The sequence below is a fragment of the Stenella coeruleoalba genome (assembly GCF_951394435.1).
Source record: "Stenella coeruleoalba genome assembly, chromosome: 8".
NCBI classification, from domain to species: Eukaryota; Metazoa; Chordata; class Mammalia; order Artiodactyla; family Delphinidae; genus Stenella; species Stenella coeruleoalba.
This window is the reverse complement of record NC_137154.1, coordinates 104,154,969-104,287,758: the sequence shown is the minus strand read 5'-3', so window position 1 is coordinate 104,287,758 and position 132,790 is coordinate 104,154,969. Positions and strand designations below refer to the sequence as shown.

Here is a 132,790-nt window from a genome sequence, read left to right as displayed (position 1 = left end):
ACTGTAGACTGAGAGTTAGATGATTTGGCTTTGAGCTTTGTGTCTGTCATTTATCAGCTAAGTGAACTTGGGCAAGCCACACAGTCCCTCTGAACAACAGTGCCTTCGTGGAGAAAACGTCCTACCAACCTCAGATAATTTGTGTAAGATTTAGATGAAAGAACGCTACATGAGTGTGCTTTGCACATTACCACGTGCTATGGAAGTGTAGGGGATTCAATACCCTGAGTCTTAGGAGAGTGGAGGCATCACCTGCTGGATCAGGATCTTGGTTACAACCAAATCCCTGGGTTGGAGGAGGCTGTAGGCAGAGGAGGAGAAAGAAAAGCATAAACTTACCTAAGTTAGAGAACACCGGAATCGGTAGCATAAGTTCTCTGTGTGATGGCAAGTCGGCGAGAATTGGAGGGACAAAAGAGCCACGCTGGCCATGTCTGACTCAGGGCTCTGGGGCTTCAAAGCCAGCGCCAGGCTGGGCAGACGTGTAGAGGGTGGACCACCCTCCTCCCCCTCTGAGTGTGGAGACTTGGGAAATAAACACAAGATCTGAGGATCAGAATAGACACTTTATATTTTTACAATAGCAAGAGATTGGAAACTCCCAAATGCCCGTCCATATGGGACTAGTTAAATAAATTATGGAAATTCATTCAATGATACACTATGCAGCCATTTTAAAAGGTGAAAAAAAACAAAAGGATGTTGAACACTATGTATAGTATGCTACCAACTGTGGGGCAATGTAAGATTTATTTGCTAATGTATGTTTAAAACATGTCTGCAGGGACAGGAGACACTGTAAACCCTGGTGGGATCTACAAAGGGGACTAAGAAGCTGGGGAACAGGCGTGCGGGAAGATATACATGCCCCTTTTTGCCTTTTGCGTTTTGAACTGCGTGACTGTGAGACCACCCTGTGTGTGCGTGGAAGTGCGTGCGTGCACATACGTGTTTATGCGTGTGTGTACCAGTTTTACTGGACTGGATCAATGTCTTGAACCTGAAGCCAATGGACTCTCTCCTTCCTAATACTTAGGTCTCCACCCTAATTTCAGACCCCATGACCCACACATGCAGAAATCAAATCCAGACAGCAACACGCAGGACAAGAGCCACAGAACACATGCTGTCAGTCCCTGGGAAACGGCCAAGGGCTGTGGACAGCAGTGCCTTTCTCCCAGTCTCAACAGTGGGAAGAGAGGGCTTGGACGTTTCTCCAACTGGATGGCCTCTCCCTGCCGTGTCGATATAAAGGGTGGGATGACAAGCATCCTCCCTAACGGTACAAGAAAAGTCAGCGTCAAGTGGAGGAAGAAAAGATGAGCCACACATGTGAAACGGTTGGGGCTGGGGAGGTGGGTGCTAAGAAGGAAGCTGATGGGAGTGTGCAAAGCTAAGTTAAAGGATTCTGAGAAAAATTAAGTGGTGTCAGCGTGTCGTGGGTCACAACTCCTGTGAGGGCCAGGGACCCAAATATTTTCTATTGCATCCGTTAGTGAGACGGAAGGGTAAAGGGGATACAACTTTTGATCTGGCGTAATTAGCGAGGATGCTGACAAGATGGGAGCCTGATTCAGTCTGGTTCTAAGGAAGCCCCTCCCTCACTGCCCCTCACTGCATTCCTGCTCCCCACACATAGAAATATCTCTTCATTCGGTGTTCCAACGTTCTGTTTTACATTTGGTTTTGTTCAACTGCTGCGTCTGCTTAGCCAATTTCTGCTTAGACGCTGAAGCGCCAAGAAACTACACGAGAAGAGCAGGGCCTGGGCAGGATCAGAACTGCCGGAGATTTTGCCACCAAGCCTCATGCACCAAGACTGCCAGGAGAGCTTTGCAAATGGAATCAGTCTGAATGCAGCTGATGAGAAACATGTGAATGAACGAAGCCAGTACAAACAGAAACCGTTGAGTTTCCCACCGCAGTAGCCTGGAGTGGCTTCCCCAAAGTTTCTACTCAGATGTGTTTGCCTTTCTGTCACCAAGAGGACTCATGCTCATGCCTCCAGATCCTGCCGACTAACCCTGACCTCCCAAAGCCCACGTCCCCTCGAGTCCACTCGGCGCTCAGGGTGCAGTTTGCCCGGGAGCTATCTGGTTCCTCTGTTTGGTACACTTTTATAGGGGACAGGTGGGAGGTAGAATTTGGTCACAATATGGTGCCTCCTCTTCCCTGGAATTGGAAAACGTTACAAAACCTCACCCACTGACTAGGTGTGTCCCCATCACCCCCAAATAAAAGTCCAAGATGCCTCTCAAATGTTGTTGGGGAATTTGGGACATTCTCCTGTAATTTCCTCAAAGAAGCATACCTGATATCAAACCATCAATGGCAACATGCATTGTAACACGTCTCAGCTGAAGTTGTAATAAAGGAACATGATTATTTGCCTAGAGCTAAGAAGAACAGAGTTAGGTAGTAATAAAACCTGAACAGAGGTTGTCTAGGAACTTCCAAGGAAGAGGGCACCCTGATTCCTACTAATACTTGCACTGGAGCCCAGCCTGCTGTGTCTACAGAGTGGAAAATTACAACACTCCCAGGAGATATTAACTCCAGACAGATGTGGTTCTGGCAGTGTCCGGTTTCCTTTTCCTGATTCCATCTTCACCATGCGGCCTTTTCCATCTTAATTGAGAGCAGTTGGCCAGCTCCAACGGCCCTAACAGATAGCGGCCATTAGCTACCCGGACATTACGCTTTATCAGTCAGGCACTGTGTGTTTAGCTGGCGTGATTCTGGGCAAATGCCACATAGGGATTTGGCATCTGCAAAGCTTTGGTTCAGACCTGGGACCGACGGTGATTGATGGTGCTGTGATTCAATATTTAGGAATCGTTGAGCCGCCAGTCCAGAAACAATTAAACCACTGGTCAGAGAGTTGTTCTGCTTCTTAGGTTCTCTGAAGGATAACTTAGCTACGTGTTACTCCGAGCATAAACATTACGCTGACCTCGATCCAGGAATTTAAACAGTGTCATTTAATGTAAACGCTAGCAAATACCTTCTTGCTGAAGTGGTCTGTTTTCGGGATGGGTTAGGGTTTCTTCTCTCCAAAGGACTTTGGGGCATTGGATTTTAAACTCACAGTCAGATCTGCGTTTCTTCTCTCATTTGCATGGCGCGGCCTCCCAGGCATCCACAGCAGCTGCTAAGGTTGAGAGAGCCCCCTGCTGATGGCCTGCGTGTAACGTCACGGCACACGGCAAGGAAAACTGGGGGAAGTCTCAAGATCTCCCGAATCTGAAAACTGTGACCTGTCTCTAGACCCAGAGCAGACTTCTGCTGTGAAAATCCAGGCTCTAGAAATGTCCTTTATTTCCTCAAAGTATCTGCATTTTTTTCCAATTTTACGCTTCCGGGAAGTAGAACAAAGGAGGGCGGTCTGTCTGTCCGTCTGTCTCTCTGCAGCTGCAGTGCCCTGGTCCACTCCAGGACAGTTCTGCTCTGTGTGTGCATCCTGGAGGCAGGAGTGGGAGCCTGAGTATATCTAGAGCCCCAGAATCATGGCACTGAATTTAGGAGCATTCACCCTTTGTGGCGCGTCCAGACGGAGAACTCTGCTGAGGCCACAGCCTGAAAGAGGAATTCTTCCCGGCAGCTGTGGCCTTGATTCTGGAGGTTAACAGCTTAACACCAGGGTGTGGTGCCCAATTACAAAGTCTGAAAATTAACGGTGATAAGGGCGGGCCGCCTGCCAAGGTCTGCAGTGTGAATCCCAAGAGAAGCGCTTTCTATTTCGGGACCTCTCTCAACCCAGCGCGCGCTGTCCTGTGCTTTGATGCATGTCCCATCTCATCGTCTATACGTTTCTTCCTCCAACTCTTTTATTCCTAAACTTTCTTGAGTTTTCAACCCATGGACAGTGACGACAACTTACTCCCTATCCCATCTAACTCTCCGAAAAGAATAGTCATGAGGTCATATGAGTCAAGTACCTGACCCAGATGTCAGCAGGAAGAACCAACGATACAACTTCCCCTGCCACAAGTATCAAAGGGAAGGGAGAGGAAGTGGCAAACAGAGTATCAGACCTGGATGACAGGGAACAAAAGAACAATAAGGTCCTTTTCCTTGAGACGGCTCCCCTGGAAAGAAAAAAAGAAAAGTGAAATCTCGCGCCCGCATAATCTGGCCAACACTGCCAAGAACTGTATGCAAAAGGAGTCATCTCCGGAAAATCAAGAGATCAAAAGGTCTTCGGTGCTCAGAGTTCTTCAGGGACTCCCCATTGCCCGGTAAAGTCTGAAGTCTTTAAGAGGGTATTCAAGTTTCTTTACTTTTTCTGCCACAGTCCCTACCTGACCCAACACATGTATGCAGAGCTCACTCTGGCAGCTACACCGCTTTCACCTCATGTTTTCTTGCTCCTGTTCCTTCCTTCTCCTTCTGTCAGGGGCCTGCCCGTCCTTCAAGAGTTAGCTCAAATGGCCCATCCTCCGTGAAGGCTTCTCCAGCTCTCCCAGACCGAATAAACTCCTCTCTCCCTTAGGTTCCCAAAGGATTCTTGTTTATATCCTGCCTCCAACCCCACCGTCATAATACTTATGTACGGTCCTGATAGTTCAGTCTCCTCTGCGGTTTATAAAGTAAGATCCAGCCACGCATTCATTCCTGCATCTCCCCTCGAATTCCCACCTCCACCAGGTCTCTCCATGCCCCACCATTCCCCATCCTCATTCCTCCTGTAAAGGAACTATCATAGCTTCTTCTGCATAGGAGATTCTCAACACACTTCTTGTTCCATTAAATTACGTTAATAACTAAGAAGATTAGGAGATTACAGTTCACTCCAAATACAGAAGAAGGGCAGTACCATGACAACGGGCAAGTGAGATATTACTTCAGACCCTAAGTAATAAGAACCCTCATTTGTCAGTTCCAAGATGGCTCATCTAGAAGCTGCTCAAGATTTTTAATTTCTCCAGGTTACGGTCCCCGCCTTCTACATGTGACCAGAGAGCACTGAGAACCATTTTTGAGCAACTGTGAATCAGGAACCATTCCCCACCCACCTTGCTCAAGACAGTTTACCGCCATCTGCCAGAAAGTTGTCATTAAAAACGACCCAAATATGCTATGAGCAGGGGGCAAGTGCTGACCCCGGAGTTGTGCAATGACCAGCCCTAAGTGGCCTTAAACATGAGAAGTTGAACATGTCTGTGGACCTAAAAAATTATTCACAACCTAAAAGTTGAGAGTTATGTTTTATTCGGCGGGAATTTTTAGGACTTCAGGCCCGGGAGGCAACATCTCAAGTAACCCTGAGAAAACTGCTCCAAAGAGGCGAGGTGGGAGCCAGGTTATATATCAACAGAAGTTTTGCAACAAAGGACAGGGAGCCAGAACATCAAAAGATGATTATTATTTTTTTAATATTTATTTGGTTGTGCTGGGTCTTAGTTGCGGCAGGTGGGCTCCTTAGCTGTGGCATGCGAACTCCTAGTTATGGCATGCATGTGGGATCTAGTGTCTGTGAGTGAATCCCTGGCCAGGGACCGAGCCTGGGCCCCCTGCATTGGGAGTGCAGAGTCTTAACCACTGCGCCACCAGGGAAGTCCCCAAAAGATTATTTTTAATGAAAGAAAACCAGATATCCCAAGTTAAGGAATTTAGCGCTTTTCTATGGATGGGAAGATGCAAGAGTCTGTGCTCACTGAAATCATTCCTTTGATGTGCACCTCAGCTCTCTGGGGCCAGTATCCTGCACTTTCTCATCCCGAGTTTCCTCAGGGTGCACCGTGGGGAGTGGCTGCAGCCTGATGGCTGCCAGATGGCAGGTATTCTTTCCTTCCTGAGTTCCCTCAGGGCTCTCCAGCTCACATCCATTGCAGTGGTGGCTGCAATTGGTGATGACTGTGACATACTTTCTTTACTGATATGGCAGGAAATACTCCACCTTTCATATGCAATCAGTGTTTGTCCTTCAAGATGGTCGTCACAGTGGTACATTGACTTTGGCGTTCAAATCCAGGTTAACTATCTTAACCTTCAGTTTCCATGCCTCTGAAATGGAGCTAATAAAATCCCTCTTCATCAGGTTGCTTTTAGGATTAAATGAGATTTTGAATATCAAGTACTTAATGACTCACAACAAATGCTCAGTAAGTGAAAGCTATTCTTATTACAGTAATGCTTCCATAATTTAATACATTTCTGAAAGTTTTCTTTTGGAATCACCTTCAAAGCCCTTTTATAAGCCACATGTAAAAATCATGGGGGTTTTTTTTCTAATTTTTTTTATTCCTTATTTTTGCTAAAATATTACCATATTTGAGTCTCCATTTTATTAATCAGATTTATCTAAAAATTATATTTAGAGGTTCACAAAAGTCAAATCCACTATTTAAAGAACAAGTGCTGCAATCACTGACTAGACACTTCAGGTACTTATGGAATTCCAAAGGCATGGTTCAAAACTCAAATGTTGTATAAAAAGCACTTACATCTTACTCAAACATCCCAGACCCATTCTCCACAATATCTAGAAAAAGGTTAGAACTGCTCCCAGTTTAATTCAAATCAAGTATTTACTGAATAAATATATGAAGGTTATTGAGGGATGACAATTGTAAAAATCAGGTCTTCTGAATCCATAGACTAGAATGCCAAGAAACCCAAAACTGTGGAAGCAACCCAGCGTGGAAGCTGAGTTAAGCTGACATTCTAGATGGCTCCAGGGCACTTCAGTGGAGGGATAGTCTCTGAGCTCCCTTCTGGACCTGAGAATAACTTGAATTATTACCTCATATTCCAATTTTTCGCTGCTTAGCCAGAGAATGTCCTTGAAAGGTCACTGGATTCACTCACAGACACTGCCAAAGCTCTGATTTTTCGAGAGTGGATTATTATTCATTCAATCAACAAGCACTTCCTGGCTCCTCTTGTAGATACAGCACTTAACACCGTAGGAGTTACAGGGAAGACAATGCACGAACCCTGACCTCATGGGGATTCCACTCTAGAGGAGACTAGAATCTAGAATTCCAATGTGAAAAATGTCAGTTCTAATCAGTGTACAAGACTACAAAGTATCTATCATAAGTAATGTAATGACTCATTGAGTAAAGAGTAGAAACAATGCACGCTCTGGAGAGAAAGACACCAGTGGGAGTGGTCATGGAGGTCTCGGAATGAAACTCAGCCTTAGAGGACAGAAATGCTTTCAACAGGCAGCGAGAAGGGGGACTGTTCCAGGGGAGGGGACCATTACAATGGCATAGTGATATAAGTGGCCTTGGAAAACGGAAAGCGGACAAGACTCAGAGGCTAAAGTAAGGACATAGTGGTTATAAAATGGGAAAGGTAGTTTGGGACCATATTGTATAGAATCTGAATGGCAGGAATTCATACTTAATCCTGCAGAGTCTAGGACGGGACACTCCCCTGTTGTACGCTGGAGAAAGTTAGGCAGGAGATGTGGAAATGCTAAGCTTTCAATGGGCCCTTTTGACATGAGTTCCAGAGTCAAAGGGCTTCACAGGCAAATGGGTCTAAATTTTCTGCCTGGAAAAAAAAAATGGGGGGATTAGCTGTACATTTCAGTCTTCCGTGTTCACCCTGGCCTCTCTGACTGAGGGTCACCAGTAACGGGCAGCTGAAGCAGGAAAAGCCAAAGAAACTGAGAGCTGCTGGTGGCTGGAAAGAAATTGTTCCTGGCAGTGAAATCTGCCCCATCGATGCCTGGGATAAAGCAGTTGGGATTAGGTGGTTCGCTGGGCCCCACGGCATGGTCTGTGGTGCTGTCAGCAGTCTTTCATCAAAACATGAGCGTGTAGCGCGCAGTGGTGGCTGGTTTATATTCTGGATATGAAACGCAGGCTTACGTGTCCGTCTATTTATATGTGCACCCAGGCCTGCTGGATGACTACCATTCCATTCAAGGGAGGTGAAATAAAACCCTCTGGTATAGCACGCTGAGATACACACCACACATTCCTGGAAGCAGCAGGCAAGAAAGGGTTTGCCCTGCAACCACAAAAGAGAATACAGTAGGGGAAACCACACAGTGGCATAACAGACCACAAAGAGAAATCCACTCTCAGAGTGTGGAAAACTGGTCTTGGAGAAAGCAGTAGGTGGGATTTTGAACAAACCACACGGACTCTGAAAGCAACATGAAGGGCCCTGGGGGCACCACCTGTCCCATCTGCATCAGCTCCATTGTCCAACTCCAGTCTTGTTGAAATCCTTGCATTGGGAGCCCACGTAGTTTGCGCTGACTTCATGCCGCCATGCCTTAGGCATACCCTACAACCAAGACTAAGCCAATTTCCACCCAGAGGAAAGCAGATTGCAGAAGTCAGCAAGGTTGGTTGTGTGGGAAATGGCTAAATAGAGTTTGAAGGCTCCCAGAGTTACCACCGGTCGGCAGTGTACCCTGACGAAACCCGCTGCTTTTGTGGACTTGCAGTGCCAACCGCCAGCCTCCCACTCCTCTCGGGTTCCCCACCCTTGGGCATTTATAGACAGACCCATATTTCATTTTGTCGGCCTAATGCTTTCCCAGGTTACCAGGACTGAATGCTGCCTCTTTGGAACTGGTGCTCAGCTCATGGCACTTTTCACGCACCTCGTTTTGTCTGATTATTTACATACACAGCTTTCCCCCCCACTAGTTTGTAAACTCCTGTGGGTGAGACATAATCGCCCCCTCCCCACATCACCTTAAACATCAGAGATATTCAATAAACTCTTACTGACAGTATATACAAATATATTTTGTATAGTTGGGAAACTATAAATCATCTAAAAAAAAAAGGAAACTTGAAGCTTTGTGAGTGGGAAACCAATTAGGAGACAACTGCCATAGTTGAAGGGACAGTTAGTGAGCGTCTGGAGTCAAGGGGGCGGAGAAGGAGACGTGAGGCCTCAATACCTGTTGCCGACTCCTTCACTGACTTTTAGAGCAAAGTGACACCTAGGCAAAGCACAGATCACCTCCAAGATGAAGATCACAGCCAAACAGTATCGCTGTTTGTCCAAACTCTGACTTGCTCTGAATGGATAATTGGGTATTAAAACCAGTACTATTCTAATAAAAAAGTAAACAGTCAGGTTTGGGGAGGTGACCACCAACCTTGAGGAAAAGAAGCAGATGTGAGGATTCTTCCCTCCAGCCTCCCTCACTCCATCCCTTCCTTTCCATCCCCACAGTAATCCTTTCCCCAGCCAGTCCTCACATCCCCTTCTCTCCCCTGCCCCTTGAGCTAAATGCTCACTAACTGTCCCTTGACCTGCGGCAGCTGTCTTCTAATTGGTCTTACACTCAAATATCTTCGACAGTTTTTTTTCTAGGTAATTTATAGTTTCGCAAACATATCCCACACATTTCCACCCCCAGATCTTTGTTCAAGCCTTTGTGGGGCCTCTGGACTATTTTCCCCCATATCTGCCTATTCAAATTTTATTTATTCTTCAAGATTCAGTCTAACCACATCATCCTTCATTGAATCTTCCCTGAAATTTCCTCCTGGAAGCAATTTCTCTTTTTCTGAACTCTCATGGCACTTGGCACCTTTCTTACTGTATTTGGCATACTCTGTATTACAGTTTTCCATGTACATCTTTGCTCTCCAATTAAAATGGAAATTCCTGGGGACACAAACTTTTATCTTATCTCCCATAGTACCATGCATTGTTAATTTCATATAATACGTCCTCCATGAATACTTGTTGAGTGAAGGAATGTATGAATGAATGAGGATATAAAGCAATATAAATAATTGAATGAATGGGATGGATTGTCAGTATTTCCCAGACTTAAGGAAAAGGAAAGTCACTCCAGATGCTCATCAGGTTGAACCTCTTACCATTACTTAGGTTAATTATTATTAGCCTCATTTTACAGACAAAGTAACCGAGGCCAGTGTAGACCAAATGCTTATGGAAATCATATTGCCCAATGCAAGGCTCTTTATTCTAGGCCATTCTGCTCAATATTAGCCTCTATTTTTTAATCTCTGGCACGTATGTCATGGGATTCTCTTCAAGAAGACCAGAAAAGATACCCTAGTTCTTTTTATTCCCTTCTCATTAACCCCTTTTTTTAGTCCCATGCCTTCATAGAGGGTACAGATGAGCACTTATAATAAGAAGATGTCCTACTCTATATAAACAGGGCAGACAGGGTCTAAATACATCCAAAAGGCAAAAGTTTTTCAGGATCAAAAGTAATTCCCAGAGAATCCCCTGGTGGTCCAATGGTTAGGACTCAGCACTTTTACTGCCGTGACCTGAGTTCAAGCCCTGGTCGAGGAACGGAGATCCCGCAAGCCAAGCAGCTCAGCCAAAAAAAAAAGTAATTCCCAGATTAGAGTCTATGGATACGGTGAGGAGGGAACTTTATCAAAAGCAGCAGCCTAACTGTGCAGAATGTGAGAAATCAGCCAATCACAGACGCCTCCATCAGCAGGCAGGGCCGGGAGAACAACTGTCTGCAAGTGTTCCTGTCTCTCCTGGCCACAACGCTACCAGGACCTCCTTGGTAGATGGTTCCCTGGACTTGGTTCAGAGCCCATGAATGGAAACTCTCAGGACAAGCTTTTTCTTCTTGCTGCTGGCAAACTGCCCCAGAAGCATTCCAACCCCCTGGGCTCCACCGGGAAGCAGGCATCAGATCACAAGAGCAGAGCACCAGCTACCAGGGACAGGGTGGACCTGGCTTGGTAGAGGCCCCAGGCTCCAAGAAGTGAGAAGATCACTAAACAGGCTAGTTCTGCTACAGCAGGAAGAGTTAAGCCTGCTCCTGAGAAATCTCTGGCAAACGTTCTCACGGTATAATTTGTGAACAGCAGTTCCTGATAAAAACTCAGAAAGAAGATAGTAGTTATTAACACCCTTTGGGCTGAGGCCTGCACCTCCTTTGACAGTCTTTCTGCATGTTAGACAAAGGGGTGCAGAAAATCAGAAAGATTTACGGGCAGTTGGGGGTTAGCGCCGCAGCCTGGAATCAGAAGGTAGTTCTCACCTGGCCTTTCTAAGAGATAAAAAGCTAAACGGTTCTGTGCCTCTATGTCCCCAGCCGTAAGATGGGTTTTTCCTGGACTGGGACTGTTGTGCTTGTATGTGAGATGCCAGATCTACGCTCCACGCATCAGCCACGTGTCCTCAAGCCACATCAGCCTGGAGTGGGAACCGTGATGGTCACTTCAGGCTCAGTTCTCAGCGGTAACAAGAACCTTCCTCGTGGGCTGCTTCCTCCCGGCAGCTCAGTCCCCGGACGCCGTGCCCTTCCTCTGGCTGCGGCGACGCCACTGGAGCCCCAGTCTGGGCTGTGGGCCGTGCTGACCTTACAAACCCTGGTGTGGCATTCTAGCGCTCAGCTCCAGCACTCCCCTCCCCAGAGGGCCCAACTGCTCCTCTCCGGTTTCATTCCATTCTCTTCTTGGGCTCCCACATCACACAGACCTTGAAGTACCTGACTGGTTTCTGCACTTCACTAAGCTTCCTTGAAGGGTTGGGGTAAAAGACCATTCGAAAGGTGTCTCACCATGTTACGCTCTTTTTTTTTTTTTTTTTGGCCAAGTCCCTTGCATTGGAAGCGTGGACTTGACCACTGGATGACCGGGGGAGTCCCAGTACACTCTTCTAACGTGAGGGCATATTTTAAAACATAATCACTGAGCCTTCATCACACTTATCAAAAATAACAATAATTCCTTAAAGTCCTCTCCTACCAATCCCTATGCATATTTCCTTGATTTTCCCAGTCTTTTTACTATGGATTTGTTTCCATCAGGATCCAAACAAGGGCCTCACGATGCATTTGGTTATCTCTTCTGACTCTATTTTGTCTGATAATAACTCACCCTCCCTTTTTCTCTAATGCCATTTTTGTTGCAGCATAATGCATTATTAGTTGGAAAGACTGGGTCATTTCTCCCACAGAATGTCCCACCTTTTGGATTTAGCCAATTGTATCCTTGTCATTTAAGTATTTCTTCCATCCCCCATATCTCCTATAAATTAACAGCAGTTCTAATGACTTGATTAAAATCAGGATCAGTTTTTTAGGCAAGAAACGTTATAGAGATACTTCCCGTTGCATCACCACATATAATGTTTGTGTTGTCCCACTTTTAGGGAGGCTAAGGTTGATCACAGGGTGTAGGTGGTGTCAGCCTGACCCTTCCATCATAATGCTCCCCACTGACATTTCAGCTAATAGTTTTAGCCTCATTAATGGAAGTTGCCTAGATCAATTATCTCTTTAGAGGCGGAAAATAGTGCATTTTAAAAAATTCTATCATTCCTTCTGCATTTATTGGTTGGAATTCTCCTATTATAGGACCTACTTGTATGAAAGATTTAGTTACCCCATAATATATGGCATAGAAAAGATAAAATACTTTCTCATTATTTATTCATTTTCAGAATAAAAAAATATTACCCTAGCAACTTCCAATGGCAAGGCTATTAGGTTGTTTGTGATTTTTTTGGTTTCATTACGAACTCATGTTTTTTATGTATTCGATGGGTTTTAATCCATTGAAGTTATTATTCTTTTTGATGCAGAAATTGCCCTATCTTGGCCAATAAGGGCCCCTTTAAAGTGGTTCCTGTGTTGTTTTGACATGACCTCTAATAGTCTGGGAGAGTTTCCTTGCAAAACAAGTGGTCCATGGCTCATCATGTAGATTTCTTGTCCCAGACCTGGAATCAGCCATTTCACCATGGGAAATGGTATTTAGAGACCCATGTCAGGATTTTTATTTAATTAAGCTTTGCAAACATAATTGAGACTTTCTGTGTGGACATCTCTTGCATCTCACTGCCCTTTTCTTTTCCATTGGAGGTAAATACTACCATGAATGTGTTATTTATCCTTCTTATTTAAGTTTTTATTCTTTTACTACATATTTTGTATACATACATATTGAATGGCATTGTCTTGCAGATACTTAAATCTTATAAGATGGTATTACACTGTGTGTATCTTATTTCAATCAGTGTTTTCCACACTATACTATATTTTTTATATTTACCCATATTGGTAGATATATTGCCAGGTCATATTCACTGCTGCGTTTTCTTTCCTGGTATAACTATACCACAGTTCTGTTCCTGTTGATGAATTCTTTGGTTTTCAAATTTTGCTATTACAAACAATACTGCAATGGATATTCTCCATCACACCTCACTGTGCATAGCATGAGAATTTCTCTAGGGTATATTTCTAGATGTGAAACTGCTCAGTCTTCGGGTATGAGCACCTTCAGATTTCCTAGATACTGCTAATTGCTCTCCAGAATGGTTGTGCAAATTGATACTTCCACCAGCAGTGTACAAAAGTTCCCACTTTCTTCCTACAATCTCACTCAAACTTGGTATTATCAGACTTTTTAATTTGCGAAGTGATTTCTCCTTGGCATCTTAATTTTCACTTCTGTGACTGCTAGTGAGGTGTGTCAGCTCCTTGCGTGGTTGTTTCTATTGCGTTTGAGAGCACAGTAGTTAAGACCATAGGAACTGAAGCCAGACTCCTAGGCTCAAGCTCAGCTCTATCACTTAATTATCAGTGATGTTAGGCACACTATTTAGCCCTTTCTGTGCTCGTTTCTTCATCTGTAAAGTGGGGGTGATAAACACCTGTCTCGTAGGGGCATAGTAAAGATTAAATGAGTTAATACATCTCGAGTGCTTAGGACAGTGCCCAGCCATCATCATCATCATCATCATCGTTATTGGCTCGCCGGGGTTCTTTCTATATTCTGGATACTATTTTCTTTGTTAGATTTTGCATTTTAAATATCTTTTCCCAAATGTTTGCAATTCGTCTTTTTACTTTGTTTTTGGTATCTTTTGTTTTTGCAGAAAGTTTTTTGTAATACGATGTAATAAAATGTTGTCCTTAGTTTTTCCCATACAGTTCAAGGTTTTGGTGTAAAGCCTAAGAAATCTTTCTATACACAAGGTCATAAAGACCTGTATTTTCTTATAAAAGTTTAAAGTTTTTTTTTTTTTTTTTTTTACTTGTAGGGTTTTAACCCACCTGTGATGTAAGAGAGGGATCCAACTTTGTGTTTTTCCACACACATAATCAATTTTCCAAGCACCATTTATTGAACGGTCTTTGTCTTCCCATTTATTTATAATTCTACATTTATTACATATTGGGTCCACATATGTGTGAGTGTGTTTCTGGGCTTCCTATCCTGTTCCATTGATTCATTTTCCAATTCTTGTGCCATCCCACTATGTCCGAATTTCGAAGACTTTTATCTTAAAATAAGCCTTCATATCTCATAGAACAAGTCCCACCTCCTCTCTTTTTTTTTTTTAACATCTTTATGGAGTATAATTGCTTTACAATGGTGTGTTAGTTTCTGCTGTATAACAAACTGAATCAGCTATACGAATACATACATCCCCATATCTCCTCCCTCTTGTGTCTCCATCCCACCCTCCCTATCCCACCTCTCTAGGTGGTCACAAAGCACCGAGCTGATCTCCCTGTGCTATGCGGCTGCTTCCCACTAGCTATCTATTTTACATTTGGTAGTGTGTATATGTCCACGCCACTCTCTCACTTCCACCTCTTCTTTTTTGAAATGGAATCTCAGTTCTTGGCCCCTTGCTCCTCCACAGAGTCTCCCGGAGCCTGAAGGACAGTGTAGACTGTGTCTAACATCTGAGAAATCTGGCTGGTAGCTGCTCTGATGACGGAGCAAAGGGAGGTATTAGGGAGATCCCACATCCCCAGAATTTATCTGAGTGAAGTGTGGAGGTATTTCCCCTGAGCCAGTTGTGGGCCATAGGAAAGACTTGCCTTTGTGGGATCATCTTAGACCCATGTAAGAGGGCCAGCTTCTATAAAGAACTAGAGCTGATGGTAAGCTAAGTAACCCGGTGGAAAAGATGCACTCTCCCATATGAATGACATTGGAGACGAGAGATTCCCAGAAACAGCAGGTGCCCCAAAACGCCCACAGAAGACCTTCCGGATAGAAAAAGTCAGCTTTAAACCTCCGCCCAGTCCCAGGTGATCTGACCTGCTCATAACGGGGCTGGGCCAGTAGGACCTTTCCCTTTGCTCCCCTTTCTTTCCCTGCTTCAGTTCTAGAGGAGCCAGAGACCACCTAATGAGTGCAAGGGGAGGAGGAGAAAACCTAGTCGAGGAAACAGATGGCACACATACCGTGCTGTCTATTCCCGTTGCAAGCTTTCCACCTGTTGCAGACTCAGGCTGGGGATGAAGATAAGCTTCAACTTGGTGATGCTGGAAGTTTTGACTATTACCTGGGACTATATATCTTAATTCATAAACTGAGACCATTTCTCACGATCAAAGGACTTTTTAGTTGGAGTGGCCAAAAAAGTGAATGAGTTTTCATTTATTCAGTGGCAAGGAAGAATTGGTCCACAATTCAGCTTACAAGGACAAGAGCGGGAGGCAAATAAGGACACTGCACAACTGTATTCCACGGATCCTACTCATGTGAGGTACTTATTATCTTTATTATGTTGCTGAATTAAATTTGCTAATATTTTACCTAGGAATCTTGCATCTACATTCTTAAGTGTGGTTAATAGATAATTATCTTGTCCTTGTCAGCTTTGGTATCGAAGTTATACTAACTTCATAAAAAGATCTGGGGAGCTGTCCCCCTTTTCTATCATCTGAAACAGGTATAATATAAGGATTATAGGTTTGTTGATGACTTTGTAAAACTTGTCTCCAAAACCACCTGGGCCCGACTTTGGGGTGACTTTGGGGTACAGGAGACTGGGTAATATAACCTATAATTCCACTTAGGTACAATAAGGTCTCAGTCGCTGGGAGGCAAACAAATGTGGGGCACCATTCTCCCTGTGCATCGTGGAACCCTCACCCGCCTCTTAGGCCCCTCAGGTAGCATGGATAGCCCAGGGCTCATGATGGAAGGAGAATGTCAGTGCCAATTTGGATATCAAATTTTAGTAAAGCTGGATTTCTTTCTTTTTAGATAAAAGTTAAATAGAAATTGAAGAAAAAGGAAAAATATTGCCTCCCCTACACCAGTGGAACCTCTTATGCACCCCATCTTTGGAGATGTGGACTGAACATGACCAGCAGCTAAAGCGGTCCGCGCGGAGCCTCTGCGGGGAAAGGGAGAGACAGGAAGAGGGGCTGGCGGTGGCAGCAGCCACGTGCAGGTTTTACCTGTGAGTCTGATCATAAGAGTCCCTGAGCGCGCTTGTTAACAAAAGAGACTCCCAGACTTTAGCCCAGACTTACCAAATCAGAATCTCAGAGTGGGATGTGGGTGGGTGCCTGGAACCTGTATTTTCATTTTGATAACCACTCCAGAAGTCTTGTAAATGGGCAAGTTTGGGAAACACACAAAAGGAGAATAAGCATGGGCTTTGGAGTTAGGCCAGAGCTCCATAATCACTCACCCTTTAATAGTTGTGGGCTTAGGGTGTGCCACTTAATCTCTCTGTGCCTCCAGGCCCTTAAGAAAAGGGGGTTAGTCATACCTCCCTGGTAGGGTAGCCACAAGGATTCAATGAGAGGATTCATGTAAAACACCCTGTACAATGTCCAGCACTTGGTAAATGGTCATCTTTTTTATGGACAGGCTTCTGGTGGAAGATGTGAGGCTTACATTTCCAACCTGCAAAACATTCATCCGTGAGGTTGAGATGAAGGGATGGTGCCTCAGTTCTCGTTTGTTCAGCATTCAGTCCCATTTTTCTGGTAGCAGTGACGGTTTTTTCTTAGAGAATCATCACCACCTTTTAGTGCCAGTTCATGTAGTTCAGGTTGATGGATCTGACCCTGCCCTTCACCTCCAGGGCTGAGTGTGATCAAGGCCTGGCCAATCAGCATACTCCTTTCCCCCTGGCCGCCATGACTGGTTCTGAATAAGGAGTATGACCCAAGTTGGTCCAGTGAAATTCCACCTTGGGACTTTTCACTAGAGCTGTGAGCCTGGAGCTGAGCTGCCAGCTGCCCGCTTGCCAGAGGAAGGGAGGGCCCACCTGAGAACGCAGCAACAGAGGAGAGAAAGGCTGAGATATGGGGAACATGGGACCAAAGCTCAAAGGAACCTGGAGCCCTGGAATCGAGACATGCTGAAGCAATTCCATCCTGGGAATTTTCAGTTACGTGAGCCAACAACTTTTTTTCACTTAAGACAGTTTGAGTTAAATTTTCTGTTACTTGCATTCAAAAGGGTTCTGACAATGAGTTTTAAGGCACTTCTTCTATTTTAGTCTTCAACTTACTGTATAATCATGTAAGCCCCTTTCTTGTCTAATACATTTCCTAACTTTATTAGGAAGAAGCAATCCCACGGCCTTAGCATTTAGACTTGATGGATAATGGAAATTGCTAAGGCATGATCACTCCCTGGGGATTAGACAACTCAAATCCTTTCCATCTAAATAGATTCTTTTCTCTCAGGGTGAGAAGGAGCTGATATTTAGGTAGGTCTCTGTTTTTGTTCTCCAAACTCTGAGAAAGGTTGCCGTTAAAGGGCAACACAACAATTAAAAGCTGTTGGACGTAAGAATGACACGCTGGGTTGGTATGCAGTACTGTGCAGCTGAGATGATTATTCTCAATTAATGGGCAAACATTACACAATTGTCTCTTTCAAGTCCAGAGTGCTAATGTATAATACACAATCAGAGGGCATTGTCCATCAGCCTGTAACTCGTTAGCCACGGCCAATTCCTTACCCCTTAGAAATAAAATAGTCTGTTGTTCATGAAAGCCACAATTTGGAGTCTTTTAAATTTGCAGCTATAGACCAGGTGAAGGATTTCTATTTGGGAAGAATCCAGGTGGAATTGGGAACCGAAATTCCTGTTGCGAACTCACTATTAAGGCAAAATCAGTGTTGGTAGAATGGGGGTGGGAGGGAGGTGGGCTCTGATCTCCTGTGCCTCTCACCAGGAACCCCACTCAAGGACTCTTGGCCAGTCTGGCTGAGGCAGCATCTGCCCTGCTGAGGGACATCCCAGAATGGACATGTCCCTATGTGACTGCCCAGGGAATGCCAAATAGATTGGGTCATTTTATTCAAACCTGGGGGACTTGGCTGCCCAGGCACATGCTCTGTGGATGAACTCACTTTTGCTTTAGTCCACATGGCTGCCGAAGTCTGCAGCTCAGACAGCAAGGGAAAGAGGTGAGGAGAAGGCAGGGAGGGAGATCAGAGAAATCTGTGGAAGAGGATTGAATTACTGTCGGATCACAGGGTGTGGGAGACTCTGGGACAGATTGATGGGAGAGCCTACCCGGCTGGCAGGGACCTGAGAACTGTCACAGATGGCGGTGCTGAGCCAGCTGCCTTGCTTGTGCGTGCAGAGCACAAGCTAAATGGGAGCAAGACATCTTAACAGCTACCAAAACACCCAGCAGTATATCAGCCCACCTAACTGGAAAACAAAGCAGGCCTTTGGACTCCAAATCCCCCAGGCCAAAGCCATATCTACAATGTTATCCAGTGTCTTGCTTCACAGGGCATGTCTCTATCAGTCTTTCAACAAACACCTATTAAAAGCTTCTAAATGTCAGGGCTGGCTGTGCTAGGTGCTGGGGATGTGAAGGAAACATGCACAGTACTCCCCTCTAAGGGTCTCACCACCTAGTAAACAATTATAAAAAAGGGAAAAAATGCAGTAGGAGCTGGGGTAAAAGAGAGCACAAGTACTACAGGAAACAGGCACCAGCTTATGTTAAGTTGTTATGTAAAGCTAAAGAATTCGTATCTTCAAACATGCATGAACCACTCTTCAAATTCCACCCAACAGTTGTCTCTCATCCAATCCAGGCTCATACCTATGACCTCAGCATGGTAAAAATATCCCCCATGGCCCTTAAGGTCTAGTAATAATTTAATGTTTTGTTTTTCTCTGTATGTTCTCTGATGTGTTTTCATATCTTGGATGTCTTTCTTTTCGAGGGTGTTATTTACTCTGGTTGGTAGGATATGATATTAAAAGGTCAAGGCTTTAATTTTTTGGAACATTTAGCTTCATTTGGAAAGAGAATTAAGCCCCCACGATCAGAGGTTTACCCCTCAATCTAAGCCAGAGGCTTAGCAAATGTGGACTGTGTCCTTGCTTACTGGGGCCAGAGCAAGAGACAAAGAGGTTCGCTCCATTCAAACCCATCGTCATTACCAGATACTATGGCATTGACAGGACACAGCCATTACGTGGTTTGGCAGCGTTACTGTGCTCATAAATAATGGTAAATATGAGCATGTGTGTGTGTGTGTGTGTGTGTGTGTGTGTGGGCATGTGCACATGTAACGTTTTGCAGTCTCCTTGAGGGCAGCGATAATGGTAATTATTGTGAACGGACAAGCATAACCCCAGATACTGACAAGGCACACTCCCTCATATCTCTCATGTCTGTGCTCAGCATCACCTCCTCAGAAAGCCCTTCCCTGATCACGACTAGAATGTAAAGTCACTGGGATTTTTGTCTATTTTGTTCACTGTCCACAAAATTAAAGACCTGAACTTTTAAAATGTCATATTCCACTGAGTACGTTAAACAACACAGTCAAGAAGAAAGATGTCCTATATATAGGATGAATAAACAGCAAGGTCCTACTGTATAGCACAGGGAACTATATTCAATATCCTATAACAAACCATAATGGAAAAGAACATGCAAAAGAATATATGTATGTAACTGCATCAATTTGCTGTACAGCAGAAACTACCACAGCATTGTAAATCAACTCTACTTCAATAAAATAAGTTTAAAAAAAAAAGAAAGATGACCAAGACGTGAAAACAGAGAATCTACACGGAAAAGAACACAATCATTAAATTGTTGCTAGACCTGAATGGCCTGGGGATAGTTTGACCCTGTTGAGGTCATGGATATGAAACTAATGGGACAAGAGAAAACCGTTGGACGGACATAAGGGAAGATGTGGCATCTGAAGAGTGGTTTATGTGGCTGAGGACAATCACGAAGTCTTTGGCTTCACATCACAACTTACATGAAATGGTGCTACCTTCTGGGTGCAGCTCCTAGAACAGTGCCTGACACATAATAGCCACTCAGTAACTTCTTATTGAATGTCAAGCGCTCTTCAATGAAGTTATTTGTTTCCTGTCATTTAATTTTGTAAAAAGGTAGTATGTTGACATAGTTCAACATTCATTTTAGTGTAAAAAGGTAACACAAGGCCTTGTTCTTACCCTATTCTCTGCCTGACTGGTTCCCACCCAGCAACCATGTCCTGTAACCATTTTTATTACTTTCCTTCCAGACTTTGTTTATGCAAATCAAATATAACTATATTTTTATTTTATTATGCAAAAGATAACATACTATCTACTCTGATATTAACCTTGCTTTTTTCATTCAATAATATAAGTTGATGAATGGGTAATGTGGTATATTTATACAACAGAATATTATTCTACCATAAAAAAGAAGGAAATTCTGCCATTTGTGATAACATGGATGGACTTTGAGGGCATCATGCTAAGTGAAATGAGTCAGACAGGAAAGACAAATACTGCATGATCTCATTTACATGGGAAATGTAAAAAAAAAATCGTACTCATAGAAGCAGAGAAGAGGTTGGTGGTTGCTAGAGGCTGGGGGCAGGAGGGAGAAACTGGGGTGAAGGCAGTCAAAAGGTACAAACTTCTAGTTCTAAGATAAGTAAGTTCTAGAGATAGAACATATAGCATGGTGACTATAGTTAACAATACTGTATTGTACATCAGAAAGTTGCTAAGAGAGTAGATCTTAAAAGTTCCCATCACAAGAAAAAATAATTGTAACTATGTGAGGTGATGGATGTTAACTAAACCTATTGTAGTGATCATTTTGCAATACATATGTACATCAAATATTTATGTTGTACATCTTAAACTAATACAATGTTATGTCAGTTGTTTCTCAATAAAATGGAAGGGAAAGATATAAGTTGGAGATTCTTCAAGTTCAATTTGGTGTCTTCAATTTTTTTTTTTTTTTTTTTTACAGTTCCAGTCAATTCTACTGTTTAAATGTTCCACAGTTTATTAAACTAGCCCATGTGGATGGACACTTGTGTTGTTTCCAGTCTTTTGCTATTAAAAAACAAAAGCACTCTATACCATATAATAGTATAAATTCCCAGAGACAGGATTGCTAGGTCAAATAGTTTATGTCTTGGTAATTTTATATACATATTGCCAAATTGCCTTCCAAAGGGGTTATGTAAATTTAAGTCCTCACCAGCAATGTAAAAAAAAAAAAAGTCTGTCTCCCCACCACCTTGCCAATAGAGTTTTATCAAACTTAGAATTTTGCTAATCTAGTAAGTAAAAAATAATACCTCAGTATGTTTTTTATTTGCATTTCTCTTATGACACAGAGCACCTGTTTATTTCTATGAATGGATACGTCATACCTTTCTTATGTTTCTGTTAGGTTAATCGTCTTTGTATACTTGGCTTATAAGAAGCACATTACATATAGGGAGATTAGCCCTTTCTCTGTAATGTGAGTTTCAAAATTTTTTTCCAGTGGTGTGTTGGTTAGTGTTTAGTAATGGTCTCTGGGGAAAATAAATCCTGGTTTACAGCATTTGCCAAGTTCCATGATGTAAATATTCCCACCACAGCCAATTTCAAGCTACCAACATATCACTAAATGTGGACTTGGGGAGAAACGTGCAACACCAGGCCATTATGTAATATCTCCATGATACAGACACAACAGATGTAAATCACTCCAAGAGCATGGATGATAGCAAAATGTAGTTAAACAATTAGAGTGATGAGTCTTTGAGCATATATTACCTTTGTTTCATTCTTTATTTAATTATAAGTTTATATAACTTAATTTTAAATAATGGCTGTGGTTGACAACCAGCTTGCAAAATTTCTAAAATTTAATAATCAGCTCCTGTGAGCCAGTGCAGGCCAGCTCCAACACCCCACTGCCTTTTATTCTATTTGTTTTCTGCCTTTTTTTTTCAAATGATGTTTTTCATCATGCAAAGGTTTCATTCTGATGTAGTTTTATTTATCAGTCATATTATTTATGAGTTCAGAATATTAAGTAACGGTTAGGAAGACCTTCCCCATTCCAAGATTATAAAAGAGTTTTACCATGTTTTCTTCTGACACTTTTATGGTTTCACTTTTATGTTTAAATCTTTAATCCATTTAGAGTATATGCTAGTGTATGGTGGGAGGTGCGGCTCCTACATGCAGTTTTTCCATCCAGTTATCTCACAAGAGGTGTTGAATAGTCTGTCTTTTCCCACTGATTTGTAAAGCCATCGTTATATGATGCAGTTTTCTTGATTTTAATGAATGTGGTATTTATCATTATTTGAATGATGTTTTAATTATGATTATAGTTTATAAACAGCTTCCCTGTGTCTGCTCATTTGATTCTTTAACCTATAGTGGTAGGTTTGGTAGATTATAATAGCTACCATATTTTCATGCCCAGCATACTTTCCCATCCTCTGTCTCTTGAATCCTTTAGGGAACTCCCCCTTCATGCAATGTGATCCTGGAGAGACGGTCAATTATGGTACACTGGCCAAATACTGTGTTATATATGCGACCTAGGCTGGCCAATCCAAATATCCCAACCCACGGTAATAGGCTAGGGTTTGGACATCTGACCTGAGCAAGGCAATATAATCTTCCTTGGGAATGATATTTGAAAAAGATTTTCTGTTGGAATTGTTAAGCTGGGAGATACGTTCTTTAGATCTTCTTAACTGACACATAAATTAAAACTATCTGAGAAAAAGCCAAATAAAAACAAGCAGAGCTAAGAAATGGAGAGCCAAAAAGTTTTAAAGGCATCATTTGGGTCTTTGGGTCCAGCCTTGCTCCAAAGCCAATGCCCTTGGACAACCAGGAATAAAAGCCTACAAATTCCTTTTTTTATTTTTAACTTACATTCATGTGTTCAATATGGCTTCTTATAATTTGCAGTCAAAAGAGTTCTAACTCTCTTCAATAGATATTACTGTTCCCACATTACAGAGGAAGAAACAGAGGCTGGTAGAGGTTAAATTCAATCAGTGTTAACGTGCTTCCCACTCTTTGCTCTTACCTTCTGGGACCCGTCCTTCCAGCACTGGCAGCTCCTCTCTTCGTGTGTTGTATCCTGAAGGTTTTCTGGTGATGACTGGGAAGAAAGGCCATATTAATGTATGGAGGCTGCTTACTATCTTCTAAAACAGTTAAGATTCTAAATTAGATCTGTTCTATTCCTCCTCATCAGACTTTCTTTTCCTGTAGCAAGGTGAAAATCTCCCTGACCCGACTTCTCAATATGATCAAAGTTTTGGCTTTATCCTTGCTATCTTTGGCTGGAAAGGTATAAAAGCTCATTATCCAATGATGTCACATTCAAATCAGCCTCAGAGTGTCTTTTCATATTGCGAGGAGAAATTTGATTTTCTAAAGTCCCTTTATAATTGGGAATTTCTTTATACTATCTGGAATAGAGTATACCTTAAAAACATTCTGAGTTAGAACCAGGTCCTCTAAGAATTCTCCTTCCTATGGAACAGCTAATACTTAGAGCTTCACAATTAGAAATGTTATACAGACTTCTGTTAAAATGCAAACAGCCCCTGGACAGGTTTACACTCGAGTCTTTTGGCTATGTGCACTTTAATGTGAATTCATTTAGCAGATTGGAACATATTTTCACTGAGGTAGTAGGAGGCAAAGGAGGATAAGTAGGCAGAGAAGAAAAAGGAGAGGAGAGGCAGGGGATACTAATGATAGGAGAAAGAGTGAAGAAATGGAGAGGTGAAGACAATTACTAAAGGCTTTCCTCCCAAGTCACTTCTGAGATAGAGCTGTGAACCACAGTCAGGGTTAGGACAAGCTGATATGACAGCTACCATTAGGAATGAATTGAATTAGATTCTCGAGCTCTGAGGGGGGATCTAATTCAGCACTAGAACCAGCCATATCATTATCTTCACATTTTCTTCTACTTGGTCATTTTTGGCATCGCTCAAGACCCTTCATGAGCTGGAATTAATATGCATCCAGAAATCAGACCCAACCATTTGTAGCATGTAACTGCAGCTGTCCCACACTGTCAGCAAGCACCAACTCCCTGAGCAATTTACTACCTGGACAGAAGTTCATTTCATAAGCTTATCTGTTCTCAACTGTCATCCAATAACCTAGTGGATTCCTCATCTATAAAATTTCAACTCTCCAAGCAAGTTCCTGTTCCAAGCCTCCTTACAGTGGCTCAGAGCGTCTTTGCTCCACCATTTTTTAGTAACTACACACACCTTCACTTAGGTTACATGCCAAGTGCTCTGATGCTCTTTGGTGAAAGTCCAAGTGAAGGCAAAACTAGGTTAAAGAAAAGACTTCAGCAAAATGGCAGCCTAGGAAGCTCCAAGTTTTCATTCCCCAACAGAAATGTTTTTTAAAAAGGCAGAAACTGTCTGAACCAATCTTACTGGAGCTCTGGAAAACACTCAAAGTTTTGAGCCACCAAACAAATACCCAATCAAGAAAAAGCCATCTTGGGGCTTCCCTGGTGGCGCAGTGGTTAAGAATCCGCCTGCCAATGCAGGGGACACGGGTTCAAGCCCTGGTCTGGGAAGATCCCACATGCCGCGGAGCAACTAAGCCCATGCGCCACAACTACTGAGCCTGCGCTCTAGAGCCTGGGAGCTACAACTACTGAAGCCTGCGGGCCTAGAGCCCGTGCTCTGCAATAAGAGAAGCCCCCACAGTGAGAAGCCCGTGCACCGCAAGAAAAAGTAGCCCCTGCTCGCCGCAACTAGAGAAAGCGCGCACGCAGCAACGAAGACCCAATGCAGCCAAAGATAAAATAAATGTAAAAAAAGAAAAGAAAAGAAAAAGCCATCTTCAAAACAGTAGGAAAGTTCTGTGGCATTTTTAGTTACCCTTACTCCACCCTTCCCCAGCATGGCAGTGCTTTTGGTCTTGAAGTGGTGGCAACCTGGTTTCCAGTATCATTCCTCAAACTAGAAGAAGCAGAGCAGAAATTATTTGCAAATTATTGTGTACATTTAAACTGTCCGGTGGATACCTGAAGGACTGACACAAGAGCCTGTCTCTGTTATGTCTAACTCAGAAATCAGGTGGTAAAAGTGGTGGACACTACTCATAAAACTTGCAAATGACTATAGCCCCACAGACTCCTGGAGTAAGAAATTATAGGTGGAAACATACAATAGACCTTCTAAGGTGCAGAGGACAATCTGGGGTAAGACTGGGAATCTAGGACATTTGAAAGCAGCCAAAAATATGGGGGGATTTAGGAAGCCATATGCACACCCAGGCAAGATGCATGCTCAGAAAATTGCTGAGAAGACCTTAAGATTTTACCTGACTGATTGCTAGCCTCAGAACTAGCCTAGCTAAGTACTGAAGGAATGCCCTAGTACAGAGCCAATCTGCAAACACTGGAAGAGTTCCTGGCACTCAAGAAAATTTCTATCAAAACATCTGATTTTGAGCTGAATGTGAGCTAAAGGAACAGAGACTTCAGTGATCACATGTGACCAGCAATAGCCTCTGCAAAAATAGTTAGGAAATCACTCAAAACAAACAGACTATTACAGCCTTCAACAACAATAACAACAACAAAACCAGCAAACCCTGGGAAAGGGGAAGAATGTGATTTCCAGAGTCATCATATATATATATTTGGCCATGCCCCTGACATATGGGATATTAGTTCCCCATCCAGGGACGGAACCTGCACCCCTGCAGTGGAAGCATGGAGTCTTAACCACTGGACCACCAGGGAGGTCCCCAGAGTTACCATATTATAGTAGTTAAATATCCAATTTTAAGCAAAAGAAGATTGCAAGGCATAGACAGAAATGGGCAAACATTCAAAGGAACAAAATCAATTCACAGAAACCATTCCTGAGGAAGCCCAGACATCAGACTTACTAGATAAAACTTAAATATGCTCAAAGACCTAAAGGAAAACATGGATAAGGAACTAATGGAAACCAGGAAAAATCATTTATAGATAAAATGAGAATATCAACAGAAATTATAAAAAGGAACCAAACAGAAATTGTGGAGCTGAAAATTACAATAATTGAAATGAAAATTTCACTGGAGGGATTCAACAGCAGATGTGAGCAAAGAGAAGAAAGAATCAGCAAGCTTGAAAATAAGACAATCAAAATCATAGAGTCTGAGGTGCAGAAACAAAAACAATGAAGAAAAGTGAACTAAGGGATCATGAAGTATACCAACATACACATTATGAGAGTCCCAGAAAAGACAAGAGGGGGGTGGAGATTATTTGAAGAAATAATGGCAAAACATCTCAACTTTGATGAAATAAATAAACCTACAACTGTAAGAAGCCTGATGGACTCCAAATAGGATAAACTCAAAAAGACCCAACCAAGACATATAAGCAAACTGTCCAAAGATAAAGAGAGAGTCTTAAAAGCAGCAAGAGAAAAGTGAATCATCATCACGTACTAGGGATTCTCAATAACAATATCAGCCAATTTTTCACAACAAACCCTGGAGGCCAGAAAGACATGGGATAAAATCTTTAAAGTACTGAAAGATAAACCTGTCAACCAAGAATTCTATAGCTGGCAAAACTTGCCTTCAAAAATAAACGAAGGGCTTCCCTGGTGGTACAGTGGTTGAGAGTCCGCCTGCTGATGCAGGGGACGTGGGTTCGTGCCCCAGTCTGGGAGGATCCCACATGCTGTGGAGCGGCTGCCTGTGTTCCGCAACGGGAGAGGCCACAGCAGTGAGAGGCCCGTGTACTGCAAAAATAAATAAATTAAAATTAAAATTAAAAATATAAACGAAAAATTAAGACATTCCTAGATAAACAAAAGCTGAGGAAACTGATTACCACTAGGCTTGCCCTACCAGAAATGCTAAAGGGAGTCCTTCAGGTTAAAATGAAAGGATGTTATTCAGTAACTTGAAGTTGTATGAAGGAACAAAGGTCTCTGATAAAGGGTTTAAAAGAAAAAATGCATAAAGAATAATTATAGAGCTATGTTATTGGGCACTGTTATGGGTGGTATTATGTCCCCCACCACCACCACCAATTAATAGTTGAAGTCCTAACCCTCAGTACCTCAGGATGTGATCTTATTTGGACATAAGGTCATTGCAGATATAATTAGTTAAGATGAGGTCATACTGGAATGGGTGGACCCCTAATCCAATATGACTGCTGTCCTTATAAAAAGGGGAAGTTTGAGACAGGTATACGGGGAGAATGCTATATGAAGATGAAGGCAGAGATCAGGGTGATGTTTCTACAAGCCAAGGAACAACAAAGATTTTCAAGAGACCACCTGAAGCTAAGTAAGAGGCATGGAACAGATTCTCTCTCACAGCCTCAAAAGATAGCAACTTGCTGACATGTTGATCTCAGACTTCTAGCCTCCATACCTGTGAGACAATAAATTTCTCTTATTTAAGTGATCCAATTTGTGATAATTTTTTAGAGTAGCATTAGGAAACTATTATAGGCACATAATACATAAAGATGTAATTTGTGACATCAATAACATAAAGTGGCAGGGGAAGACAGCTATATAGGAGTGGAGTTTTTGTATGCAGTTGAAATTAAGCTGGTGTCAGTTAAAATTAGGTTGTTATAAATTTAGGATGTTAAATGTTATGATTATAGCCACAAAAATATAGCTAGAGAATATATACAAAAGGAAATGAGAAGGGAATCAAAATGTGTGACTACAAAAAAAATCAACAAAACACAGAAGAAAGCAATAATGGAGTAAATGAGGAACGAAAAAGCTAACAGACATACAAAAACCAAATAGCAAAATGATGGAAATAAGTCCTTCATTATCAGTAACTGCTTTAGATGTAAATGGATTAAACTCTTCAATCAAAAGGCAAAGGCTGGCAGAACTGATTTAAAAACACAATCCAACTATATAATGTCTAAAACAGATTCACTTTATATCCAAAAACACAAAAGGGCTGAAAGTGAAAGGGTGGAAGAAGATATCCCATGCAAACAATAATCCAAAGAGTGCCAGGGCGGCTATACTAGTTAGACAAAATAGACATTAAGTCAAAGACTGTTACAAGAGACAAATAAGGACTATCTAAGATATTATATATCTACAAAAGGGTCAATTCATCAGGAAGATATAATAATTATAAGCATAGATGCACCAAACAGCAGAGCCAAAGACTATATGCAGAAAACCTTGACAGAATTGAAAGGAGAAATAGTCCTTCAAAAATAGTTGGACACTACAAACCCTACCTTCAGTAATGAACAGAACAACCAGACATAATATTAATAAGGAATAGAGGGCTTAAACAACACCATAAACTAAATATATATGTATATATATACATATATATGCAGAAAACTCTAGGAACAACAGAATACACACTTTTCTCAAGTGCACATGGAACATTCTCCAAGATAGACCATATGTTAGATGACAAAACAATTCTTAATAAATTTAAAAAGACTTAAGTCATGCAGAGTATCTTCCTATCAAAATAGAAGGGAAATTAGAAAATTCAAAAATATGTGGAAATTAAACAACATACTCTTAAATATCCAAAGGGTTAAAGAAGAGAAATTAGAAATTAGAAAATACCTTGATAAAAATGAAAATGAAAACACAACATATCAAAATTTGTGGGATGCAGAAAAAGTAGTATTAAAAGGAAATTTTGGGCTTCCCTGGTGGCGCAGTGGTTGAGAGTCTGCCTGCCAATGCAGGGGACATGGGTTCGTGCCCCGGTCCGGGAGGATCCCACATGCCGCGGAGCAGCTGGGCCCATGAGCCATGGCTGCTGAGCCTGTGTGTCCAGAGCCTATGCTCCTCAATGGGAGAGGCCACAACAGTGAGAGGCCCACGAACCGCAAAAAAAAAAAAAAAAGGGAAATTTGCAGCCGTAAAAATTTACATTAAAAAAAGGAGAAAGATGTCAAATCAATAACCTAACTTACACCTTAAGAGAACTAGAAAAGACAAACAGGGAAGCTCAACACTAACAGACAGAAGGAAATAATAAAGATTAGAGTGGAGAAAAATAGAGAATAAAAAAAAATAGAGAAAATCAACAAAATTAAAAATTGATGTTTTGAAAAAAATCAGTAAAGTTGACAACTCTTTAGCTAGATTGGATAAGAAAAAAAAGAGAAAACTCAAATTACTAAATAAGGTTGGGGGGAAAGGACATTACTATTGACTTTACAGAGATAAAAAGGATTATAAGAGAATACTATGAATAATTGTATGCCAACACACTGGATAATCTAGATAAAGTGGATAAATTCCTAGAAACATACAACCTACCAAAACTGACTCATGAAGAGAAAATCTGAATAGATCTATAATTAGTAAGAAGATTGAATCAGTAATCAAAATCTCTCAACAAAGAGGCCTTCCCTGGTGCCACAGTGGTTAAGAATTCACCTGCCAGTTCAAGGGACGCGGGTTTGAGCCCTGATCCGGGAAGATCCCACATGCTGCAGAGCAACTAAGTCCATGCGCCACAACTACTGAGCCTGTGCTCTAAGGCCCATGAGCCACAACTACTGAGCCTGTGTGCCACAACTACTGAAGCCCATGTGCCTAGAGCCCGCGCTCCGCAACAAGAGAAGCCACTGCAATGAGAAGCCTGCGCACCACAACGAAGACCCAATTAAGACCCAATGAAGACCCAATGCAGCCAAAAATAAAAATAAGTGAAATAATACAGGTACAAAAGGACAGATACCATATAATTCCACTTACATGAGTTACCAAGAATAGGCAAATTCACAGAAACAGAAAGTAGATTAGAGGTGACCAAGTGCTGTGGGGAAGGTAGAATGGGCATTATTGTTTAATGTGTACAGTTTCTGTTTGGGATAATGAAGGAGTTCTGGAAAGGGTTAGTGGTAATGGTTGCACAACAATTTAAATGTACTTAGTGTCACTGAATTTTATACTTTAAAATGGTTAAAATGGTAAATTTCATGTTATATATATTTTACAATAAATTTTTTAAACTATATTGAAGATAAAATGTGTTTTCATAGCCCTCTCGAACCACCCATTGTCATTTGATCTTTTCCCCTTATTCAACCAAATGTATTGATTGCTAACCAGATGTCAGCTCTCCGATAGGTTCTCAGCTTTCAAAGATACACAGAATAGTCTCCGTCATAAAGGGCTTTATAATCTGCTTGGAAAGGCATGAAAGTAAATCTAACAGACAAAAGTGGGTGATAAGTACCATGATATTGGTAAGCGTAGGGAATTTAGGAAGCACATAGGTATGAGCATTTAGCTCAGGTAGGAAATATCTGGAAACACTTTCCGAAGATGTTAGTGACTGAGCTGAGTCTCAACATATAGGAGTGGCTAACTCCTGGCTAGGAGAAAGGGGATAAGTTTCTCAGGCAAGAGGAGCAATATGTAAAAAGACACAAACAGTAAAGAGAAAATGAGCATATTGGGGAAATGGGATAATATATGATATGAAATTGGCGGGGGTGGGGTGGAGAGAGGAGGGTGAATATTGAAGAGTTGGACAGGGTTCAGAAAGTGCATACCTTATATAATATGGGAGTTTGTACTTTATCCTAAGGGCAATGAGTAGCCATTGTATAAGGTTTCAGAAAGAGGAATCATGTGATAGCTATGTCTCTAAAAGAGACCTTCCTGGCTACACCAAGACAATGGACAGATGAGGGGTTCGACTCCAGGCATACAAGTGAGAACTGATAAAGGGCCTGAATAAGGCACTGGCAACGCCCATGGAGACTGGTAGCCAGAGTTGAGAAATGTTCATGATAACAACTCAGAAGACTAGTTATTGGTTGGATGTGAGTGATGAGAAGACTCTTGGGTTTCTAGCTTGGGAAATTTGGTGAGAGGTAGTATGGTTCACTGAAACGAGAAACTCAGAAGAAACAGGTCCAGGGCAAGAGGGATCATTTCTGTTCAGAAATGTTGCACCTGTGGGGTAGAAACAGATGGCTATTTAAGTGTGGAGTTCAGGAAAAATGCTTGATGTACAGATGTAAATTGGAGAGCCCACTGAATAGAAAGGAGAATTTGCCTTAAAGGAACCGATGTCTAAACATACAATCACATTATAGAAGGAACTATACTCCTTCCATCCACCACAGGGTAATTCAAGGAAAGGAGCAGTTCCCCTGTGTGACATCAAAATCAAACTATATGGGCAGTCACCCACTCAACCTTGTATGTAATAAGGCTTATGAGAATAAACTGATTATCAGTAAACCTGGGAGCTTTCCAAACTGGTTTCTATTTTGAAGCAAAGAGGACTTCTAACATATATCTTGTGCATGGCAAATCAAATCTTAAATCCATATTTGAGATCAATCCTTTGGGAATCTTGTCAACAACCAGAAAAGGGTAGCTATCAAACAAAAACAAAACAAAACAAAAATAAAACAAGTGTTACTATGCTCTATTCTTCTTTTTAATGGGCATTCAGCCGTTTTTTCCCATAACTGTTCTTCTTTCCTTCTAGTGCTGACAGAAATTTTTCTTCCTAGCAGGTAGATTCTATCTGCAGAATTCCTAAAAAAACTGGATCACATCATATATGGGAGAGGAAGACCAGGCTTTAGAGTAAGAAAATCCTGAGTGTGAATTCCATTCCACCATTTACAACATCACGGACAAATTTATTTATTCACTCATCCATTCATGCAACAGACAGGTATAGAGCACATTCTATATGATAGGTCCTGTCCTAAATACATATATTTAATACTGAGCTGAAAGTTCTTGTTCATAGACCAATGAGGGAGCAGACATACAATCACAGAATTACAGAATAAGGTAATTTCTAGAAAATTGGGGAACACAGTACACCTAACTCTGCTTTTTAGGAAAGCTTTACTGAGACTTGAAGGAGGAGAAGGTGTTTGGCAGATAGGAGAGGTGGTAAGAACTATGAAAGATTAAAGGACCCTGGAGAGATGGGAAATAGAGGGGGAGGAGATTCCTGGTGGAAGGAACTACAAGACCAAAGTCAAGGAGGCATTAGAAAGTAAAACGTTGGGTTCTAAGAGCTTCAGGTCATTTTTATAGGGTAGGCACATGAATGATACAGACAGGTGTAAGCTTCCATGTGTAAGCTGGGGCCACATCATGCACATTCTGCTGTCTTTGTCGCCTAGAGGCACCATTGAGGCATCCTCCTTCCTCTCCACTTAGACTGAAGAAATACTACTCTTTGGGGTACATACTGCTTTTTCATACTATTGCTGTCTCACACTCTGCTTCGGAAACTCCCACTCATTATTTGGGGACTTTGACATTGTGTTCATAAGCTCCTCTAAATTCTGTAGCGCCCTGTATTACTCGGGGGTTCTCCAGAGAAACAAAACAAATAGGATATATACGTACAGAGAGAGAGAGATTGATCTTAAGGACTTAGCTCACACAGTTGTGAGGGCTGGCAAGTCCAAAACCTGCAGGGCAGGCCAGCAGGCAGGAAATTCACGCAGGTTTCTATGCTGCAGTTTGGAGGAAGAGTTGCTTCTTCTGTAAGAAGCCTCAGTCTTTGGCCTTAAGGACTTCAATTTATTTGATGGGGCACACCCACATTATGAGGGGTAATTTGCTTTAAACAAAGTTGGTATACATACATACATACATATACATACATACATACATACATATATATATATATAGAGAGAGAGAGAGAGAGAGAGAGGGAGAGAGAGAGAGAGAGGGAGAGAGAGAGAGAATGTTAATCACACCTAAAACTATATCTTCATAGCAACATCTAGGCTGGTATTTGACCAAATAACTGGGCACCATAGCCTAGCCAAGTTGACACAGAAAATTAATTGTTGCACATCCCTTGAGATTTCTTTTTTTAATTGAAATATAGTTGATTTATTTGGGTTGGCCAAAAAGTTCGTAAACGAACTTTTTGGCCAACCCAATACAATGTTGTGTTAGTTTCAGGTGTATAGCAAAGTGATTTAGTTATACATATACACGTATATATTCTTTTTCAGATTCTTTTCCCTTATAGATTATTACAAAATATTGAGTATAGTTCCCTATGCTATACAGTAGGTCCTTGTTGTTTATCTATTATATATATGTATTACTGTGTATATGGTAATTGCAAACTCCTAACTTATACCCCCCTTCCCCTTCAGTAACCATAAGTTTATTTTTTATGCCTGTGGGTCTATTTGTTTTGTATATAAGTTTATTTGTATCATTTTTACGATTCCACATATAAGCAATATCATATGATATTTGTCTTTCTATGTCTGACTTACTTCACTTAGTATGATAATCACTAGGTCCATCCATGTTACTGCAAATGGCATTATTTCATTCTTTTTATGGCTGAGTAATATTCCAGTGTGTGTATATATATATATATACTGCATCTTCTTTATCTATTCATCTGTCAATGGACATTTAGGCTGCTTTCATGTCTTGGCTATTGTAAATAGTGCTGCAGTGAACATTGGGGTGCATGTCTTTTCAGTTATGGTTTTCTCTGGATATATGCCCAGGAGTGGGATTGCTCTATTTTTTAGTTTTTTAAGGCACCTCCATACTGTTCTCCATAGTGGCTGTACCAGTTTACATTCTCACAAACAGTGTAGGAGGGTTCCTTTTTCTCCACACCCTCTCCAGCATTTATTTGTAGACTTTTTGATGATGGCCATTCTGACCAGTGTGAGGTGATAACTCATTGTAGTTTTGATTTGCCTTTCTCTAATAACTAGCAAGGTTCAGCATATTTTCATGTGCCTTTGGCTATCTGTATGTCTTATGTGGAGATGTCTATTTAGATCTTCTGTCTATTTTTTGACTGGGTTGTTTGGTTTTTTGATATTGAGCTGTATGAACTATTTGTATATTTTGGAGATTAATCTCTTCTTGGTTGCATCATCTGCAAATATTTTTTCCCATTCTGTAGGTTGTCTTTTTTTTTTTTTTTTTTGCAAAGGATTTTCAGTTTATTATCGCTAGGTAAATATCACACTAAAAAACAAGCTCCTCTTCCTCCCCCCCACCACCCCCGTAGGTTGTCTTTTTGTTTTGTTTATGGTTTCCTTTGCTGTGCAAAAGCTTTTAAGTTTAATTAGGTCCCATTGATTTATTTTTGTTTTTATTTCCACTACTCTAGGAGATGGATCCAAAAAGATATTGCTGTGATTCATGTCAAAGAGTGTTCTGCCGATGTTTCCCTCTAGGAGTTTTATGGTATCCAGTCTTACATTTAGGTCTTTAATCCATTTTGAGTTTGTTTCTGTGTATGGGGTAAGAAAATGTTCTAATTTCATTCTTTTACATGTATTTGTCCACTTTTCCCAGTACCACTTATTGAAGAGCATGTCTTTTCTCCATTGTATATTCTTGCCTCCTTTGTCGTAAATTAACTGACCATAGAGATTTCAAACTATCTAGATATATCAGGCAGGAGTCCAGCAGGAAATAGAAATCAATGAGACGGATTTTGTGAAAGAACTACCTTTAGAAGTACTGTTGGGTTTAAGGGAACAAACAAGAGATGCCAAGGTACCTGTCAAGAACTGTTAGGGATCTGAGATTTTACCCTATTTGAAAGCTAATGAGATAGCCTGTTACAGCTTCATGGGCAGTGATTGAAGACATGACACTCCTGGATCAAAGATGAAGGATAGTTGACTACACATAGCAATAACAGTAGCCAGAGCATCAGCATTTTTTTTTTTGGTTATCTAAGCCTCAACTCCCCCAGAGTGACACGAAGGGGGCCAGATAACAACTGTACATGTGATGGGTTGAATTACAGGCCAGGAAACCCTGAGTTTAGGAAATGCAATCTTTTATAATGGGCAGTAGGCATGTCTGCCCTTTGCTTCAGAGGGAGACGTTATCTTCATTACACTGGACAGTGAGTATGACTGCCTTTTGCTCCAGAGAGAGACACTATCTTCACTTTCCAAGGCTATTCGGTATACAAACATCCTTAAAAAGATCATCAGCAACAAAGGGCATTTAGTACCTTACTCACAAGATGTACAAAAACATGAGAGACCCATGGAGAATTATCTCCTGATATTACCTAGAAATCAGTGGGGTAAAAATCTTTTATTCATAGGGTCAAAATTCAAGAAGAAGAGAGTTATCTGAGGCCAGTGAGAGCTGGATCCATGGAAAAGGGGCCATTAGTGGGAACTCTAGTCATGGAGAGACACATATGCTACTAGAGAAGCAATGCTGAAGCAGGGAGAGACTGGGAAGGAACTCTGTTCTCTCTTTCACTCACACTGATTTTTGGCCAGTGACTCCAATTTGTCAAACTCCACATGAAGCCAGCTAGCAAGGACACCTGCAGGACACAGTTCATAGAGGCCAGTCTTACATATCCAAAGCAGCACTGAGAGAAGACTGGAGAATCTATTGGGGATGCAGTGGAGGAAAATAATCAGTATAATATATGGTCCCTCCCATATCTTAGTTTCAAAACTTCTTGACTTTCTGGGATCAAATGATCTTCACGCTGCTCACTCTAGTCAACCACCCTTGAAGCTACATGAAACTTATCAGCACACAGGACTCCTCTACCTATGAAATATTGAGCCTAAATATACAGATCCATGACCACACTTGCTAAACCTCCAGCTTTTTCACTCTCTTTTTCCCCAGTAAACCTGCTTTGCTTACTTGAGCACCACTGATTCTTGCATTCCATGTATTTCTTCCGATTCCAATTTCCTTCTTATTGAGTTACTACATTTAATGATGCTTTCAGAAAGAGTCACTGAGAGATACATTCTCAGTCTTTTGACTGGCTGAACATGTTTTTATCCTATTCTCAATATTCTATGTTAGTTTAGCTGGGTATAGAATTCTGGTGTACCGGTTATTTCTCTCAGAACTTTAAAGATATTATTCCAGTGTTTTCTAGCTTCTAGTCTCAATGACGAGATACCAGGTTAATACTTTTTTTCTCCGTAGGTGACCCTTGTCTTTGTCTCTAGTGTCCTGTGTTTACATAAGGATTGCTATTGATTTATTTTGCTCATGAGTCAGCTTTCTTCAATTTGAACAATCAAGTCTTCTAATACTTAGAAAATTCTCAGCCCATATCTTTTTGATATTGCCTTTCCCCATTCTTTTTTTTAAATTTAATTTTTATTTTTTTATACAGCAGGTTCTTATTAGTCATCAATTTTATACACATCAGTGTATACATGTCAATCCCAATCGCCCAATTCATCACACACACACACCCCACCCCACCCCACCCCCGCCGCTTTCCCCCTTTGGTGTCCATACGTTTGTTCTGTACATCTGTGTCTCAATATCTGCCCTGCAAACTGGTTCATCTGTACCATTTTTCTAGGTTCCACATATATGCGTTAATATACGATATTTGTTTTTCTCTTTCTGACTTACTTCACTCTGTATGACAGTCTCTAGATCTATCCACGTCTCAACAAATGACCCAAATTCGTTCCTTTTTATAGCTGAGTAATATTCCATTGTACATATGTATCACATCTTCTTTACCCATTCGTCTGTTGATGGGCATTTAGGTTGCTTCCATGATCTGGACATTGTAAGTAGTGCTTCAAGGAACATTGGGGTGCATGTGTCTTTTTGAATTATGGTTTTCTCTGGGTATATGCCCAGTAGTGGGATTGCTGGGTCATATGGTAATTTTTTTAGTTTTTTAAGGAACCTCCATACTGTTCTCCATAGTGGCTGTATCAATTTACATTCCCACCAACAGTGCAAGAGGGTTCCCTTTTCTCCACACCCTCTCCAGCATTTGTTGTTTGTACATTTTCTGATGACGTCATTCTAACTGGTGTGAGGTGGTACCTCATTGTAGTTTTGATTTGCATTTCCCTAATAATTAGTGATGTTGAGCAGCTTTTCATGTGCTTCTTTGCCATCTGTATGTCTTCTTTGGAGAAATGTTTATTTAGGTCTTTGGCCCATTTTTGGATTGGGTTGTTTGTTTTTTTAATATTGAGCTGCATGAGCTGTTTATATATTTTGGAGATTAATCCTTTGTCTGTTGATTCATTTGCAAATATTTTCTCCCATTCTGAGGGTTGTCTTTTCATCTTGTTTATGGTTTCCTTTGCTGTGCAAAAGCTTTGAAGTTTCATTAGGTCCCATTTATTTATTTTTGTTTTTATTTCCATTACTCTAGGAGGGGGATCAAAAAAGACTCTACTGTGATTTATGTCAAAAAGTGTTCTTCCTATGTTTTCCTCCAAGAGTTTTATAGTGTCCAGTCTTACATTTAGGTCTCTAATCCATTTTGAGTTTATTTTTGTGTATGGTGTTAGGGAGTGTTCTAATTTCATTCTTTTACATGTAGCTATCCAGTCTTCCCAGCACCACTTATTGAAGAGACTGTCTTTTCTCCATTGTATGTCCTTGCCTCCTTTGTCACAGATTAGCTGACCACAGGTGCGTGGGTTTATCTCTGGGCTTTCTATCTTGTTCCATTGATCTATGTTTCTGTTTTTGTGCCAGTACCATACTGTCTTGTTTACTGTAGCTTTGTAGTATAGTCTGAAGTCAGGGAGTCTGATTCCTCCAGCTCCGTTTTTTTCCCACAAGACTGCTTTGGCCATTTGGGTCTTTTGTGTCTCCATACAAATTTTAAGAGTTTTTGTTCTAGTTCTGTAAAAACTGCCATTGGTAATTTGATAGGGATTGCATTGAATCTGTAGATTGCTTTGGGTAGTATAGTAATTTTCACAATATTGATTCTTCCAATCCAAGAACATGGTATATCTCTCCATCTGTTGGTATCATCTTTAATTTCTTTCATCAGTGTCTTACAGTTTTCTGCATACAGGTCTTTTTTCTCCCTAGGTAGGATTATTCCTAGGTATTTTATTCTTTTTGTTGCAATGGTAAATGGGAGTGTTTCCTTAATTTCTCTTTCAGATTTTTCATCATTAGTGTATAGGAATGCAAGAGATTTCTGTGCATTAATTTTGTATCCTGCAACTTTACCAAATTCATTGATTAGCTCTAGTAGTTTTCTGGTGGCATTTTTTAGGATACTCTATGTATAGTATCATGTCATCTGCAAACAGTGACAGTTTTACTTCTTCTTTTACAATTTGGATTCATTTTATTTCTTTTTCTTCTCTGACTGCCGTGGCTAGGACTTGCAAAACTATGTTGAATAATAGTGGTGAGAGTGGACATCCCTGTCTTGTTGCTGATCTTAGAGGAAATGCTTTCAGTTTTTCACCATTGAGAATGATATTGCTGTGGGTTTGTCATATATTGCCTTTATTATGTTGAGGTAGGTTCCCTCTATGCCCACTTTCTGGAGAGTTTTTATCATAAAAGCTTTTTCTGCATCTATTGAGATGATCATATGGTTTTTATTCTTCAATTTGTTAATATGGTGAATCACATTGATTGATTTGTGTATATTGAAGAATCCTTGCATCCCTGGGATAAACCCCACTTGATCATGGTGTATGATCCTTTTAATGTGTTGTTGGATTCTGTTTGCTAGTATTTTGTTGAGGATTTTTGCATCTATATTCATCAGTGACATTGGTCTGTAATTTTCTGTTTTTGTAGTATCTTTTTCTGGTTTTGGTATCAGTGTGATGGTGGCCTCATAGAATGAGTTTGGGAGTGTATCTTCCTCTGCAATTTTTTGGAAGAGTTTGAGAAGGATAGGTGTTAGCTCTTCTCTAAATGTTTGATAGAATTCACCTGTGAAGCCATCTGGTCCTGGACTTTTGTTTGTTGGAAGATTTTAAATCACAGTTTCAATTTCTTTACTTGTGATTGGTCTGTTCATATTTTCTATTTCTTCCTGGTTCAGTCTCGGCAGGTTATACCTCTCTAAGAATTTGTCCATTTCTTCCAGATTGTCCATTTCATTGGCATAGAGTTGCTCATAGTAGTCTCTTAGGATGCTTTGTATTTCTGCGGTGTCTGTTGTAACTTCTCCTTTTTCGTTTCTAATTTTATTGACTTGAGTACTCTCCCTCTTTTTCTTGATGAGTCTGGCTAATGGTATATCAATTTGTTTACCTTCTCAAAGCACCATCTTTTAGTTTTATTGATCTTTGCTATTGTTCTCTTTGTTTGTATTTCATTTATTTCTGCTCTGATCTTTATGATTTCTTTCCTTCTGCTAACTTTGGGTTTTGTTTGTTCTTTTTTCTCTAGTTCCTTTAGGTGCAAGGTTAGATTGTTTATTTGAGATTTTTCTTGTTTCTTGAGGTAGACTTGTATAGCTATAAACTTCCCTCTTAGAACTGCTTTTGCTGCATCCTATAGGTTTTGGATCATCGTGTTTTCATTGTCATTTGTCTCTAGTTATTTTTTGATTTCCTCTTTGATTTCTTCAGTGATCTCTTGGTTATTTAGTAACGTATTGTTTAGCCTCCATGTGTTTGTGTTTTTTACGTTTTTCTCCCTGTACTTCATTTCTAATCTCATAGCGTTGTGGTCAGAAAAGATGCTTGATTTGATTTCAATTTTCTTAAATTCACCGAGGCTTGATTTGTGACCCAAGATGTGATCTGTCCTGGAGAATGTTCCATGTGCACTTGAGAAGAAAGTGTAATCTGCTGTTTTTGGATGGAATGTCCTATAAATATCAATTAAATCTATCTGGTCTATTGTGTCATTTAAAGCTTCTGTTTCCTTATTTATTTTCATCTTGGATGATCTGTCCATTGGTGTATGTGAGGTGTTAAAGTCCCCCACTGTTATTGTGTTACTGTTGGTTTCCTCTTTTAGAGCTGTTAGCAGTTGCCTTATGTATTGAGGTGCTCCTATGTTGGGTGCATATATATTTATAATTGCTATATCTTCTTCTTGGATTGATCCCTTGATCATTATGTAGTGTCCTTCCTTGTCTCTTGTAACATTCTTTATTTTAAGGTCTATTTTATCTGATATGAGTATTGCTACTCCAGCTTTCTTTTGATTTCCATTTGCATGGAATATCTTTTTCCATCCCCTCACTTTCAGTCTGTATGTGTCCCTAGGTCTGAAGTGGGTCTGTGTAGACAGCATATATATGGGTCTTGTTTTTCTATCCATTCAGCAAGCCTGTGTCTTTTGGTTGGAGCATTTAATCCATTCACGTTTAAGGTGATTATCAATATGTATGTTCCTATGACCATTTTCTTAATTGTTTTGGGTTTGTTTTTGTAGGTTCTTTTCTTCTCTTGTGTTTCCCACTTAGAGAAGTTCCTTTAGCATTTGTTGTCGAGCTGGTTTGGTGGTGCTGAATTCTCTTACCTTTTGCTCGTCTGTAAAGCTTTTGATTTCTCCATCAAATCTGAATGAGATCCTTGCGGGGTAATCTTGGTTGTAGGTTCTTCCCTTTCATCACTTTAAGTATATCATGCCACTCCCTTCTGGCTTATAGAGTTTCTGCTGAGAAATCAGCTGTTAACCTTATGGGAGTTCCCTTGTATGTTATTTGTTGTTTTTCCCTTGCTGCTTTCAATTATTTTTATTTGTCTTTAATTTTTGCCAATTTGATTACTGTGTGTATCAGCGTGTTTCTCCTTGGGTTTATCCTGTATGGGACTCGCTGCACTTCCTGGACTTGGGTGGCTATTTCCTTTCCCATGTTAGGGAAGTTTTCGACTATAATCTCTTCAAATATTTTCTTTCATCCTTTCTCTCCCTCTTCTCCTTCTGGGACCCCTATAATGCAAATGTTGTTGCTTTTAATGTTGTCCCAGAGGTCTCTTAGGCTGTCGTCATTTCTTTTCATTCTTTTTTCTTTATTCTGTTCTGCAGCAGTGAATTCCACCATTCTGTCTTCCAGGTCACGTATCCGTTCTTCTTCCTCAGTTATTCTGCTACTGGTTCCTTCTAATGTAGTTTTCATTTCAGTTATTGTATTGTTCATCTCTGTTTGTTTGTTCTTTAATTCTTCTAGGTCTTTGTTAAACATTTCCTGCATCTTCTCGATCTTCGCCTCCATTCTTTTTCCGAGGTCCTGGATCATCTTCACTATAATTATTCTGAATTCTTTTTCTGGAAGGTTCCCTATCTCCACTTCATTTAGTTGTTTTTCTGGGGTTTTATCTTGTTCCTTCATCTGGTACATAGCCCTCTGCCTTTTCATCTTGTCTCTCTTTCTGTGAATGTGGTTTTTGTTCCACAGGCTGCAGGATTGTAGTTCTTCTTGCTTCTGCTGTCTGCCCTCTGGTGGATGCGGCTATCTAAGAGGCTTGTGCAAGTTTCCTGATGGGCGGCACTGGTGGTAGGTAGAGCTGGCTGTTGCTCTGGTGGGCAGAGTTCAGTAAAACTTTAATCTGGTTGGCTGCTGATGGGTGGGGCTGGGTTCCCTCCCTGTTGGTTGTTTGGCCCGAGGCAACCCAACACTGGAGGCAACCCTACCTGGGCTCTTTGGTGGGGCTAATGACAGACTCTGGGAGGGCTCATGCCAAGGAGTTCTTCCCGGAACTTCTGCTGCCAGTGTCCTTGTCACCAGGGTGAGCCTCAGCCACCACCCCCCACCCCCGCCTCTGCAGGAGACCCTCCAACACTAGCAGGTAGGTCTGGTTCAGTCTCCCCTGGGGTCACTGCTCCTCCCTCTGGGTCCCGATGCGCACACTACTTTGTGTGTGCCCTCCAAGAGTGGAGTCTCTGTTTCCCCCAGTCCTGTCGAAGTCCTGCAATCAAATCCCACTAGCCTTCAAAGTCTGATTCTCTAGGAATTCCTCCTCCCGTTGCCGGACCCCCAGGTTGGGAAGCCTGACGTGGGGCTCAGAACCTTCACTCCAGTGAGTGGACTTCTGTCGTATAAGTATTCTCCAGTCTGTGAGTCACCCACCCAGCAGTTATGGGATTTGATTTTACTGTGATTGCGCCCCTCTTACTGTCTCATTGTGGCTTCTCCTTTGTCTTTGGATGTGGGGTATCTTTTTTGGTGAGTTCCAGTGTCCTCCTGTCGATGATTGTCCAGCAGCTACTTGTGATTCTGGTGTTCTCGCAAGAGGGATTGAGAGTATGTCCTTCTACTCCACCATCTTGGTTCTGCTCTCTCCCCCATTCTTTCTACTTTCTTTTCCTGGAAGCTACTGTATCCTCTATATCTCCACTTTTCTTTCATAGTCTCCATCCTTTCTGTTTGTGCAATCATTTGCATAGTTACCTTTTGGCTATGTTTCACTCCACAAATCATTCATTAATGTGTTAGTCTACAGTTTAACCCACTTATTCAGTTTCCATTTCAATAAAAATGTTTTTCATTTTGAGAAACTCTATTTGGCTCTTCTTCAAATCTACCCAGTCTATTTTCAAAGTCTTGTTTTCTCATTATGATTTCTATATCTTCTTTCATCTCTTTAGTTAGTTTCAAACTACTTATTTTATAATCTTTTCAAGACTGTTTCATAAAAACAAGGTTTCAGAGTTCTAACTCCATTGATAGAATTAGATTTGGATAAATCTCTGCATAATGGATCATTTCCCATGTGGTTTGGAATTTTGAGTATAAGTTCATCTTCAATAGAGATTAGTTTTCCCATGTGAGTCTCCTGGTTGATGGAGGTATACTACATAGTGACTTTATATTTGCATCTTCCAGGCACACAAAGGATTTCACTGTCCAGGATAACAAACTGTCCAGGACCAGCCTTTATACTAATATCTCCTCTTCAGGAATCCCATTAATAAAAATAAGGAAAATTCAGATTCAAAATCTGAACATGGGGCAGAAATACATTTCCTTATTACTCCCCTGGGAAGTTTGTAGTTTTCACTGAGATACCGGGGGTAATTTTATCAGAGTCCTGGCTTGATTTAGGGATCTCAGTTCCAGCTTCTTGCCTTGTTCTCTCTTAAGGCTCTATCTCCTATCCTTATACAGGTGTTGTGAGCCCAGTCTAGTCTCTAAAGTATATACACTGCTTTGCTATCTCCCTGACCAATGAATCATGTTTACAGATCCAGATTTTAGCTCCTCTTTCACTTTTGGCACCAGGAACACCAGTTCTATGCCTGTGCAGTGGAAAGGGGTAACAGAGATCCTCACTGGCTCATTCTGCCATGATGCTAAGACTGGCAGTCCCCTTACATTGCTACTTCATTAATAACTCTAATCCCTTCATCTCTCCATTTGTCCAGGAACCTTACTCCATTCACGGCTATGGTGCCAACCCTAACCAGACTGGAATCCACAGTACACCATTCAACCATTCTACTTCCTACAACCCCCCTGTAGACTTCTTTTATTCTGCCTCACCCATGTGGCAAACACTCAAGATTGGATCTATCTGAAAATCCCTTTTCTTATAGCAAGCCTATGATGAACACAGTGCAAGCATGGACTTTGGAGTAAAACAGCTAAATTTGAATCCCAGCTCTGCCATTCACTAGCCAAGTAACCCTGGGCAAGTTATTTAACTTCTCTAAGGCTTCATTTTTCTCCAGTAAAATGTAAATAATATGTATCTCCGAGTTATTGTAAGAACAAAATAAAATAGTAAAGGCAAAGCACTCAGCACAACTCCTGACACTTTCAATAAATGTAGTTATTATTAGATTCTGGAGAAAATCTCCAGATTTTCACCCTCAGCAAGACCCTCTGTGGGGCTTGGGGACCTCGTTTGTGAGGCCTTTCCTATTTCCCACAAGTGCTCTTGCAAATCTGCAACATTCTCTTCAAGCCATGCACCACAACTCTGACCCAGCAGGTAACTTTGCTTCCTATCTAAATGAAAACATTGAGAGTATCAGATGCCTTCACCATCAACTTACTGCCCTCATGAGAGCCTTGTATCAAATATGGTTTTTCATTTCTTTTTTGAGTACATGTTGTGTGCCAGGCAGTGTTTTACGTCCTGTGTATACATCAATGAACAAAAGAAACAAAAAAGAAACAAAAATCCCTCCCCTATATAATTTACATTCTACTGGCAGAAAAGAAAACAATAAAATAAAATAAGTAAATTACATTGTATCTTAGAAAGTTTTCAGTGTAATGAAGAAAAGTAAACTGCTGGCAGGATTACAATTTCAGATAGGGTTATCAGGAAAGTTCTCACTGAAAAGGTGGCATCTTAATAAAGGCAGTGAAGGAATGAGGAAATAGAAAGTACGGGTAGAGACATGCCTGGTGTGTTTGAGAAAAGCAATGACGCCAGGTTGGCTAAAGAGAGGTGAGTGAATAGAGCACTGTGGGAAGTAAGGTCACAGAACTAAGGAGGGGTGAGATTGTGTAGGGTCTTGTAAACCATTACCAGGACATTGAATCTCAGTTTGAGTTAGATGGAAAGCCTTTGGAGGATTCTGAGTAGAGGGATGACTCGAGATGTTAATATTTTAATGGCACCTCTCCGCTGCTATGTTGACAACCGGCTGAAGAGATGTAAGAGCAGACTCAGGGAAACTAGTTAGGAGGTTACAGAAATAATACAGGCAAGAGATGCTGGTAAGTCCTATCAAGGTAGTAGCAGTGAAAGTCGTGAGAAATGGTCAAATTCTGTATATATTTTGAAGAAAGTGCCAGTAGTGTTTGTTAATGCACTGAATGTGGAGTGGGAGCAAAAGAGAGGAATCAAGGATGATTCCCAGATTTTTTGCCGAAGCAACTAGAAAGATAAAGATCCAACGAATTAATGAAGAAGTACTGAGGGGATTGGGTTTGGGCGGGTAGGATAAGGATGATGAGGAATTTAGTGTAGGGCACGTTAAATCAAAGATGCCCACTTGATTTTCAAACAGAGATGTCAGGTAGATTACTGGAGTTTGACATTCGAGGGAGAAGCCCAGGCTGGAGATATACATTTGGAAGTTGTCAGCATATTTAAAGCCATGAGACAGGGTGATATCACCCACCAAGGGAGTGAGTGCAAACCTACTCTGCAAACAGAGTAGGTCCAAGGACTGAGGAGGAGACAGTAAGGACGATTAGCAAAGGAGACTAAGACAGGGTGCCTAGAGAGGTGGGAGGAGAGCTGGGAGCGTGTGGTCGTGTGTCCCAGCTGTCAAGTGAAGAGCATCCCAAAGAGGCAATGATCAACTCAGCCAGATGGCACTAAGTGAGGCGAGGATGGAGCATTGACCGTTGGCTACAGCAATCCAGAGGTGATCCGTTACCTGGACAAAAGCTGTCTGGGTAGAGCAGTGAGAGCAGAAGCCTAACTGGAGTGGATTTAAGAGAGCTAGCTCAAATAGATACTTGTACGTCAATGTTCATAATAGCATTATTCACACTAGCCAAAAGGTGTTAACAGCCCAGATGTCCATCAGTAGATGAATGGATAAACACAATGTGGTACATACATACATACAATGGAATAGGAAGGAAATTCTGATACGTACTACAAGCTGGATGAACCTTAAAAACTTATACTAAGTGATATAAACTAGACAAAAAAGGACAAATACTGCAGGATTCCACTTATACGAGGCATTTAGAATGCTCAAATTCATAGAAACAAAAAGCAAATGGTGGTTACCAGAGGCTGGGGTGAGGTACTGGGAGTTATCGTTTAATGTGTACAGAGTTTCTGTTTGGGATGATTTAAAAGTTCTGGACAGTTCTTGACGTGGTCATGATTGCACAACAGTGTGAATGTTCTTAGTGCCACTGATCTGTACGCTTAAAAACAGATAAAATGGCAAATTTTATATTATGTACATTTAACCATGCAACAACAAAAAAAATTTTAAAGGGAAAGAATTGGAAACAAGGCAGACGAATCTTTCAGGAAGTTTTGCTGTAAAAGGGAGCAAAGAAATGGGGCAGTAGAAGGAGAAGGAAGAGGTCAAGAAAGAATTTAAGAAGGGAGAAATTACAAGTTGCTTTGATGCCAGTTGTAATGATCCTGGAGAAGGGGGGAAATGATAATGCAGAGAGCAGGGAGATAGCTCCAGTGGTGTTACTGAGTTAGCAAGAGGACATGGCTTGGTGCCAGGTGGCAGTGAGGCCTTGCTGGCAGCAGAGGAAGGGGCAGTCTCTGAAGGAAGGGCTGGGACTTCCCTGGCGGTCCAGTGGTTAAGACTCTGCACTTCCACTGCAGGGAGTACGGGTTCCATCCCTGGTTGGGGAACTAAGATCCCACATGCTGCGAGATGTGGGCGGGGGTGGGGGGAACAAAACCACGAAACGAAATGAAGGAAATGCTGGGAGCAAGAGAGTTTCAACCACCCCACAGGAAGGAAGGCAGAGTCCCTGGATCCACACAGTGGGGAAGGGTGGGTAGATGTGGTGATAAAGAGTCTGTCAAAATTCTCTTCTGACTGCTTTTCTTTCCTTTCTCATATAGGAAGGACGGTCACTGTGGTAGACAGAGTAATGGCCCCCCAAAGTTGTCACATCCTAATCCCTGGAACCTGTGAATATTAACTTACATGGTCAAAGGGAATTTGCAGATGTGATTCACGGTAAGGACCTTGAGATGGGAAGATTATGCTGGATTATCTGGGCAGGCCCAATCTAATCACGTGAGTCCTTAAAAGTGGAAGAGGGGAATGAAATACGGCCACATATTACAACACGGAGGAACCTTAAAAACACGCTAAGTGAGAGAAGACAGGCACAAACGAGCATGTATCAGATGATTCCACTTAGATGAAATGTCCGGAATAGGCAAATCCATAGAGACGGAGAGTAAGCTAGTGGTTGCCAGGGTTTGGGGCTGGGGAGAATACAGGGTGACTGCTAAAGGCACAGGGTTTCTCTGGGGGATGATGAAAACTGTTCTGTAACTGGTAGTGGTGAAAGGTGCACAATTCTGTGAATATACTAAAGATGACTGAATTGTACACTTTCAATGGGTGAATTGTGTATAGTATGTGAATTAGATCTTCAATAAAGCTGTTACTAAAATCAAACAAACAAAACTGGAAGAGGGAAACAGAAGATTGCATCAGAGCAACATGTGACAATTGATATATGGTCAGAGAGGTGCTGACTTTACAGACAGGAGACCATGAGCCAAGGAATGCAGGTGGCCTCTAGAGCCCGAAAAAGCAAGGAAATGGGTTCCCCCCTTGAGCTTCCAGAAAGGGACACAGCCTTGCCTACACCTTGATTTTAGCCCAGTGAGTCCTGTGTCGACGTTTTGACCCATAGAACTATAAGACAATATATTTGTGTTGATCTCAGCCACTACATTTGTGGTCATTCATGTTATGGGTCATCAACTGTGAGTGACAGTAAAGAAGAGTTATTAGAGGTTTGACAGGAGAGGAGACGTTAGGAAATAGTCCTGTAGGAAAGCAAAAGAGTGAACTGACTAGGAAAATAGAGCACGATTACCAGCCAGTGTTAAAAACACGCCTAAGGGAGTTGGGAACTTCTTTTCCCCCATCTAGATGGCTACTGTGGGAAGTCTGGTTTTTTATTCCCACAACTGGGCAATATTTCATTGATTGTTTCATCCAGCGAGTGGATGCTCAGAGTAAGCAGGAGGTGGGAGACGGGAATCTGTCGTTTGCTTGGTTGGACTCAGTTTCTGGTCTCAGTTTCGTGGACACCCAGCAGTCTGAGTGCGAGTCACTAAACAAGCCCACAACCTTCTCTGGTACTCAACAGAGGAGTGAGCAATCTGTCCTCACACTGGAGGGAAGACCCACTGGGTCAGACATAGTGAGAGGTGGCATGTCAGCCTCCAAAGTGGCTCATAAGTACAACATATTGTGCTCTATGGGTGATTTAAGAGATCTTCCAAGGTAATTTCTACACCTGATTTTTAATATTTGTAACGTGTTTGTTGTATAATTTAGTTATTTTCCATGTTTACTATAGAAAAGAAGACAAAAAAACAAGGCAGCTAGATGAAACCGAGTACAGAAGCCAATGGCATGCGAGGAATGCTGGAGAGATATAAAAATAAGTAGAGCATACATGTTCTGAACTAGATAGACAGGGAAGGAAGGACCAAGACATACCAAATATTCCTGATTCACTAAATACACGTGAGATACACCAAGCATCCAATGTTTATGAGCCACCCATCGATGATGCCCTGCTGACCCCACTTGTCCTCTGCCCGAGAAATGTAGGTGAAACCACAGCTACTGGACTTCCCTGGTGGCGCAGTGGTTAAGAGTCTGCCTGCCAACGCAGAGGACACAGGTTCGATTCCTGTTCTGGGAAGATCCCACATGAGGCAGAGCAACTAAGCCTGTGCGCCACAACTAGTGAGCCTGCGTGCTGCAACTACTGAAGCTTGCGCGCCCAGAGCCTGTGCTCTGCAACAAGAGAAGCCACCGCAATGAGAAGCCTGCGCACCGCAACGAAGAGTGGCCCCCGCTCGCTGCAACTAGAGAGAAAGCCCGCTCACAGCAACGAAAATCCAACACAGCCAAAAAGTAAATAAATTAATTAATTAAATAAAATTACTTAAAAAAAAAAAACACAGCTACTCATCAGGGTAATTGATGAGATACAAGTATTTGCCAGGTATACTTGCCCCTGCATCATTCCAATAAACAAGTGTGTATGATGGCCCTATGTACCTTCAGTCTATGGGATCCCCTTGCTCAGACGCAACTCTGATTCCCATAAAGCCCCACCACCAGAGAGGAAAGCTAACACAACAGGGAAAAAATGGGAATATGAACACTGTATAATCCAGACTCAGGTAGTATGGTTCTTCCACTGTGCTTGTAGCTTATCCAATGTGTGTTCACATACCCCACCTTTCCCCTTACTTCTCACTATGTGTTTTAAAATTTATTGATAAACTGTGAGATTTGAGCTTCTTAGTTTGGTCTATGCACTTTTCTCCTCTGTGGCCTCTGGGATAACTTTGCCTAATATGGGTCTTGGAGGTTATCACTGGCCCAAGGTAAATTCAGCATCAGGAGCTGACTTTAGAATCTTTGCAAACGATTGTGACTCTACTGTTTTGAGAGTGATTAAGTTTGTCATTTAGCCGATAGGTTGCAAAACCGTGTGCAATCATATGCAGACATGGTCAAACAGAGATGCTAGGAATCAGAGACGGATGTGGTAGCTAGCTATGTCTTTGAATAGCTTCTCACTGAGGAGGCAAGGTATCTGTTGTTCTATGTGGGAAAAGTGCATTATGTTGGACAAGGGAATTTATGATACTGGATGTATGGGAAGAAATATGTGTGTACCCTCTATGAGATTGCCTGCCTGGCATTCCCCCTTCTTCTGGAAATTGCCCCTTTGCATCCACATATCTGGAATAGAAGCTGCATGTTCTTAATGATGCCCATCGCGTTGATTTTGGTTGGTTGGTTTAGGGATGAGTACCTGACCTAAGCTAATAAGCCCCTTCTCTGGAATTTTTGAATTTAGGGCTCAAAGAATTGAGGTCAGTTCCTCTCCAGTGTAGACATTTGTGTTGTTGTTCTTACAGACTGCAGTATACTAGGGTTTTAACCTTATATCTGGGGTTCTAGAGCCAGATTGCTTAGATTTCTTTTTTATTTATTTATTTATTTTTGGCTGCGTTGGGTCTTCATTGCTGCAAGTGGGCTTTCTCTAGTTGCGGCGAGCAGGGGCTACTCTTCATTGCCATGCGCAGGCTTCTCATTGCGGTGGCTTCTCATGTTGCGGAGCACGGGCTCTAGGTGCATGGGCTTCAGTAGTTGCGGCTCACAGACTCAGTAGTTGGGGCTCTAGAGTGCAGGCTCAGTAGTTGTGGTGAACGGGCTTAGTTGCTCCGCGGCATGTGGGATCTTCCTAGACCAGGAATCAAACCTGCGTCCCCTGCATTGGCAGGCAGATTCTTAACCATTGCGCCACCAGGGAAGTCCCCAGATTGCTTAGATTTCAATCCTGACTCTGACATTTACTATCTATGTGAACTTACTCTCTCTTCAGTTCCTTACCTGTCAATTACAGGTAATTATATCTACTTCATAAGGTTATAATGAATATTAGAAGAACTTAGGAGAGTACCTTGTTCTCAATAAATGTTTGTTATCGGGCTTCCCTGGTGGCGCAGTAGTTGAGAGTCCGCCTGCCGATGCAGGGGACGCAGGTTCGTGCCCCGGTCCGGGAAGATCCCACATGCCGCGGAGCAGCTGGGCCCGTGAGCCATGGCCGCTGAGCCTGCGTCTGGAGCCTGTGCTCCGCAACGGGAGAGGCCACAACAGTGAGAGGCCCACGTACTGAAAAAAAAAAAAAATGTTAGTTATCTTTACTCTTTACAAATCGAGACAAATGTTTATTTTTCCCAAATCTGACTTCAATTCAATGTTATTCAACATTTATTTTTTGCACACATACTATATTACGAGCGTTAAATTAAGCTTAGGAAAAAATATGGTACCAAAATAGACAAGGTCCCTGACTTTTTGATCTTATAGTTTAGTGGGGGAAGCAAATATTAAACAAATAATCACAGAAGTAATACAAGCTATAAGACTTGCTATGAAGGACAAGTAGAAGGTGGTATAAGAGATTATAACTGGAACACCAATCTAGCCTTCCTTAAGAAAGCAATGTAAGAGTTAGTAAGGGAAGAGGACATTGGAGAAAGCTTTCCAGGTAGAGGGGTCATCAAAAGCTTTTTGAGGCTTAGATATAGTGAGAAAAGGAGGAGGAAAATAGCAGGAAATGAGGCTGGAGAAACAGACAGGGACCAGATCATTCAGGACCTTGCAAGATGAATAGGGCACTAAAGGTTCAAGATCTTGGAGGTTAGGTTAAGGATTTTGGATCAGGATGGTGGCAGTTGAAAATGAGAGTCGACAGGGTTAAGAGATAGTGAAAGGGAAAGAATCAAGCATTTATCCTGCTTTCTTACATGAACTATACCAACAGGTAATCAAATAATTGAAGAGGGGTGATTTCCCTTGTAGAAATATTGTAGCTTCTAAATGAAGAATGATTGAATTATATCACCATTTTAAAACCCCTAATGAATGAATTGATGCAGGCATTATTCACCAACAGCTGTTAACACTACAAAAAGAGAGACAAGCACACACTGTGTGTCTCCTAATGGAAAAATACACCACCACCCAGGAAGGTATCCTGCCAAAAAATTAAACACGAATCTGATAATACATCTAGATCTTACTGGAGCCTGTGGAGAGGCAGGGAGAGGCCACGACAGTGAGAGGCCTGCGTACAGCAAAAAAAAAAAAAAAAAAAAAAAAAAGGATGGACTTTAATTGTGGATATTCTGGCATCTTGGAGAAGAATGGGTAAGTCTACTGAAGCACAAGCTTCTTCCCTGACATCACAGGTCTTGGGAAGTTGCCATTCTACTGATAAAATTGGCCCCCATATTCATTTATTTCATTATTCATGATTCATTCCTTAAACATTTATCAAATACCTATTATGGGCTAGACACTGTGCTAGGCTCTGGGATTAAAGTGGTGAATGATAAGAGGGAACTACAGTGGTAATTAGAAGAGTGTTGGAGAAATGCAGGGAGCTCTAAGAATCTATACCATGGGATCTAACACAGTCAGGGGAAACAGGGGAGGAGGCCTTGAATGAGTGGTTGTCAGAAAGAGAGCTGAATTCCATTTATATGAAACGTCCAGAATGGGCAAATCTGTAGAAGCAGAAAGTATACAGATTAGTGGTTGCCTAGGGCTGAGGAGCTGGGGAGGAAGGGAGAGTGACTGCTAATGGTAAGAGTTTCTTCTTGGGGTTACGAGAATGTTCAAAAATTGACTGTGGTGATGACTGCACAACTCTGCATATACTAAAAAACACTGAACTGTAACACTTTAAATGGGTGTATTGCATGGTATGTAAATTATATCTCATAATGTTCATGTATTTTGTTAAAAAAACAAAATTCATCTCAGTAAATTTGAAGATCTAATTCAGTTTATTCGATTCCTGAATCAGGTAGCATCCCATCTAGCAATGAGAAGTGTGCTCTGAGGGGCTGTACAAAATGGGAGGTTTTATAGGAAGAAGTGGGGGGCAAGGGATGTTTAATAAAAGAATAGAAAGGATTATTTTTAGGCCAGGACACCTTCTTCTGTGGGGGGAAGTGACAGCAAGGGTTTCATCATGCAGACTGCATCTTCTTCCTGGGGCGGGATGAGGTGGGGAATGGAGAGGGTCCCTGTGACAGATTATTATTATTGCTGACCAGAAACTTCCAAACTGGCTGATTAAGATTACATTCCCGGTAAAGGTCGAAACTGCAATTAGGTCAGGTATTAAATCTAGGTTTGGTACCATGGGTTTTAGCAAAAGTGACGCCATTTGGGCTTGTGGTTTTTCTCTTTATTTTTTTATTATTATTATGTTAATTATTTATTTTTGTCTGTGTTGGGTCTTCCTTGCTGCGCATGCGGGCTTTCTCTAGTTGCAGGGAGCAGGGGCTACTCTTCCTTGCGGTGCACGGGTTTCTTCACTGCAGTGGCTTCTCTTGCAGAGCACGGGCTCTAGGCTCATGGGCTTCAGTAGTTGTGGCACATGGGCTCAGTTGTGGCCCGTGGGATCTAGAGTGCAGGCTCAGTAGTTGTGGCACACAGGCTTATTTGTTCTGTAGCTTATGGGATCTTCCCAAACAAGGGCTCGAACCCATGTCCCCTGCATTGGCAGGCAGATTCTTAACCACTGAACCACCGGGAAGCCCTGGTTTTTCTCTTTAAATACATATATTATGTAGAAGAGATGTGTGGATTGAGAGGAATTAGATAAGGAACAATGTATACATATACAGAGGGAGTAATGTATGCACTGGAGGAAAGAGTGTGGCATTTTAGAAGATGTGAAAAAAAAATCTGCATCTGGCATGTTCCTTGAAAGAGTATAATGAGAGTTGAAGCTGAAGCTATGTATTGAACAGGCCCACATTTGTAGCTGTGAAAGCCATGGTAAAAGTTTGAGATTTTATCCTAAAAACAATAGGAAGCCATTGTTGTGTGATAAAATCACTATGCATTTTAACTCCAGCTACCATGCAGAGAGTGAAGAGAAGGGGGGGGGGTATATTCGGGAAACCAGGTAGGTGGTATTACAGTTCTCCGGGTACAAGGTATTGGTTGGTGTCTTAGATTGTTAATGCAAGTTCGTGTGCCCGATGCACAGTGAGGCCAAACAAACAAACAAACCTCGGGGCCATGCAAGATGAGGAGGCTCATGCCCTAAAAAGCCCGGAGCTCCCCGAAGGTCGGCAAAGCACTTTTAAAAGCCAGGGTGGCAGGGGGAGCCTCAGGGTATGTGATCAGCTTATCAGCTTATCAATTCTCTGATTGTCTGATGGTGAGGTAGCAGGGTGGTGTCACAGGGGTTAACTTCATCAGTCCTTAGGCTCCAGGAGGCCTGGGGCTATGTGATCAAGGTTAGCATCTTCCATTTGTTGGAGAGGGGGTTTTTTTACATCTGCAAAACAACTCAGGAAATGTGCATCAAGTCCACTATTATCTAGGTACTTCAGAGAGGAGCTAAAGCAGAGGATCTGGGGGAAGGCCTGTCCTGGGAAGGGAAGGCCCCATGGGGTCCTGCTTGGTTACAAGATTAGGATGGTGGTCGTAGGAATGGACGAATTCAGCAGGACTTGTTGATGGGTTGGAACTGAGATGTGGTAGAGTAGTGAAGTAGCCAAGCTGACATGCTCAACTGGATGGATGATGAAATGGGAATACGAGAAGAGGTGCAAGTTTCAGGGTTGGGGAGTAAGGCTAATTTTGTTAATATAGTTGGAATGATCTAATAGGGGAGCAAGGCTGCTTTGTGCAGTAGTGAGTTCTCCTCTATTGGAATTATCCGAGTTGGACTAGAGATCTTTCAGTTAAGTGTCCAGTGTTCTTGCTCTGAAATAAGTTGTGGACTAAGTAACTAAGTTCCCATTCAGCCCTTATGGTCTACCACAAGCGAGTGCCATCTCTGCCAGAATCTGGCCCCCCGAACAGCTCAGGGCTGAAATAAAACGCTCTTCGCCTGGAATTTGAATTCCTCAGAATCACCTACACCAGGTTAATAATTAAAGGTTCCTCATAACTGTCTCCGTTTGTTTGTTTCACCTGTGTGCAGGATTCTGGTTTCATAAAATCCTCCCAGCAGTATTATTTAACCTAGTGTAGAAAAAAAGGTGTATATATTCCGCCAACCCAAGGGCAAGTCTCTACTAGCCCAGGAGAAAGTGGGAGGCTGCAGATGCCACAGAAAGTGACCCTGCCCAAAGCCAAAACAGAGGAGAGGACTCCTACAAAGTTAATCTTTTTATATCTTCTCACACCCTATCCAACCATCTAGCCCTGTGCCCTTAGGGTCCCACAGCCATTGGGTGGTTAATTTATCCTCCAGTCCCAGGGAGGGGGTGGGGTGAGAAGATGATAATTTTTAAATATAAAATGAAAAACAGAAAAGTACAAAAAGGGAGGAAACGGAGAAAAGACAAGAGAGTAATACAAGAAAAGCTGTACTTTGTGCCAGGGCTGCCACCTCAATCCCCTGGGAAGCAGTAAGGACTTGCCTAGAGGTCCCTTATCGACTCTCCGATTAAATGCCCTAGGAGAGGTCCGCGGGATTTGTTTGACTGTTTTATTCCCACCCTGATTCTTCTCCAGGTATTACCTTGTGCACCTGCTCTAACACACACCAGGCCCTTCCTGAGACTTGCTCTGTCGCCGCCGTTCCCCTTCCAGGGTAAGCATTCCGCCTTCTTTTTCTTCTCCTTCTTCAAATCTCAGCACAAACTTTCTGGGCCTCATGCGCATCTTCCTGACTTTCCTCATCTCTGAAATGGGAATAATAAAAATGATGGTGGGAATAACAGCAAAACCTACGTATTACGATTGCTGTTGGGATTAAACATTATATATACTTGAAAATCTGTTGGAAACCGCAGAAGACTATACAATTTGACGTTGCTTTTTATGGCCTTTATTTTTCACGTAGATTTCAGTGGCTAGAAAGAGGGGGTGCTAGGGTGCTGGGGTGCTTGTCTCTCAGTGAGATCAATGCAAGACGTTGCCAAGTGTTTCAGAAGAAAACGCCACTCTACTTCAGACGGGGTGCCGGCCACCTTGAACAAAGCCCTTTGGAGAAGTTTTTCCGTGCAAAACCTGAAAGCATGGGAAAACACAGCATGCAGCTGAGGAGCCCCCGGGCGCTGCAGGCCGCACCCCCTTGGCCCCAGCGCGGCCGGCCGACTAGCCTGGGGCGCGCTTCTGCCAGCCGCCCAGGGCGCCCCTCCGGGCCACCGAGCCCCGTCCGAGCGCTCGCCCGCCGGGCCGGGGACGCTAAGGCTTGGAGTCCCGGAGTTTTAACACTTCACGCGATTTTGCAGTTGACCGAGAACTCTCAAGCCCCCCGCATACTCCCTCGCCGGAAAGTCAAGTTAGTGGCGGTGGAACCAAACGAGACTCCAGGTGTGAAAGGAACAGGCATATTTGGGGAGCGGCTCTAGGTGACCCCGTGTTGGGGGAATAAGATGGATTTCTCCAGTCATTTCAAAACCGCACCTCCCGCCGGGTGGCCCAGGGAAATTCTAGAACAATCCTCGGGCGCCGAGAGGACGCCCCGGGCTGCAGAGGCCGCAGGGAGCCGGACACCGGCCGGGCTTGGCTGCCTGCGGGGAGGCGGGTGCGGGAGCCGGCGGCGCACGGCATCCTCACCTGTCCGGGGCCGCCTCTCCGCCGGCCTCAGTTTCCGCGTGTGAGAAATGGGCTGACTACCAGCTCACCCTCTCACCGAGAGAGAGCATCTGGGGTGTTCCGGTTCAGCGCCGCTACAGAAACCACTCGAGAAAACAGGAGTTTGTTTCGGTTTTAGTTCAAAGAAGGAAAAAAAAATGCAAGAAGCGTGCACCGTGCGCAGAAATGCTTGTCAAGGTTAGCGGGAAGCCGGCTGAGCAGACGGGCAGAGGAAGGGCGAATTGGCCAGGGCCTAGGCGGCCTGTGAAGGTAACTCTACACGTGTTCACGAAGGCATGAAGATGCACGGCTCCTGTCAAAACCCGCGGGTGCGTCGGGAGACCAAACTCGAGCGACGGCGACCGGGAGCAGCGTCCTCTGCGCCTGCGCAGTACCCGCGTTTCCCCGCCCCGAGCTCGCGCCCCGCCCCCGAGCTCTCTCCGCCCCGCCCACTTGCCCTCCCCCTCCCCAGCCCGGCCGCCCGCGCAGAGCATTGTGGGACACAAACAAAGTGCCCCCAAACAGGCTGGAGTGAGCGGAGCGGCAACCGCGGCGGCGCCGGCCCGCACGCGCGCGGCGGCGGCTCCCTCCCAACCTCCCCCTCCCCTCCCCTCACTCCCCTTCCCCTTCCCCACCCCGCCCCGCCGGGAAAACGCGAGCCGTCGCCTCGCTCCCCAAACCGCCGCCTGCCCTCGGCCAACCGCCCCCAACGGCCGCCCGCGCGCGGCTCGCCGGGCCCCCTCGCTCCTCCCCTCAGGCCCCCAGAGCGCTCCCCTCCCGCCGCCTCGCACTCTCCCACCTCGCAGGCACGCCGCTGCTCGGGGCCGCCATGCCCCTGCCGCAGGCTGTCCACGGGCCTAGGCGCGGCGGCCCGAGATAGGGTCTCCTCCGCCTCCCGGGGGAGGAGAGAGGGAGCGGGCCGTGCGCTCCGCCCCCTACCCCCGGGCTGCCGCCGCCACCGTCGCCACCACCCCCTCGCCGCCTCAGCCTGGCGGGGAGGAGGAGGAGGAGGAGGAGGAGCAGCAGGCCTCCGGGCCCTGGCACCGCCGCCTGCAGGTAACGGGGAGGGGAGGGCAGGGCCGGCCCCTCTTCGCCGCCCGCGCCCTCGGGCGCGCCCTCCGAAGGGCTGACGCCGTGCGTCCCCCATCTGGGCGCTGGACGGAAGGGAACGCCTGGTCTCCTCACCCCCCTCCGCGCCGGGAGACACCCCGCAGGGTCCCCTCAATGGCATCTGAGCCTTCGGGAAGGAGACTGGCCTTGGGTCCCGCCGTCCAGGAGAAATTGCCCCAATCTCCCAGGACGCCCCGCATCCGCACGCGTGTGTGCCCAGCACCCTAACCCCGAGGAGGCGGAGTGTTAGCGTCTCACCTGGTCGAGCCCGCAGCGCGAGACCCACTGTTCCCTCCTCTCCCCTGCTGCTTTTTTTCTCTGGTACTGGGAAGAAAAGGTTGGCACTTACTTAAAAAACAAAAAATGAAAACCTTTTTTTGTTTCCTATCTGGGGATCAGTCTGCATCTAGTCATTTTCTGCTGGCCTAACCAGAAAAGGGTTACCTGCGAGTGAAATGACGAGTACGTTAGAACTGATGAAAGGAAGCATGCTTGTGAGTTGTATGAAGGTTAACCAGAATTTAGAGTAAAGCCCAGTAAGTCTGCTTTATTGGGACTGACTTATAGAAATGAAGGCCAGAACTTACATTTTTTTCCACGTATAAGTAGATTTTCTGTTGGTTAGGAAGACATTCTCTTTAACTTCCACTTATTTTCTTACTGTTTTATTCAGATAAGCGGCTAATACCAAAAGCAGACTTCACAATTTGATAGATACCAGTTGTTTGGGTAGGTAGTTTTTTTTTGCCTAGAGTGTTTCGGTCGGAATTATTGCATTTAAAAAAAATATTATGTAAATCTTCATTTATACAGTTACCCCCATTACTTCACTTTCACTGCCAATGGATATTTAATTTTACCTAATGTAGCTTCCTAATCATGGAATGTGGCAATAATGAAAGGAATGTTTTCCTGTAGTCTTGTATTTTAGGATGATTGCATTAATTATGAAAACCAGATTTACTTATTGTGTGCAACACTGCTAGGCATTTTACATATCTGATGTGATTTTATTCTCAGAACAACCTAATGACTTCAGATATTATTACTTGAGTTTTACAGATGAGACAAACTCAAGTGATATTAAGTAACTTGCTTTAAAAGGCCACACAACTAGTTAGTGATAGAGGTGAGATTTGTATCCAGATATAATTCCAGTGTAGATGTGTTTTCTACCATTCCTCTCAGTACAGGTACACTTTTTTTAAACTTAATTATGAAAAATGTCAGTCTCTTTGAAATTGAGGGAAAAATGCCGTGAACACCCCAGTACCTAGATTCAGTGATTGACATTTTTGCCATTTCCCCCCTCTCCTCCCTTTCTGTGTGTCTCAATATGTAATCATTTGAAAGTAAATTGCAAACTCCATGACACTCCAGTATTTCAGCATGGATTCCTAAAACTAAGGACATTCTAACCCCAGTATCATTATCAACACCTTTCTAAATTAACAATCCATATGCAAATTTCCTTAGTATGCCAAGGTCTCTTTTGGGAAATCTACCCCTACCCCCAGCATTGCATTTGTTGATCACGCCTCTAGTCCTTTTTTAAAAGAGGAGTACCCATCTTTTTTTATTCTGACAATTAACCAAACCACTTGCTTTATAGAATGCTCCCACTTCTGGGTTTGTCTGTTTCCTAATGGTGTCATTTAATTAATTCCTCTATCACCCTGAATTTCCTGTTACTGGAAGTTAGGTCTAAAGAAAAGCTTGAGTAGCTTAAGGAAAACTTTATTTGGCAAGAATATTTAATAGATGATGCTGTGTACTTCATGTTATGCCATTTAGGAGGTATTTAATGTCAGATTGCCACACTGTTAAGGATACTAAATGTGACCACTTGATCAAAATGGTGACTACCAGATCTGTTATAAAGATGTGGTTTCCCTGTTTGTGATTTGTACGTGATCTTGGAGTAGTTCCTTGACACCAAGCAAATACCTGTTTCTGCCTACCCTTTGCTCAGTGATTTTAGCACCCATTGATGACTCTTGCTTAAATCAGTTATTTTATTGGAGATTTTCTGTTTGGAAGATTTCCTTCATTAACTAGGAGTGAACTAAACTTCCTCCTAAAAATGCTAATGTCCTCCCTCCAGTTATCAGTATTCAGAGTAAAGAATACTGGGGCAATAGTCACCCCCAATGGTGGCAAATAAGGGTTTTTTTTTTTTTCTTTTTTATGGGGATAACTGTAAGGAGCAGGGCCCCATGGGGCCTTCCCAGGAGGGCCTTCCCCCAGATCCTCTGCTGTGGCTCCTCTCTGAAGTACCTAGATAATAGTGTTTGATGCACATTTCCTGAGTTGTTTTGCAGATGTAAACCTACCCCCCTCCAACAAATGGAAGATGTTAACTCCTTGGCGACCTTGAGCACATAGCCCCAGGCCTCCTGTTGCCTAAGGACTGATAATGTTAACCCCTGTGACACCACCCTGCTGCCTCACCATCAGACAGTCGGAGAATTGTGCACAAGCTGATCACAAACCTCGCAACCTCCCTCCCTCACCTGGCTTTTAAAAGTACTTCGCCAGCCTTCGGGGAGCTTGGGGCTTATTAGGGCATGAGCCACCTCATCTCCTTGCATGGCCCTGCAGTAAACCTTTCTCTGCTCCAGACTCCGACGTTTCAGTTTGTTTGGCCTCACTGTGTGTCAGGCACATGAACTTGCGTTAAAAGTTTCGCTATGGACTCATGGGTTTTAATTTGTTTATTTATTTTTATTAATAACCATTACAGTCGTTTTTCTTCTTGATCTAACTGTCCCAAATTTGGACAGTAGGAACCTTTTCAAGCTGTCTCCTGTGTCTTTTTACTGCTGGGAGTGCTTTCTGGCACAGGATATCCCAGGCTTGCCTTGTTACTTTCCTCGTTTCAGATCTGGAATGGGCTGTTAATCTAAGGAGTCTTGGTTCTTTGTAGTGAGAAACGGTGTATAGACACCAAGATCTGGATGTTTGGCATATTCATTGCTGCTGGAGTGTCACTATTTCTAGGCCCTTTCAGAGGGGAGAACTAAAAATGGTTTTTTGCTTGTGAATCAAGTTCTTAGTGATATATCCAATTCAGATTTAACGTAGCAGATTTTTCTTTAACTTCTTTGATTCTATATTGGTCTCTTTTGTCTTAAACAAAAATCTTGGTTCCTAATAAAATTAACATACTTGCCTTATCCTACTATGTATACTTAAAATCATTTCAAAATTATCATACCAATATCATTACTAACAATAAACTGAGTAAAGTTTAAGGTTTCTTTGCATCTATTTTTGTCCTTAGAATATATTACATGAAGGCTGTATAATCAGAGTACTTACTGTGTTCAGAAGTCACTTGAAGTACTTTCCTCTGTTTGGTTATACTGCCAATTTGATATGGTTAATTGGTTTTTTGTTTTTTGTTTTGTTTTTGCTGTACGCGGGCCTCTCACCACTGCGGTCTCTACCGCTGCCGCGGAGCACAGGCTCCAGATGCCCAGGCCCAGCAGCCATGGGTCACGGGCCCAGCCGCTCCGCGGCATGTGGGATCCTCCCAGATCGGGGCACGAACCCGCGTCCCCTGCATCGGCAGGCGGACTCTCAACCACTACACCACCAGGGAGGCCCTGGTTTCATTTTTTATCTTAAGGTTTTCTTTTTTAAACTTTATTTTTTTTTCAGAAAGAAACAACTTTTTATTGAAGTGTAGTTGATTTACAATGTTGTGTTAGTTTCAGGTGTACAGCAAAGTGATTCAGATATACATACATTCTTTTTCAGATTCTTTTCCTTTATAGGTTATTATAAGATACTGAATATAGTTCCCTGTGCCATAGGTCCTTGTTTATTTTATATTTAGTAATGTGTATCTGTTAATCCCAAACCCCTAATTTTTCATCCCCCCTTCCCCCTTTGGTAAACTTTGGTTAACCTTTGGTAAGTTTGTTTTCTTTGTGAGTCTGTATTTTGTAAATAAGTTAATTTGTATCACTTTTTTAGATTCCACATATAAGTGATATCATGTGATATTTGTCTTTGTCTGACTTACTTCACTTAGTTAGATAATCTCTAGGTCCGTATATGTTGCTGCAAATGGCATTATTGTTTTTTATGGCTGAGTAATATTCCGGTGTCTGGAGGGGTGTGTGTGTGTGTGTGTGTTTGTATACACACATACTACATCTCTTTATCCATTCATCTGTCAGTGGACATTTAGGTTGCTTCCATGTCCTGGCTATTGTAAACAGTGCTGCAGTGAACATTGCGGTCCATGACTCTTTTTGAATTACGGTTTTCTCAGGGTCTATGCCCAGGTGTGGGATTGCAGGATCATATGTTAGCTCTATTTTTAGTTTTTTTAAGGAACCTCTATACTGTTCTTCACAGTGGCTGCACTAGTTTATGTTCCCACCAACAGTGTAAAAGGGCTCCCTTTTAAACTTTTATGTTTGAGTATATAAAATATATACAAGGTTCAAAAGTCAAAATAATATTTTAAAAGTATGCTTAAAGAAGACTCACCCAAATTAGTTTTTAAGATGAAGTGTTCTTTAACTTCGTCAACCCTTTTAATATCTAATCTCATAAATCTTGACTGCAGTGGGCAAAGTATGTTACTTATGTGAAGCGATATAGGAGTACTTTTAAATTTTGCAATTCAATTCCGATTCCTCTGGCAAAGAGAAAGCACTAGACTAATCTTCAGAGGTGAGCAGAGAAGTAGATTTCAAGCTTGTTTTTTTTTGTTTGTTTTTGGTTTTGTTTTTTGTTGTAGTCAGGCCTCACTGCTGTGGCCTCTCCCGTTGCGGAGCACAGGCTCCGGACGCGCAGGCTCAGCGGCCATGGCTCACGGGCCCAGCCACCCCGAGGCATGTGGGATCTTCCCAGACCGGGGCATGAACCTGCGTCCCCTGCATCGGCAGGCGGACTCTCAACCACTGCACCACCAGGGAGGCCCTCAAGCTTGTTTTTGCAAGCTTTACTTTGAAAATCATATCTTTATTGTTTGGTCAATTTTTTTTTTTTTTTTTTTTCCTTTTGGCTGCAGGCTTGGGGGATCTTAGTTCCCCGACGCTGGGCCCTGGCATTGAAAGCCCGGAAACCTAATCACTAGGCCACCGGGGAATTCCGAAAACCATGTCTTTAAAGGGGCATGTAGTTGGTAGAGTTTTATGAATCCATCTACTTATATGTCACACAGCAAAACTGACATACATATGCTATCTGCAAATATAAAAGGTATTTGGATATATGATCAGTGAGCATAGCACTTTTTTTTCGATTGGGCAAATTTGATAGAAATTATAATTATGCCTACAAATGAGAATATATAAGGGAGCAATCAGTGGTTGTCTAAAATAAGCAGAATACAATTATGCAGTTTATAAGCTGCTTATCACCCAGGAAAAGTTGTGCCCACGGTGTGTTTCCCTCTGTGTACACCATCACTGCTTTTGGTAATAGAGCAAACATCTCTTTCCTTCAGGAAATGGAGTGGGAAAATGAGGAATGCATATGCTTTGGTCCCATTTGCCTTCATTCTGTCTTTAATCTTGGCAAAATATACTACCCAAGGTTAGAACACATAAGGTGATGAAAAAATGCCACAAAGTGTAGCATAGGTATATACACTCACATAGCAGCTAGAGCTTATTGTGGTAGACTGAGTGGGCTAATACAGTGATGATAATTGCCAGCATTTGTTGAGCCCTTTTAAAAAGGTAGCACTGTGCTAGACATTTCATACATCATCTCATTCACATCTCACACTAACCCTTTGTTATTGCTGCTGGTATCTGCAAATAAGGAAACTGATATCCAGGTTTCAAACTCAAGTCTGTCTTAAGTGTTTCACTTAACTACTTTGCTGCACCTCACAACTAAATATATGTCATAAAATTGGATATATTTTCACTCAGCATGAATCAAATTAAAGGAAGTGCATGACTGACATTAGTCCTATAGCAGCACTGAAGATTGCATCTAAAATTTTCCTAATAAAATGTTGGAGGTTTTAATTTTTTTTTTTAATTTTTATTTATTTACTTATTTATTTGGTTGTGTTGGGTCTTCGTTGCTGCACATGGGTTTCTCTAGTTGCATCGACTGGGGGCTACTCTCCGTTGCGGTGCGCGGGCTTCTCATTGCAGTGGTTTCCTCTTGTTCTGGAGCTCGGGGTTTAGGCACGCAGGCTTCAGTAGTTGTGGCACATGCGCTCAGTAGTTGTGGCTCACGGGGTCTAGAGTGCAGGCTCAGTAGTTGTGGCACATGGGCTTAGTTGTTCCACAGCATGTGGGATCTTCCTGGACCAGGGATTAAACCCGTGTCCCCTGCATTGGCAGGCGGATTCTTAACCACTGCGCCACCAGGGAAGTCTGCAGTGTTGGAGGTTTTAAACTTTAAGTCTTCCTAGCCTTGTAAAGGATAAAACTCTCTTGTTATTGAAAATGGTCAAGCATCAAAGACTGTTGTAAAGGGGTTTCCTTCATTAGTTGGGGGATCCTAATTAATTTGGCTTCTTCCAACTGTAATTTTTTAATATCTTTATTATATATATTGAATGTGTGTATGTGTGTGTGTGTGTGTGTATATATATATATATATATACTTTTTTTCCCCCTCCTGTGGTTTCCTGGTATTCTGTAGACTATTGAGCATGTCTTTATATAAGATATAATGGGATGTTTTTACTTTAAATGCAACCGCATTCATGACTGAGACAGTTTTCCCTGTACCTCAGACTGATTGCTTGAAATTTATCTCCTGTTAAGCTGAAAGCCACATTAGTTTTCCTTTGTTCTTTATATCAGAAATACTTCACCCCATTTTAGACAATGAGCTGGAAATCTCTGGATTCTTAGCCACAGGATCTAAAATAAAATAGTGATTGCATATGTGTTTTTAAAAATATAAAGATACATTAAATTTATATTACACTCTTGCTTGAAGGGCACATTGAATATTACATTAATTTCTTCACTAACATTATTAGGGCCAGAGGTGACCTTAGCCAGCACATTTTTACATAACTGATCATGGAATACATCACTGGCTTATATCATTGTGGTATTTCACATTGATAACTGTCTTATAAGAGTGAAAGTTGATGGATGAAACTTACTAATGTCTCACTTTTCTAGAACATCTTCTTTGTCTCCATATTGAATGTTCTTCCATTTTAATAATTGTATGTATAGCTTTAAAAAAACTTAAAAATTACAAATGTTTGATACTCCAAGAATTTGTAATTTCTGTATTCTATATTGTTCTTCTATAGGTATTCAGTGGTATATATATGTATTTTTTTATGTTGACAAGATTTGCTGTTTACTTGGTTTTGATTTTTTTTTTTTAATTTTTATTTATTTATTTATTTATTTTTGTGGTACGCGGGCCTCTCACTGTTGTGGCCTCTCCCGTTGCGGAGCGCAGGCTCAGCGGCCATGGCTCATGGGCCCAGCTGCTCCACGGCATGTGGGATCTTCCCGGACCGGGGCACGAACCTGCGTCCCCTGCATCGGCAGGCGGACTCTCAACCACTGCACCACCAGGGAAGCCCGGTTTTGATAATTTTTGATGCATTCAGCATAACTATTGTACAAACATCTTTGGGTACCATATAACCAAGACTTTGAATATTTGGAATCAGGATTTTGTGGAACTACTGCCCTCGGGCTTCTGAAATGACTTTAGATAATTCCTTTTAAAAATGATTTTCTCTAATTCAGATCTTAACCTAAGTATCTGATCTTCACCTACTGTTAGCAAGCAAGCCTATTCAGAACTACCCTCTATTAAATGTTAATTTTATTCACTTTGATAAAATTAGTAAATTCTTTGGTCCAAACAAAGAAAATAAAATGTAAGAGTTTTCAGGGACTCGAGGCATACTTACTTTGCTTCCATTTCATTTTTCTCTTTTACTGGTGTGTTTACTAGCGTGTGTGTGTGTGTGTGTGCGTGCGTGTGTGTGCTTTCTTCCATTTTTACCTTTTTCTCCTTTTTTACATTTTGACTATCTGGGTTTTACTTTTTCCTTTGCTTTTGCTTTTCTTTCTTTTTGCTTTGGATCACCCAACATTGCTCATTTCCTTTTTGTGGCTTTCCATTACTCCATGTTTCTTTTATCTTTGGTGCCTTTTACTGTGCCATATGAAACTATACCCTACTTCTGTGAGAATTGTTTCTATTTACAGGAATCACTGCCTCTGTTTTTGGCCTGCCTGGTATATTTCCTCCTCTTTTCTTCCTACTTCCTTCAACTGGGTTCACTTAGCTTTACTTTGAGAGGCAGTTCAGTGTAAAGCATCACTGAGCATGCCGCCTAGGTTCAGATCTTGACTCTAGTGTTTACTAATTGTATGGCCATGGGCTGGTTCCTTAACTCTGTGCTTCATTTTCCTTGGTTAAGTGGAGATACCAAGTGATACCTATCTCAAAAGGTTGTGTGAAAATTAAATTATTTAATATGTAAAAAATGCCTAGAATAATGCTTGGTACATATTGAGTACTATGTAAGTATTAACTAATGATTATTACTGCTTTTTTTAAAAAAATGGTTCAAAGCCATTGATTATTCTTTAACAGTTTCTTGAGATATCCATAACTCAAAAGCCATAGATTATTGACACTAGAAATTTGTGGTCTCCAATTTCAGTGGGGCCTTCAGTGCCACCTAGCCATCCTTTTTTTCTCCTCCACACATTTTTTGCATATTTCATTTTCCTCAAAATTCTGCTTTATGTCCTCTCTTGTCAGCAGTCTAACCTCTACCTATAACTTCAGAGAGAAGTAAAAGCCAAAGCTATCAGAAAAGAACTCCCACTACTTCTTCTCACCACCCACCTATAAGCCTAACTGTAACTATATACCCTTCCTTTCCTTTTTTCTTACACTGGGTCTCTTTCTGTTTAAGGCTAATTCTTTTACTCAAGCACTGAATCCAGTTTCTTTTTATTTATCCAGGGATCTTACACTATCTGTTATCACCTGTTTTCTATATCTTTTCCTTCTCTGATTCTTTTCCACCAATACTCAAAACATTCTCTGTATATTTTACCACAATTTAGAAAAGCTTATCGGGGGGAAAAAACATTCTGTAGTTTCTCCCATTTTATAAAAATATCGGTATCCTCCCCCGAGCCCTTATTTCCCTCCAGCTAACCCCCTTGCCCTATCTTTAGAGCCAAACTTCTTTAGATTGAATTGTCTACTCAAAATTTTCACTTGCTCATTTCTATATAGTCTTTATTGCAATCTAGCATCTAACTCTACTGCCTCTCCATTATATGCTGTTTTAAGGTCACCAGTGACTCCTTGCAGATAAATTGAATAGACTTTATATCTTATTTGACCTATCAGCAGCATTTGACACTGTCAACCACTCCCCTTGAAATGCTCTATGCCCTTCATTTCTGGAGCATTCTACCATCCTGGTTGTAACAGGGAAGAACAAAATCTGACTCCATGTTGGATCTGTTTCTTTTACTTTGACCTTTGCTTTCCATTGTTTTTGTTCTGTCTGTAGGTATAGGCATACATAATGGCCTGCCCCTCTGCCTGAATGTTAAACTGAAGTGCCTTTATTTAGCTCACAGGGAAACAGTGACCTGCCCACCTGTGAATGGCTGCAGAAAAGAAGAAGAAATTAACACATCCCCTCCCTAGCACTGGCCAGAACCAGGAGATATTTTGCAAGACTTACTTACTTCCTCACCTCCTCCCCTCTCTGTTCTATAAAAGAAACTAGCATCCCCATCCTGATAAGATGGTACTCTAGGCTGCTAATCTGCCATCTTTTCGGTCTCAGTAAAGTCACCGTTCATTGCCTCAACACCTCGTCTCCTGACTTACTCGCCTGTCATGTGGCAAGCAGAGTGAGCTTGGTCTCGGTAACATGGTCATTCTATATATCACTTGCCCAGGTTTTCCTTCTGCTGCCCCCTCCCCCTTTTTTTCCCACCTCTTTTTCCCTTGGTCAGTCTAGCTAAAGACTTATCAATTTTGCTTGTCTCTTCATAGAACCAAGTTTTGGCTTTAATTTTTTCTGTGATTTTTCTATTTTCTGTTTAATTTATGTCTGAGCTTTATTTCCTTCAATTTTGGGGGGGTTTGTCTTGCTCATTTTCTAACTTCTTAAGGTAGAAACCTAGGCCATTGATTTTTTTTTTAAATTGTAGTGAAGTACAGATAAAAAATTTACCAACTTAACCATTTTTAAGTGTGCTGTTCAGTGGCATAAAGTACATTCACATTATTATGCAACTCTCACCACCATCTATCTTCAGAACTGCTTTCATCTGCAGAACTGTAATATAATTCTGTACTCATTGAACAATAACTCCCTATTCCCCTCTCCCCCCAGCCCCTGGCAACCACCCTTCTACTTTCTTTCTATGAATTTGACTGCTCTAGGGACCTCATATAATTGAAATCCAACAACGTTTGTCATTTTGTGACTAGCTTGTTTCACTTAGCATTATGTCCTCAAGGTTCATCCATATCATAGCACATATCAGAATTTCCTTCCTTTTTAAGGCTAAATAATATTCCATTGTACATACTACAATGTGGTATATACCACATCAGTGTGTACATACCACATTTTGTTTATTCATTTATCTATCGATAGACATTTAGCTATTGTGAATAACGCTCCTGTGAACATTCATGTACAAGTATATGCTCATGTCTCTGCTTTCAGTTCCTTTGGGTATATACCCAGAAGTAGAGTTGCTGGATCATATGGTAATTCTGTTTAATTTTTTGAGTAACTGCCATACTGTTTTCCATAGTTCTACGCTTACATTCCCACCAGCAGTGCACAAGGGCTCCATTTCTCCACATCCTTGTCAACACTTGTTATTTTCTGTTATTTTGTTTTTTATAGTAGTCATCGTAATGAATGTGAGATGGTAGAGTGTGAGGTGGTAGGACACTGATTTTTAGACCTTCTCTAATATATATATTTAAAGCTATAACTTTTACTTTAAGCACTATTTTAGCTGCATTGTACAAATGTTGATAATGTATTTTCAGTATTTTACTCAGTTAAAAATACTTTGCAGTTTCTCTTGTTGATTCCTTCATCACTGTGGGTTATTTAGAAGTGTGTTATATTTAAAATACATGAAATTTTCTTGATAACTCATTGACTTCTAATTTTTTAATTGTGATTAGAGAACATAGTCTGTGTGCATTCATTCCTTTAAAATTTATTTAGAAGATTTGTCTTATGGCCCAGCTTATGGTCTGACTAGGTGAACATACCTTGTTGCACTTGAAAAGACTGTGTACCAGTGACCTTTGTGATATTCAAGATAGCCAGCTCTAGCCTTCCTTTACTTGCTGTTTGTATGGTGTATCTTCTAAAATACCTCTCTGTCTTTTTATTTAAAGTAAGTTCCCTGTAACGAACATGTAGTTGGGCTTGCTTTTTTAATCCTACTCTCTGCCTTTTAAATTGGAATGTTTATTAGTCCATTAAAATTTAATGTAGCTACATTTTACATTATTTTGAAAAGCAGGCGTGTATTAGTTTGCTAGGGCTGCTGTAACCATAAACTGGATGGCATGAAGAGAAACTTCTTTTTTTTTTTTTTTTTTGTGGTACGCAGGCCTCTCACTGCTGTGGCCTCTCCCGTTGCGGAGCACAGGTTCCGGACGCGCAGGTTCAGCGGCCACGGCTCACGGGCCCAGCCGCTCCGCGGCATGTGGGATCTTCCCAGATCGGGGCATGAACCCGTATCCCCTGCATCGGCAGGTGGATTTGCAACCGCTGCGCCACCAGGGAAGCCCGAAGAGAAACTTTTGTCTCAGTTCTGGAGGGTAGAAGTCTGAAATCATGGTGTTGGCAGGGTTGGTTCCTTCTAAGGGAAGGAACTTACGAGGGAAGGATCTCTTCTTGGCCTCTCTCCTTGCTTTTACTAGTGCCTTGGCTTGTGGCAGCATAATTTCAATCTTAATATGGCATTCTCCCTTTGTGCATCTGTCTTTGTATTTCACTTTATATAAGAACATCCTAATTACCTCAGTTTAATTTGATTGCTTTTTAAAGAGCATGTTTCCAAATAAGGTAACATTCTCAGGTACTGGGGATTAGGATCAGCCTGTCTTTTGAGGGACACGCTTCAATCCATAAGACACATATAAGGTTGGCAACAGTACAAAAGCGTATTAGGTAAAGCCACTATACTTGTGTACGTATTTTAAAGCATACATAGTAGGACTCATGAGTACTTGGTAGGAACACTTAAAACACTCTTTAGAGAAACAGAGCTCTTTAAATGCTAATTGGCTAAAACTGACTTGAATTTGATTTGCTTATGTAAGGATCCAAGAGACTGAATAAGATATACCCTTTCTTCAAGCTTTTTTTCTGGTAAAAATGATTTGAGGTTAATAGCTGATATCCCTTAAGTACTGTGATTGAATTCTTGTAAATGGTAACTGATGGGATGGGGAGAGAGAGGGGACTGTGAATTTGTGTTTTCAGTCAGACAGATCTTTTTTCAAATCCTGGTTTTATTACTTACAGGAATGTGGACAAGTTAATTTAACCTTCTGTTTCCTCCTTTATAACTGGATCTTAAAAATTCTTTTCCCAGAATTGTGAGACCAGAGTGTGATAAAGACACTTGGTAGGAGTTACTCAATGTATATTAACTTATTTTCTCTGGATATAGAAATTAATAATCAGCATGACTCTGTGGTTACCAGCAATGAGAAGAAATTCTAATAGTTTAATATCACTGGTTTAATTGATTTATTGTTTAACTCCAGGTAAATCTCATTCTCTCTTCTTCTCAAAGCTCTGAACTAGAAAGAACTTCTTCCTATAGTAAAATGATTAAAACCTTTACTTGATTAAAAAGTGGCTAGTTATAGGGGCTTCCCTGGTGGTGCAGTGGTTGAGAGTCCGCCTGCCAATGCAGGAGACACGGGTTCGTGCCCCGGTCTGGGAAGATCCCACATGCTGCGGAGTGGCTAGGCCCGTGAGCCATGGCCACTGAGCCTGCGCGTCTGGAGCCTGTGCTCAGCAGCAGGAGAGGCCACAACAGTGAGAGGCCCGCGTACCGCAAAAAAAAAAAAAAAATTCAGTTATTTTGCCTCAAGTTTTACTTTGTTGTCCATCATTTATAATTATACTTTTATTAATAATGTGAATGAACATAAAAGAATATGCTTATTCCAAAGGTAAGCACCGTAAGTCACAAACATTTATACAGCTTTTTAAAAATGCCCTGTGTTAGGCAGTTAAAGAATATACACAGGCTCAACCTTTTCCCTCAAATAGCATATGGATCTATAGGACAGCAAAATCTGTAGGCAGCTAATTGATCACCTATTATACATAAAATACTGATTAAAAGAGCAGTGATCCTTTTGTGGCCGTAAAGCGATGCCTAGTTGAGAACCACTGCACTATAATAAGGAACGTTACTGATAAGAGTATAGCACATGTAAATGGTGTAGAGACAGAAATGATTTAGAAACTGTACTGGTGTGTCTACACGAAGACTTGTGCACAAATGTTCATAGCAGTTTTATTTGTAATAGCCCCAAACTGGAAACAACTCAAGAGTTTGTCCTCTGTTAAATGATAATCAGACTGTGGTACATCCACACAATGGAAGAGTACTCAGCAATAAAAAGGAACAAAAATTCTTGAGCCTAACAACATGGATGAATCTCAAAATAATTATATCCAGTGAAAGAAGCCAGATGAATAAGAAAATATATACTGCCTGATTCCATTTATGTTAAAATTCTAGAAAATGCAACTAGTCTAAAATGAAAAGCAAATTCGTGGTTGGGGGGGTGTAGGAGGGCTGGAGGGCAAGATTGTGAAGAGGCACAAAGAAAATTATAGGAGTCATGGAAATGTTCCTTATCTTGATATCTGTGTGAAAACTGACCTAATTGTATGCTTTAAATATGTTTGGTTTATTTTACATCAGTTATACTTCAAGCATTTATAAAATGATTTTTAAAGAACATAGGTATAATTGATTCTAAAAATATACTGGAATTATCCTTGGAGAGACAGGACATATACCTGGTAAACCTAAATTGGTATTATATCAAATACCTAAACTGGTATTATATCAAATCTCAGATCAGTGGTCAAGACAGAAAATGCTACAGGAGTTCAGTGGAGGGAAGGGCAGCATAGTTTAATAATAAAATGAGGAGAGAATTAAAGTCAGAGTACTTGATTTTGAGGCCCTATTAGGCCACTTATTTTTTTCTGATCTTTATTTTCTGTGATTTTTGAAGAATTTCCTAATCTACTTCATAAGATTTTTTAAGATCCAAAGAAAATACACTGTAATCTGAAAAGTGGCATGCAAATGGAAGGTATTGCTGATATCCAGAGAAGAAGGAAGAACAAAATAGAGTAGTATTTGACCCATTGAGAGCAATAAGGGAATTCCAAAATGAGAACAGAGGTGGGGAAGTGGAAATATGTGTAGTATGTTCAGAGAATGAGTCAAAGATCAGTTTGGAGCAAAGAGTTGTGTTGGAGAGCAAGGAAGAAAAGATAACTAAAGCATCTAAAAGCACAATAGAGCAGAGAGAATATGAGATATATAGCGAGAAAGACTAGCATCAGGATGTAAATTGCTGTTTAATTGCCTTATGGCTTTGGATAAGTCATTTATCCTCTGAGCTTCAGTTTCTTCATCACTATAATGGGAGGATAATAGTCTGCCTTATCTTGAGTACTTTATGTATTGAAATCAATTGATGTCCAGTGATACATATATGAACATGCTGAAAAGAACTTAGTGCTGTTCAGAGTTATACAATGTGATAGCTAAGGCATGAGGTAATAATTGCTGTACTAAAATCATTGGATTTTAGACAATGTGAACAGTGATGGAGGATTAACTCAAGATTGGTGAGATTAAAGAGAAGGAGACCAATCAGGATGTTAAGTAGCCCAAGGTAGTGTGGCTAATGGAGAAAAGAAAGGGTGGATTTGAGATAGGTCTTAGTGACCAAGTCTGTGTTAGGAGGAAAAGTGAAAGATAGAAGTTGTATTAGCCTCCTGTGGCTCTTGTAATAAATTATCAGGAACTGGATGGCTTAAAACAACAAATTTATTCTCTCACAGTTCTGGAGGCCAGAAGTTCAAAATCAGTATCACTGGGTTGAAATCACGATGTTGGCAGGTACCCGCTTCCTCCAAAGGCTCTGGTGGGGTGGGGAATCCATTCCCTACCTCCGCTAGTTTCTGGTGGCTGTGTAGCCATTCTGTGCCTTGCAGCCAAATCACTCCAATTTCTGCCTGTCTTCCTATCACCTTCTCTGATATTGGTGTCAAATCTTCTAACCTCTCTCTTAGAACAATGCTAAAGATTGTATGTAGGAGCCACCTGGATATCCAGAGAAGTCTTCCTATTTTGGCATACTTAATCACACCTGCAAAGTCTGCCATAAAAGTACCATTTGCAAATTCCAGGGAGTAATTCATGGACATATTTTGAGGAGTGACCTTTTTTAGTTTACCACAGAAGTCAGAGATGACTCCTAGGTTTTTCACTTTTTGGAATGTGGTATCATTGGCCAGAGAACTTCAAGAGGAAGAGTACATTTGTGAGAAGTGATGATTAATTCATTTGGACCTGTTGAAGTACCTGTGGGACATCTGTATATGGATATTCATTTTGTGTAGCAGAAAACTTTGAATCGAGTGACTTAAACACTAAGAACATTGACTATTTCAAACAAAAACAAAACAAATCCTAGAGTAAGACAGCTTCAGAGTTAGTTACTCAGCAATTCAGTGACATCATCAAGGGCCTCAATTCTCAACTTTTTGCTTTGCCATCTTTAAGGTAGCTCTCCTTATGGTTCCAAGGTGACCCCTTACAGTTCTAAGCCTTAAGTCCAGAGATGAAAACACCTAACCGGCTTGTTTTGTGTGCCTATTTTTTTTTTTAATCAGCAAGGAGATCTAACCCTAACCCCTGAATCTCCCCAGCAAGCTCTATTCCTCTTAGCCAGATAAACATTTTAACGTTTTCTTGACTAACTTTTACCTAAATAGATCTATTATGTCTATGTTGCAGTTGGTCCTTTATGATTATCTTGACAAGTGGATTTTACTACTCTTTGATGTGCAAATTTGAATATACAAAACCGTCTTTCTCTGGCTTGGCTCAGATGTTTGAACAGCAGTCTATTCACCTTGCTGAGCCTTTTCTAAGTTCTTGTCTACAGATATCTAACCATCTCCTGATTTAACATTAAATGTTAAGGCAGTGGTTACTGTGGTGTGGGAACTCTCCTGAGATCCCCAGAAGCTTTCAGAGGGTACACGAGGTCAAAACAATTTCATAATAGTATTAAAATATTGTTTGTCATTTTCATTCTTATTCTCATGGTGTACAGTGGAGTTTTCAAGAGGCTACTTGAAGTGGGATATTACAACAGACTGAATGCAGATGCAGATAGGAGGATTCCACTGATATAATAATAATAAACCAGACTTGAAGAGATTTGCAAAAATCCATGCCACTCTTGCTTCTCTTTTGTTCTGAGAAAGTGTAGGTTTTTGAAAAATATGTTGTGCTAACATGTAATGGGCTTATTATTTTTAATGAATGAAGTTTTTGCATTTCTAAGTTTCAATGTATAATGTGGTAATATTAGTAAATATAGTTCACATAAACAAAAGTTCTTTGGAATTCTCAGTAAATTTTAAGAGTGTAAAGGCGTCCTTGAGACTAAAGAGTTCGAAATCTTGCCATCTAGTGTTGATGCTACTCTAAACACATACTCACAAGTTTTTCCATTTTACTAGTTTTCCTTGTCTCCCTAGCTGATGATTATCAATTATCTCATAGATATGGCATCTTTACGTATTGCAGGATTTGTTGTGCGTACTTCAGAATCATTCATACTGCTCAGTGATTTATTCCATTCACGGGGTGGGGGGCAGCATCCTTTCTCACTGTTGATTAAAATGTTTAACTCTGCGTTTTGTTTCCACCATAATCACATACTTCTCTTTATTCAGTTTAACGGTTTTTGTGTTTATTGACCATGATGGATTTAATAGTATTCATAACTACCTCAAAACTAAGCACAGAGAGATAAACTAATGAAGACTAGAGCAAAGATTTAAATGACCATGCAAAACCATTATTATTGTTTCTTGGTAGTGGGTATAGTTAACACTCTTGCTCTGGAGAATGACTTTGAATTATCAATAAACATTTATAAGTTGGGGAGTATCTGTAATTTTTCTGAATTTGCCTATGAAGGGAGATTAGCTAAGGGAAGACTTCCAAGTTTTGACAGGAGATGGTGAATCAAAAATGAGTACTGGATTTTAAGCTCTGGGTGACTGGATAATTGAAAGCATCTATCATTAATAGTTAGAAGTCTTGTTGTGGAGTATCAGTTGAGGAGAAAGAATTTGAGTTCAGTTTCAGACAGTGAATTTGAAGGATGGCAAACACATTCAGATGGATTTATCTAGCACTCTTGCTCATCATAAGAGGTCCAGAATTGGAGTTCAGGAAGGATGCTGGGGTTAGAGATTTGAGATTAATTCAGCCAAAGGTGAGAGAGTCAGACCTATCAATAAGGATACTTCATCTAGTACTCAGTGCTGTATCACATTCTTGTGGGTATACTATGTGCTAGGCACTGGGTGCTTCCCATGTACTCATTTAACCTCATTTAAACCCCTGCCACATTTAACTTGTGTAAGGGCATCCAGTCAGTTCAATGATATAGTCATGATTAAGATCCAGGTTTGTAGAGAAAGATAAATACTGTATGATATTGCTTATATGTGGAATCTTAAAAAAAAATACAACAAACTAATGAATATAACACAAAAGAAGCAGACTCACAGATATAGAGAACAAATTAGTGGTTACCAGTTGGGGGGGGGGCAATATAGGGGTGGGGGAGTGAGAGGTACAAACTCTTGGGTGTAAGATAGGCTCAAGGATGTATTATACACCATGGGGAATATAGCCAATATTTTGTGATAACTGTAAATGGAAAGTGACCTTTAAAACTATAAAATTTTTTTTTAATTAAAAAAAAAAAAACAGGAGTTCCCTGGCTGTCCAGTGGTTAGGACTTGGAACTTCCACTGCAGCGGGCATGGGTTCTATCCCTGGTGGTCAGGGAACTAAGATCCTGCAAGCAGCATGGCGCAGCCAAAAAAACCCCCAGAAAAACAGAAACAGACTCACAGACATAGAAAACAAACTTCTGGTTACCAAAGGGGAGAGGTGGAAGAACAGATTAGAAGTATGAGATTAACAGATACAGACTACTATACATAAAACAGATAAGCAACAAGGATTTACTATGTGGCACAGGGAGTTATACCCAATATCTTGTAAGAACCTACAATGGAATGTAGTCTGCAGAAAAACCTTAATCACTATGTTGTATCCTTGAGACTAACAAAATATTGTAAATTAACTATGCTTGAATAATAAACAAGTTATAAAACAACAACAGCAACAAAGATCCAGGTTTGTCTGAACTAAAAAGCAATTGCTCTTCCTACTATATAAGCTGTCTCTAGGCACCATTAATATATGAATTAATAATTGAGTATAGTGAAATAAATAATGCTTAGTTATACATGAGGTGGAGAAATCTGTTGCTGGATTTGGGCAATATGAAAAGACTTTAATTCTTTTAATTAATGCATTGTACTGTGTCTAGAATTTAAAACCTTAATAGGAATTAAGGAGTTATGATGTAAGATATATATTGCTCATTGGGGAGATTTGAGGTAGTAAGTTTCTAAGAAAATTCAAATTAATAGGTTTTTTAAAGCCTTTATTGAAGATTTCTATATAGATTGAAGAGTTGTAACTATAAGCATGTATTTTTCTGGGACATTCAGATAATTACAATAGGCTAATGTTTGGTATTTTTACTCACCTTTTCCTCTTTAGGTTGTTTTACAGCAAAGACTACAACTAAAACTCAGCTTTTAAAATTTTTTTCTTTATTTCAAACATTTTGTTAGAGAGTTTGCCTAACTAAATCATTGGTTTGAAAATTTAGAAAGGTATTTACTTGAATGAGTCATAACCTTTTCCCATCCCAAGCTGTTTCCAATTGTTTCCTATATGGAAACAATTATTCTTATACTATTATCAAATCAGTGGAAAGAGTACTTGTAATTTAGGAATACTGGCTCCAGGTCCTGTTTTTAACTGTGATTTTTGTACAAAGCAGTAGACTCCAAGAATCAAGTAATCTGAGCTCCAGTCCCATCTTCCATTAAGTTATGACTGGTTAACGTTTCTAGGCTTTTTAGCATAGTATCTAGCACTTGGTAATGTTTGGTGAACTAAACTTTTAAACACATAATCTACTAATACACCTTTCGGCTTTAAAATTCAAGTTCCTTCATTCTATTTTCTGAGGGTTTTTTCCCAGTTGAGGGGGGAAAAAATTGCATCTGTTCAACCTATTCCTCCATCCTTTATCTCTTTAAGCTCTAAGATAATGTTCAAGCCATGAAACATTCTCTTATATTATAAGAGAATGAAAACTATCAGTTCCAGAGACATACTTCACAGTCTGACATATGTTTCCTCTGGAGACACTTAACATAGTATTGACTATATCAAAGTGCTATGTTTTTCAATAGTTGTCTGTATCTCCAAAGGTTGGTGATTTCCAGAGTTGCTGTAGGAAGTCCTGTTCTTGACCAATTTGAGTCAGGGTCCTCAACGGACCAGATATTACCAGAGGTTTTGTGGTTGCTGTCTCTTTATCAGTTGTGAGTTAAAGCTAAGAGCTATTGTGAAGAACCATTACTAATGTACAGTACCATTAATAGTTGTGGCAATTATGAATTATTTAAGTGTGATTATTACAATTAACTTTTATCCATGAATAAATTTTTAATGAAAAGGATGAGTAAGCAAAGTGTGAGTTGCACTTCCATATTGCCTATAAGCAAGAATGATTTTAATCTTGCTTTTTAATATTGTCTGTGGAGTAGAGAATCAGAAAAAAAAATCAAGATTCCTTCTCATTGTCAAACTCAATTTTTAAAAGTGAAGTTGAACATATTAATTTATTTTCTTTATATAAAAATGAAATTTTTTGATTTATTTAAATGATGAACTTATTTCTTACACACTTTGTAAAATCCTTTTGGGAATACCATGCCAAAGTAAAGTCTGATGCTGTTCGCTTTTGTTCTCTGCAGTTCTTTTGAGGGTTGTCAAAATCTGGCCTTGTCAATGAAGAAGTTTTAGAAGTAGGTGATGCTGCTGTCTGCACAACAGTGTGAATGTACTTAATGCCACTGAACTGTACACTTAAAAATGGTTAGAATGGCAAATTTTATCTCATATATGTTTAACAGTTTTTTTTAACATCTTTATTGGAGTATAATTACTTTACAATGGTGTGTTAGTTTCTGCTGAATAACAAAGTGAATCAGCCATACATATACACATATCCCCACGTCTCCTCCCTCTTGCGTCTCCCTCCCACCCTCCCTATCCCACCCCTCTAGGTGGACACAAAGCACCGAGCTGACCTCCCTGTGCTATGCGGTTGCTTCCCACTAGCTATCTATTTTACATTTGGTAGTGTATGTGTGTCCATGCCACTCTCTCACTTCATCCCAGTTTACCCTTCCCCCTCCCTGTGTCCTCAAGTCCATTCTCTACATCTGCGTCTTTATTCCTGTCCTGCCCCTAGGTTCTTCAGATTTTTTTTTTTTTAGATTCCATATATATGCGTTAGCATACGGTATTTGTTTTTCTCTTTCTGACTTACTTCACTCTGTATGACAGTCTCTAGGTCCATCCACCTCACTACAAATAACTCAGTTTCGTTTCTTTTTATGGCTGAGTAATATTCCATTGTACATATGTGCCACATCTTCTTTATCCATTCATCTGTTGATGGACACTTAGGTGGCTTCCATATCCTGGCTATTGTAAACAGACCTGCAGTGAACATCGTGGTCCATGACTGTTTTTGAATTATAGTTTTCTCAGGGTATATGCCCAGTAGTGGGATTGCTGGGTCATATGGTAGTTCTATTTTTAGTTTTTAAGGAACCTCCATACTGTTCTCCATAGTGGCTGTATCAGTTTATATTCCCACCAACAGTGCAGGAGGGTTCCCTTTTCTCCACACCGTCTCCAGCATTTATTGTTTGTAGATTTTTTTTTAAATTTTATATATTTTTGGGTGTGTTGGGTCTTCGTTTCTGTACAAGAGCTTTCTCTAGTTGCGGCGAGCGGAGGCCACTCTTCATCGCAGTGTGCGGGCGGGCCTCTCACTGTTGCGGCGGCCTCTCTTGTTGCGGAGCACAGGCTCCAGATGCGCAGGCTCAGTAGTTGTGGCTCATGGGCCTAGTTGCTCCGCAGCATGTGGGATCTTCCCAGACCAGGGCTCGAACCTGTGTCCCCTGCATTGGCAGGCAGATTCTCAACCACTGCACCACCAGGGAAGCCCTGTTTGTACATTTTTTGATGATGGCCATTCTGACCGGTGTGAGGTGATACCTCATTGTAGTTTTGATTTGCATTTTTCTAATGATTAGTGATGTTGAGTATCCTTTCATGTGTTTGTTGGCAATCTGTATATCTTCTTTGGAGAAACTATTTAACACAGTTTTTTTTTAAACCTGAATTTTTGCCCATGGAGGTGTATCATATATGTGACCATCCTCTTTCATGTGTGATATGGCTAAATAAATAAAATTAAAATACTGGTGGTAACTGCCAACTTGGAAAATGTGAACAGTTTAAAGTGGTAGCCACTCTTACTTAAGATGATACAGAACTTTATGATTGTGGTAACTTCTATCAAATGATTTTTAAGTATTCGAAGGCTGTGGAACTAGATGACCTCCAAGATTGATCTCTACCTGGAGATTCTTTGAATTTGTGAATAAATCTTGCTTTCATTAGTTAAGTAGAGGATTAAAAAACTGTGGAAACAATCCAAATTTTTATCAACAGATGAATATATAAACAAAATATACATACAGCGGGATATTATACAGTCTTTAAAAAGGAAGGAAATTCTGATACATGCTACAGAATGGATGAGACATTATGCTAAATGAAATAAGCCAGTTACAAAAGGACAAATATTGGATGATTCCATTTATATGATGTACCTAGGGTAGTCACATTCATAGAGGTAGAAATAGAAGGTTGGTTACCAGGGTCTGGTAGAGGGTGAAGAATGAGGAGTTATTGTTTGATGAGCACTGAGTTTTGTTATGGGATGATGAAAAAGATGCAGACATAGTGAAGATGGTTGTACAACAGTGTGAATGTCCTGAAAGCAACTGGACTGTACCCTTAAAAATGGTTAAAATGGTAAATTTTATGTTATTTATTTTGCCACAATAAAAAAACCTTTATTAACTGCTGTTAATTAAATAACCTATTAGATAATATAGGTGTTTTCATTTATAATAGAGTTTTGGAAAACTTTTTTTTAATAAAGTGATATGGGCACATTACCAATACAGTAAAACTGCTTTTTGATATATTACTTGAAGTATGGCTAGTAAGACTGAGGAGCTGAATTTTCAATTTAATTTATTTTAATTTATTTAAATCAAAATAACCACATATCTCTAGTAGCTCCTTCATTGAACAGTGTAATTGTATATTTTCTTCATCTTTTTACTTTCAGCCTACCTATATCATTATATTTGAAGTGAGTTTCTTACAGATAGCATGTAGTTGGCTCATAGTTTGAAAATATGCATTCTACCAGTCTGTGTCTTTTAGTTGGTTTTATTTGGATTACATACATTCAAGGAAATTATTGATATGTTGAGGCTTAAGTCTGCCATTTTTTTGTTTTTGTTTGTTCCCTCTCTTCTTTGTTTCTGTTATTTTCCTGCCTTCCTGTGGGTTACTTGTACCTTTCTGAGAATCCATTTTGATTTATCCTTAGTGTTTTGAATGCATGTCTTTGTATGTATTATTTTGAATTTGCTCTAGGTATTACATATACATAAATAACTTATCACAGCCTACTGTTGTCAGTATTTTACCAGTCTGAGTGAAGTATAGAAGGCTTACCTCTTTTTGAAGTTACACTCCCCTGTTTATAATTGCCTTAAATATTTCCTGTACATGCTTTGAGAATCACATCATTGTTATAGTTTTTGCTTCAATTATGTGAAACAATTTAGAAAAGTCAGAGGAGAAGGAAAGACTATATAGCCTATACAGTTGACCCTTGAACACGGCAGGGATTGGGGCACCAAGCTGACCCTCTGCACAGTGGATAATCTGTGTATAACTTATAGTCAGCCCTTCAAATCTGAGGGTTCCTCCGTATTCAAGGTTCTGCATCCTTGGATTCAGCGAACCTTGATTCAGCTAACCGGAGATCATGTAGTACTGTAGTATTCACTATTGAAAAAAAAAATCCACATTATGAGTGGACCTGCACAGTTCAAAGGGTTACTGTAATTTGATATTTTTCATTGTTCTTTCATTTCAAGAGCTGTCTGAACTTACTCTTTTTGGGTGGACCTGCTGGCATCTGATTCTCTAGTTTTCAGTCATATAAGAATGTCTTGATTTCCTCTTTATTCCTGAAGGATGATTTTTGTTGGCTATAGCATTCTTGGTTGGCAGTTCTTTTCTTTGAGTACTTAAAAAGTGCTGTGCCACTTCCTTCTGGCCTCATGGTTTCTGATGAGAAAGATTCCATTATTTGAATTGTTTTCCCCTTATAAGTAGGGAGTCATTCCCCTCTTGCTGCTTTTAAGATTTTTTCCTTTGTCTTTCTGTTTCCAACAGTTTGCTTATGATGTGTCTGAGCATGGACTTCTCTGAATTTATCCTGTGCAGGTGTGTTTGAGCTTCTTAAATCTCAGAGTTTTTGCCAAATTTGGGAAGTTTTCAGCCATTATTTTTTTCAGCCCCTGCCTCTCTTTCCTTTCCTGTCAGAACTCGGAAGATATCCATATTATATCTTTTTTATAGTTCCGTAGGTCCCTTAGGCGCAATTCATTATCTTTTCAGGCGCAATTCATTATCTTTTCTCTCTGTTGTTCAAACTGAGTAATTTCTAATGTTCTATCATCAAGTTTACTGACTCTTTCCCCTGTCCTCTTCATTCTTTTGTTGAACTATCTCTTGAATTTTTTGTAACAGCTTTAAAATTAGTATACCTACCCTACATATTCACCCATTTAAAGTGTACAGTTCAGTGGCTTTTAGTATATTCATTGATTTGTGCATCAATCACTGCAATCAATTTTAGACCATTTTCCATTACCTAAAAAATCCCTGAACCCCTTAGCTGTTACCCCCAAATTTCCCCACTCCCCAACCCTAGACAACCACTAATTTACTTTCTGTCCCTCTAGATTTTCCTGTTCAGAACATTTCATATAAAAGGAATCATACAATATGTGGTCCTTTGTAACTGGCTTTTTCACTTGGCATAATGTTTTCAAATTTTATCCATGTTGTAGCATGTATCAGTACTTCATTTCTTTTTTGTTACCAAATAGTACTCCATTGTATAAATGTACCACATTTTATTTGTCTGTTCATCAATGATGGATATTTGGGTTGTTTTTACTTTTTGAGTACCGTGAATATTTTGCTATGCAGTATAGGTTTCTATGTGGACATCTCTTCAATTCTTTTGGGTGGGTAGAGTTGTTAGAACATATGATGACTCTGTATAACCTTTTAAGGAACTTCCAAGACTGTTTTCCAAGTGGCTGTGCCATTTTGTATTCCTAGCAGCAGTGTATGAAGTTTTCTGTTTCTCAGCAACATTTGTCATTGTCTGTCTTTTTGGCAGATAACAACATCCTAGTGGGTGTGAAGTGGTATCTCATTGCAGTTATTGTATTTTATCTTTTATTCTTTTACTGACATTTTCTATTTTTTCATTTGTTACTGGCATGTTCATAATTATTCCTTAAAGCATTTTTATGATGGCTACTTTAAAATCCTTGTCAAGCAGTTAGAACATTTGTATCATTTTAGTGTTGGCATCCATAGACTTTTCTTATTAAAATTGACGTTTTTCTTGGTTCCTTGTATGATGAATGATTTTCTGTTGTATCCTGGACATTTTTGGATTTATGTTGAGGCTCTGGATCTTACTTAAATCTTCAGTTTTAGCAGGCCTCCTCAGACACAACTCCAGCAAGAGAAGGGGGGGCTCTGCCTCATTACTACTAGGTAGAGGTGAAAAAATACATGGTGGAGAAAGTAGTGCCTAGTTACTGCTGGTCAGAGTTGGAAGTTTGAGTTCCCCACTAGGCTTGTGTTGAACTACCCTGGTGAAAAAGGAGGAACACTTTGTTTACGCTCCCCTGTGGCCTCCACTGACTGATGAGGATCCTCTTTATCACTGGGCAGGGATGGAAGTCCGTACCCGCCTTGGCCTTCTCTGACACATATCAACAGGGGGCAGAGGCACCTCGTTACGCTTGCGGAAAGGGAAACATCTCAGCTCCTCTCTTGGCCTGTGTTGACGTGGTTGAAGTAAGAGTTTTTTCTGTGACGTTCGACTGAGTAGAGCAATTATTGTCTTAAACATTTTCTTTCTTCCTAGGCTTCCTCTTGCCTTGTTCTTTGGCTATAAAGAGCTGGCTTTTCTTGGAACTTTTTTTTTTGTCTACACCTTTTGGCATTTGTTGGCCTTCTGGCTCCTTTCACCCAGTCCAGGATATAATAGGTAAATACAAAACTGAGAGGACTCACCAGTGTCATTCCTTGCGGGTCTACTATTTCTCTTTCAAAGTTGTCTCATGTTTATTTTATACATAATGTACATAGTGCTTAACTGTACTAAGTGGAAGGAATAGAAAAAAGTGTTATATTCATCTTGGCCCAGAATCAAAACTCTCTCTTGCCCATTTTTTCGTGGGGTTGTTTTCTTACCATTGAGTTGTAAGGCTCTTTACGTATTTCGGATAAAAGTTCTTTGACAGATGTGTGATTTGCAAATAATTTCTTCCAAGCTGGAGCTTGTCTTTTCATCCTCTTTTAATAATAGTGTTTTCACAAAAGTTTTTAATTTTGAAGTCCAGTTTATCATCTTTTTGCTTTCCATTGTGATTTTGGTTTAATATCTAAGAACTCTTTGCCTAACCTCTGGTCACGAAGGTTTTCTCCTATCTTTTTTTAAAGATGTTGTATAGTTTTAGCTTTACATTTAGATCTGTGACCCATTTTGAGTTAACTTGTGGGTGAAGGATGAGGTTTCAGTCAAGGTTTTCTTTTCATATATGGAATTTCAGTTGTTGCAATAACATTTACTGAAATGACTTTCTTTACTCCATTGAATTGCTTTTGCTCCTTTGTCAAAAATCAGCCATGTTTGTGTGGATATATTTTTGGATTCTCTTCTGTTGCATTGGTCTCTGTGTCTGTCCTTTTGCTAATACTACTCTATCTGGATTACGGTAGCTTTATAGTAAGTGTTTAACTTACTTTGATAACTTTAACTTCATTTTTCTCTTTCAAAATTGTTTTGTCCGTTCTAGTTCTTTTTGCTTTGTATATAAATTTTAGAATCAACTCGTCTATACCTACCAAAAAAAATCCTGCTGTAATTGTAATCATGTTAAATTTGTAGAACAATTTGAGAAGGAATGACATTTTTATTATATTCTTTTCCAATTCATGAAAATAATGTTTCTCCATTTACCTAGGTCCTCCTTAATTTCTTTTATCCATGTTTTATACTTTTCAGCATATAGGTTCTGTACATGATTTTTTAATTTTATATTTAAGTTTTCTTTTCTGGGATTACTGTAATGATATTGAGGGTTTAAAATTTTTTAAATTAAATTTAGATTTCCTGTTGTTCATTGCTATTGTATAAAAATACACTTGACTTCTTCATGTTTACCTCGTGTCCTGTGACTTAATAGTTGTAGAAGGCTTTTTAAAAATTTTTTTATTGAGGTATAGTTGATGTACAGTATTATATTGTTTCAGGTATACACAATAGTGATTCACAATTTTTAAAGGTTTTACTCCATTTATAGTTATAAAATATTGGCTACATATACCAGAAAAAAAAGCAGGCAACACAAAAGCTGCCTGTGAGAGAGAGACCAGTTATCAGATTTAACAGAAAAAGATTTCAAAGTAACCACTGTAAATATATTCACTAAAGGAAACTAAAGGAACTAAAGGAAAGCGTGATTAAAGAAGTAAAGGATGGTGTAATGACAATTTCACATAAAACAGGGACTATTGATAGTAAATAGGAATTATTGGAAAGAACGATAGAAATTCTGGAATTGAAAAACACAATGACAGAAATAAAAAATTCACTAAAGGGACTCATTAGTAGGTTTGACCTGGTAAAGAAAGATATAGCAGACTTGAACGTAGCACAATAGAGATTATTCAAACCAAAGAACAGAGAGGAAAAAAGATGAAGAAAAATGAACAGTCTCAGAAAAATGTGGGACACCATCCAGCACACCAACATATGTGTAATTGGATTACCAGAAGGAGAGGAGAGAGAAAAGAGAAGAAAAAATATTTGAAGAAATAATGACAGGAAACGTCTCAAATTTTTTGAAGAACAGTAACCTACATATACAGAAGCTCTATGAACTCCCAAGGAAGAAAAATGCAAAGAAATCTCCAAACAGACCTATCATAGTAAAAATGCTGAAAATCAAAGACAAGGAGAAAATTTTGAAAGCAGCAAGAGAAACATAACTCGTTACTTACAATGGAACCCCCCAAGTAAGATTAATAGCTGACTGCCTATCAGAAATAGGGGAGGCCAGAAAGCAGTGTGATAACATATTCAAAGTGCTCAAAGAAAAGAACTGTCAACCAAGAATCCTGTACTGTCTTTCTAAAGTGAAAGCAAAATATTTTAAACAAAAACTGATTTCCTTGCTAGCAGACCACCCTATAAGAAATACTGAAAGAAGTTCTTAAGACTGAAAGCGAATGACCCTAGATAGTAATTCAAATGCACACACAAACAGAAGAGCACTGGTATAGGTAAATATGTAATTATTAAAAATAGTAGAAATGGATATTTTTCTTTCTTCTCATAACTGATTTAAAACGCAAGTTATAAAATAGGTACGTAATATAATATTGGGCCTATAACATATAGAAGTGTAATGAATGTAATGTATTTGTCAATAATAGCTCAAAAATGGAGGGAACAAAACTATTGGGCTACACAAGTGACTACAGATGGTAAAGTAATGATCATAACAATGTTGTGTTTGTAACATTAATATATATATATAATATATATAATAATAGTACTAGGAAAAGGGAGGAAGGAGTAATGTTTCTTTGTGTCACTGATATTAAGCTAGTAGAAATCAACAGCTGATTCTGATAAGTTGAGACTTATATGGTAAACTCTTGAGCAGTCACTGAGAATGTAACTCAAAAAAATAGAAAAGTCATTAAGGAAATTACAGTGCTATATTAGAAAATACTCATTGAATCCAAAAGAATTCACTACAGGAAGAATAAAGGAACAAAAAAGACATGAGACATACAGAAGCAAATTAGAATGAAAGGCATAAGTCCAGCTATATCAATAATAACATTAAATGTGACTGGATTAAACAGTCAAAAGGCAGAGATTCTCAAATTGGGCTACCAAAAAAAAAAAATCTAGCTACATGCTGTCTACAGGAGACACATTTTTTTAAAAGTAATTAATTTGTTTTTGGCTGCGTTGAGTCTTCATTGCTGCACATGGTCTTTCTCTAGTTGCAGCGAGTGGGGGCTACTCTTTGTTGCGGTGCACGGGCTTCTCATTGTGGTGGCTTCTTTTGTCGCAGAGCATGGGCTCTAGGTGCATGGGCTTCAGTAGTTGTGGCATTCGGGCTCAGTAGTTGTGGCTCACGGGCTCTAGACCACAGTCTCAGTAGTTGTGGCGCACGGGCTTAGTTGCTCCACGGCATGTAGGGTCTTCCTGGACCAGGGCTCAAACCCGTGTCCCCTGCATTGGCAGGTGGATTCTTAACCACTGTGCCATCAGGGAAGTCCGAGACACATTTTAGATCCAAAGATAGACACAGATTGAAAGAGAATAGAAAAAAGATTTACCATGCAAACAGCAACTACAAGAAAACCAGAGTGGTTGTACTAATAGCAGACAAAATAGACTTTAACAAAAAATGTTACTAGGGACATTTTATAATGATAATAGTGTCACTTCATCAGGAAGATACAACAATTATAAAAATTAATGCACTTATCAACAGAGTACCAAAATACATGAAACAAAAATGGACAGAAATGGAGAGATAGACAATTCAGCATTAATAGATGGAGACTTCAATACACCACTTTCAGTAATGTATAGAATAGCTTGGGAATTCCCTGGTGGTCCAGTAGTTAGGACTCCACACTTCCACTGCGGGGGCATGGGTTGGATCCCTGGTTGGGGAACTAAGATCCCACATGCCACATGGCATGGCCAAAAAATAAATAAATAAAGAGAATAGAATAGCTGAAAGAAGATCAACAGGAAGTTAAGATCCCACATGCCACATGGCATGGCCAAAAAATAAAATAAATAAAGAGAATAGAATAGCTGACAGAAGATCAACAGGAAGTAGACGCTATAAACCAACTAGACCTAGCAGACAACTATACAACACTGCACCCATTAACAATAGAATATACATTCTCAAGTGCATTCTCCAGTGTAGCTCATATGCTAGGCCGTAAAACAAACCTCAGGAGATCTTCAGAGGTTGAAATAATGCAAAGTATGTTCTGAGACCTTATTGGAATGAAATTATAAATCAATAGCAGGACAAATTTTGGAAATCTCATAGATACGTGAAAATAAAACAATGCATTCCTAAAGAACCAGCGGGTCAAAGAAGGAGTCAAACAGGAAATCAGAAAACATTTTGAGATGAATTAAAATGAAGATACAATGTACCAAAATTTATGATATGCAGCTATAACAATGCTTAGATGGAAATTTATAGTTGTATATACCTATATTAAGGAAGAAGAAAGATCTCAAATTAATAACCACCCTTCCGCTTGAGACACTGGATAAAGAAGAGGAAACTAAAGCTAAAGCAACCAGAAGGAAGGAAGTAATAAAGATTATAAAGGAGTACTATGAACAATGAACCATCAGAAATGAAATTAATGCAGTTCCATTCACAGTAGCATCAAAAAGGATAAAGTACTTAGGAAATAATTTAACAAAGGAAGTGCAAAACTTGTACTTTGAATACTGCCAAACGTTGTTGAAAGAAATTAAAGATGGTCTAAGTAAATGGAAAAACATCCCATGTTCATGGATTGGAAGCCTCAGTGTTGTGAAGACGGCAGTACACCCCAAACTAATCTATAAACTTGAACACTGTCAAAATCTCAGCTGAGGGACTTCCCTGGTGGTGCAGTGGATACGACTCTGCACTCCCGAAGCAGGGGGCCCGGTTTCGATCCCTGGTCAGGGAGCTAGATCCCACATGCGTGCTGCAACTAAGGAGTTGACAAGCCACAACTAAGACCCAATGCAACCAAAATAAATTAATTAATTAATGAATTTTTTAAAAATCTCAGCTGATATTTTTTTTGTAGAGGTTGACACCCTGATTCTAAAAGTTACAAGGGGGGCTTCCCTGGTGGTGCAGTGGTTAAGAATCCGCCTGCCAATGCAGGGGACACAGGTTCGAGCCCTGGTCCAGGAAGATCCCGCATGCCGTGGAGCAGCTAAGCCCGTGAGCCACAACTACTGAGCCTGCACGCCTAGAGCCCGCGAGCCACAACTACTGAATCCCATGTGCCTAGAGCCCGTGCTCCACAGCAAGAGAAGCCCGTGCACCACCACAAAGAGTAGCCCCCGCTCGCTGCAACTAAAGAAAGCCTGCACGCAGCAACGAAGACCCAACGTAGCCATAAATAAATAAAGTTACAAGGAACCCAGAATAGCCAAAACAATATTGAAAAAGGGACAGATTTGTAGGACTCAGACTTCCTGATTTCAAACTTACTATGTAGTAGCAGTAATCAAGAATAAGGATAGACATATAGAACAATGGAATAGAATTGAGAGTCCAGATGTAAACCCATATATCTATGCTTAACTGATTTTCAACAAGGCTGTCAAGACCATTGAATGGGGAAGAGTAAGTAGTCTTTTTAACAAATAGTACTGGGACAACTGTGTAGCCACATACAAAAGAATGAAGTTGGACATTTACCTCACATCATATATAAAAAATAACTCAAAATGAGCTAAAACTATAAAACTGCTAGAATAAGACAGAGGTAATTCCTCATGACATTGGCGTTGGCAAGGAATTCTTGGATATGACACCAAAACACAAGCAACAAAAGAAAAAAATAGATGTTAAACTTCATCAAGATTAAAAACTTGTGCTTCAGAGGACACCAAGAAAGTGAAATAACAACTCACAGAATGGGAGAAAATTTTTGTAAACTGTATATCCGATAAGCAACTTGTATCTAGAATAAAGAACTTTTACAATTCAATAATAAAAAGACAACCCAGTTAAAAAATGGACAAAGTAGCTGAATAGACATTTCTCCAAGGATGATTTGCAAATAGCCAATAAGCACATGAAAAGATGTTCAGCATCATTAGTTATCAGGGAAATGCAAATCAAAACCACAGTGAGGGGGCTTCCCTGGTGGCGCAGTGGTTGAGAGTCCACCTGCCAATGCAGGGGATGCGGGTTCGTGCCCCGGTCCGGGAAGACCCAAATGCCGCGGAGCGGCTGGGCCCGTGAGCCATGGCTGCTGAGCCTGCGCGTCCGGAGCCTGTGCTCTGCAATGGGAGAGGCCACGAAAGTGAGAGGACCGCGTACCAGAAAAAAAAAAAAAATTAACAATAATTTCTTGACATTTTCAAGTAGTCAATAAAAACAAATTTCCAATTATCTTATGTTTATTCTTTAAGATATGCACAGAGTTTCCCATTCTAGTTCCCCCTTTATCTCTTTCTTCCTTGCTGTTTTTTTCCTTCCAAGTCTTTTGTCCTGTAGAGTTTCTCACAGTCTAAATTTTGCCGTTTGCACTGCAGTGGTATAGCTATAATATATTCCTGTTCCTCTGTATTTACTGTGAATTGGTAGTTGGATCTAGAAACTTGGTCAGATTTTTCATTTATTATCTGGATTATTTCTATAAAGAGAAACCTTTCATATTCTATTTGATTACTTAAAAACACTGTTTATATTGGAAAGGCAGGATAAATGCTTTATTTCCCCCCCCCTTTTAAAATTAATTAATTAATTAATTAGTTTATTTAGGCTGCACCGGGTCTTAGTTGAGGCATGTAGGATCTTCATTGTGGCATGTGAGATCTTTTATTATTATTATTATTATTTTAAATTTAGTTGCACTGGGTCTTAGTTGCAGCTCATGGGCTCCTTAGTTGTGGCATGCGGGCTCCTTAGTTGTGATATGCGAACTCTTAGTTGCAGCATGCATGTGGCATCTAGTTCCCTGACCAGGGATCGAACCTGGGCCCCCTGCATTGGGAGCATGGAGTCATAGCCACTGGACCACCAGGGAAGTCCCTCTTTCCTTCTTTTTAAAACCAGTTTTCAAAATAATTTTTTGGTTCATTAGCATCTTTAAAGGTGATGGATTAGGTTTGTTTTTGTTTCTAGTGTCATGTGAACTCATGAATGTATTTCATTGATTCAGTTTACTGTTGCATTTTTTGCCATTGGGAACCTCCTCAAAGTGACTTGCATTTTGGCATACCCCTAGTGATCTTTGATAGCTTCCTTGCATAGCTGATAAGATGCTCCAGGTGGACATTTACTGCCCCCAAAGTGCAATCTGTCTTTTCTCTAAGGAGCCGTGATTTCTTTTAGTGGGAAATGGAATTTGAAAGCCAGTCTGGGTGCTAGGGATATTCATGGCTGAAGATTAACTACATTATGAGTTCATACTGATGCTTTTAATTCAAATTCAAGGCTGTAAATTCAAATTGCAACTTTATCTTCACCTTTTAACCACTGATAATGAATAGATATAGGCACTTTATATAGCCAAACCAGATAGAAATTTCAGGACATGTATCTATCCATTCATGTATTTCACTGCTTCTGTATTATGCTAAATACTGGACAGGTTCAAAATGTAAATTAGACACCATAAAATGTTTTCACCGAATCCTTTTGCTCTCTGCTTGCTCCGAGCTTCTCACAACTTGCTTTTCTGCCTCTGCTCCCTACACATTCTTTAGATGTCTTAGGCTCTAACAAATTCAACAGGATGAAATTTACCAGTGACCTATGTAAAACCCAGTATTTAGGTCCAGCTCCGACCTCTTCCCTGAACTCCAGACCAGAATAGGCAACTTCATATATACGTGTACTCTCGGATATTCCTCTCAGAAGTATTTCAGATTGTATGCTTAAAACCAAAATATTTCTTTTCATTCAAATATAAGCCCTACCAAAACCAGCTCTTCCTCTTTCACTGCCTTGTTTGGTGAAAATACCATCCACTCAACCATCCATGTCAAAACCTAGGGTTACATTCTTGTCTGCTACTACTCCCCCATCCCATCCCCAACACAAAATCATGCCTAGGTGGTTTTACCTCCTAAATATTTCTCAGTTTATGTTCTCTATCCTCACTGCCACTGATTTAGTCCGATTTTATCTTATCTTACACTTGTACTGCTCTAACAGCCACCCTCTGTATTGCTACCAGGATAATCTTAAAATGTAGCTGTAAATAACACTGCTCTCCAGTGGTTCTCCAGTGGTTACCTATTGCATAAGGTCCTAGGCCCTTAGCATTGGTATAAACATAAACGTAAGTGTCCTCAAACAAGCAGTGTTTCAAGTCTCAATTCCTCTGTAAAATCAGATTATTATCATCTTACCTCACGTGAGATAACATATCTGAAGGTCCTAGTGCTGCATTTGCTACTCTACACAGTCAACTAGTACAGATACTTCATATATAAATTCCACCTGGATATTCCTATTAGAGGCATCTTAAATTCAGTATGTCTCTCTCCCTAACCTTCTTTTCTGTCCTTGATTGGTTTTAATTAGAATATAGGGTGGGAACGAAGTTATCTCAGTTCAGTTTTAGCATAATTAAAACCTTGTTAGTATAATTTGGAAAATTAGTTTCCAGTTTTGAGATGTGGCTGGATATTTAAACATGCAAATTCTTATTAAATATCAAGTTTCACATCCTCGCAAATTAGTTTCAAGGTTAGCAGTCTCATTACTTTCTCTTTAATCATCTGAGGCAGCCACCTCACTTTATATGCTGAAGAGCTACTCCATTTTTTTTTAGTTTTATTTATTTATTTATTGGCTGTGTTGGATCTTCGTTGCTGCACACGGGCTTTCTCTAGTTGCGGTGAGTGGGGTCTACTCTTCGTTGAGGTGCACAGGCTTCTTGTTGCAGTGGCTTCTCTTGTTGTGGAGCACGGGCTCTAGGCGTGCGGGCTCAGTAGTTGTGGCACGCGGGCTGTAGAGCGCAGGCTCAGTAGTTGTGGCACGCGGGCTCTAGAGCACAGGCTTAGTAGTTGTGGCTCGCGGGCTCTAGAGAGCAGGCTTGGTAGTTGTGGCACTCGGGCTTAGTTGCTCCGTGGCATGTGGGATCTTCCTGGACCAGAGCTCGAACCCATGAACCCTGCATTGGCAGGCGGATTCTTAACCACTGTGCCACCAGAGAAGTCCGAGCTACTCCATTTTAATCTCAAATCCTCTGATAATTTTTATCAGTTAATCTTTATATCAAAATATACATATTCAGGATGTGCTCTGTGTCATATAAGAAATAGTAGATATTTTGAAATTTTATCTCCATTTCATTTTATTCACACTTTTTCTAGGGTAATAATAGAAGCTAACATTTATTGAATGTTTACTTTGTGCCAGGAATTGTGCTAATTCAGTCCTCTTGACTATCTTGAAAGTGTAATTTCCATTCCTGTTTTACAAATGAGAAAACTGAAGCATGGAGAGATGAAGTAACTAGACTTAAGATTTAATGCCTGAATGGTAAATGGAAGAGTCAGAATTCAAAACTTAATATTTGTCTAACTTAAACTATTATAGCAACTGGGCTATATACCTTATTTGGTAAATGTTTTTCAACCCAACTGCAAAACAGAATCATAGGATATTTTTCTCTCCCTTTTTTTTTTTTTTTTTTTTTTTTTGCGGTACATGGGTCTCTCATCGTTGTGGCCTCCCCCGCTGCGGAGCAGAGGCTCCGGACACGCAGGCTTAGCAGCCATGGCTCACGGGCCCAGCCGCTCCGCGGCATGTGGGATCCTTCCAGACCGGGGCACGAACCTGTGTCCCCTGCATCGGCAGGCAGAGTCTCAACCACTGCGCCACCAGGGAAGCCCTATTTTTCTCTCCTTAAAGTATATGTTGTTTAGCAACGGCCGCTTTCATAAACACGTATATACTATTTCATAAGTAATTTGGAATAAAAGGGATGGGAAGGAAACTTTCTGAATTACTCACTAGTTCAAATTGCAAGCTATTACAAAATACATTTTTATTTTGAGTGCTACATAAATTCTGCATTAGTAATTGGATTGAAAAAATATTTATTTGAGAATTTTAAATGAGTTCCAAATTAAATATATAACTACACACATACATATTCATCTACATGCATATGGAAAGATATGAGGTTTTTTAAAATAGAATTATCTAATTTATAAAAATTTCAGGATATACTTTCTGGCTTCTGTACTATCCATATTATGTATGACTTTTTCAAATAACATAATTTCATCCCAAGTTTTGCCACAATGTATGTTACTGCAGTATTTCTAAATTATATTTGTCTGTGTAATTTATTATAGAGTATGTCATGAGACTAAGTTTTCACAGACCTGTGTTGGGAAATTAATGTAATAAATACATGGCATACAGGGCATTTCCCAGTCTAATCTTCATCTTCCGTCCATTCCATACCTCCATCTGTATTATACTTTGTACCATATGTGTGTAACCATTACATTGAACAAACACAGTTTACGGAAGGTACTCAGAATCCATTTTATTTTTGTCTTCCACCATCCTCATAAATTTATTCTGTGGGGTTAATACTCCCTCCAGCCTCTTGAAGGGCAAGTCTTAATAACTTTTCTAGTTACTTTCAGGGAATAGAAACATTATTTTCGAGAACTAATAAATTTAATTCAGAGTTAAAGGTTTTCTTCTTTGCCCACCTCAGGCCTACTCTAGGTCTGCAGTGGAAAGTGAGGTTTGTTTGCCTTCCTTTTTCTTTCTGTTTTTCCTCTCTGCCCTTTTATTCCTCCTCATTTGCTGACTGTGGTTTCTGGACCCTCCAGGATTGAGAGAAGCCAGGATTGAATAAGAAAAGGTCTTTAATAACAGTAGCAGCAGCGGCTGATGTTTCTGTAGCATTTATTTCGTGCTAAGTACTGTTAAAAGCACTTTATGTGTATCAGGCCAGTTAATGCTCAGAGCTCTCTGAAGTAAGTTCTGTTATCCCTGTTTCACTGCTGAAGAAATTACGGTGAAGTTTGGTGACTTGTCTAAGGTCCCACTGCTACACATGGCGGTACCAAGATGTGCAACCCAGCATTTGGGCACCAGAGTCTCTTCAGCCACTTCGGGCGTTGCTTTTATATACTGTCGGGAGATGGTAAGCATACTTCGTAGTCTTGGCCAGAGTTTAAATCAGACTTGTATCCATTAGATTTTTTTCAAGTGTGACACATTTTCTATAGACCTGAAACAAAGGGCAAATTTGCCTTAACCCCTTTCCATTACTGGGGAGTAGAAGGGAGTGGGAGAGGGTTTGAAACTCACAACACACCGATCACTCGGCAAAGTCCTTTCCTAATATTTAACTCTTTGAACGTTGAACGTGGGTGTAACTCAAGGTTGAAACTAAGTTTTCCCCTGCCTCCATGTCCAGGTGGCCTTGCACCTCACTTTGGATGCAGTGTCTGTTGTTTGGGGCCTCCACCCAAACCAAGATTGAAATGTTCTCCAAATATAGTATTTAATTTCTTGCTTTCACACCTGTGTTCATGCAGATGGTCCCTGGATTATGAGTATCACTTGCTTGAAGGCATGTTCCTCCCTGAACCATGTGATCCCGATCAAACTAAGTGCTCCTCATGGCCTGGCTTTTAAAGAAGCCAGTTTACTGGGGTACAGCAAATGAACAAAAATCTTCCAAATAAAGCTTTCCCATTTTTTTCCCTCTTCATCTCGTTCCTGTGAGAGAGAAATCAGCAGATATGTTAAATGGTAGTTTGGTCAGATCAGTCTTAGCTGCCTGGTGTCTCGTTGTGATTGCTTGTCTTTGGGAAAGCGCACAGGCAGATTTATATTTGAGATGTCGCCTCTGATTGGTCAGGGTAGTTACTTCAGCGGCCTTACCTGGCTGGCTCGGCCCAGAGCTTCATGCCATTTATTGTGTTATCAGAGTAAGAAGAACCTCACATTGGTCATTTTGTCTTCTCATGTTGGGATATTCAGTGAATTTTTTATATTTATTGAGCTGGAAATCTTTAGGGTGTCTTTTTTAAATCTTTTCCCCTTCACATGTACATTTACTTACAAAGAACATTCGAAAGTGATGTTTATGTAGTGGATTGATGTTTGAACTGACGACCTCTGCATGCCCACATTTAGAGTAACTTATAGTGCCATTAACAACAATTTGCCAGTACAGTGCACACACTGTACGCAAGGCACGTCAGGATGGTGAGCGCTCACTGAGATCATGTGAGGTCCCATGAAAGCCTGGCACTCTCCTCTGCTTTATCACCTGGCAGAGCTCTACTTTCATTACTCCCTGCCCTCCATGGTGCCTCTCCTGCCCTGCACGTTCAGAATTAAATTTTTCTTTGTTTGCTTTCACATAGCACTAGCTGTGTAGTTTTAATTAGGTACGTGTGTCGTCTTCATAAAGACTGTACGTTTTCTGTGTTTTTTTGGCTGCATTGGGTCTTCGTTGCTGCGCGTGGGCTTTCTCTAGTTGCGGTGAGCGGGGACTTCTCACTGCTGTGGCTTCTCTTGTTGTGGAGCATGGGCTCTAGGTGCGTGGGCTTCAGCAGTTGTGGCATGTGGGCTCACTAGTTGGGGCACACGGGCTCAGTAGTTGGGGCTCGCGGGCTCTAGAGCTCAGGCTCAGTAGTTGCGGCGCACGGGCTTAGTTGCTCTGTGACATGTGGGATCTTCCTAGACCAGGGCTCGAACCCATGTCCCCTGTATTGGCAGGCGGATTCTTAACCACTGTGCCACCAGGGAAGCCCAAGACTGTAAACTTAATGAGGTCAAGGACAATGTTTTATTTTTAATTGTGTTCCTCTCTTTACATAATAAAGTTCCTCACATCTAATCAGTCGATTATTGAATTAAGTTTTCAATAGTATAAACAAAATCAGTCAGTAGTGTGATTTGACTGTCAGAATACCGGGTCTAGTCTTACCGATATTTGTACCCAGACAAGGGAGGTAAAAATAGTAAAGTTATGCCCAAGTTATAATCCTGCCGTACCTATCATATTGTGTACAACCCTGGGAACCAGTCTTAAAGGAGTACGGGAAATGGAGATTGTTGAGAGCATAGCAAGAATGTTCATCAAATTTTAAGGAGAACTTAAAAGGACAAGGGATGTTTAGCTTAAAGAATAGAACCTTAGGAAAGAATGGAATGTGATTGCCATCTTCAGTTTTTGAAAGCTTTTTCAAGGGGAAAGAAGAAGTAGACCTACTCTGCATGACTTTGGGGTTTGAACCAAGAGGAACTGAAACCCTAGGGTTTTGCAGCAGTATGGTGCTTTTTAAAAGAAAAAAATTGTTTAATGTGCAAAAAGAAGAGAATAAACACCCATAGTCTACCAGTGATTCCCTTGAATATGATGAAAGCTACCATCAATACACACATTCTGTGTGCAATTTCAGAAGGATCATGGCGCCCTTAGTGAATCCATGAATCTCTAGTTAAGACCTCATGTTCTCTTGTTCTGTGTGTGTGTGTGTACAAATATAAACGTGTGTATATATTTCACAAAGATGATTATCATCTATATACTCATCACATTTTTCTCTAAATACATAATAATGACCACTATTGAGTTTTCACTGGATTCAGTAATTGTGCATTCGTTTAATACTCAGAACCACACATTTTTCCAGGTCAGTTAAATATTCATGATCTTCAACACCATTTTTAACTGGTGGCTATATTTTTGAGACATTTGAAATCTTCTTTATCTAGAGATGATTTACAAAAAGTGTTTCCCCAAATTTGTTTTGCATTTATTTTAGTACTTTTTTTTTTTTAAAAAGAAAAGTTATTTGTCTTAGATAAAATAATTGATGTACATAGCTATGTGGGGTTTTTTTGTTTTTTTTTTTTACATCTTTATTGGAGTATAATTGCTTTACAATGGTGTGTTAGTTTCTGCTTTATAACAAAGTGAATCAGTTATGCATATACATATGTTCCCATATCTCTTCCCTCTTGAGTCTCCCTCCCTCCCACCCTCCCTATCCCACCCCTCTAGGTGGTCACAAAGCACCGAGCTGATCTCCCTGTGCTATGCGGCTGCTTCCCACTAGCTAGCTATTTTACGTTTGGTAGTGTATATATGTCCATGCCACTCTCGCTTTGTCACAGCTTACCCTTCCCCCTCCCCGTATCCTCAAGTCCATTCTCTAGTAGGTCTGTGTCTTTATTCCTGTCTTACCCCTAGGTTCTTCATGACATTTTTTTTTTTCTTAAATTCCATATATATGTGTTTAGCTATGTGTTCTTGTATTGGAAAAGCAATCTAACAGTCAAAAGACCCAGATCTTAGCTTTGGTTGTCATTTGTTAGCCATTTAACTTCTCTGAGCATTAGTGTTTTCTTACCTTTATCAAGGGGCTAGTACAAGCCTCCGTGACTTTCACATAGAGGAGGTAAAAAGAGTTTAGAGGGAAAGTACTGTAAAAACTGTTATTTAAAAGTATTATTAGATTTGCAAAATTAAAAGTATTTAAGAATGTCAGTTTTTTACATTTTTAGTGAATAAATGTAAAATGTGATACAGGCAAACCAACTTTTTTTTTTAAGGGAAAATCCAGTCAGTTGATTACTAAACATTATTTGTTTTATGAATTTTCTTTCAGGAAGGTGGTTTTATCGTGTTAGTAATCTAAACAGCAGTAGCTGCTTTCACTTGAGTGCTCACAACGTGCCAAATACTGTGCTCAGCATGTGCGGCGTGTATTGTCTCATTTAGTCCTTATAACAAACAGCCTTGGAGGAATTGTTGAAGAAAGAATGCAGACCTATCACGTCATAAAACTTAGACTCTTGGTCACTTGTATTTACTCACTTTATATCCTAAAAGAGGCAGGATAAAGCATTGAGGTTAAGAGTGTAGGTTCTGGAGCCAGCCTGACTGGATTTGAACCCTGGGTCTGCCACTTAATAATTTTCTGACTTCAGCAAGGTAGTTAACCTTTTTCTGTTAAATGGGGATAAAATGTACCTACTGGTAGAGACATCATGACAATCAAATTATCGAATGTGAAGCATTTAGAACTATATCTGGAAAATAGTATTCTATAATTGTCATTATTTGCAAATTATTATTATTTAAAACTATGCAGCTCATTAAGTGTGACATTAGCTCACAGACTCCACTGATAGGACACTTTAGGGGACAGATATAGAGAATGTATTTTAATATATTTCTTACCTTGAACTAACTTTCTCACTACCATCTTTCAGCTTGTTGATTTAGCATGGTGGCCTCATGAAAACGATCTAAATCACCTTTTATTTCAGCTACTAAACCATCAATTAATGCTTATTTTATGTATCTTTTAGGACATTCTGATTCATTTGCATCCTTGAAGAGCATCGGTAGAAGAGGAAGGAAAAGATGGGTGTGAAAACATTTACTCATAGCTCTTCTTCCCATAGCCAGGAAATGCTTGGAAAGCTAAATATGCTTCGAAATGATGGACATTTTTGTGATATCACTATTCGTGTCCAGGACAAAATCTTCCGGGCACATAAGGTGGTACTAGCAGCTTGCAGTGATTTCTTTCGCACCAAACTTGTAGGCCAAGCAGAGGATGAGAACAAGAATGTGTTGGATTTGCATCATGTCACAGTGACTGGCTTTATACCCCTTTTAGAATATGCTTACACAGCCACTCTGTCAATTAACACAGAAAATATCATTGATGTTCTAGCTGCAGCCAGCTATATGCAAATGTTCAGTGTTGCTAGCACCTGCTCAGAGTTCATGAAATCAAGCATTTTATGGAATACACCCAACAGCCAACCAGAAAAGGGTCTAGATGCTGGACAAGAAAATAACTCTAACTGCAATTTTACGTCTCGAGATGGAAGCATTTCTCCAGTGTCTTCAGAGTGCAGTGTGGTAGAAAGAACCATTCCTGTTTGCCGAGAGTCGAGGAGAAAGCGCAAAAGCTACATTGTTATGTCTCCTGAAAGTCCTGTGAAGTGTAGCACACAAACAAGTTCTCCACAGGTATTGAATTCTTCAGCTTCCTACTCAGAAAATAGAAATCAACCAGTTGACTCTTCTCTAGCTTTTCCCTGGACTTTCCCTTTTGGAATTGATCGAAGGATTCAGCCTGATAAGCTTAAGCAAGCAGAAAATACCCGGACTTTAGAATTACCTGGCCCATCTGAGACAGGTAGAAGAATGGCTGATTATGTGACTTGTGAGAGCACAAAAACTACCTTACCTCTGGGTACCGAGGAAGATGTCCGGGTCAAAGTAGAAAGGTTAAGTGATGAGGAGGTCCATGAGGAAGTATCCCAGCCTGTCAGTGCATCTCAGAGTTCACTGAGTGATCAGCAGACAGTGCCAGGAAGTGAACAAGTCCAAGAGGACCTTCTGATTAGTCCACAGTCTTCCTCTATAGGTATAGTGTCTTCTATGTTTTCCATAATGCTATGAAGTCAAGTCTAGCTTTTCTTTTTTTAAAAGATTTAATTTAATTTTCTTTTTTTTGCCTGCGTTGGGTCTGTTATTTTTAATTTATTTATTTATTTATTTTTGGCTGCATTGGGTCTTCGTTGCTGCAAGCTGGCTTTCTCTAGTTGCGGTGAGAGGGGGCTACTCTTCGTTGTGGTGCGTGGGCTTCTCATTGCAGTGGCTTCTCTTGTTGCGGAGCGTGGGATCTAGGCACTTGGGCTTCAGTAGTTGTGGCTCACAGGCTCAGTAGTTGTGGCTCACGGGCTCTAGAGCGCAGGCTCTGTAGTTGCGGTGCACAGGCTTAGTTGCTCCGTGGCATGTTGGATCTTCCAGGACCAGGGCTTGAGCCCGTGTTCCCTGCATTGGTAGGCGGATTCTTAACCAATGCGCCACCAGGGAAGTCCCTGCGTTGGGTTTTTGTTGCTGCACACGGGCTTTCTCTAGTTGCGGCGAGTGGGGGCTACTCTTCGTTGCGGTACATGGGCTTCTCACTGCAGTGGCTTCTCTTGTTGCAGAGCACGGATTCTAGGCATGCAGGCTTCAGTAGCTGTGGCTCGCGGGCTCTGGACCGCAGGCTTGGTAGTTGTGGCTCCCGGGCTTAGTTGCTCCGTGGCATGTGGGATCTTCCCGGACCAGGGATCGAACCCGTGTCCCCTGCATTGGCAGGTGGATTCCTATACACTGCGCCACTAAGGAAGTCCCTAAGTCAAGTATTTTTAAGTGCTTATTAGATAAAAGTTTGGTGCTGTATCCTATAGGAAGTATTAAGAAGAATAAAACATGGTAACTGGGTTTTTTAGATGGTATTAATACTACAATATTTTTTTAATAAGTTACCCACAGGGAGCAAAGAAAATAGTTGAACAGTATCTGATGGGACACATATATGATGGCACAGTTCATATGTCTGTGATTAGTGAATTACTTTCAATGCAAAAAATACCAGTTTAAAAAATCCAGTTAGTGTTTTATTCTTGATTAAAATATTTATTGAAAACTTAGCCATGTGCCAAACTTGGGGATATATGATGAAAAAGACATATAGTGCCTGCATCTGAGGAGTTAATAGTCTAATTGGGGAAGCAGATGAGTAAATCAACAATCAGCACTAGACTAGAGGTAGGAACAATGTGTTACAGGTTCACTAAGGAAAGAGCAAGTTAACACTGTGTATTTGAGCTGGATCTTACATAATAAGTAGGAGTTTGCCCAGGTGAGGGAATGACATTTCTTTGAAAATGTATAAAAGCACAGAGGGGTAGAAGAACATTGCATATTTGATAAAGCAGTGAATTCAGTGCACAATGATGTGAATAAAGCATGGAAGCCTACAAGTATAGAAAATAATGGGAAATAAGAAAAATGAGCAGTTGAGAACATGTTGTGAAAAGCCTTGAACACTAGTTTCAGCTAGGAGTGCATTCAACTGCGTATAACAGGATCCCTTCAAAATGGCTTAAACCAAATGGGATTTTATTATTATTGCATAAAATATTCAGAAATAGGAAGTCCAGGACTGGTAGAGTGGCTCTACAGTGACCTAGGCCCCTTATATTTTTATAATCCACCGTCCTTAGTTTGTCATCCATATATTTATTGCTTCATGGTTATAAGATTTTTGCTTCATCTTTAGCCTCATATTCTAGAAAGGGGTAACTCTTGTATGGAATATGTTCCTAGAAGTCCCCAAAAAACTTCTGCCAGTTTATGTCACGTCATCTTTCCTAGCTGCAAGAGAATCTGGGAATACATGTATATTAGTTGGGTATGTAACTGCCTCACAAAATTACAGGAGAATGGATATTGTATGCAACTAGCAGTGTCTACCACAGCTTGGCCAAGCAAGCTTGGGTTTTATCCTAGTGGTAATAAAGAGTCTGCCTTAAATGAATGAAAAATAAAACATTTACAGATATTTTAGGAAAATGAATTTGATATTGGTCAAATTCATAGGGGGTTGGCTGGGGAGAGACAGTCCAAAAACCAGTAACAGTACAGTTGTCTTTGTATGAATGAAGATGCTTAGCATAATACTATAAAGAAAATGGGTATTAAGAGACTTTGTAAAGGAAGAATCATTACTACCTGATGATATTGAATATGTGGTTTGAGGGAATAAGAGGGTCAGGGTACCTGGATGACCAGGAAAATACTGATAACATTTTATTATATTCATTGATTATAAGTCACAGTTTTTCATATTTTATTATCTCTAAATTCAAATATGTTTTGCAATTAATAATCTTTACAGTTACTTTTTCTTTCTTAATGGTACAAAAAATAACGGTAGTTGTACACTCGATAGGAATCTATTAGATGCCATAACTACTATGAAAATCATTGGGAGGAGGTGGGAGCCCAGTTTTAAGAGTAAGTCAGCAAGATTTGTTCCATGTGAACCATGCTTGGGTGATGACCAGGCAACATGCCACAGAGCCGTTGAAAGGCAGGGTGGGTGAGATCAAGACTGGAGATTACCAGTTTAGGACTTTTAGCAGTGACAGATTGACTCTCAACAGGAAAATGTGTGTGTAAGAGCGAAAGCCAGAGAACTGATCCTTGAGAAGTATCTATGTTCAGGGAGAGAAGAAAACCCAACAAAGATCAATAAAGAGGTTTTCTCCCAAAGATTGGAGAACCAGGAGGGCCCCTTACCTTTGTTAATTTCTTGGATTTTGATCCACCATATGAGTTTCCCAGGGCTGTCACAGCAGCCGCCACACACTGGGTGATTTAAAACAAGAGAAATTTATTTCCTCACAGTTCAGAAGGCTAAAAGTCTGAAATTATGGTGTTGGCAGGGAAGGTTGTAGGGAAGGATCCTTTGCTTCTTCCTAGCTTCTGACAGTTACTAACATTCCTTGACAGTCCTCAACGTGTAGCTGCATCTCTCCAGTTTCTGCTTCCATCTTTATGGGGCCTTCCCTCTGTCTCTGGCTTCAGCACCACATCTCCCTTCTAAGGACACCAGTCATTGGATTATGGCCCACCCTACTCCAGTATGACCTCATCTAACTTGATACATCTGCAGAGACCCTATTTCCAAATAGGGCTATATTTACAGGTGCTAGGGGTTAGGACTTGAGTATGTCTTGGGCGGGGGCGGGGGGGGACACAATTCTACTCATATACCTACTAAAGATAATATTCCGAAATTTGGGACAAGATACTTGTGCTTTTCAAGTGACCACACACTCAGTAATATATTTGATGGCAGGAGATCCTAGCTATTTGACAATGTGACCAAGTTTTTGTTAAATTACTAACATGTTTAATCTTGGAAACACCTTGGTACCTTCTGAATAATGAACTAATAAGTAATTACTATTTTAATTATTTATCTGAGAACTTAGAAGCCAAATATTAATCTGAGTATCTTTCTAACTAAATTTGTGAAATAGCCTTATTAGATGTGTGAAATAGCCTTATTTTACCACTCAAGTATATCTAATCAGTTCACATTTTGCCTTTATTATATTATTAACATGATTAAATAGAGAAGTTAGGAGCATAAGTAGAATAAGCCTTTCAGTTTTATAAGAATACTTCCTTTCCAATATATACTATTACAAATGTAGGTTCTGTTACAAAGCAGACATACAAAGAACTCTGATCTGAATATCATATAATCAGATAATCCAAATTAGGGTTTTTTTCCCTTGTCTTCATAGCAGATGTACTAATCACTCTCAACTAACCTATCTTAACTCCAAATCTGTACACCAAAATAAAGCCCTACAGAAAAAAGTTAAATTCCTCAGGTATACTAGGCAGTGAAAAAATGTAGGAGGGAGAAGAGGAAGATGTGTGTGGTACTTTTTTTCCATATTCCATAAGAATACTTCATAAGAGTACTTAATTTTACTAACTTATTAAAGGTGATATATAGCAGGTAGTTTGTCATTCTAGAGACTGAGAGTATAATACTGAATATACTCATTATAAAGAAAACAAACAAAAAATACTCCTTATGAAATTCTAAAATAATAATTTAATTACTCATGAAATTAATTCAAATAAGATTTTACCTGTTCTTTTTATTGCCAGTTGCCCAGCAAAAAGTTATAAAATCTGACACTCCCAATAAATACAATAAGTACAGCAAATTTAAGAGAGAAATAATTGCTAAGTTTAGATTGGGTCTTGCTTCTCAAAAAGCTGGCCATCTATATCTGGTATGGTTTAAGGAAAATTTGTTTAAGTGAGAAGGACTTCATGATAGGGCTTCATTATTTGTCTTGAAGTATTCGATTATCTGTATACACCAAAGATAAAATAGTTTTAGATAATCCACAGTTTACTATGCTAATGAAGAAATTCAGGGGTTTTTCCTAGACTCTAAAATCTGCCGTTAAAAGAGAAGTGACTGTTATGAGGGTCAGTTAAGATGTTGAGAAATTTGACGGTTTGTGTATGAATAGTGAATAAACTTGTTGAGGTGAGCAGTTAGAATGATGGAAGAATTTGCGACACTGAGCATATATGCAGTATAGCATAATGATTAAAAATTCAGGACTTGGAGTCAGGCAGGTTTGGAGTCTGCTACCAGTTTCTGCCACTTACTAGATGTGTGACTTTGAACAAGTCACTGAACCTCACCAGGTTTCCATAACCATAAAGTAATGGTAGTATTACCTATCTATTAAGTATGTCAGTGCTCTCCAGCAAGACCACCAGGAACACACCTGTAGTTGAACAAGTTGGGGTGGTGGTTTTAATACCTGAAAATCCCAAACAGTTACTTAAATATACAGAATGAGTTAGTGTGCAGCGGGCATGTGTAAACCCTGTGTCCAACATAGAAGTAGTATCCTAGTAGTGGGCGTATTGGAATGTAAGTATCATTCATTACAGCAAGAGTGAGCCAGTTTTGGTCCCTTAAAATGGACAGATTCCTTAAGTGGAGTTAAATAGTTCCTGCAAGCCAGGCTCAAGTATCTCTGAAGAGAACGAACTGGCTATCATAATCAGGATGGTCCCAGGATTAGTGTCTTTCTGACTGAATAGGTCTTGCTGTTAGGATTGTAATGACTTCAGCAGAAACATGTTAATTTGAGGTCAGGATCCATTTTTCTATGGCCGAAGCCTGGGATATGATATAATATTCCCTATAAAAGGGAATCTGCCTTCTGTAGTGCTTAAAAGAACAGTTATTAAGTTTTTGTCAGCAGGGTCAGATGGAGGATAATAGATCCAGCAATCTGTTAAATTCAGATTAGTAACTATGGTCTGGGGTGGGGGGGAAGTACAAGAGTTTTGTTTTTCCTTAAGTGGCAGAAGGAGATCTTAGGAGTTCAGAAACAATAGGATGAAGATGAAAGATCGTATTGGTTTTAATAGTCAAGATTAATAGTAAAGAGTACTGAAGAATCAGAAAATTAATCTGATTTTGTCATCTTGGGTAGGAGCTGTCCATTTTGAAGTCAGTATCTTCTGGAGAATTCCTTAGAAGGAATGGATGCACAGGAGTTGGAAGGGTGTGATATGTGTCTTTTAAGTTGGGAAACATGAATCCAATGAATGCCACCTCAAACTGTTACCACTGAATCAGTTGTTAACAATATCTGATCAGTTCCTTTCTATTGATAATCAATGGAGAGTTTTCTCTGGTGGCATCTTTTCCAGAAAACCAAAACTCCAGATTTTAAATCATTCATAAGCTCTTCTCTGTTTGTGATAAACCTGGGGTATCATTGTAGTATCAGTGTAGAACCTAAGATTTAAACCAAAATTCCCACTTGAAAAAGGCAGCCTACTATCAACTCATAAGGAGTCGACTTGTGGGTCGTAGAGATGATTTGTCTTATTGCTATCAAGGCTCTTGGCAGTACTTAAGACTGTGGAAGTTAAGAGGGTTTTTAAGTGCTTTGATAAGTATAGTTTTAAGATCTCATGTGTTCTCTTTATTTTTCTCTTGAAGTTTGTGGGTGATGGGGACAGCAGAGAGTCTGAGTAAAAGATCAGCTTATAGAGTTCTTTCAGAGCAACATCAGTGTAATGTGTGGTCCTGTTACTTGAGAATAGTTGGGATTTCCCCAATCAGGAATACAGAATCTATTAATTTTTCTTTTGCCGTTACAGCATAGCTGTTTAGCATGAGGACGCCTCAATCTACCCTAAAAATAAACAATCATCAAACAAACTCATAGCTCATTTGGAGGTGTTTAAAGATGTACATCAATGCTTGGTTCCTATCTTTGTCTTACCAAGGTTGTGTCATCGCTGGGAAGGCCATACACTGGAAATACCCATGGGGGTAGCTCTTGAAATCCCTGCCCCAGTGTTGGTACAATATTGATGTATCTCAGATGGACAATCTTGTTCATGTCGGAAGCTCCCTGCAAAATGGCTACTTCCAATTCCAAATTGTCCTTGGTGAAATTGAGTCAATTGAGAGATAAGTGTAACGTGTTAGGATTATGGAGAAAACATGAAGGAAACAGATGTTTGGCCTGGAAGAGATGCAGTTTCAGATTGAGATGACTCATAAGAACTGCAGTGGTCCATAAGAATAATGCTTGTGTAACTTTTTATTTCCAGTCGCAGAGGCCAGGGACCAGATGAAGCCTCCTGGTTCTGGGCATTTGAAACTAAGCAAAGCAGTTCACACAAAGACAAAATTGAAGTCAAGTCCTAATAAGGTTTTTTTAAACATCTTTATTGAAATACAACTTACATATCATAAAATTCGCCCATTTAAAGTGTATACTATAGTGGTTTTTAGTATATTCACAGAGTTGTGTAATTATCCCCCCGAAAGGAAACCCTGTACCCCTTAACAATGCCTCTCTTCTAGTCCTACCCCTATCCCTAGGCAACTACTAATACACTGTATAGATTTGCCTGTTCTGGACATTTCATATAAATGGGAGTATGCACTGTGTAGTCTTTTCTGACTGACTTCTGTCACTTTCTGTTATATTTTCAAGGCTCATATATGTCATACCTTGTAAAGTTTTGAAATGTTTTTGCCAGTCGGAGATCTTCTGAACTCAGCCTCCAGGGCCAGTTCAGATGGACCAGTCTGGTCTCTGTCCATCCTCTCATTACAGTGTATTTCTCTTGTAGACAAGAGTCAACACTAGATAGATAGATCATAGGAGCAGGTGTTAGAAGGCCAGAAAACAGTTTTGTCAGGGAACAATGACAAGTCCAACTGGATAAACAAAATATTCCCCAAAGACCTTTTTCTAGGAAAGCAAAATAAGCCCAACACTGAAAGGCTTCAGTGAAATATTTGAGCTCACTTGAGCATGAGCTTACCTCCCGGCCAGAAGCAGGTTGCACCTCAGAAGGACTTTTAGATATGCACTCTGTTGTCGAGGTTCCCAGTGCAAGGCAGAAAGACCTTCAGCCAAATCTCGATGAGCCCTTCATTTCTGCCAATGCGCTGTTGCCAGAGGCCACCAGGAGCATACCTGGTTAAACAAGTTGAGTTCAGTACCCATTTGAAGTGTGGGAGGTCACACACCATGGGGTCTTTCGGGCTTCTCAATAAGAGGGTGTTAGAAAGGACTTATTAGAGGATTTGGGCTTGTGTTACGTGATTTCAGGACAGCTGCAAGAACAAAGGATTGTTTGTTCAATCCAATTCAAGTAAGTGGGATTTGCTCGGGGACTGGTGATGTCGGAAAGCATAAATAACTCTGTGACTGAGAATCTTAACAAATATCTAGGAATGCAGACCAAAGTAAACCTAAAGCCAGCAGGGACTTCCATTAGCTAGAAGGGGGAGGTTTGGTATTTTTGTGATTGCACAGTGACCTTGTTTTTGTCTGTGCTTAAAAAAATTATGTGTTTGAGACCAGTGTGATCGGGTCTGATGTTGGTGTTCTGCAAGATTGTTTTATGTCCAACAGAAAACACTAGGCCTAGCTGTGAATACCAGGCCCACTCCTAAGTGTCAGTGTCAGGCCAGTTCCTCTTTCTCAAGTATGAAATAAGTTGTTTAAAACATATAGAACTGTGGCTGGAACATGGTAAAAGCTCAGTAGTGGCTGGACCACTGTAATTATTTTTCACCACCAGAATGGTTTTTGTAAGTGTCTTAAGTACTTAAACAACGGTTAGCGAAAACAGAAATCAGTTTGATGGAATAGAAGCTATTATACAGCACTCCTTAATGATGGAAGAGAGTAGATTCTCTCTTGATAAAATAGCCCTTAACATGCAAAGCTGATTGTCTCTATAAATCCGCTTTACTGTTGTATAAGAGAGAGGGTTCTATTCAGAATTCTTAGTCCTCATTACCACTGAGAGCAGAATCCCTATACTTTATTTATTTATTTAATTTTTATTTATTTATTTGGCTGTGCTGGATCTTAGTTGCAGCATGCAGGATCTTTAGTTGCAGCATTCGGGCTCTTTTAGTTGCGGCATGCAGGATCCAGTTCCCTGACCAGGGATCGAACCTGGGCCCCTGCATTGGGAGTGCAGAGTGTTACCCACTGGACCACCAGGGAAGTCCCAGAATCCCTATAGTTTAGAAAGGAAACTTCTTTTTTTTTTTTTTTTTTTTTTTTTTTTTTTGCGGTACGCAGGCCTCTCACTGTTGTGGCCTCTCCTGCTGCGGAGCACAGGCTCCGGACGCACAGGCCCAGCAGCCATGGCTCATGGACCCAGCCGCTCCGCGGCATGTGGGATCCTCCCAGACCAGGGCACGAACCTGTGTCCCCTGCATCTGCAGTTGGACTCTCAACCACTGCGCCACCAGGGAAGCCCGGAAACTTCATTTTAATAATTTAAGAAACATCACTATCACCTCAGCAAAGTAAAATTGCTGGTATAGCCTGCTATTAAATCAGTTCAATTAAAATTCCAATTAATATGGTTACTTGTGCTGTCATGGGCAGAAACCACCGTCTCAGGAAAAAGTTTACAAGATTTATTTGTGCTGATGGTTACGTAAGTGATATAACACTATGTGTTATAATGTCCACAGTATGGATAGATTTCTAAAAGTCTGTTTTAACTCTTAATTTAGCTTGGTGTTGTTTTTATTTTTGGCACATTTAATGTGCCATGGACTAGAAGAGAGTACCCTTTGTTTTACTTTCCACGCTTTCTATCCATCAGATTAGGGATCTAGAGGCCAAGGTTTAGATATTTTAGAATGGAAATAGATTTAAGAGGGACCATCTGCTAGATATGTCTCGTACTCCATTTTAGTTCTTTTTGACCAGCCTTTTAAGCAGACTCCTGGTAACACCAGAATCAATCCAAAGCACAGTGGGTTTCATTTCCACCTCACCATGACCCCACTCCCTCCTAAAAGTATTACAGTTTACTTGATGGTGAAATTTCAGTTAGATCAGTCTTCCTGGCCTGCCCTAATCACACCTTCAGGCCTTTTTTGCAAGTCTTTACCTATAAGCTTTAATGTTGCCTGCGTTCTGAAGAACTGCAGAATACTATAAAGTAGATTTTTGTGTGTGTCCATGGTGTCCAGATCCAAATACCTGGATTTTTCCAGTTTTTAATCCTAGGACAGATTGAAATGTTAGTGTTTAGTTCCCTCTTTAAGGAAAAAAGTGACAGTGGGAAGATATTGACAAGTGAACAGCTCTTTCTTAAGCAAAATGCAACATTATCTGGTCCTCCAACCCACATCTGGTTTAAAAACAAATGAGAAGGATCAGGAATAAGTTGGATAAATAGGCATAGGGGAAAAGCATAAATGTTTCTTGATAGTAAGGGAATAAGAAAAGAAAAGGCATGCACAGGAATGCCAAATACACACCAGTAAGGGTGAGATGGGGGTGAGGGGACAGGAGGAATAGAGGTGCAGTTAGGGATGAATGTAAATGCATAGGGTCTTGTCTTCTTTCAAAAACCTCTATCAGGGCTTCCCTGGTGGCGCAGTGGTTGAGAGTCCGCCTGCCGATGCAGGGGACATGGGTTCGTGCCCTGGTCCGAGAAGATCCCACATACCGCGGAGCGGCTGGGCCCGTGAGCCATGGCCGCTGAGCCTGCGCGTCCAGAGCCTGTGCTCCGCAACAGGAGAGGCCACAACAGTGAGAGGCCCGCATACCGCAAAAAAAAAAAAAAAAATCTCTATCAGTGTATTAGAACACAGTATAACAATTGGTGTTCTTGATGATTACCGTGAGTCATCAAGAAACAAGAAAAGAATTATATTTAGTATTATTTATTTAAGAAGTCAAGGCAAAATACAACTGTCACAAATTTTCTAGTGCAAATTATTTAATAAAGTAAGCTTGGATGCCTTAAAAGGGATTCGGTTAGTTTTTTGGAAAATTTTACTTAAGTAGAAAATGTAATCGGTTCCTAATGTCAGCAAATTCAAGTGTTCCAAGGGGGAAAACTGAAGTATCAGATTCAAAATTTTCACTGGGAGGAAGTTTCATCCTGTGTATCTGTTAACAGATGATATTTATTAAATGTTCACATGTATATGGTGTTGTACAACTGTTACAGTTAGTACCTTTTAGCTTTCATTAAAATACTGCAACCAGAAGAGTGCTGGCCGTAAGGACTGCACAGCCGCAGAGGCTCGTTTGTTCACTTGGGGCAGCACAGCTTATTCGCACGCCGTAAAGACATTGACCGGGTTTAGTACCTGATGAGAACAGGCGAGGCTGGTTGGATCTACCCTCCCACTGAAAACAACGTGATCTTTTTATTTTAAGTCACCTTTTAAAGTATTTGAAAAGATGGTTAGGGAACTGCCAGGTTAATTTTAGGGGGGAGTCTGATGCAGAGAGGTAAGTACATATCAGAGCACTAAAACCATTTTTTACGTAAGACATTTGCCAAAACACAAGAGGGCTTTGGTTCATCAAGTCGAAGAGTGAGGGAAACAGAGGTCGACCCTGTGAAGTCTTAAAGAAGTTGCCCCACGCATTAAGCACTAGGACTCAACCTGCTCCCCTTCCTCCAGACTCCACAGGGGATTCTAGAAACAGCTGCCTTGGCAGTGGGCCGACTAAGAGATGAAAAGGGAAAAGGGGGAAAAAACACATCCCTGAGAAGTGGTGGGCACAGACCAGCCTCCTGCAGATTTACATTCTGCTTACTCCTTGCATGGGTAGGCCAGTGAATCTCAAACAGTGAATTGGGTTAGACAGGGCCTGCCCTCTAGGAATCTGGCAGAGGCGAACAGAAAGCTTCTCTGGAAGAGGGTATGTTCATCCTCCCCTTAGCAAATCAGTCCCCTGCAAATCATTTTCAAGGGCAGTAATCACTGTCAGAACAACCTGCGCACGCACGAAACATGGATATCAAACATTTTGGCAGCAGATGGGATTTCAGCAGAAGAGAGAATTGGTGAATCAGAAGATAAATTAGAAGAAATCACCTGAGTGCTGCACAGAGAGAGAAACTATTAGGGTTCTCCAGAGAAACAGAACCAGTAGGACATATATATAGATATACAGAAGGAGGTTTATTCGGAGGGATTCACTCACATGATTTTGGAGGGTTAGAAATTCCATAATCTGCTGTCTGCCAGGTGGAGGCCAGGAAAGTCGGTTGTGTGGTTCCAGCCCAAATCCGAAGGCCTGGGAACTGCTGGCCTCTTAGTGTCCAAAATCCCAGTCCAAGTCCAAAGGCCCAAGAACCAGAAGTGCTGATGTTCAAGAGCAGGAGAAGATGGATGTCCCAGCTCAAGCAGAGAGCAAATTTGCCCTTCTTTCACCTTTTTGTTCTGTTCAGGCCATCACCAGACTGGATGATACCCACCTGCAATTGGTGAAGATGATCTTCCTTACAAAGTCTACCAATTTAAATGCTGATCTCTCTGGAAACACCCTCACAGACACACCCAGAAATTATGTTTTACCAGCCCTCTGGTCACCCCTTAGCCCAGTACATTGACACATACATTAACCATCACACAGACAGTGGTAGAGACTATAGGTGTAAAAGAGGGTAAGGGTTATGGATGGTACAAACATAGGTATGATGAAAGTCCTAAAAGGAGAGGAGAGAATGGCTGAGAATTTTCCAGAATCTACGAAAGACAACAGTCCATAGATAAGAGGCCAGCAAATTCCAAGATGTTCAGGGAGCAAATGAACAAGGTGAGAGGATTTGATCCACCTCAAATCAAGATTTATTATAAAGCTACAGTAACTAAAGTGTGGCATTCATGCAAGTACAGACAAGCAGAGGGAACTAGTAGAGAACCCAGAAACAGACCCATGCTTTTAGAGCACTGCAGAGCAGAGGAGAAAAGACAGACTTTCCAGTAACTGTGTTCCATCACAAAATCAACTCCAGGTGTGTTAAAGAAAAGACCCAAGTGCCAAGGGCAAAACCTAAATCTTTCATAAGGTAATTTGAGATAGGGAAGGATTTTTAAAAACAAGCTCTGAAAGCCATAACCATAAAGGAAAAGACTGATCAATTCAATTAAAATATAAATTTTTTGGTCATCAAAAGAAAATGTAAAAAGACAAGCCATGTAAGAGGGGAAAATATTTGTAACATCTTTTACCTACAAAGATTTTGTATCCGAAACATGAAAAGAACTCATGATAAAAAGGACAACTCAATAGCAAGACTTGAACAGGCATGTCACAGAAGAGGGGTTCAATAAATACATGAAGTTAAAAAAATACATATTCTATGACCGAGCAAGTCCATTCCTGATAATAGATACCCTAGAAAAAAAAGCATGTGTATGTGCATTGTTACTTGAATATATGCACAGCAGGGAATTCCCTAGCGGTCCAGTGGTTAGGGCTCTGCGCTTCCACTGCAGGGGGCATGCGTTCTCAATCCCTGGTCGGGAACAACAAAAACAACAAAGTATATTCCCAGCAGTGTTGCTCATAGTAGCCTGAAACTGTCCATCAAGAGTGAATTGGATAGGGCTTCCCTGGTGGCACAGTGGTTGAGAGTCTGCCTGCCGATGCAGGGGACGCGGGTTCGTGCCCCGGTCCAGGAGGATCCCACATGCCGCGGAGCCTGCGAGTCCAGAGCCTGTGCTCCGCAGCGGGAGGGGCCACAACAGTGAGAGGCCCGCGTACCGCAAAAAAAAAAAAAAGAGTGAATTGGATAGATGATGAATAATATCTAACTTCATTTACATGTAACAACATGGATAAGTCCACAGTATTGAAGGAAAGAAGCAAGGCATAAGAATACATAGTGTGACTCATTTTATGTAAAGTTTAAACCAGACACCATTAAATGGTATGTACTCTTGCGTACTCTTCGTGGTGAGGGCATGATAGTAAATATTTTAGACTTGACTTCTGTCCCAAGCTCACTTGCTCCACTCTGCCACTGGAGTGAAAGCAACCCTCGATGGTGTTCAGCTGTGTTGTAGCATAAAACAACCCCTAGTTTATGGAAATATGCATTTGAGGTAAAATTACTTTTTAAAAGGAAGGGGGAGGGGATTTCCTGGCGGTCCAGTGGTTAGGACTCTGCGCTTTCACTGCCGAGGGCGCGGGTTCGATCCCTGGTTGGGGGAGGATCCAGCAAGCGGAACAGCACAGCCAAAAACAAATGGAAATAAAAAATAAATAAAAGGAAGCAGGATAAGAAGAAAAGGAAAAAAATGAAAGAGGATGCTGATGGTTGCCTCCTGGAAGGAGGGGTTTGTGATCAGAGAAGGGTAATGGGAACTTTCAGGATGCTGCCAGTGTTTTAGGAGGTTGTGAGGAGGTTTCACAGATGTTCACCTTACAGCTGTCTTTCTCATTCTATGTGGAAGTTATGTGTACAACAAGTAAGTTGTATGTCACAATAAAATAAGTTTTAAAAAACAAAACTTGTTAGTGCTTCCTTAAATGATTGTTACAACATTACTTAATTTTATGTGAATTTTTGTTTAGTTTACATTTGAATTGCTCTACTTTCTAAAATTTATATCAAAGAAATACTCTTGAAAGAATTTAAGTAGTGATATAAGGCTGTTGTTTCACATGTGATTTTTTAAAATCACATAAACGTTTAATTAAAATAAAAGTAGGGACTTAACCTGGTGGTCCAGTGGTTAAGAATCCGCCTTCCAATGCAGGGGATGGATGTGTGTTCAATCCAGATCCCACTTGCTGCAGGGCAACTAAGCCCATGTGCCACAACTACTGAGCCCATGCACCGCAACAAAAGATCCCGCACGTCACAACGAAGACCCCGTGTGCCGCAACTAAGACCCGATGCAGCCAAATAATAAAATAAAATGTAAAAATTAAACAAAAGTTAAAAAGTTATAGAACACTACTACTTCTGACCGGTAATTCAGGGTATATACATTAGATAATCTGTTCAGAGGCTTGGAGACACAGCTTACAATTTATATCTTGGCTTTATTTATTACACCAAAGTATTGACAGCTGTCTTTTATTCACAGGTTCAGTAGATGAAGGCGTCACTGAAGGGTTACCTACACTTCAGAGCACTTCTAGCACCAGTGCTCACGCAGATGATGATGATCGGTTAGTACTAACATAGTACATAGTTTTCTTGTAAGGGCTGTGCTTGTAACTCTAAACCCAAGCATTCTATCTGGGAATTATATAAAAGTTTATTGCGACCTCCCTTTAGTATATTTCTTAGTCATCAGGTAGCCACATAAATTAGACAACTTATAGTACAAGGGGTTTTTTTTGGCATTTCCAAGACTTCCCAGCCCAGTTGCTTTAAATAGTATCTATATTAGGGGTTGGCAGGCTGTGGACCACAGGCTAATTCCAGCCACCACCTTTATTTGTAAATCAAGTTTTATTGGAACACAGACATGCTCATTTGTTTATATATTGTCCGTGGATGGCAGAGTTGAATGGTTGAAACAGATCATGTGGTGTGCAAAGCCAAAAATAATTACATCTGACCTGCTACCAAAAAAGTTGATCAAACCCTTATCTATATACTCATGGTTCCCAAGTCATTATCTTCACATTGACCCTTCCTGTTTGATAATTTTCACATAGACATAGCAGGGCCAAGACTTAATATATGGCCAAGACAGACTCTAGCCTTTCCCTCCCCTCAGGCCTGCTCCTCCAGTCCTCCTGTCTCGGTGAACAGCACCATCATCCCCCCAGTTTCCCAAGCATTGTCTCTGGGAATTATACTTGATCCTTCTTTCCCTCACCTCCCACCACCATATTTAATCTTTAAGCAAGTCCTGTCAGCTCTGCATCCAAAATATACTTCTCCTCCTTCTCAGTCCACTTCCCCTCCAGCTCTGCTACTGCCACCCCAGCCCAGGTCACCACCATCTTTTGCCTTCACTACAGTAATCTTCAACTGGCCCCTGATTTCATTCTCCCCTACTCCAGTCATTCTCCATGTAGCAGCCAGAATGATTTTGTTTTTTAAATTAAGTCAGATTATGTTGCTGTTCTAAGTAGCAGATTCTTAAAATTCTCCAGTAGATTCACACTTAAAATCTAAACTCCTCACTATGCCTTTACAGGCCTACCTGATAGGACTTCCTTCAGACCATACTCCTCCTTGCATACCATATCCAGCCACGCTGACCTTCTTTCAGTTCCTAGAATATTTCTAGTCCATATTTGTTCTGGTTTGGGGCCTGTCTGCCATTTTAGGGCCTTTACTCTGCCTGAAATGCTTTCTCCCCTAATTTCCACATTGCTCACTCTTTCCTGAATCTTCAGATCACTGTCTAAGTGTCAGTTCTCAAGGAAAATTTTCCTGACCACCAGTCTAAAGTAAAACACCGATCACTCTGTTTTAATTCTCTGTTCTGATCATTTTCTCAAGTGTTTATTGTCTGTCTCTGACCACTGAATATAGACTTCACTGAATTAACTCCTCCTCTTAGAGTCCGGGACAGACTTAAAAAGTATATTTGTTGAAAACTTGAAGGATTCAAAGAACTCAAACAAGGTTTTTTGTTCTTGAATAGCTAAACCTGATACAGCAGGTTATGAACCAGAGTCATTTGAATACGTTAATGAAGGTGTAAACAAATGGAAATATGCCTACATTCCTTAATTTCAAACGTTAATGAGGTTGTCTGTTCTATACTAGATACTGTGCTGAGTGGTGGCATATTGAGATGAAACGTAATAACCCTTTACCCTCAAAGAGATCAAGCCAACTTTGGGGGAGGGGGAAGAGGTTAAAGACAGACAAGTAAGCAGATAATCATGAGTCATCTGCAGAGGGATCGGTTGCTCTGCATAGGAGGGTACCTGCCTAAACCACTGATGAATCAAAGAAGGCTTTCGGGAGGAGGAGGTAACTTCTTGGGTACATTTCATAAAACGGCTGGGCGTGTTATCTAAGCACGTGAAGGAAGTTAAATACATGAAAGCACAGCACTCAGAGAGAACTGTTAAGGAGGAACTGCTTGGTATGGGTATGTTTGGGGAGTATGACAAGAAATGAGGCTGGAAGAGTACACAGACCCAGATCATGCAGAGTCTCGTCTGCCTTCACTCAAGATAACAGTGAACCATCGCAGGATTTTTATCAGGGGACTGATTTAATCAGAGAGATCACTGTGAAACAGTGAGGATGGGTTAAAGGGGTGTGGGCTAAAGAGAAGGAGTTATTAATTCAGCCGTGTATTGATGAGGGCCTGAATTAAAGCAGTAGTAGGAAGGAAAGTATTAGAGAGATTAAAGATACCTAAAGTAAAATCGTTTATGATATGTGCTTGGTCATACGACCTTGCTTAACTTAAGATACTTGACATTCTGGACAATAACATTGTTTCTCCTTTTGTTATAAATGAAACTTGTAATCTAACTTTTAAACTGCTTCAAAAAGTCTTAAAGTGTTTTTTTGTTGTTGTTGTTCATTTAAAGTTGTGCAGAAGTGTTTATTGAACTTAAAAATCAGAGCCTGGTTGCCTTCTTTGGTCTGTTTTTTAGATTGGAAAATGTTCAGTATCCCTACCAACTCTACATTGCTCCTTCCACCAGCAGCACAGAACGGCCAAGTCCAAATGGTCCAGATAGACCTTTTCAGTGTCCAACATGTGGGGTGCGATTCACCCGTATTCAGAACCTGAAACAGCACATGCTCATCCACTCAGGTAATGTCATCATCCCTATTGTGGCATAAATGAGCACTCCAAAACATTTTATTTTGAACTTCCAGTTAAAAACAGTAAACAGATGCTTTTGAGTTAGAAAAAAGTTTATCTCTGGGAAGTCTAGTGAGAACAGATAAACATAGGTCCATTGCTGAATTGGTGCAGTGTCAGAAATGTATTTGCTTACAGGCATCAGTATTCTCATTAAGACTTGGGTTGGGTGTAATATGTAAATGAAAAGGATATCAGATGCATGTGTGTATATATGTGAGGGAGAAAAGCACAAATACATACGGTAAAGCAAATGGGGTTAACAGGATGTATATTGGTGTTCTTTGTACTATTCTTGTAACTTCTCTAAATTTATAATTATTTCCAAATAAAAAGTTTTTAAAAATTAATAACAATAATTTAATTTTAATTCTACAGTCCTAAATTTCTCTGTGCCCTGATTAGTCAGCCTTGTAGTATTTTTTTGGTGTAAAAGAGATTTTGGATAAATGATGTGTAAAACATATTTGAAATTTAAGTTAAGTGTTCACGTAAAGGCAGTAAAATTCTTGCAGATAGAACACTGACCTCTGATAAGAAATCTTTACCGCTATTCTCAGCTGTATAACTATTTCACTTAGATAGGTCTAACAGTCCCTGTGCTAACACTAATTCCCTATGACTTTGTTGAATCAATGGATGATGTTTTGAAGGGTTTTGAAATTTTATTTGCTAAAACTGTGATAATGAATTGGAAGGGACCATTAATATACTTTATATTTCATATATTAATTTCTACATATTTTTCCATCACTATTACATTAAATACCCAAAAACTCAATCAAGTAGTAGTTCTGTTGCAATCACTAATTATGTTCAGAGATGTTAGAATTTCCCTTTTTTCTTCTCATTTTTCTCTTGAGATAGGAAATGAAGAGTAGGTACTGATCATTTTCACATCTTCTCAATATAAACCTCACTACTTTAATGAAATGAAGTAATCTTTTGTGAAGATTTGGGCTCTGCTTAAATACTCTGGTTAAATTGTGCTTTGAAGTCTATAAAATACAAGATTTGGAAGCGTTCAAAAATCCATTGGAGTATATATTACCTCAATTACCCCCACCCCATGGTGCCTTTCTTTCTCGCTTTCTTTTTTCAAGCACTAGCGACTTCTTAGATGTTCTGTACCTTTTCTGAGATACTGAGTTTGGAACTCATTTTTGCTGATGATTTTTGTCTTTTCAGATTATCTCTTGCTACAGAATTACAGTTCAGAAGTCTGTGAGGTTTATGACATTTCCACTTATTTTATTTTTAGATAATATTTTGTTTTGCTTTATTTTATAGGAATTAAACCATTTCAGTGTGACCGCTGTGGGAAAAAGTTCACCAGGGCTTACTCGCTAAAGATGCATCGCCTAAAGCATGAAGGTAAACGCTGTTTCCGGTGCCAGATATGTAGTGCCACTTTCACTTCCTTCGGGGAATATAAACACCACATGAGGGTTTCCCGGCACATTATCCGCAAGCCTCGGATTTACGAGTGCAAAACATGTGGCGCCATGTTCACCAACTCTGGAAATTTAATCGTGCACCTGAGGAGTCTGAACCATGAAGCGTCAGAGCTAGCAAACTACTTCCAGAGCAGGTGAGGTGCACAACAAAAACCGAACCAGGAAAACTGCTTTCTAAACTCTCTTTTCCTGCTTTTAGGGCAGCCTGCTGTGTTTTTTTATCAGGTTGCCAGCTAATCAGTCACATGCCTTTTAAATTCCCACTATCCAATAATGCTCTGATCTCCTGATCTGATCAAATTTTGCTGATCCTTCTAAGTATAAACAATTTTAAATACATTTATAGTTGGCATTAGAAATCTTTTCCTACAGAAGTAGACTACTTATCAGCTTGCTTTGGTTTTTTTGTGCGTTTTTGTTGTTGTTTTTTTAAATACAAGGTTAAAGTAATTCTGTAGTACATTTTAAAATAGACCTTATTGGAGAATTTACCGTGTCAGATGATATTTAGTGATAGTGGATTACTTCAGACTCTTTGGATGTTAATTAAATTCTTGACCACTTCTCTCTTTTTTCTTTAAATAATAAGAGAAAATTCTACACCAACTATGGTGTAGAACTAATGGATATGATAATTTACATCAAATGAAGTTTTCCTTTTTTTATTTCAGTTTAGAGCTCCATGCTTTTAATATAAAAAGCTTATAATAGAGTTACCTTTCTGATTTATTGGGTATCCAAGGATCAGGTTCTAGTTCTAGCTCTGCCACTAACTAGTGTTATGATTTAACACATCACTTTACAGACGAAGAAGCTTGAAACGTAGAGAAAGATAAAATGTAAGCTTTAAAGATGATTCCTAAGGTCTCCTCTAGATATAAAATTCTGTTGTCTATTTTTAATACTTTATCAGAATTGTACATCTGTAGGAATTCTTAGTTTCTTATAAAATCAAATCTTAAATTTTTAACTGCCTTCATTTTTTAAATCTTATTTTTCAGTAGATTATTCCTGCATAGATTTTGTTTTCTCTTCAAGCCAGACATTTTGTTTAATGTAATCATTTCTAACTCTGGGTGTCTGGTTATCATATCACTAAACCTAGATTATACATGACATAACAAACTTTGTTCCGGACTAAAATAGTGTCCCAGTTAACCACGCCTGTTTTCTATATCTTCCCTGTACTGAGCCCTCTATCCTCTACTCTTGTTTAACACCTGAACACTTTTTAGAAAATATAACATAGGACATCTTAAATTGCTTTGCAGATGAGCAGACTTCAGTTTTTTAAATTAATAGTGGACAAATTATAAAATAACCTTAAGTATATTAGTTATTGACATTATAAAGTGTAATGAATTTTTTTTTGTTTAACTGTAAAGATTTAAATCAAGCATCTAAGTAGTTTTTTACATTTCTCTATATAGTAGATTATATAAAAGGTCACTTATGCCTGAGGATTTAGTTTCTTAACTAATTTATATCCAGGAAGTAATAAAAAGCTAGGTTTATATACCTTATAATTAGTGTATAATCCAAGAAAGGTTACTCATAAGTTATTCAAATGATCTTTGTTTAAATGAACATGCTATTTCCATCTGTTTTGTATACAAAAACTCTTCTACATTAGAACAAGCAAGGCTGTTTAGGTGTCCAGAGTGACACTGAAGGTGATAATCTTAGCTCTCTTGGTGGTAGGGAGAGTTGGTATACTTTGGTCCTAATGGATGGTTTTGGTTCATATATTTAGGAAAGTTTAGAAGTTGAAAATTCCTGAGTTCTAATCTTCATTCAAAAATTAGAGAAATGAAAAATCCCAGTCTTGTTTTACAAATCAGGTCTTTGTATTGTGTCTTATTTATTACTGGCTTGAAAATTAACTCCCTGTTTCATCCTTTGCCTCTTACCTAGTGATTTCCTAGTACCGGACTACTTAAACCAGGAGCAAGAAGAGACCCTTGTTCAGTATGATCTTGGAGAACACAGTTTTGAAAACAACTCCTCTGTCCAGATGCCTGTAATTTCACAGGTCTCCTCGACCCAGAATTGTGAAAGCACTTTTCCCTTGGGGTCTCTTGGTGGGCTGACAGAAAAAGAGGAGGAAATGCCAGGGCAGCCAAAGACCAGTGCTTGTGCCGAGGCAACCAGAGAGGAACCCCCAAAATCAGAGCTGTCTTCTGTAACTATTGAGTAATTTCATGGTTTGGCTTCATTTTTGATTTTTGGAAAGTGCCTGTGCTTGGTCTTGTACATTTGAATTTAATTTAACTTTTTAAGAAAAAAAGGGTTTGGGAAAGAATTTCCCTTTTTACTTTGTAAGTTCTGCAACTGATGTTTTATTTTTCATGACTGAGAGATTGCTTCTGTAAGTGCACAGTAACATGGTGTTGAAATATAATAGAAACCTTGAGACTTAAGGAGAACCAGCTGACTTAAAACTGGTATCAGTTTCCTCTTCCATTATCAGGAGTAGGCTAACAACAGATCACTAGGTCAAGAAGAAATCAGATGATTATTGACCTTCCTGAAATGAAAGCGTACACCAGAGACATATTACAGAACGAATCTGGCAGATGGCCTGAATAGATGTTTACTCCTATACACAGGATATTGTACAGTCTTTTGTAAAGCCTGTTGTTTTTGGAAGTATTTATGGTGAGCTTTCTTAAAAATTATTAGGGTATATACTTCTGAAATCCCACGTGTTTTGTGTTTTTTTTTTTTTTTTAAGCTTTGTCACTATAGTTTTTCATGGTGAAAATTTGGTATTGGGGTAGGTATTCCCTGTACCTTTGTAGTACCACTCCTCCAAATAATCTTTCTTCTGTGAAAGAAGGCGAAGAACCATGGTTAAGGATAGTCAACTTGTGTGAAATGACCAGGAACAGAGAATATAGTGTGTGAATCGGCTTCATAGGAACTCTTTCATACTGCTTTTCTGGATAAAATTACTGTTTACCTGGTCTTTGAATGTTAATGCCTGGCTAATTGGGTCATTGCCTAAATCAGTTTTCTCTTGCCTATACTTGGCATGATCCCATGAAAAGGAGATATACTGGAGATGTTCTATATTTTATACATAGGTTTGTGTATTGTTGAGGATGTTTTTATTCTGCTGTTTTGGACAAAATAAAGAATTCTCTGTTAAGGCTATATTCTTAACCCAACTGCGATTGTTTACAAAATACCCATATGACAGTGATAAATTGTCCTTATTCCAAAATATTTTAAGACATTGCCAAATGTCATATTAAAAGCAGTTAGGATAGTTTTTACGCAATGTAAGCAATAATGTAGAAGTAGAGGAGAGTCTATAAAATGATGATCTATGACTCAAATCTATTTGGGGAAAAAAAGGATTGTTAAGACTAAAGAAAAACTAAAAACCTTAAATTAATGACTATTACCTCTTGCTGCTAAAAAAGAAAAGAAAAGAAAGAAACTTCGTGGTTTATAGTTGAAACATATATGATACTCTAGACTGGAATATACATTTTTACCTGGTGCCATTAAAGCATCACTGACCTTGATCCTAAATATTCATGAGTCCATGAACAATGATCTTTTGCGTAACTCTTTTTTTCTATGTATATACCCAAAGTTTAATAATTATGAAAACACCTGATTAGGTTAGAAAAAGAAAATACAGTTTCTTATTCAAAACACAAGATCTCAGTTTTGTCTGGGTGCTAGTCGTTAATAATAAAATTTTTCTAAGTTATAGTGATTTGTTTCATTTTTTTATTAATTGGCTAATTCTGTAACTTCTTTTATCCCCTACAAATGTAAAGGAAGGGAAAGTGAACTCATTGAAGATTTTTTTTAGGCTAATGTTCTTTCTGTCTGTTTGAATATTCTGCTATTTTTAACTTGTTTCCAACTCCTTTTCTCACTCATGAACCTGTTGTTTCCTCTTTGCTCCCAAACATAGGTATAGTACCTTCAGGAAAATCAACATACACAGATTATGATGGCCTCCCATTATATATGCTTCTTTACTAATAGGTTGAATTACTTTCTTCAACAGACTGTGATACTAATAGCGGTACTGCTGTGTCTCAACTGGAAAGGTCAGGAATTTTTATTTTTAATGTAATATAGATCCTTTGGAAACTGTTATGCCTACCAGTAGATAAATCTCAAAAGTTAATTTTAAAATCTTAATGGAGAAAACAAAGAATCGGTAAAATTATGACCAGGAGTCATTGTTGCCCTCAGTTCTAAGAGTTATTTTTTTAAAAAAGAAGAAGAAGGAAGGAAGAAAAGGAGGAAAGAAATAGGGTTAATGAGAAGAAATATATCAGAACCATTTGGAGATTTGTGGGTTGAAAGTGTTTTAGCACACCCCCGTCCTGAGAATTTTGTATTAAGAGAGTCCTACACAGTTTTGGCAGCTCTGAGGTGTTCTGTGTTCTCAGAATGTAGGATTGACCACCATCACTGGCTATTTTTTCCCAAATGGAAACTTTAGATTTTCATTGGTATTTACAAATTATACAGATTTCCAAGTTTTATGAAACGTTTGAATCTACTGTGAAAATGCCGATTGTTGGTTGTCTGCTCCCCAAATCTTATCAATACAGGTAACTAACTAGTACTTAACATGTGATATAAAGAGTCCTTTTTTTCTATTTCAGTGAGGCTCTACATTTTTCTTGATACACAGTTTAAGGATACTTAGCTTATGGATCTGTTTTAGGAAACTAAGCTATGAGGGATAATTGTATATAGTGCTATTTAGATTTATTTAAAATTCCTCTAAGAGAAGGATGCCTGGATATATAATTTTTACCAGAATATATGGAAAACATTGCAGAGATGAAAGCCAGTTATATTATCTCATCCATTAGAAATTACCAGTATAACTAAACATAAAAAAAATTCCAGTTTAGAATACTTTAGCATAGCTATCTTTCTGAAAGGCCCAAGGAGGGGTAACTTTGTTAAAGGGCTTAAATTTTAGGATGCAAGATAAATTGCCTTTTTAAACCAAGTATTTTATATAAGAAAAGCATTTATTTTTCATTTTAAAGCTACCAAATAGGTATGATATACATACTTTAGAAATGAGCAAAGATATTTGCTGTGATACTGGATATTACAGCTCCTGCAGTCATTCTTTCCATTTTTAAGGGTGTATTCTAACAGTGGAAGCATCTAGCATGTCAGTGATTGTACTAATTCAGAAACGAAAGCATTAATACTTGTTTTCATTTTTTTGAATTTTAAGTTCGAGAAAGGGATGCAGATGGAGGTTATCACCCACAAATGTATTTAAATGGATATTTCTTACTTTGAATTTAAAGTAACCTTCTTCATTTTCATTTTAAATAATTAGTTATATATTTAGTTACATTGCCAGTTTTTAAAGTTCTCACTTTCAGTGAGGCAAAAGTGTACTAAAATGTTTAAATAGCTTCATTCATTCTTACATTTTAACATTTCAGCAACCATTCTGGCTTACAGAACTTACATTCTGGTTCCATGTTATGACACATGCCCTTCGGTTTTCAAAACAAAAAAACTTCCATTTTGTTAAAATATGTTACCAAGTGGAATGAACCAGCCAGCACATCTAATATACTTATCGTTGGTAACTCTGTTACCTTCTAACTACTGAGCCAGTCTCTCCAGATGTGTAAATGGTTCCCTGGGAGCCTTTGGAAGTTGTATTAAGTCTTTTCGGTCTTTTATTTTATCTCTTATTATTTTTTATTCTCATACTTAATCTAAATGGAGACGAGTTAACTAGCTTAGTGGCTTTTATTCTGAAGATTCTCAGATCATGGTTCAGTTTCTTTTAGCTTTGTAGCCCCTGAGAAATACATTACTTTATAAGGTAATGGCAGTTTGTACTAGTGTACCACATGGAGAGAATTATTCTTATTACTTGATGAATGAACAATCCTAAAATTATAATATTGTACCCGAAAGGGCTTTGAGATTTAAGGAATTGATGAAGAGAATTAAAACTTTTGTGTGTCACTTACTCTATTTTCACCTGTATTGAAAATGTGAAGCTCTGGAGTATACAACTAAGTGAGGGAGAATAGTTTTCTAGTTATTAATATTAATTGGGAGGGAAAAAACTAGTAAAGTTCACATCTGGAAGCGACCCAAATTTGCTAAAAGGTAGTAAATGTGGTTTTCAGTGTAAGTTATTGACATAAGATGATTTATTTATAATATATTTAGATTTTGAAAGTTACTGAGAGAACCATGTATACAAACAAGATTTTCTTTTCTAAATCAGTGGTACAGAATGGGGGGTGCTCAATTACATTAACCATGTCTATGAGGAATATTTATAGCTAAGCATACTCCTCCCAGGCTTTAGGCTCAAATCGTCAAAATTTAAGTTATTCCATATTTTGCCTATACCCTTTTTTATCTTTCAGTGTCATTTTTGCTTGACAGCATGTTGGTGGCCATAGGGTATTTTTATTTGGAAGGTCCTCAGCAAGACTAATTTGCCAAAAGCAATAATGGTTCACATTAACAATGAAGTAGAGTTGAACCAATTTCCAGGTTCAACTAAGGAGCAGACAGTCTATGGGTATTTCATTTTTAGATTATAAATATGTTGAGATTTATTAATGGGGAGTTAAGCCTATGTCAGATTATGGGATGAAGACTCTTAGTGACATCATAGTTGTACTTTTTTTTTTAACTTCATACTTGACACAGTTAGATATTTCTACTACATCATAGTGATTATATTTTTATGATTAAAAAAAAGTAATAGTTCCATATCTTTACAAATAGTCTCTGCAGAGATGTCAGGAGATGATGTTACTGGCATCTCAATTTGGCAGTATCCAAAAATTGAGACTGCCTTCAAGTGTATATGCTACTTCGGTTATATAGCTCCCTCTGCATAGGGGCCAGGCCAGTTCCAACTAATACCAAGGTTCTTATGTACATAATAGTTTTCGAAGAATTTAAGGGTTCAGACCATTGGTTGAAAACAAAAAACTTTAAAAAAAATTTTTTAAAGACTTAAAATTTTTAAATTTCCGTTTGAAGTGCCTGGTTTATAAAATCTGATTCTTTGATGATTGCCTTTCTCTTTTAAACTGACTGATTTTGCTGAGTAAACTTAAAGCCCTAGGCTCAATTGTAATGATTTATTGGTAAAATTGCTGCTTGATGGTTTGAGGTTCTACCGTGTTGTGACTTTTATTAAATAGTCCCTGTTTTCCCAAATACCGGTCTAACCATAGCCAGATTTCATTATTCAATTAAACAGGTTTAAAAATCACCCTGTAAACGAATATTCAGGTTACCAAAGTACATCATCTGCTGAGGAAGGATCAATCTTCCCTACATTAAGAGGAGCCGTCATCTCCTCTAAACACATGCTGTTTCCTTGGTATTAGTGGAGGCTGTGTTCATTTAAAGATGGGAAGCCTTTCTTGCAGCTCCTAGAAACACCTGCTTTTTCTAGAAAGAACCTTTTCTATGATTAGGTTATAATTGTGTTTTCTCTAAGAGCTTTCTTTTATTTCAGTTATCAGTTTTCAAGTTGACAAATGCTATGTAAAGTCTCTCATACTGAGAGTGGTCCATTAAATTACTGAAAGTTACACTGCTGTTCATCTTTCAGGTGCCTGAAATGAATGCCATCAGGTGATCAGGAGTGAGATCATAAACTTTATTCATTTTCTTCCTTGTACAAAGTGATGGCTTCTAATGCTTATATTTCAAGATATTTTTTAAAAATACAACAGTCTCTTGTAGAGTAAAATTTGATTTCAATCCAGGTCCCAATAATATATTTGATTTTTCTGTTGTTGCTGGTGCCTCCTGTTGCATCAGATAGAGATTGCCTGCCTCCTTGTAGGGCACCCTTGTGGCACCTTATGTCCAATTGGAAGATAGTATATGGCTTCTTTGTGCCTCTGCTATCTTTTCAAAAGCCATTTTATAAAAATCCTAGGTAGCCTATTTTAATATTTAAATATATATATTTGTGAGAGATACTTTTAGAACAGACTTTTTTTTTTTACTTTAAATTTCCTGTATTCCCATTTTTAAGAGTAAATGTAAACTTTCCAGGATTTGAACTTGTCTTTTTCCACAGCAGCATAATGAAAAGCCGATTTGAGACAATAGACCATAATTCAGTGATAGAAGAAATTAATGTCTGATTAAAGGAAACAGACGTGAAGGGAAAAAAATTGTTTTGATGTAACAGAAATCAGTTTTTAAATAAAATTGTTTTAGTTTCTGTAATTTTGTATTTGCTGCTATAGTAGCTCAATATTTTACAGAGCTAACATATAAATCTGGCTCCATTCAAAAACTGGAGTACTTTCTAGTACATCCAGCCTAGGAGGAAGGTGTGTATGTACCACAGTCTTCCAGATGGGTGACTGGTGGTCCTGTTTAGCTAATGAATGCATGCTTTAAAATTCACCTATAGCCCAACATCAAGGAAGTTTGGGAGAAACTTTTATCTTGCTAGTTACAGCATTATGATTCTTCTTGGGCAGTGGCATTTGGTGAAACCCTTGGGGGAGGGAAGGTGATGCTGGGGAAAAAATGTGAATTAAATTATGTGGAAGGGTGTTGTCACGTCTTCTACCCTCCTAGAACCAGTACAACTTTCTTACCTGTGACAGGCCCAAGTTCACCAGCTTTGTATCCAGTTATCATCTCCTTCAAGTTTGGCTTTACTTGGTTACAGTGGCCATAGCTAAGTTATTTGGCATGTTTGACTTTCAACAGTAACAAAAATGGTTTTGGATTTGTTTTGTTTCCTAAAAATGTATACAGTGTCAGAACTTCACATTTTATATACTAGTATCTGGCTATGAGTACTTTACAGGAACCATAGTTCTTGGTGACTACATACATATATATATTTTTGTGACTTTTTTGTATACTAAGTGCCGTTTCAATGTTACAATCATTTTTAGAGTTGTTGTAATCACTGTGAATATCATGTTTTTTCAAATATGTTCTGAGCCTATAGTGTTTGCTTTGTGAATATATGTGTATCGTATATATTCTGTATAGTTACATTGTACTGAAATATTAGCTTGTTTGATATAAGGAAAGTATGTATTGAGTACTTTTTGCTAGCCTGGTTGTTTAATCTTTTTTTAAAAGGTTTAAACTTTTTTAAAAACAAAAACTTTAAACCAGCCTTTATTACATGGTCACAAATAAAGTTGCAGTTAGACGGGATGGGCAGGGAAAAAAATAGTTTTGAGTGTCTTTGAATAGAAACATAAGACTAAGGTTTGTTTGGTTCCCCCCCCACCCCGACCCTTCATTAAAATATCTTATTAATGCTTTATGGAGTAAAACTTCCTGCTGTTGTTATTTACTGTTGGCTGGAAGGAAGAATTGGTGGTGCTGATCGAGGTCAAGTGGATAAGAAAAGTCATGAGACTAAGGCGCACCTTAAGTAAGCATCCATTGAGTTTGTACAGACTAGAGAGTGTTCTGCGAGTCAGCATACACATCAGCTTCCTGGGCAGGTAAGAAAAGAGCTGAAAGGGCAAGGAGTCCATGAACACCATCCCTAAAACGGAAAAGAATATAAAGGAGGCTAGTTGGAGAAAGTCATCAAATCCTAGAGCTGTTGGCCAGGTATCTTGTGCAGACCTGCTTTCCTGAGTGGTGGGTTATGTCTTGAGAAGTTGCCTTGAATCTTTCTGAGGCTATACTTCATTGATTAGAGAGACCTGTTGGGGTATTTCAATAATACCTTACAACCAAGGAGTAGAGAATGGTACTTACTGGGGGAAGGCAACTCATTGCCTAGGTGATGAGCCTGTGAGAGCCTGAAGGAAGGGCATTCTAACTACAGATGCACCTTGCTGTGGATTTTGACAATAAGTGGTCTATAGAGTGAGAGCAACCGCCAAAGGAGACTGTGCCCTGACCCCAAGCTACCAGCATCACTTAAGTTCAGGGAGGAAAAGCATAAATTTTTAAGAAGCATTTTCTATCATTCAGTGAGTGTGTTGAGTGTTTTGTTTTTTTGGTTTTTCTTGCAGTACGCAGGCCTCTTACTGCTGTGGCCTCTCCAGTCACAGAGCACACGCTCCAGACGCGCAGGCTCAGCGGCCGTGGCTCACGGGCCCAGCCGCTCCGCGGCATGTGGGATCTTCCCAGACCGGGGCACGAACCGGTGTCCCCTGCATTGGCAGGCGGACTCTCAACCACTGCACCACCAGGGAAGCCCTGTTGAGTGTTTTTAACAATGGTGTACCAAACCGTTCAAGGCCGGCAAACTGTGTTGGGGTCCTCAGTAGCTTCCTCAGCCACAGGTGATCCATATAAATGCAGAACGTAGACTTTTAAGTACTCCTGCCTTACAGTTTGATTTGCATATGAATAACAGGCCAGAAAAATTCCTTTCAGAGAATGATACTAAAGGTAGTAAAGGAAGATGTGTGTCTGTCTCCTCGATGCATGGCACTGGGATACACAGTTGGGGCGTTCTTTTCTGAACAGAATGTTTGTTCTAAGTACTAAATTGAGAGATCTGCAAATGTACTGAGAGTTTAAATGGGGGGAACTTGCTCATAAACATCAAATCCCAAAATGTAATGTAATTCATTTTTCACATGGGTAAACTTTTATACAGATGGGAAAACTAAGATGGGGCATATAGTCAATCCAGAAAGAGCTTCCTCATCAGCAAAAGGATGAGAACCAGGGTTTGAACAGCCGTGGGGACGAAGGGAAAGCTGTTTTACTGTTGTTAAACTCTTGATTTGTTTTCTTGAATTCTTGTGCCAAAAATACTTGAAATTTTTATACCCACCCATTCTATAGATAAGCAAACAAGTCACTGCAGAGGCTATGGGCAGAGCTGTCTTTAGAGTCATTTTGTGGGGCGCCTCCATACAGTCCCACACCCTTCTTTCTACTGTTGCCTACTTTTTTCCATGGCTAACATTTCTGGGGGCCTTTGGCTGGAGTCTGAAAGACTGAATAAGTGAGTGAGTGCGTCTCATTGACCAGAGAACCTGAAAAGTTAGACAGGCTTAGCACCATACACATACACACACTCAGTAAAGGGCCAGCTACAAATGAATTACCTCTGATGATTCTTGCCATCTAGAGACCCTCTGTTGGGAAAGTTGCTTTAGAACATAAGAAAAGATCACAACCAAATAAAATTCCACTAGTCCACTTTAATTTAGGGGCTGAGGCAGATGTGCTCTCTTTGGCATTTCAGGCAGCAGTGGTAAATGTGGTAGGACCTGTGTACATGATAACTTTTGTCCAGAAACAGAATTCTCTGTTGAATGCAAATGAGTCTACCTACAAGATTAGTAAAAATTCCTTTTCAGAGTGTTTTACAGTTTATAAAATGCTAGCACTGTGAGTGATTTGGTTTTCAAAAACCCAGTGACATAATAACAAATGTATGACCCACGCAGATAGGGCCCTTCCTACCCATTATAGAAAGGCAGTAGAGCCACCCTGAACTCCCTAGGCACCAACAGGGCTGCAACCCGAGAAGTCTTGAGTTGATACAGCGCTCAGCTCTCCCAGACCCAGCGATAGGAAGAAAACCCTGAAGCTTTGACCCCGCCAGTCCTAGCGTTGCGATTCTTTGGGGCACTAGCATTTTGGGAGACCCTTGAGGGAGGGTAACGCTGGCAGAAAGTGTGAGTTCGTTTATGCAGATGGGTGTTTTTGTCTTTTGTGCCACGGCCTAGTTCTAAAGGAGAGTCAAGTTAACTTACTCTCCTGATGTGGAACAGTTACAGGTGACCTTGCTGTAAATATGTGAACTGGTCTTGTGCTTTTCTTTGTGTGATTTTACCTAAATATCACCTCTGGATTATCTTTCCCACCCCTGTTGGTAATATTTTCTGTCATTTTCTCCATCCCTGCTGCTGCTACTTAATTCAAGCCTCTGTTGTTTCTGGCCTAGAAACAAAAACAGCCCTCTCTCCAGTCCGGCCCCCTCTGGTCCATCCTTCCCGTTTCTGCTGGGTCATGTTTTAACCGGGCCACTGCCCTGCTTAAAGTCCGCCTCCCGCTCCCTGGGAAATCCGTCCCGGCCTGCTGTGCTTGGCTAGTTGTAGTTGGACTTTCACTACAAAGGTCAGGCTTCACCTCCTCTTGGAACCCGCCACTCAGTCCCCACTCCCGTCTACCTCCAGTTTTGGGGTGAAGGTCCCTCTCCCTAGCAGATTTTGTTTAGCTACACCAACCCACGTCTCAGTCACACTGTCTTGTAAAGCTACCTCCTGGGGCAGTTATGAGAATGGAATGATTATATGTAAAAGGCTTAGAACAGCAAGCACCTAGTATAGAGTAGCCACTTAAAAAGTCTTGTCTATTATAACTAGCGTGTCTCCCTCACCTGATTTATTTCTTGACATCAGGGACTGTGTCTTCTATTTGTATATTCGCTGTAGTGCCAGGCACATAGTAGAACTCAAAAAAATGTTGAAGGAATAATTGAATGTTGCCAGGAAATGGTCATAAGCTCACTTTACCAGAATGCTCAGAGGTACTCACCAGGGAACTTTAGGACAGAACACCGAGAAGCATGGCACCTGACAGTTTGCCTCAACTCCCACTTCAAGTCTAATCCTCAGAACAACTGCCGTCAGCCTGGCCACAATTTCTCCAGATTGTTCTCTGAAACACTGGTGCTGCCATTTCCCTCCCTTTAGTCCGGTTTACTCATCCATCAAGTCCATACCTAAGTTTCACTTCTTAAAGAAGCATTCCCAGAGCCTCCCACGCTGGGCTCTGACTTCCTGTTAGGTTCACGAGCATCCTGTGCTTTTATTACAATGGTGATTGATTATTTAAAAGCAGTTAGACTAAACTCCATTTGATTAAGTTCCATTCGGACAGGGCCATACCTGTCTCTTGTACCAAGGTGTCCCCAGGCCTGGGGTTGATTGAATGAAGTCTCTGACCCTAGGAGCTTATGGTTTCTGAAGTAAAGACTTACAGAAATAAAACGAATATGGAAATAACTGAGTACCATGAGGGAAACAGCAAAGCATGTCCTCTGCCAATTTGGAGGGAGAGACCTGGCTGGAGGGATCAGGGAGGCTACGTGGAGGAGGAACATTTGAGCTGGAATTTCCTTGTAAAGAGGTCTAGAAATTTGTACTGGCAGAAATGGGGGTGGGATGGCACTTAGGAAACAACACTGAGCACAAGAGGTGGAATGTCCAGGGAGTGAAAGTGGTTTGGTTTGCTGAGAGTTACAGTATCCCTGAAAAGAAAATGGGAGAAAATGTTAGAAAGCAGACTGGAACCAGATGAGGAGGCCTTTAAGAACTTGAACTGAATTTGGTAGGAAATAGAAAAGCATCACGCATTTTGAGGCAGAGGGACAACTTAATCAGACCTTGCTCTAGAAAGATTAAGAACAAGCATGAAGTAGATTAGAGGGAAGGCGCACAGACTGAACTGCGATCACTGAGGAATTACTTAAGTAGTTCAGGGAAGAGCCCAGAGGAAGGTGCCGTGAGTGGCACTGGAGCAGGGGTCTGGGGAAGGGTTTGGTGAGAGCGTGGGGCTGGGATCTGAAGCATGTCTAGTCTCTGAACAGTGGACAATATCAGCTCTATTTCAGGCCCTCCAAGTGCTATTTACTTGATGTTGTCAAATTCTTAAGGGAACTCCCTTTGGTTTTGAGGGGGAACTCTGTGTCCTAGACAAAAATAGAGAAAGAGATAGGCAGAGTTCTGAGCCAGGTTCCAGAGCTGAGCCCAGAGTTAGGGTGAGGAGAGGTTTAGGAATAGTCGTGCAAGGAAGTTACTTAGCTGGGTGGCCCTTTCATAGCAAAGCCTGGCTTCTACTAAACCAGGTTGGTGGGGTTGAAATTTCCAAAGACATTTCTCACGTCCTGCTTTCCTCTGCTGCTTACATTCCTTCTACTTTCCTTCAACAGACACTGAGTGTCTGCCACACGACACACTTCCAGGCACTGCAAGCACAGCATGGAACGGAACAACAGAAACCTTGCCCTCGTGGGGTTCATCATCTGGGTGGAGGGGAAGGGGTTTGGCCAGCACTGAAGGTAAAGTGTGGGGGTGGGTAAGGGAGCAGTTTGATGGCCAAGGTGAGAGGATGGCCAGTAAGCCAGGTCCAAGCAGGTGAGGGTCCACACACAAGGTCAAGGGCGCTACCAGGCATGTTCAGGAGGGAGGCTGGGCTCCCCACCCACTCCTCTGTGGGAAGAAGCCAGAGCAGAACAGGATGTGCCTGGAGATTAAAAAGGGACATAGACTGAGCATGGAGGATGGAGGAAGTTTGTTTCCACGTGTAACATCTTTTCCTGGACAAACTCAGAAGAAGTCTATTTCCCCAACACAGGCCAAGGAACAGGTGCTCTAAGTTAGAAACTGAGCTTAAAGGCTGGATACCGGCAGCAGCTGTAGATTTAACTTTTTAACGCAGCTCGTTGTATGTATCCAGATTTTTGGCTTCTAAGTTCAAGGTGCTGTTTAAGAGACCTGCGTGTCTCAAATACCCAGACACATCCTTTCCTACAGGGGATTGACTCTCACAGGCTCCTACGTACACGGAGCCCAGAGATGAGGTGTAGGCTGCCAGCGTGTAATCTCCATTGACATAGGAAACATGAAGTGGCTTTTGGAAGACGGTTGCTCTTCCCCAAGAACCTCCTGACGTGAGGAGATGCGCATAACTGCCCTGGAAAGTTTTATCAAGTGCCTTTTGAAGAGGTACAGCAAGGAAGGCCTAGGGAAAGGATGAGATTTAAATGGGGAAACGTGCATATGCGTGGAAAAACCAAGCACCGATTCATCCAGTCCTGCCCAGCACGTGCCAGGTACATCCATGCATAATTTCTACCCAGAACAGGGGTTCCACAGCTCCCGCGGCCTCCCAGGTACGACCGTGTGACACCAGTGAGAATTCAGATCCACTGTCCAACGTGGCAGGGCCTTCCATGTGGTCCCAGGAGAGAGGGACTGGTACAGATTAGCTTTGGGGAAGGTCTAGCTTTGCCTTGCACGTTTTAAGTGCCACGAAACATTGATGTGTACACGCATACATACAAACACACACACGAGAAGTAGGGGCAAGGGAAGAAGGGAGGCTTCCGTTTCAGTCAGGGTCCATCTGCAGTTCCGGTCTCCCCATATCAGGAGTCCTGCCCGCCCAGCACCTCCTCCCTGGGGCTGCTACCAGGCCCGCCCTCTGGGGGCCCTGGGCCTGCACCCCTGAAACAATGGGACCAGAAGCTCTTCTGTGCCCCACCCCTCGCTGTCAGCAACAGCCGCCATCCCAGAGCCAAACAGTTGGAGCCCCTTATTTGCCTCTGTTGACAGGCACCAGGTGTAAAAGGTTTTTCCCGTTTGCTGAATCCCTTCCCACCTGGACTCTCCCAGTCACTGGGGGTTTTTTGTTTGGTTTTAATTTTTTGGCCACGCCGAGTGGCATGCAGGATCTTAGTTCCCCGGCCAGGGTTTGAACCCGCACCCACCATAATGGAAGCGCGGAGTCTTAAGCAGTGGACCGCCAGAGAAGTCCCTCAGTCACTGGTTTACCCCAGCTCTCGTGTGCGTCAGTGGATTTTCCGGCTCCACTCCCATCGTAAAGTGTAGGTTGGAGGGGTGAGCAGAGCCAAGAGCAAAGGAAAAACCCAGCAGTTCGTTCTGCCCAGCAACCCCCAGGCTCCAGTGGGAACCAGATACCTCCTCGGGGCTCAGCCCACAGCATGGTCCTCAGCGCCCGCGTGCCTGCACCTCGGACCGGGGTTGGGGGGGGCTCTCTCTGCTTCCCCACACGTCACTCCAA

At 40.4% G+C, this 132,790-nt stretch overlaps 1 protein-coding gene and 1 long non-coding RNA gene across 5 annotated transcripts; one reads left to right on the top strand and one right to left on the bottom strand.

Moving 5' to 3' along the window:
• Window positions 1-49,811: 49,811 nt before the first annotated feature.
• Window positions 49,812-55,766, bottom strand: LOC307190090. Its single transcript, XR_013829361.1, has 3 exons — window positions 55,467-55,766; window positions 54,424-54,586; window positions 49,812-50,036 (listed from the first exon to the last, which is right to left on the bottom strand). It is a non-coding gene; the product is annotated as an uncharacterized lncRNA (long non-coding RNA).
• Window positions 55,767-56,095: 329 nt separating this feature from the next.
• Window positions 56,096-126,336, top strand: ZBTB44 (zinc finger and BTB domain containing 44). 4 transcript variants are annotated; one of them, XM_079928955.1, is made up of 7 exons: window positions 56,096-56,540; window positions 57,268-57,323; window positions 97,405-98,477; window positions 112,854-112,938; window positions 115,399-115,511; window positions 116,853-117,153; window positions 118,934-126,336. In XM_079928955.1, exons 3-7 carry the CDS (start codon window positions 97,460-97,462, stop codon window positions 119,214-119,216), a joined length of 1,800 nt encoding a protein of 599 aa, XP_079785081.1. In that variant the 5' UTR covers window positions 56,096-56,540; window positions 57,268-57,323; window positions 97,405-97,459; the 3' UTR covers window positions 119,217-126,336. The 4 variants fall into 4 exon arrangements, with proteins under 4 accessions (XP_079785081.1, XP_079785079.1, XP_079785082.1 ...); XM_079928953.1 differs by having other exon boundaries at window positions 115,348-115,511; XM_079928956.1 differs by having other exon boundaries at window positions 115,348-115,511; window positions 116,853-116,936; window positions 118,934-119,076.
• The last annotated feature ends 6,454 nt before the right edge of the window (window positions 126,337-132,790 follow it).

What these genes read in the sequence shown, in the direction of transcription:
- ZBTB44 (XM_079928954.1), top strand. Translation starts at nt 97,460, where the DNA reads ATGGGTGTGAAAACATTTACTCATAGCTCTTCTTCCCATAGCCAGGAA. An exon ending in CACGCAGATGATGATGATCG is followed by an intron (nt 112,939 to 115,347) that starts GTTAGTACTAAC and finishes TCTGTTTTTTAG; the next exon opens with ATTGGAAAATGTTCAGTATC. An exon ending in GCAAACTACTTCCAGAGCAG is followed by an intron (nt 117,154 to 118,933) that starts GTGAGGTGCACA and finishes CCTCTTACCTAG; the next exon opens with TGATTTCCTAGTACCGGACT.